At 42.9% G+C, this 132,760-nt stretch overlaps 2 protein-coding genes and 2 long non-coding RNA genes across 7 annotated transcripts; 3 read left to right on the top strand and 1 right to left on the bottom strand.

Moving 5' to 3' along the window:
• Nucleotides 1-47,411: 47,411 nt before the first annotated feature.
• LOC106587524 (uncharacterized) lies at nucleotides 47,412-67,931 on the top strand. 3 transcript variants are annotated; one of them, XR_001324462.2, is made up of 3 exons: nucleotides 47,412-47,469; nucleotides 54,860-54,935; nucleotides 67,516-67,931. It is a non-coding gene; the product is annotated as an uncharacterized lncRNA (long non-coding RNA). The 3 variants fall into 3 exon arrangements; XR_006762246.1 differs by lacking the exon at nucleotides 67,516-67,931 and adding an exon at nucleotides 60,025-60,050; XR_001324460.2 differs by lacking the exon at nucleotides 67,516-67,931 and adding an exon at nucleotides 57,320-57,418.
• Nucleotides 67,932-72,346: 4,415 nt separating this feature from the next.
• Nucleotides 72,347-86,019, top strand: LOC106587526 (uncharacterized). The gene is made up of 3 exons (XR_001324463.2): nucleotides 72,347-72,450; nucleotides 84,686-84,754; nucleotides 85,949-86,019. It is a non-coding gene; the product is annotated as an uncharacterized lncRNA (long non-coding RNA).
• A 4,359-nt stretch (nucleotides 86,020-90,378) lies between these two features.
• Nucleotides 90,379-101,048, top strand: LOC106587563 (xaa-Pro dipeptidase). The gene is made up of 15 exons (XM_014176069.2): nucleotides 90,379-90,655; nucleotides 93,234-93,417; nucleotides 93,652-93,779; nucleotides 93,932-93,995; nucleotides 94,161-94,208; nucleotides 94,330-94,391; nucleotides 94,502-94,546; nucleotides 95,648-95,723; nucleotides 96,570-96,616; nucleotides 98,104-98,172; nucleotides 98,351-98,428; nucleotides 99,261-99,409; nucleotides 99,665-99,849; nucleotides 99,994-100,185; nucleotides 100,443-101,048. Exons 1-15 carry the CDS (start codon nucleotides 90,615-90,617, stop codon nucleotides 100,557-100,559), a joined length of 1,485 nt encoding a protein of 494 aa, XP_014031544.1. The 5' UTR covers nucleotides 90,379-90,614; the 3' UTR covers nucleotides 100,560-101,048.
• Nucleotides 101,049-104,467: 3,419 nt separating this feature from the next.
• LOC106587562 (thrombospondin type-1 domain-containing protein 4) lies at nucleotides 104,468-120,847 on the bottom strand. 2 transcript variants are annotated; one of them, XM_014176068.2, is made up of 12 exons: nucleotides 120,609-120,847; nucleotides 111,379-111,586; nucleotides 108,851-109,026; nucleotides 108,630-108,720; nucleotides 108,270-108,467; nucleotides 107,969-108,098; nucleotides 107,495-107,699; nucleotides 106,909-107,082; nucleotides 106,327-106,500; nucleotides 105,698-105,877; nucleotides 105,392-105,536; nucleotides 104,468-105,135 (listed from the first exon to the last, which is right to left on the bottom strand). In XM_014176068.2, the coding sequence occupies exons 1-12, from the start codon at nucleotides 120,687-120,689 to the stop codon at nucleotides 104,993-104,995; spliced, it is 1,905 nt and encodes a 634-aa protein (XP_014031543.1). In that variant the 5' UTR covers nucleotides 120,690-120,847; the 3' UTR covers nucleotides 104,468-104,992. The 2 variants fall into 2 exon arrangements, with proteins under 2 accessions (XP_014031543.1, XP_045564305.1); XM_045708349.1 differs by lacking the exon at nucleotides 120,609-120,847 and adding an exon at nucleotides 111,903-113,037.
• Nucleotides 120,848-132,760: the final 11,913 nt, after the last annotated feature.

Below are 132,760 nucleotides of genomic sequence, written 5' to 3'. Positions count from 1 at the left end.
TGTTAAGTCTTGAAACAATTGAGACATGGATTGTGTATGTGTCCCATTCAGAGGGTGAATTGGCAAGACAAAAGAGTACCTTTGAATGGGGTATGGTAGTGGGTGCCGGTGCACCGGTTTGAGTGTGTCAAGAACTGCAACGCTGCTGAGTTTTTCATGCTCAACAGTTTCCCATGTGTATCAAGAATGGTCCACCACCCAAAGTACATCCGGCCAACTTGACACAATTGTGGGAAGCATTGGAGTCAACATGGGCCAGCATCACTGTGGAACGCTTTCGACACTGTAGTCGATGCCACAACGAATTGAGACTGTTCTGAGGGCAAAGGGGGGGTTCAACTCAATATTAGGACGGTGTTTCTAATGTTTTGTACAATCAGTGTATGTGATCATATACAAATGTAAGCAAGGTTTGAAATGATTATGTTTTAGTCAAATATTATATCTGTTTGGGATTCTTGCAGTCAATTTGCAGTTTACAAATTATTTGTTAATTATGTTCCGGTCCCCTGACCATCCACTCAATCGGCCACGGCTGAATCTAGTTCATGATCCCTGCTCTAAGGCAATATCTTCTCCCCCTTGATAACTAATCTGTCATGAAATATTCAACTGATCCAGATAAATCTAAACATTGCTGAGTTTGAGGGTTCCTGCCTGGCCCTTAAGATAAGGCAAGGGATTAAATACTTTTTGTACTAGCGGGCATTCTGTGGTGTTCACTCTGCACCACCAGGCCAGCCACCAGCCTACTTTCTCTCATTCTATTAGTTACCCTCCCTAGAGGCAGAGCAGAATGGCCCGTGTTCAATCATTCATCAACGTGTCCTCTAGGTGTGGGCGGTTGGTGCAGGAAAGCGCTATGGGCAGGGATCCTATCTATTTATCGCCTCCAGTAGTGAGGTAAAGTGAAGCTTTAAGGGGAACTGCACCCACTGATTTGGCCTCGTTTTTTGGCTTGCTCCTCAAGAAATGCTGGCGGCCATGACAGAACCCAAACGTGAGTTGCCTTGGGGGTGTGGTTTGATGTGGGTGTTTCTTGGTTGTGTCCTTGCCCCCACCAAGACACAGCTATCTGTCAGACCCTTGCCCGCAGCTGTTTTCCCCACTCAATCACAACAAACAACCCTTCTGCAGGGTGACTTCAATAACTACAGGCAGATGTATGGAGATCTTTGTGGGCTATACTCGGCCTTGTCTCAGGATGGTATGTTGGTGGTTGACGATATCCCTCTAGTGGTGTGGGGGCTGTGCTTTGGCAAAGTGGGTAGGGTTATATCCTGCCTGTTTGGCCCTGTCTGGAGGTATCATCGGATGGGGCCACAGTGTCTCCTGACCCCTCCTGTCTCAGCCTCCAGTATTTATGCTGCAGTAGTTTATGTGTCAGGGGGCTAGGGTCAGTCTGTTATATCTGGAGTATTTCTCCAGTGTCCTGTGTGAATTTAAGTATGCTCTCTCTAATTCTCTCTTTCTTTCTTTCTTTCTTTCTTTCTTTCTTTCTTTCTTTCTTTCTTTCTTTCTTTCTTTCTTTCTTTCTTTCTTTCTTTCTTTCTTTCTTTCTTTCTTTCTTTCTTTCTTTCTTTCTCTCTCTCGGGGGACCTGAGCCCTAGGACCATGCCTCAGGACTACCTGGCATGATGACTCCTTGCTGTCTCCAGTCCACCTGGCCGTGCTGCTGCTCCAGTTTCAACTGTTCTGCCTGCGGCTATAGAACTCTGACCTGTTCACCAGACGTGCTACCTGTCCCAGACCTGCTGTTTTCAACTCTCTAGAGACAGCAGGAGCGGTAGAGATACTCTCAATGATCGGCTATGAAAAGCCAACTGACATTTAGTCCTGAGGTGCTGACCTGTTGCACCCTCGACAACTACTGTGATTATTATTATTTGACCATGCTGGTCATTTATGAACATTTGAACATCTTGGCCATGTTATGTTATAATCTCCACCCGGCACAGCCAGAAGAGGACTGGCCACCCCTCATAGCCTGGTTCCTCTCTAGGTTTCTTCCTAGGTTTTGGCCTTTCTAGGGAGTCTTTCCTAGCCACCGTGCTTCTACACCTGCATTGCTTGCTGTTTGGGGTTTTAGGCTGGGTTTCTGTACAGCACTTTGAGATATCAGCTGAAGTAAGAAGGGCTATATAAATACATTTGATTTGATTTGATGAAGCTTTGAATAGGTCAATAGCCTACAGAGTAATATGAGAAGAATGCAATTACTGAATTTATGTAGATATTCTAAACTAAGTGTTTCGATAACTTTCAAATGTATTAACAGGTCCATGTAGAATATACCACCCTTTACATAATACCATTGAAGCAGTGTTTTGCTAATATTAGCAATGTGCACCTTTCATCTTTCATTGTCATCCCCAGCCGATACAGATACTGTTCCTATCAGCATTTTGTCTGGTGGTAATGGGGCTACCTTGGAAAACATGTCATGATGGTCAAACCTTCCTGTGTGGTGTCCCTTATATAGTGGCTTGCGAAAGTATTCACCCCCCCCCCTTGGCATTTTTCCTATTTTGTTGTCTTAAAACCTGGAATTAAAATGTATTTCTTGGGGGGATTGTATCATTTGATTTACACAACATGCCTACCACTTTGAAGATGGAAAATATTTGTTATTGTGAAACAAACAAGAAAAAAGACAAAAAAACTGAAAACTTGAGCGTGCATAACTATTCACTCCCCCAAAGTCAATTTGTAGAGCCACCTTTTGCAACAATTACAGCTGCAAGTCTCTTGGGGTATGTCTCTATAAGCTTGGCACATCTAGCCACTGGGATTTTTGCCCATTCTTCAAGGCAAAACTGCTCCAGCTTCTTCAAGCTGGATGGGTTCTGCTGGTGTTCAGCAATCTTTAAATCATACCACAGATTCTCAATTGGATTAAGGTCTGGGCTTTGATTAGGCCATTCCAAGACATTTAAATGTTTCCTCTTAAACCACTTTAGTGTTGCTTTAGACGTATGCTTAGTGTCATTGTCCTGCTGGAAGGTAAACCTCCGTCCCAGTCTCAAATATCTGGAAGACTGAAACAGGTTTCTCTCATGAACTTCCCTGTATATAGCGCCATCCATCATTCCTTCAATTCTGACCAGTTTCCCAGTCCCTGCCGATGAAAAACATCCCCACAGCATGATGCTGCCACCACCATGCTTCAGTGTGGGGATGGTGTTCTCAAGGTGATGAGAGGTGTTGGGCTTGCATCAGACATAGTGTTTTCCTTAATGGCCAAAAAGCTCAATTTTAGTCTCATCTGACCAGAGTACCTTCTTCCATATGTTTGGGGAGTCTCCCACATGCCTTTTGGCGAACACTAAACGTGTTTGCTTAGTTTTTTCTTTAAGCAATGGCTTTTTTCTGGTCGCTCTACCGTAAAGCCCAGCTCTGTGGAGTGTATGGCTTAAAGTGGTCCTATGGACAGATACTCCAGTCTCCTCTGTGGAGCTTTGCAGCTCCATCAGGGTTATCTTTGGTCTCTTTGTTGCCTCTCTGATTAATGCCCTCCTTGCCTGGTCCGTGAGTTTTAGTGGGCGGCCCTCTCTTGGCAGGTTTGTTGTGGTGCCATATTCTTTCCATTTTTTAATAATGGATTTAATGGTGCTCCGTGGGATGTTCGAAGATTGAGATTTTTTTTTATAACTCAACCCTGATCTGTACTTCTCCACAACTTTGTTTCTGACCTGTTTGGAGAGCTCCTTGGTCTTCATGGTGCCGCTTGCTTGGTGGTGTCCCTTGCTTAGTGATATTTCAGACTCTGGGGCCTTTCAGAACAGGTGTATATATATACAGAGATCATGTGACACTTAGATTGCACACAGGTGGACTTTATTTAAGTAATTATGTGACTTCTGAAGGTAATTGGTTGCACCAGATCTTATTTAGGGGCTTCATAGCAAAGGGGGTGAATACATATGCACATATTATTATACCTTTATTTCAACAAGGAACACAGACTGAGTCCAAGGTCTCTTTTAAGCTGGGCCATGCATATACATGTTTACACATACAGTTTAGGTACAATGATTAAGAAATGACACAAGACAAAACAAAACGATCACAGATAACACAAAAAATACAGCAGCAGATTGTTACATTTACATATAGGTTATTCCCTTAACAGCACAATAACTTGCATTACCCGAAACAGTTACAAGCAATACAAAAATAAAAATCCTCCAATAAATGTTTAAAATGGGCAAGGGGGACAAGAGTCTCAAGTTTAACTTCTTAAGGCTAGGGGGCAGTTTTCGGAAGTTTGGATGAATGACGTGCCCAAAGTAAACTGCCTGTCACTCAGGCCCAGAAGCTAGGTTATGCATATAATTGGTAGCATTGGATAGAAAACACTCTGAGGTTTCTAAAACTATTAACATAATGTCTGTGAGTATAACGGAACTGATATGGCAGGCAAAAACCCGAGGAACATCCATCCGGAAAATGTGTTTTTTGAGCTCCCAGGCCATTCCTATGTTGGCCTATTGAATTTCCAACCAAAAAGTGCCCAGATTGCAGTACCTATGGCTTCCACTGAATGTCAACAGTCTAGAAATGGTTTCAGGCTTGTTTTTTGAAAAAAGAAACAAGTAGTTGTAGTTTTTCAAGGTGTCCCTCATTAGGACTCTAGTCTTGTGGCGCATTGAATGAGGGTGCGCACTTCGTTATTTATCTCCGGTATTGAACATACTACATTCCGTCTTAAATTTAGTCATTTATTTACATATTAGAGTACCTGAGGATTGATTAGAAATGTTGTTTGACATGTTTGGATGAAGTTTACCAGTAACTTTTGGGATTCCTTTGTCTGCATGTTGAACGAGTTGAACGGTGGGATTACTGAATCAAACGCGTCAACTAAACATACTTTTTTGGGATATAAAGAAGGACTTTATCGAACAAAACGACCATTTGTTGTGTAGCTGGGACCCTTGGGATTGCAAACAGAGGAAGATCTTCAAAGGTAAGTGATTTATTTTATTGCTATTTGTAATTTTTGTGACGCCTCTGCTGGTTTGAAAAATATTTGTATGCAGTGGGTATGCAGGGCGCTGTCCTCAGACAATCAAATGCTATGTTTTTGCTGTAAAGCCTATTGTAAATCTGACAAAGCGGTTCGATTTTCAAGATTCTAAGCTAAAGAATGCTGTATGTCACTTGTATTTTCATGAATGTTTAATGTTACAATTTTTGTATTTTGAATATCGCGCTCTACAATTTCCCCGGATGCTGTCGAGGTGGAAAGCTAGCGGGACACCGATCCCAAAGATGTTTTAAGAGACTTTTTGGGGAGATAACCGCTCTATATAAATGAATGCTTCCGTGGTGCCCCAGGTTATTAATTGTTGCATGGTTTAACTCAATCACGTAATCAATTAAACGTTAGGTAACCAATTTGATAAAATAGCACGTCATATATTTTTGTCATACTCAAGAGACACAACATAATTGGTGCTCCCTGTGAGGAATCTAAAATAGAATGGCGCTTTTATTTTGATTCAACCTATATAAAATGTAAAAGCAAATTACATAATACATCCAGTTTATTAAATACCTTATTGGAGTGGTAGACAGGAAGTGGTGAGCCGTGTCTGTGTTTTGGAGGCTGCCTCCGTGTTGTTCTCTGACGTAGCCAGTGGGTAGCGTTAGCTATACGTTTCTAGTACTAGGGTTGATCCAGCTAATTATAGAAATTTAAGAAAAGAGCTTTTGTAAATCGTAGTGCTATTTCTGCCTCCCTTGTTTCAGAACCGGGTAGACTCGGTCATTATTAATTTCTAGAGCGAGGACACAGGGCCAGCCGACTGAAATTTGAGTAGATATTAGCTTGACTAGCAATAATTATATCTATCTCTCGCGTTTCCACAAGAGTAGACCAACGGTGTATGTAAAATGGTAAAACATTGCGTTTAACCATTCCCTTGCTGAATGGGACCCAATTTTGTGCTTGGACGTGAGATTTCTGTACAAATAGGATTAGCTTAGCACGAGATGCTACAGCTAACAAAGGAACAGCAGCCATTTTGTTTTCGTGTGTCACACTGAATTTTGTCTGGCTTGGGCAACGGAAGTCTCTCTGTACTTAGGTTCGAGTTCAGCTTGTACGATCAGTGACCTCTAGTGGTGAAGAACCGTAAGTAATATATACATTTTTTAAAAGCATTTTATTTAAAAAAAATGATTCTCATTTGGTGTAACTACAGGTACACTTATGATAAGCCTGCCAATCTCAATTGACTGGATAATTGTCTCATTCAATTTAATAAGTTAAATTGTTGAACATACCTTTTCAGGTTATTTTCTACGAATGAGACAATATAAACTTTTCCACATTACCCTTAATGAAGCAACGCTCTCAGGTTAATTAAAGTTTAATTCCCCAAATAACCTATACAGGTTTGATTTATCATTAACATTGATTAAATCAGTAAAATATGCTTTTGCAAAGCTCTTTCAGGACTACCCAGTACTGAATGAAGTCCCACCTCCAGCGGGAATCCCATGTGGCTTCGGCCATAGGGACATGTGAACCTGGTGATGAATGTACCCTAACATTTGAACTACGGTTTACACATGATAATCCAGCCAATCTCAATTGATTGGATATCATCGTCTCATTCAATTTAATATGTTGAATTGTCGAACATACCTTTTCAGGTTCTTCCAAGTAAATGAGACATTTTAAACGTTCCCAAATTAACCTAGATGAACCAACTTCTCAGGTTAATTAATGTTTAATTCCCAGTTTAATATCCGGGTAGGGTTAATCATTATCATTGATTAATCAATTTGCTTTTGCAAAATGCATTCACATCCAACTCCCACATTACTGATACAGTACTGATGGTTCATTGACGTCACGCCCTGACCATAGAGAGCCCTTGGTTCTCTATGGTGTTGTAGGTCAGGGCATGACTAGGGGGTGTTCTAGTCTTTTCATTTCTATGTTGGTGCTCTTGGTATGGTTCCCAATTAGAGGCAGCTGATGTTCGTTGTCTCTAATTAGGGATCATACTTAAGTTCTCCATTGTACCCACCTGGGTTGTGGGATATTGTTTTGTGTTAGTGTGTTGAGCACTACGACTTCACGTTCGTTGTATGTTTGTTGTTTTCTTAGTTTCACTTTAAATTAATTATGTGGAACTCAAATCACGCTCCGCCTTGGTCCGAACTTTTCTACGAGCGTGACAGAATATCCCACCACAAAAGGACCAAGCAGTGTGCAACGGAGGGAAAAGTGAGTTGGACCTGGTAAGAGATCATGGGAGGATGCGAGACCCTTCCTTGGCGGGAGTCGCCAGGAAATCAGGAAGGACAGCGGTGACGCCGGGGGCTGCGGCCACAGAAACCCTAAGATTGTTTGGGGGGGACAGCTGAGCAGCGGACAGTGCCAGAGCCCGAATGGGAGTCGATGGAGGAGTGCAATGAGGGATACCGGAGAGAAGAGTTAGCGAGGAGTAGGCTACAGCACAAGCGTGTCTTCAGTCCTCTGCCACAGAAACCCCAAGATTATTTTTGGGGGGGGCACATGGAGCTGGCGGCTGAGCAGAGGGAAGAGCCAGAGACCGTCAGGGAGGCGATGGAGAAGTTGGGGGAGAGAGAGAGAGAGAGAGAGGAGAGAGCTGTTGGTCAAGTGTGTTCTACTCAACATTCGACCTGAAGAGCCTGTCAGCAGTCTGGTGAAGTCTGTGCCGGTTTCACGCATCTGGCCTCCAGTGCGCCTCCCCAGGCCGGTACGTCCTGCGCCTGCTCCCCGCACTCGCCCTGAAGTGCGTGTCACCAGTCCGGTGCCACCTGTGCCGGCTCCACGCAACAGGCCTCCAGTGCGCCTCCCCAGTCCGGTACGTCCTGTGCCAGCTCCCTGCACTCACCCTGAAGTGCGTGTAAACAGTCCGGTGCCACCTGTACCGGCTCCACGCACTAGGCCTCCAGTGCGCCTCTCCAGCCCAGAGCGTCCTGTGTCGGCTCCACTCACTCGACCTAAGGAGCGTGTCATCAGTCCGGTGCAACCTGCGCCGATGCCCAGTTCAGGCACAGTGTCCAGTCCCGCTCCCTGGCAGGAGCCTCCCTCTGTGCTGGTGCCCAGTCCAGGCACGGCGTCCAGTCCCGCTCCGAGGCCGGAGCCTTCCTCTGCGCCGGTGCCCAGTCCAGGCACGGCGTCCAGTCCTGCTCCAAGGCCGGAGCCTTCCTCTGCGCCAGTGCCCAGTCCAGGAATGGTGTCCAGTCCCGCTCCATGGCAGGAGCCTTCCTCTGTGCTGGTTCCCAGTCCAGGCATGGCGTCCAGTCCTACTCCAAGGCCGGAGCCTTCCTCTGCGCCAGTGCCCAGTCCAGGCACGGTGTCCAGTCACGCTCCATGGCAGGAGCCTTCCTCTGTGCCGGTGCCCAGTCTAGGCACGGCGTACGGTCCCGCTCCATGGCAGGAGCCTTCCTCTGCGCCGGTGCCCAGTCCAGGCACGGCGTCCAGTCCCGCTCCATGGCAGGAGCCTTCCTCTGCGCCGGTGCCCAGTCCAGGCACGGCGTCCAGTCCCGCTCCAAGGCCGGAGCCTTCCTCTGCGCCAGAGCCCAGTCCAGGCACGGCGGCCAACCCAGCTCCATGGTCGGAGCCCTCCTCTGCGCAGGTGCCCAGTCCAGGCATGGCATCCAGTACCGCTCCAAGGCCGGAGCCTTCCTCTGCGCCGATGCCCAGTCCAGGCACGGCGTTCACCCCGGCGCCATGGCCGGATCCGGGGTCTGGGCGCCACCGACACTAGTCACCCCCCCTACCCTTCCCATTTGGTTTCAAGTTTTGCGGCCGGAGTCCGCACCTTTGGGGGGGTACTGTCACGCCCTGACCATAGAGCCTTTGGTTCTCTATGGTGTTCTAGTCTTTTCATTTCTATGTTGGTGCTCTTGCTATGGCTCCCAATTAGAGGCAGCTGGTGTTCGTTGTCTCTAATTGGGGATCATACTTAAGTTCTCCATTGTTCCCACCTGGGTTGTGGGATATTGTTTTGTGTTAGTGTGTTGAGCACTACGACTTCACGTTCGTTGTATGTTTGTTGTTTTCTTAGTTTCACTTTAAGTAAATTATGTGGAACTCAAATCACGCTGCGCCTTGGTCTGACCTTTTCTACAAGCGTGACACTATGCCTGAAATTGCGAACAACGCTCTCCAAAATCAACCATCGAAAGCAGGCTTTGTAACGGTTCTCTCCACTTTAGCCCTTATGTATTGACATCAAAGATTGGCATCGGTCCAAAACTGCAGTGCACAGCTGAAGCACGTGCAAGACATGGCTGACATGAAAGGACAGGTGGAGAGAACCGAGCAACTATTGACAAAAGCAGGAAATTAGAACATTCTGCTAGCCGAGGAACTGCATTTGAAATCTGAACAATTAAAAATAATTGCAAATACTTATGACAATGAACGAGCACAAACTATTCAACCAAATCGTTGTCTCCAGGAACAACTCCATTTAGCAAAAACTAAATACGATGTAGTCCACTCCAAACTAGATAAATCTGTTGAGTTACCTACAAACAGGAGCGCGCAATTTGATAACATGCAGGCAGTTTTGTTGAACGTTACTCAAAGTAACAATGTTCTACTCCAAATGCTGCAGACCAAAGACGATCAGTTAATGAACACAATGACTAAGTTGGATGACAAATCAGCAGAACTCATTGAAGTTGCTGACCAAATGAATGATGAGAGAACAGGTGATGAAGATGGAAATATTGATTTCTAAGCAAGCAGAGGAAATCTCATCACTGAATCTCTCGCTCCATACTCAAGACCTCTATCTGCAAACAATGACAGATAAGTTTGAGACCGAAAGGAGCAAGTGTGACACGTGTCCAAAATCAGTACTCTAAGCGCTCAAACAGACTCTGCAATGCAGCAGAATACCACCCTTAGGTACAATCTGTAGAATTCCAGAACGGTCACGTGCTACAGTGCAACTACCCAACCAAGCAACCGGAGTCCGGTACTCAAAGGAGTGAAGACGATAGAAGGTTTCAGATTTTGCCTTCCTCAAGACTGAGGGCAGTCTTCTCTTGGCCATTCGGCACTGAGTAATATGGCGCCTCTTCGCCAGACAAAGCCAACGCTTGGCTTCTACTCTTGGCATTTCGGCCCCAATTTCCCCACAGGATGAAGCCAACCTTCTCTGCCCACTTGACGCAGAACGCCTTGACAAACTTGTCAAGAATTTCCCCACCTTTGACCCCGTTCCAGGTCAGCCAAACGATACTGAGACGTTCCTAGCTGACATAGAGGACACATTTGATGGCTACCCGAATGCTACGGGTTCTGACAGGGTTTACCTTTTGAAGCAAGCGTCGAATAGACACATGATGAGGTTCATTCGTCTACAACAGCAACACATGCTCAATGACTACGCTAAACTTGCCACAGCTTTGAAATTAGAATTCAGTGGTTCTGCGACTCACAAACATGATAGCTCAGTGGCTAACACTGTCAAACAAGCTTGGAATGAACACCCACAAGATTACTATCATAGGCTTCGTTCAGCTTACTTTGGCCTACTCACTGACACAAGAATGGAAGAGCTGTTACCATTCAAACAAATGTTTCTGTCGAACATGTATCCCACCTTCATTACCTACTTGGGCCCTACAGCCCACGTTGGCTTGCCTATCTTACAACTCATAGAGCTTGCGAGCACAGCTTTTGAGGAATCAAAAGCTCGCAACGCTAAGAGCCCTGACCACTCGGTTTTGAAGTTTGACCAGGAGCACTCACTCCAGTTAGAGGGTGCATTATCAGGTATTGGAGCGTTGAGATATGACGTACAAGAACGGTTTCTACCACAAAACCACAAATCCAATATCCACGCGATCTAAATACTGTAACTGTAAAGTATGTTGCCATCGAAACAACTACCGAGACAATCGACCTGTTCGCTACGTTCCTGCACCCAACCCACACAAAGTGTCAGAGCACAAGGGTAACAAAGGGTTAAAGGACGATCAAAATGTAGACCAATGTTCTCTACAAGTTCCACTACGTGAAGAACTTAAGCGAGAAAACTTTGAAAAAAGGGTAAAAGATAAGTCACAAGGACTAGACTGGGAATTGCCGGACACCAGGTCCTCAGGAATTAATACCCTTAGCAAGTACGTTAAAAATTTCTCTCACTCGAGACCCTATCCCGGGCCCGCTTGATCAATATAGAAGCCCACAGACTTTGTCTATAGACTGATACAAAGGTTGCGAAGAAAAAGGTCAAAAGCTTCGTTAAAGCCAAACCCACTCAAAATCCGAAAGTCGAGCTGCTTTCACCTTGAACAGAAATGGCACATCACGTCGTTACAAATGACCACTCCACTTTGTGAATATGTCCACTAAATGCAACTCTAAACGGCCATACTTGGAAACAGTCCTGGAGGACTGCTTAACTTGGCATGCGCTAATTGATTCGGGCGCAACAATATCGCTCATCTCTCAAACATTGTTCAATGATCTCAAAAGGGCTTTGAAGCCAACTAAACATTGGTTAAAAGTGGAAAGATGCGACACTACACTTCAAGCTTTCACTCAGACTACCTTGCCTCTCACATTGAGAGTCATGCTGAAAATACACTTCCAGGACATATCGCTCGTTCACCTGTGTATGTTACCAGCATCGAATCTGAACCCCTGCTACTCGGAGCAGACTTGATGGATCGGTTACTCCCACTGATGGATTGGAAAACCAACCATGTGTGGTCACAGGTCATAGTGCCTTCTCCACTGACCTCACCGTCTTCCCCTAACGCTAGCTGCAATGCAGTAATCCACAAAGGGTATCTGTCAAAATAATTGTTTTCTTAAGTAAACTTATGCTCACTCAGTGGCCACGCCCAAGTGAACATACACTGGTTGAGAACTATGAAACACGCCCTTCTCTCCCCCACTACAAAAGCCCGTTGATGGAAGTCAATCTCTGTTCCCGATGACGTGAGGACTGGTGTCCGAACGTTTAAAAGGGCTAATTTCAGCAACAAACTATCGATATTAACATTTAGTTCTAGAAATGTTAAGACTGCTGTCCTAACGTTTAAAAGGGTGAATTTCAATGTGGAGGTGACAATCACCACGCTGAAATGGTGGTGATCGACCAGCCAGAATAAGACCAGCCAGAATACAGAACAAGCTGATTATGGAAACTTGGTATGAACTTTGAACGATTATTCACTAAAGAAGTGATACATCCTAGACGTTGAGTTATCAGCTGCAGCTGTAAACGGACATGGCCTAGGAAAGGACAGACAATCTCCGAAGAACGACAGGGTACTTAACGTATCCGCTCTACAACACTACGACCAGAAATATTCTTCAAAGGACAATGGCGATCTCTGCTGGGCAAAGCAGTCTTCCATCTTCGACCCATCTATCAAAGCGCAACTCAGAGTAAATATATATCTTGCATTTTCCTTTTCCGAATGGGCGGTTATTAGAATGCATAAGATTCTGTATTTACGGTAGCATAGCTTCTCAAGGTCCGATAGAGACCTAATCCCTTTGTGACTCAGTCTTCCCGCTCTATCATTGAAACCCAACCCCCTTCCTTTGTGTAACCAGTCATCATATCGGGTTAGCCCACTAGGGGCTTTTCATGACATGATTAGTAATCGATGTAGGATCTATCCTGTGTATATATACTGTATGTAATTCTGTGTGATTATTTCAATATTTAGTTAATAAATAATTTAGCTAATTTGTGTATTGCTGATTCAACTTGTTAGCCAGGGTTAATGCAGATAACCAAGTACTTTACGACCATCAGAATGAGACTGAATAAGATGATGATTAATCATTGAATTGCTATTGATATTAAAGATCTTCAGATCTTTAAGAAAGTGGATTCGGGAGATAACCGCTCTACAGTGGCAAGAAAAAGTTTGTGAAACCTTTAGAATTACCTGGATTTCTGCATAAATTGGTCATAAAATTTGATCTGATCTTCTAAGTCACAGCCACAGACAAACACAGTGTGCTTATTAAACTAATAACACACAAATGATTGTATTTTTCTTGTGTATATTTAATACATAATTCAAACTTTCACAGTGTAGGTTGGAAAAAGTATGTGAACCCCTAGGCTAATGACTTCTAATCGGAGTCAGGAGTCAGCTAACCTTGAGTCCAATCAATGAGACAAGATTGGAGAAGTTGGTTAGAGCTGCCCTGCCCTATAAAAAACACTCACAAAATTTGAGTTTGCAATTCACAAGAAGCATTGCCTGATGTGAACCATGCCTTGAACAAAAAAGATCTCAAAAGACCTAAGATTAAGAATTGTTGACTTGCATAAAGCTGGAAATGGTTACCAAAATGCGTTGATGTTCATCAGTCCACTGGAGAAAGTTCAGCGCTGTTGCTACTCTCCCTAGGAGTGGCCATCCTGCAAAGATGACTGCAAGAGCACAGCGCAGAATGCTCAATGATGTTAAGAAGAATCCTAGAGTGTCAGCTAAAGACTTACAGAAATCTCTGGAACATGCTAACATCTCTGTTGACGAGTCTACAATGCGTAAAACACTAAACAAGAATGGTGTTCATGGGAGGACACCATGGAGAAGCCAGTGCTATCCAAAAAAACATTACTGCACGTGAAGTTTGCAAAAGAACACCTGGATGTTTTGCTACTGGCAAAATATTCTGTGGACAGATGAAACTAAAGTTTAGTTGCTTGGAAGGAACACACAACACTGTGTGGAGAAAAAAAGGCACAGCACACCAACATCAAAACCTCATCCCCACTGTAAAGTATGGTGGCGGGAGGATCATGGTTTGGGGCTGCTTTTCTGCCTCAGGGCCTGGACAGCTTGCTATCATCGACGGAAAAATGAATTCCCAAGTTTGTCAAGGCATTTTGCAGGAGAATGTAAGGCTATCTGTCCGCCAATTGAAGCTCAACAGAAGTTGGATGATGCAACAGGACAACGACAAAAAACACAGAAGTAAATCAACAACAGAATGGTTTAACAGATGAAAATACGCCTTCTGGAGTGGCCCAGTCAGAGTCCTGACCTCAACCCAATTGAGATGCTGTGGCATGACCTCAAGAGAGCGGTTCATACCAGACATCCCACTAATATTGCTGAACTGATATAGTTTTGTAACTATAAATTGAATTCCTCCTGACCGTTGTGCAGGTCTGATCCCTAACAGCAGAAAATGTTTGGTTGAGGTGATTGCTGCAAAAAGGAGGGTCAACCAGTTATTAAATCCAAGGGTTCACATATTTTTCCCACCCTGCACTGTGAATGTTTACACGGTGTGTTCAATAAAGACATGAAAACGTAGAATTGGTTGTGTGTTGTTGTGGCTTAGATAAAGAGCAGATCAAATTTTATGACAAATTTATGCAGAAATCTAGGTAATTCCAAAGGGTTCACCTCCTTTTTCTTGCCACTGTATATAAATGAATGCTTCCATGGTGCCTCAGGTTGTTAATGGTTTAATTGTTGCATGGTTTAATTCAATCAAATAATAGATTAAACGTTAGGTAATCGATTTGATAAAATAGCATGTCATATAATTTAATCATAGTCAGAGACACAACTGTGATGGTGACACGAGGAACCCCCTCCACTACAGCTCTGTTGATGTGAATGGGGGCATGCTCAGCCCTCCGTTTCCTGTAGTCCAGGATCAGCTCCTTTATCGTTCTGGCGTTGAGGGAGAGGTTGTTGTCCTGGCACCACACTGCCAGGTCTTTGATTTCCTCCCTGTAGGCTTTCTCATCGTCATCGGTGATCAAGCCTGCAGCGTCGCGTCGTCTGCAAACTTAATAATGGTGTTGGAGTCGTTCACAGCCACACTGCCGTGGGTGAACAGGAAGTACAGGAGGGGCCTAAACTCTTAGAAAAACGATTCCAAAAGGGTTCTTCAGCTGTCCCCATAGGATAACCCTTTTTGGTTACAGGTAGAACATTTTTTGATTCCATGTATAACTCTTTTGGGTTCCATGTAGAACCCTCTGTTCTACATGGAACCCAAAGGGGTTGTACCTGGAACCAAAAAGTGTTCTCCAAAGGGTTCTCCTATGGGGACAGCCAAAGAACCATTTTAGGTTCTAGATACTGTAGCACCTTTTTTTCTAAGAGTATAACCACACACACCTGAGGGACCCCCGTGTTGAGGAGGTGTTGTAGCCTACTCTTAACACCTGAGGGCGGCCCGTCAGGAAGTCCAGGATCCAGTTGCTGAGGGAGTTGTTTGATCCCAGGGTCCTTAGCTTAGTGATGAGCTTTGAGGGCACTATGGTGTTGAACGCTGAGCTGTAGTCAATGAACAGCATTCTCACATAGGTGTTCCTTTTGTCCAGGTGGGAAAGGGCAGTGTGGAATGCAATAGAGATTGCCTTGTCTGTGGATCTGTTGGGGCGGTATGCGAATTGAAGTGGGTCCAGGGTGTTTGGGATGATAATGTTGATGTGAGTCATGACCAGCCTTTCAAAGCATTTCATGGTTACAGATGTGAGTGCTACAGGGTGATAATAATTTAGACAGGTAATCTTGGTGTTCTTGGGCACAGGGACTATGGTGATCTGCTTGAAACATGTAGGTATTACAGACTGGGTCAGGGAGAGGTTGAAAATGTCAGTGAAGACACTGAAGTATGAAGTATGCGTCCTGGTAATCCTTCTTTATCAAATTTCCAAATGGCCGTAATCCTTTGAACGTGTTGGTTGGGGGCGAGGAAAAACCGGAGCCCCATTCAATAAAGGGAAACGAAGTGGGTGGAGGGGCGATTTGCACGTGGAGCTTGGCAAAGGGGGCCATGATTTGTTGACATAATTGTAATCCAAACCCAAACTTAATTTACTTGTTGTGATGCACTGAGGTTCCAAACTCCATTTTAGACAAGACAGACTTCATTACAAAAATTATCCTATTTCTACTTTGTAAAAAATGTTGACAATGGAATCATTTTCTGAATCATATCAATGCCAAATAGGCCTTTTTCAAAGGGATTAGTTAAGCGTTTCCCAAACTTGGTCCTCAGGACCCCAAAGGGTGCACTTTTTGGCCCCAACAGTACACAGCTGGTTAAAATAATCAACAAACTTTGATTATATTTTTTATTTAACTAGGCAAGTCAGTTAAGAATGAACTCTTATTTACAATGACAGCCTACCGGGGAACAGTGGGTTAACTGCCTTGTTCAGGAGCAGAACGACAGATTTTTACCTTGTCAGCTCGGGGATTCGATCCAGCAACCTTTCAGTTACTGGCCCAACACACCTGCCGCCCCTGAATCAGCTGTGTAGTACTTAAGCAAAAAACTAAACGTGCACGTCTTGGGCTCCTCAGGACTGAGTTTGGGAAATTCTGCATTAGTTGTTTTTTAGGGGCAGTCGCTGTTTAATAAGGATTGGTGGTCTATGAAGGCCTAGCCACAGAAAACAGACCCTCTCATTGAAAGAGTTGCCACACTCCTGTCATGTCGCTGCTATCTTAGAAAATGCTGTTTACACCTTCTGGTAGTATCATACTTTTATTGATCAACTGTTTGTGTCTGTTTGTGGTTTCACTTTTACCGCCCATTTATTCCTACACCCATGTTGAGAGAGAATGTGGTTTGCATAATTCCATATTGCTTCAATGCATCTTTGAGAGGCTCTTACATTCCCGTACTACACCTGGGAAATGGCTCCAGAATGTGCATTTCAGTTCAGAGGCTGAACATGAAAAGTCAATTACAGAGATGGATGGAGATGTGACTGAGGACCCTGGCTGACACTTTTGACTCATGTGGTTCTGTTCTGTATGAGTCCTTTTTTCATTGGGCTTTTGGAGTGACTGAATCTGACTGCTAGGAGCCATCGATGTGGACACAGGAAAATTCATCCTCTTTGTCCCCAAGCTGCCTGAGAGCTATGCAACCTGGATGGGAGATTGAGTCACTGGCAACGCCTTTCAGCTCAGTCACAGGAGAGAGAGGGAGAGAGGGAGAGAGCGAAGAGGAGAGAGAGGGTTTATTTTTAAATGAGCTCATTTTCAGAATGAATGTGTATGGCTGCCTGTTATTGCATATTTAGCCCTTTGGTTTCTCGAAAGAAGATATTATTTTGAAATGGATTCCATAGTCTTCAAACCTTTATCTTTTCTCTCAAGCTCAGCAGACGGAGTCAGGAGTATTGCTGCCTAGTATTGCATTAATCAGCAAATTGAGTGGACGCATCCAGCTTATCTTAAAAGGCCCTCTTCGCAGACAATAGTGCTTCTGCAGACTGTTTCAGTTTGAAGTCTCTGAAACTCAACGGATGGAATATTAGATTACCATAGTTCTTTATTGTTGTTTTACATGTATATATATTTATTCAGCTCCTAGTTTATTCAGCTCCTAGCCTTGCCTCAGTTAGACTAATTAGTCCACTGCTGCCTCATCTCTCTCTCTCTCTCTCTCTCTCTCTCTCTCTCTACTATTGTAGTGATTTTGGAGGGTTGCATGCTGGGAGATATGCTATTTCCCAGCTATTAAGCTCTGTCTGTATTTTTCCTTAGATGTCACAGCCGCTAGAACTGTATTGTGCTAAATTGCCTAAGAAAAACACTTTATTTGTTCTTAAATCGAGTGTTTACAACATTGCCATTAACACACTATGGCTGACATTTTGACAGTGGAAAAATACGGGATTTAACAAAAAAACAACTTGCACCATACTGTACTTTATTCTTAATCATGTGCCATGTGTAGACATTTTAGATAGTTATGAACCCAGGGGTGGCTGATTGGTGAACACCTGCCACCTCACTTAACCAGCCTTTGTCAGAACCTGATAGGTGGAGGAAAGTAATTATTTGTTGTATCTATGCAGTGATGCGTCTGACTCATTTGGGTGACCTTGGCACCATTGTCACTGTGACTCAGATTATATGTGAATATGATCAGCCTCAGGAGACAGCCCACCACCTTCAGCAATATGGACTCAACACACTAAGAATCCTGTACTCTTGTACTGCACTGTGTGTGTGTGTGTGTGTGTGTGTGTGTGTGTGTGTGTGTGTGTGTGTGTGTGTGTGTGTGTGTGTGTGTGTGTGTGTGTGTGTGTGTGTGTGTGTGTGTGTGTCTGTGTGTCTGTGTGTGTGTGTGTGTGTGTGTGTGTGTGTGTGTGTGTGTGTGTGTGTGTGTGTGTGTGTGTGTGTGTGTGTGTGTTATCCTGCTACTTAAGGCCTACTAATTATAACAGAATGTGTTTGTGTCTGTTGACAGGATCCATCCCTAGGAATACTTCAAGGAGAAATACGTTGTCGGTGAGGTGCAATACACCTGTGATGCAAGTTAGTGTGTACGTGCACATGTTCTTTTTAAGTCTGCGTTTTTTTGAGTAACAATGCAGAAGATGCGCCTTACGGTATTTAGGTTGAAAGCCTGGTCAGGGTGCAGAGCTTTATGCTGGAAACTGAACCAGTGGGCAGAGGTAAAGAAAAAACAATGATGGTTTCATTCATTCATAGTGTGTATAAAACATAATAATTTGTGGGTGCTCATATTTGTCTTATTTCAATTGTGTGAATTGGAAATGTGTTTTTTGCATATCCTTCTCTCCCTGAGACATCCTCTGGGAGTGGGGTCATGGCCAGGGTCTGCCATTATCAACAGTGACCCTGGAGCAATTAGGATTAATTGCCTCACTCAAGGTCATATCAACAGATTTCTTACCTTGTCGGCTTGGGGATTCAAACTGGCAACCTTTCGGTTACTTCCCCACACGCTAACTGCCTGGCTACTAATAACCCATGCTATAGCAGGCCATTGGAACCTTCTATGTGTGCCCTGTCATTAACTGCCATGCCCTTTGCACGACTTGACTTAACTTGACTTATTTCCTTTAGGTCCTAATGGAGCAAATGTCCTTTGCATGTAGGGGCCATGATTTTTGTTATGATAAGTAACTGTAATGTCTCCCACAAGGGATCATTCTTCAAAGCGTTACACACTATTGTCTCTCTCGTCATACAAAACAGCTAGCCTATATGAGGAGATGGTAAAGCTCAGAATGATTTGAGCTCACACTGTGGAAACACTCTTTATTCCTGCAGACCAGCATGGTCATTAGCATGATGCTATCTGTCACTGAGGCATATGGCACATTAAGATTAAGTATGCATGCAGTGATTCTGACGTTTACCCAATGGTCTTTTAAGATGCACACACCTGTTTGTTTAGCAGGTATAAGCAAATGAGGACAGAGGGACGGGGTAAGAAATAGGAGTGTTTAAGTTTCAATCTACCCTTTCAACCTTGGGATACTTATTTTATTTAACTAGGTAAGTAAGTTAAGAACACATTATTATTTACAATGATGGCCAAGACCTAACAACGCTTGGCCAATTGTGCGCTGCCCTATGGGACTCCCAATCACGGCCAGTTGTGATACAGCCTGGAATCAAACCAGGTCTGTAGTGACACCTCTAACACTGAGATACAGTGCCTTAGACTGCTGCGCCACTCGGGAGCCCTAAAACAAGTTGTGAGTTAATCTATATTTAGTTGGCAATAATTTATCAACCTTGAACCAAAATACTGTGCCTTTCCTTTTCACTTGAGATTGTGAGATAAACATTTGACATTTTAAGGAGAATTTAGCACTGCTCTGCAGTTCTATAATTTTATTTGATTATGTTTGCTTTTATGTGGTGTTCCTTGGGGGATGGAGAGTGCACAGTGTGCTCTGCACCGGTTCCCTTCCCTCCACACAGATCCTGGCAGGGTCTAATATCTCCCCCTCCACAGCTTTTGATCCTGCCAGGTAAGCAGGTAAGTAAGGCGGATGAGGGCCTGCTCTGAATGCAGAAACACAGAGTAGAGTAGACCAGTGGTGTTAGTGAGAGTCAGTCTGGGTGCCACTGCCAGGCTTATTCTCCCTGGTGCCTCTGTGTTAATGACAGAAAACGTGCAGGACCTTGAATGATGCATGGAGCTCATGCACATCTCTTGACATTCAGCCAGAATAAGCCCCATCTACAGTACTTTGAAGAATGAATCCCATATGTCATGGTGTACTCCCGTACACATCTTTGAAGAATGAATCCCATATGTCATGGTGTACTCCCGTACACATATTTGAAGACGTCACTTGAATGTGTTCCATAGACTACTACCATGTTAATCACCTCACAACATTGTAGAAATTATTTTATTTTGAAACCATTATTCCTTGTAGGTGAAAAATGGCTCTTCTCTTGTTTGGAGGATTGAGGCAAATGCATGCTGATCCTGTGCGGTTCATCATGTGTGAGGGTGACATACTGTCAGACTGAGTGTCAGGATTATGGATGAGAGTGCTGCTGGCAGGGAAGGTGACTGACCAGCCCTGCCCAAGTGTAAACCCATATCACTGTGTACTGTACCCTTGGACATCTGACGTACAGTAGAGTTGAGTAAGGGTTATTGGAAATTTGAATACAGAGTAGGCTGGTTGAGAACATAGAACCTTGAGGTAGCCTTAGTTTGTTAATATGCTGTTTTGATGTCTTTTAAAATCTACATTTAAATTAGAAATCGTATTTAAAATGCATGTCATTTGAATTTTATTCTCAATCATGATTCTTTTTCCAAAGGTCCTTCACCATAGATGCTGTTTGACATCATGTTTCTAAGTATGTAGACTCAGTGCTTCATGGCTACCCACTGGGCGAAAACTGGTTGAATCAACGTTGTTTCGACATCATTTAAACCCCCAAAAAATCTATGTGATGCTGTTGAATCAACTTGAAAAGGGCATTTAGTATTTTTTTCACCTAACTGAAATGTTTTGTTGATGTCACATTGAATTCACGTTAGTTGACAACTCAACCAAATGAAATGAAAACTAGACGTTGAACTGATGTCTGTGCCCAGTGGGTACTGTCGTCCCTAAGGTGCAAAGTCCAATAATCAAAACATTTGTGGGCGGCCCATCACGTCTAGGCACCAATAACAACGTTTAAAAGAGATTGAGGTGAGGGAGGATCACTTGCCTCAATTCAAGCTTCCAGGAAGTGCAAACCCATGTCTCTGGAAGCAGCTTTTAGCACTACTCAAACAAATCATTTGAAAGAGCAAATAGTGAAGAAAAACATCAACAAGCTTGAGATGGGTAATCTTAAGAAACAACAGAAAGTGGAGAGTAAACAGTGAATTTAATTCATTTGGCCAACAAGTTGCTGTGATGTGGATTTTCCCCCTGCCCTCCAATGTCAATAAAAGCCCTGATAATTGTATGTTCCAATCTCCGGCACCTCTCTCTCTCTCTCTCTCTCTCTCTCTCTCTCTCTCTCTCTCTCTCTCTCTCTCTCTCTCTCTCTCTCTCTCTCTCTCTCGCTCTCTCTCTCTCGCTCTCTCTGCTTTTAGAAAGCATTTGCCAGTAGTCACAGGGTAGTGCTGCGGTGCAAAGGGAATAGCTGTCATTACATTAACAGCAACAACCACAACAAACAGAAACACTGAACAGTCTGGTGGAACAGTTTGTTGGTGGACTGCAGGGCAGATTGGATGTGACTGAGACCTTATTTGGAGAGAGGGATCCCTGACTGTTTGGTTCCCCTCTATCCCAATGTAATGCCACAGTGTGTATTCCTCAGGCAGCCCCTTACATCCCATCCCCTTGATCTGTCCTTGTTTGACTTTCTCCACATCCATTTCAAATACAGTGCATTCAGACTTTTTCCACATTTTGTTACGTTACAGCCTTATTCTAAAATTGATTAAATAAAAACATTTTCTGAACAATCCACACACAATACCCCATAAAGACAAAGCTAAAACAGTTTTTTAGAAATTGTTTGCTAATTTATTAACAATAAAAAACAGAAATACCTTGTTTACGTAAGTATTCAGACCCTTTGCTATGAGACTCAAAACGGAGCTCAGGTGCATCCGGTTTCCATTGTTCATCCTTGATGTTTCGTATATTTGATTGGAGTCCACCTGTGGTAAATTCAATTGATTGGACATGATTTGGAAAGGCACACACCTGTCTATATAAGGTTCCACAGTTAACGGTGCATGTCAGAGCAAAAACCAAGCTATGAGGTTGAAGGAATTGTCCATAGAGCTCCATGACAGTATTGTGTCGAGGCACAGATCTGGACAAGGGTACCAAAAAATGTTTGTAGCATTGAAGTCAAGGGGTCTGAATACTAGCACTATGTGACATCGGCTGATGTAAAAAGGGCTTTATAAAAACATTTGATAGAATTTGATTGAAGGTCCCCAAGAACACAGGGGCCTCCATCATTCTTCAATGGAAGATGTTTGGAACCATTGTCATGACGTTGCCCTGTTGGTGAGGTTTATGACCCCTCATAAATACCTTTCCCCCTTTTCTCTCTCTACTCTACAGAATGGACTCTTGGAAAGCCCTTTGTTAACATAGAGAGAGTATGGTAACATCAAAAGGTTGGGAACGGAACAATATTTCGGTAATCCAACCAGTTGAAAGTATCCGTTGGTACTTAAAGAATATGATGTCAGTTGTCGTCTGAGACATTATTACTGATGACAAGACGACATAAATTGTATCTTGGAAAGTCTACACATTCTAGTTATCAGATTCACATGGAATTGTTGTGCAATTGAAATGTTTAAATATGAAACTATTTGTGAAAAGATTAAATGTAATTTTAGCATCTAAATAAGAGAATTGCTTTCATGAAGTAAACTATGATCACTCAGTGGCCACGCCCAAGTGAACAGACATTGGTTGAGAAATATGAAACACGCCTTCCTCTCCCCCACTACTAAAGCCCGTTGATGAAAGTCAACCTTATGTCAACACCACAGCCACTGCTAGCTAGCCAACTTTACCAACTAGCAGTGCTGTAGAAACTAAATACATTACAACGGAACGATTTGATTAGTGTTATGTTAGCTAGCTACATAGTTGTCTTTGTATCAAAGATAAAGGTGTAGTACAGAGAAACTATCGAGGTTAGCTAGCCAGCTACATTTTCAAACAAAGTCAACAACGCAGCCACTACTAGCTAGCCAACTTTACCAGCTAGCAGTACTGTATAATTTTAGTCAATAAGAATTTTGCAACGTAAGCTTAACTTTCTGAACATTCGAGATGTGTAGTCCACTTGTGTAGCTAGCAGGACTGACTTTGTGTTAGCTAGCCAACGTTTAATTTCTTCTGCGTTATGAAAGGAACTAGACACGGACACGAATGATCCTTTGGTAGTTCGTTGTAACCAAGTATTGGTGCTAACCGTGTGTTATTGGATGCTAGCATGCTAGTTAGCTACGGCGTCATAGGATACGGTGCACTGGGTGTGTTTCACGGAAGAATACTGTACCAAGTTATCTAGCTGAATAAACTAAGTTTGAGCCTATTCCTGGAAACATTGAACCATTGTAGTTTACATCAATTATAATTTCTAAAGTGGAAGTTGGAAGAGTTATGTTTGAGTGTTTCAGTGAAAGGTTAGTGAGGGAGGCCCTGCTCTCTCGCTTCCCCAGTTGTTTAGTTAATTTTCATTCCAATCTCCTTTGCATTAGCGTAGGCTCTTCTGTAGCCTGTCAACTATGTGTCTGTCTATCATTGTTCTCTCCTCTCTGCACAGGCCATACAAACGCTTCACACCGCGTGGCTGCTGCCACTCTAACCTGGTGGTCCCAGAGCACACGACCCACGTGGAGTTCCAGGTCTCCGGCAGCCTCTGGAACTGCCAACAAGGCAGAGTTCATCTCAGCCTATGCTACCCTCCAGTCCCTCGACTTCTTGGCGCTGACGGAAACATGGATTACCACAGAAAACACTGCTACTCCTACTGCTCTCTCCTCGTCTGACCACGTGTTCTCGCATACCCCGAGAGCATCTGGTCAGCGGGGTGGTGGCACTGGAATCCTCATCTCTCTCAAGTGGACATTCTCTCTTTCTCCCCTGACCCATCTATCTATCTCCTCCTTTGAATTCCATGCTGTCACAGTCACTAGCCCATTCAAGCTTAACATCCTTATCATTTATCGCCCTCCAGGTTCCCTTGGAGAGTTCATCAATGAGCTTGATGCCTTGATAAGTTCCTTTCCTGAGGATGGCTCACCCCTCACAGTTCTGGGTGACTTTAACCTCTCTAGGGTAGGGGGCAGTATTTTCACATCCGGATAAAAAAACGTACCCGATTTAATCTGGTTATTACTACTGCCCAGAAACTAGAATATGCATATAATTGTTTGATTTGGATAGAAAACACCCTAAAGTTTCTAAAACTGTTTGAATGGTGTCTGTGAGTATAACAGAACTCATAAGGCAGGCCAAAACCTGAGAAGATTCTGTACAGGAAGTGCCCTCTCTGACCATTTCTTGGCCTTCTATACTCTCTTTATCAAAAACAGAGGATCTCTGCTGTACTTACCTAAGGCTCCCATAGGCTCTCAGAAGGCGCCAGAACGTTGAATGATGACTTTGCAGCCCCTGCCTGAAAAACAGTAGCGCTTTTGGATAGTGGTCGATCTGAGAACAATGAGACGGGTGCGCGCGTGCATGTGAAGAGGCCATTTTACATTTTCAGTCTTTGAACGAAAAAGACGTCTCCCGGTCGGAATATTATCGCTATTTTATGAGAAAAATCGCATAAAAATGTATTTTAAACAGCGTTTGACATGCTTCGAAGTACGGTAATGGAATATTTTGAAATCTTTTGTCACGATACGCGTCCGCGCGTCACCGTTCGGATAGTGTCTTGAATGCAAGAACAAAACAGAGGATATTTGAAAATAACTATGGATTATTTTGAACCAAAACAACATTTGTGGATGAAGTAGAAGTCCTGGGAGTGCATTCTGACGAAGAACAGCAAAGGTAATCCAATTTTTCTTATAGTAAATCTGAGTTTGGTGAGTGCCAAACTTGGTGGGTGTCAAATTAGCTAGCCCGTGATGGCGAGCTATCTACTCAGAATATTGCAAAATGTGCTTTCCCCGAAAAGCTATTTTAAAATCTGACACCACGATTGCATAAAGGAGTTCTGTATCTATAATTCTTAAAATAATTGTTATGTTTTTTGTGAACGTTTATCATGAGTAATTTAGTAAATTCACCGGAAGTTTTCGGTATGTTTGCTAGTTCTGAACCTCACATGCTAATGTAAAAAGCTGGTTTTTGATATAAATATGAACTTGATTGAACAAAACATGCATGTATTGTATAACATAATGTCCTAGGAGTGTCATCTGATGAAGATCATCAAAGGTTAGTGCTGCATTTAGCTGTGGTTTTGTTTCTTGTGACATTATATGCTAGCTTGAAAAATGGGTGTGTGATTATTTCTGGCTGGGTACTCTCTTTTGCTTTCGTTGTAAAGCCTTTTTGAAATCGGACAATGTGGTTAGATTAAAGAGAGTCTTGTCTTTAAAATGGTGTAAAATAGTAATATGTTTGAGAAATTGAAGTAATAGCATTTCTAAGGTATTTGAATATCGCGCCACTCGATTCCACTGGCTGTTGACTAGGTGGGACGATTTCATCCCACATACCCTAGAGAGGTTAACCTCCCTCCCTCCTTTGACTCATTTCTCTCTGCCTCCTTCTTTCCACTCCTCTCCTCTTTTGACCTCACCCTCTCACCGTCCCCCCCTATTCACAAGGCAGGCAATACGCTTGACCTCATCTTCACTAGATGCTGTTCTTCTACTAATCTCACTGCAACTCCCCTCCAAGTCTCCGACCACTACCTTGTATCCTTTTCCCTCTCGCTCTCCTCCAACACTACTCACTCTGCCCCTACTCAGATGGTATTGCGCTGTCACAACCTTCGCTCTCTCTCTCCTGCTACTCTCTCCTCTTCCATCCTATCATCACTTCCCTCTGCTCAATCCTTCTCCAACCAATCTCCTGATTCTGCCTCCTCAACCCTCCTCTCCTCCCTTTCTGCATCCTTTGACTCTCTATGTCCCCTATCCTCCCGGCCGGCTCGGTCCTCCCCTCCTGCTCCGTGGCTTGGCGACTCATTGCGAGCTCACAGAACAGGGCTCCGGGCAGCCGAGCGGAAATGGAGGAAAACTAGCCTCCCTGCGGACCTGGCATATTTTCACTCCCTCCTCTCTACATTTTCTTCCTATGTTTCTGCTGCTAAAGCCACTTTCTACCACTCTAAATTCCAAGCATCTGCCTTTAACCCTAGGAAGCTCTTTGCCACCTTCTCCTCCCTCCTGAATCCTCCTCCCCCCCTCCTCCCTCTCTGCGAATGACTTCGTCAACCATTTTGAAAACTAGGTTGACAACATCCGATCCTCCTTTGTTAAGTCAAATGACACCGCTGGTCCTGCTCACATTGCCCTACCCTATGCTTTGACCTCTTTCTCCCCTCTCTCTCCAGATGAAATCTTGCGACTTGTGACGGCCGGCCGCCCAACAACCTGCCTGCTTGACCCTATCCCCTCCTCTCTTCTCCAGACCATTTCCGGAGACCTTCTCCCTTACCTCACCTCGCTCATCAACTCATCCTTGACCGCTGGCTACGTCCCTTCCGTCTTCAAGAGAGCGAGAGTTGTACCCTTCTCAAAAAACCTACACTCGATCCCTCCGATGTCAAAAACTACAGACCAGTATCCCTTCTTTCTTTTCTCTCCAAAACTCTTGAGCGTGCCGTCCTTGGCCAGCTCTCTTGCTATCTCTCTCAGAATTACCTTCTTGATCCAAATTAGTCAGGTTTCAAGACTGGTCATTCAACTGAGACTGCTCTTCTCTGTGTCACGGAGGCTCTCCGCACTGCTAAAGCTAACTCTCTCTCCTCTGCTCTCATCCTTCTAGACCTATCTGCTGCCTTTGATACTGTGAACCATCAGATCCTCCTCTCCACCCTCTGCGAGTTGGACATCTTCGGCGCGGCTCACTCTTGGATTGCGTCCTACCTGATAGGTCGCTCCTACCAGGTGGCGTGGCGAGAATCTGTCTCCGCACCACGTGCTCTCACCACTGGTGTCCCCCAGGGCTCCGTTCTAGGCCCTCTCATATTCTCGCTATACACCAAGTCACTTGGCTCTGTCATATCCTCACATGGTCTCTCCTATCATTGCTACGCAGACGACACACAATTAAACTTCTCCTTTCCCCCTTCTGATAACCAGGTGGCGAATCGCATCTCTGCATGTCTGGCAGACATATCAGTGTGGATGACGGATCACCACCTCAAGCTGAACCTCGGCAAGACAGAGCTGCTCTTCCTCCTGGGGAAGGACTGCCCGTTCCATGATCTCGCCATCACGGTTGACAACTCCATTGTGTCCTCCTCCCAGAGTGCTAAGAGCCTTGGCGTGACCCTGGACAACACCCTGTCGTTCTCCGCTAACATCAAGGGGGTGACCCGATCCTGTAGGTTCATGCTCTACAACATTCGCAGAGTACGACCCTGCCTTACACAGGAAGCGGCGCAGGTCCTAATCCAGGCACTTGTCCTCTCCCGTCTGGATTACTGCAACTCGCTGTTGGCTGGGCTCCCTGCTTGGGCCATTAAACCCCTACAACTCATCCAGAACACCGCAGTCCGTCTGGTGTTCAACCTTCCCAAGTTCTCTCACGTCACCTTGCTCCTCCGCACACTCCACTGGCTTCCAGTTGAAGCTCGCATCTGCTACAAGACCATGGTGCTTGCCTACGGAGCTGTGAGGGGAACGGCACCTCCGTACCTTCATTCTCTGATCAGTTCCTACACCCAAACAAGGGCACTGCGTTCATCCACCTCTGGCCTGCTGGCCCCCCTACCTCTGCGGAAGCACAGTTCCTGCTCAGCCCAGTCAAAACTGTTCGCTGCTCTGGCACCCCAATGGTGGAACAAGCTCCCTCACGACGCCAGGACAGCGGAGTCAATCACCACCTTCTGGAGACACCTGAAACCCCACCTCTTTAAGGAATACCTGGGATAGGATAAAGTTTTCTTACCCCTCCCCCCAAAAAGAAAAAGATATAGATGCACTATTGTAAAGTGGTTGTTCCACTGGATATCATAAGGTGAATGCACCAATTTGTAAGTCACTCTAGATAAGAGCATCTGCTAAATGACGTAAATGTAAATGTTATGTTCCCGATGACGTGAGGACTGATGCCCATACGTTTAAAAGGGCCAATATCAACGTGGAGGTGACGATCGCCACACTGGAAGTATGAATTTTGACTACACCAGCCAGAATACAGCACGAGCTGAGTATGGCAACTTGGTATGAACTTTGAAATCTTATTCACTAAAGAAGTGATACATCCTAGACATTGAGTTATCAGCAGAAGCTGTAAACGTGCGTGGCCTAGGAAAGGACAGACAATCTCTTCAGAACGACAGTGTACTACAACGTGTCCGTTCTACCACACGATGACAGACTACAACATATCTGCCCAGAAATATTCTTCAAAGGACAAGGGAGATCTCTGCTGGGAAACCCAGCCTTCCATCTTCGACCAATCTATCGAAGCGCAGCTCAGAGTAAATATATTTCTTGCATTTTCCTTTTCCAAATGGGCGGTTATTTAGAATGCATAAGATTCTGTATTTACAATAGCATAGCTTCATAAGGTCCGATAGAGACCCAATCCTTTTGTTCCTCAGTCCTCCCGCTCTTTCATTCAAACCCAACCCCCTTTCTTTGTGCAACCAGCCGTCATATTGGTTTCGTCCGCTAGGGACGTTTTCTTTTATGACATAATTAGTAATCAATGTATGATCCATCCTGTGTATATGTAATTCTGTGTGATTATTTAGGTATTTAGTAAATAAATAATTAAACCAAATTTTGTATTGCTGATTAAACTTGTTAGCCAGGGTTTGTGAAGATAACCAAGAATTTTACAACGTTCAGATGAGACTGAATAAGATGATGATTAATAATTGACTGATATTGATATAAAAGATTACCAGATCTTTGAGAGTTTATTCGGAAGACAACAGCTCTATAAAACTTCTTCTGTGGTTCCGTGGTGCTTCCTAGTTAATTACATTTACATGATTAGTTTAATCGGGTAATACTAATTACAGAGAATTGATTTGATAAAATAGAATGTCATATAACATTTAATCCATAGTAAAGACACGACACCATCAAGTCTCTTCCTAGAGCTGGCCGCCCGGCAAAACTGAGCAATCGGGGGGAAGGGCTTTAGTCAGGGAGGTGACCAAGAATCCGATGGTCACTCTGACAGAGCTCCAGAGTTCCTCTGAGGAGATGGGAGAACCTTCCAGAAGGACAACCATCTGTGCAGCATTCCACCAATCAGGCCTTTATGGTAGAGGGGCCAGACGGAAGCCATTCCTCAGTAAAAGGTACATGACAGCCCGCTTGGAGTTTGCCAAAAGGCACCTAAAGGACTCTCAGACGATGAGAAACAAGATTCTCTGGAATGCCAAGTGTCACGTCTGGAGGAAAGTGTCACATCTGGCACCATCCCTACGGTGAAGCATGGTGGTGGCAGCATCATTCTGTGTGGATTTTCTTCAGCTGCAGGGACTGGGAGACTAGTCAGGATCGAGGGAAAGATGATCGGAGCAAAGTACTGAGAGATCCTTGATGAAAACCTGCTCCAGAGCGCTCAGGACCTCAGACAGGGGCGAAGGTTCACCTTCAAACAGGACAGCAACCCTAAGCACACAGCCAAGGCAACACAGAAGTGGCTTCGGGACAAGTCTCTGAATGTCCTTGAGTGGCCCAGCCAGAGCCCGGCTTGAACCCAATCGAACATCTCTGGAGAGACCTGAAAATAGCTGTGCAGCGACGCTCCCCATCCAACCTGACAGAGCTTGAGGGGATCTGCAGAGAAGAATGTGAGAAAATCCCAAAATACAGGTGTGCCAAGCTTGTAGTGTCATACCCAAGAAGACTCGACGCTGTAATTTCTGTCAAAGGTGCTTCAACAAAGTACTGAGTAAAGGGTGTGAATACTTGATAAATGTGATATGTCCGTTTTTTTATTTGTTCGAAATTTGCTAAAATTAAACAGTTTTTGCTTTGTCATTATGGGTTATTGTGTGTAGGAGGATTGAGAAGGAAAAAAACGATTTAATCCATTTTAGAATAAGGCTGTAAACGTAACAAAATGTGGAAAAGGTCAAGGGGTCTGAATACTTTCCAACTGCACTGTAAAGCGTGCTCAATGCTTTGTAATTACAGATTACAGACTCGTCACTAAATGGTTCTGAATTTTGCATTCGCACATATGAACAGTATGTGGTGTGTTCTTGTCATTGAAAATCTACTTACTGTAAATTGAGCCAGGAAAAAATAAAACAAGACAAAGTCATATTCATCTGGGATGTTTGAAATAGTAAACTCTGCATTCAACTCTGCAGTAAACAAAATATCTTGTTTGGAGAATTATACTGTTAGGAAAAACACTGGGGAAGTATTCACACATTAAACAATTGAACGAAATGTACAATTTCAAAAGTCCCATTCCAGCTGCACAGCGCTGCTTTCGTGCTGGATATGAGCGTGGTCATAATGAGATGATGGGTTATGCTGAGTTCCCTCTGGGTTGTTTAATATTAATTAAATTACCATCAGTGCCCCCACACATCTGCTTAATAACACAGATTTTCTCAGCCTGTCGTCCAACCCCCCCAACCAATCTCTCTCTCTCTCTTTGTCTTTGTATTTGTCTTTGTCTCCCTCTCTTTGTCTTTGTCTTTGTCTTTGTCTTTGTCTCTCTCTCTCTCTCTCTCTCTCTCTCTCTCTCTCTCTCGCTCTCTCTCTCGCTCTCTCTGCTTTTAGAAAGCATTTGCCAGTAGTCACAGGGTAGTGCTGCGGTGCAAAGGGAATAGCTGTCATTACATTAACAGCAACAACCACAACAAACAGAAACACAGAATAGTCTGGTGGAACAGTTTGTTGGTGGACTGCAGTGCAGATTGGATGTGACTGAGACCTGGAGAGAGGGATCCCTGACTGTTTGTTGCCCCTCTATCCCAATGTAATGCCACAGTGTGTATTCCTCAGGCAGCCCCTTACATCCCATCCCCTAGGTCTGTCATTAAGGGGCCTTGTTTGAGTTCCTTCACATCCATTACATATATAGTGCACCCTAAATGGCACCCTATTTCCTATATAGTACACCACCATATGGGCTCGTCAAAAGTAGTGCACTATATAGGGAATAGGATGCCATATCAAAAGGTGAATGCACCAATTTGTAAGTCGCTCTGGATAAGAGCGTCTGCTAAATTACGTAAATGTAAATGTAAATTTGGAGAGCAGATAAATCACTCTGGAAAGGCCCCTGTGCACAACTCGTTAATCAAATCAAATCAAATTGTATTGGTCACATACAAATCTTTTGCAGATGTTATTGCCGGTGTAGTGAAATGCTTGTAATTAAAGCTGCTTGACTTCCCCGCAATATGCAAACAAGCCAATCTTGATCACCATAATGATCATAATTCCCCACTTACCTAAAATGGTCATTTGCTTCTCAATGTTCTGGATCCAATCACAAATTATAGATTACAGACTAGTCGCTAAATAGTGTGTTCTTGTCATTGAAAATCTACTTACTGTAAATTGAGCCAGGAAAAAATAAGACAAGACAAAGCCATATTCATCTGGGATGTTTGACATAGTAAACTCTGCTTCAACTCTGCAGTAAACATATCTTGTTCGGAGAATTATACAGTTAGGAAAAACACTGGGTTGTATTCTCACATTAAACAATTGAACAAAATGTACAATTTCAAAAGTCCCATTCCAGCTGCACAGCGCTACTTTTGTGCTGGATATGAGCGTGGTCATAATGAGATGATGGGTTATGCTGAGTTCCCTCTGGGTTGCTTAAGATTAATTAAATTACCATTAGTGCCCTCATACATCAGCTTAATAACAGAATTTTTCAGCTAGTTGCTCAACATATTCACTCAACATAGCCTCTCAGCTTCGTATTTGCTCAATTGTCATGTTTGCACCTTTATCATTGCCAGTGAAATATTACACAGACGACTTTTGTCTCAACAAACTTGCACTGAGGTGCAATGGTCTTGTCAGTGTCTGTATTCATTATAGTATCGCAGTTGTTGTTCACATTAAACCATGCATGACCATAATATGTGGGAGCTTTCCCAACTACTCATCATGTGAAAATTAGCAGCAACATACTGCTCTGACACATTCTGTTTCTGCCCTCGGTCCTCAGTCTCAGTCTCCACTCTCCTAATGGGGCTGTTTTTAACAAGATCCTTTCTATCTTGACCTCTTAGGCTCGCCATGACACTGTCCCTCTCTGTAAATTGGGAGAGATGTTTACTTGTTTTCATCTCCTATATCTTGTCAGATTGCCTGATAACAGTGATTGATCTTGATCCAGTGTGCATTCTGCTCAACCTTTTGGTTGTACTGTATATGTAACCTCAGAGAGCTTCCCATTCCTCAGCCTGTTCCATAGCCATGCTGCAGCATGTATCACATCCAAGACCCGTTTTTACTCAAAACCTGACTTTACTCTCTAGTGGTTTGCCACTGGGCACACACTGATTGAATCAATATTATTTCAAACGTATTTTGTCAACAGGTTGTTGCATCAATATAGTTTCAACATAATCATAAGAACAATTGATTTCCGGAACTCCAATTTGAGCAGCAGCAGCTGAAAAATGAGCTCCTACAAATATTGAAATTTACATGGTTTTTAGAGTGAAGTACATCGGAAAGAAGCAAAAGAAAACTGCAAGACTGAATAGGAGAAAAAACAAGCAACAAACAAAGAAGATAGGCTTTTGAAAAATAACTATTTTTCATAAAATTGTAGTTATCTTAGCTAGCTGAATTGTTTACCAGTTGCTAAGCAGTTGCTAGGGACTCTTTTGGAAGAAGCTAGCTAGCTAACGAAGAACAACAAAGAATATCTAGTTAACAGAAGAAAAGAAAGAGAAAATCAGGACAGAAGAAAAAGGATATCAAAGTGAAACAGTTCTCTAAAGACACAAGAGACAATAATACAAGAAACAACACTTCTGTAGCTTGTCAACTATGTGTCTGTCTATCCCTGTTCTCTCCTCTCTGCACGGGCCATACAAACGCTTCACACCGCGTGGCCGCTGCCACTCTAACCTGGTGGTCCCAGCGCGCACGACCCACGTGGAGTTCCAGGTCTCCGGCAGCCTCTGGAACTGCCGGTCTGCAGCCAACAAGGCTGAGTTCATCTCAGCCTATGCTACCCTCCAGTCCCTAGACTTCCTGGCGCTGACGGAAACATGGATTACCACAGATAACACTGCTACTCCTACTGCTCTCTCTTCGTCTGCCCACGTGTTCTCGCATACCCCTAGAGCATCGAGCCAACGGGGTGGTGGCACTGGAATCCTCATCTCTGCCAAGTGGACATTCTCTCTTTCTCCCCTGACCCATCTGTCTATCTCCTCATTTGAATTCCATGCTGTCACAGTTACCAGCCCTTTCAAGCTTAACATCCTTATCATTTATCGCCCTCCAGGTTCCCTTGGAGAGTTCATCAATGAGCTTGACGCCTTGATAAGTTCCTTTCCTGAGGATGGCTCACCTCTCACAGTTCTGTGTGACTTTAACCTCCCCACGTCTACCTTTGACTCATTCCTCTCTGCCTCCTTCTTTCCACTCCTCTCCTCTTTTGACCTCACCCTCTCACCTCCCCCCCTACTCACAAGGCAGGCAATACGCTTGACCTCATTTTTACTAGATGCTGTTCTTCCACTAATCTCATTGCAACTCCCCTCCAAATCTCCGACCACTACCTTGTATCCTTTTCCCTCTCGCTCTCATCCAACACTTCTCACTCTGCCCCTACTCGGATGGTATTGCGCCGTCCCAACCTTCGCTCTCTCTCTCCCGCTACTCTCTCCTCTTCCATCCTATCATCTCTTCCCTCTGCTCAAACCTTCTCCAACCTATCTCCTGATTCTGCCTCCTCAACCCTCCTCTCCTCCCTTTCTGCATCCTTTGATTTTCTCTGTCCCCTATCCTCCAGGCCGGCTCGGTCCTCCCCTCCTGCTCCGTAGCTCGACGACTCACTACGAGCTCACAGAACAGGGCTCCGGGCAGCCGAGCGGAAATGGAGGAAAACTCGCCTCCCTGCGGACCTGGCATCCTTTCACTCCCTCCTCTCTACATTCTCCTCTTCTGTCTCTGCTGCTAAAGCCACTTTCTACCACTCTAAATTCCAAGCATCTGCCTCTAACCCTAGGAAGCTCTTTGCTACCTTCTCCTCCCTCCTGAATCCTCCTCCCCCTCCCCCTCCTCCTCCCTCTCTGCAGATGACTTCGTCAACCATTTTGAAAAGAAGGTTGACGATATCCGATCCTCGTTTGCTAAGTCAAACGACATCGCTGGTCCTGCTCACACTGCCCTACCCTGTGCTTTGACCTCTTTCTCCCCTCTCTCTCCAGATGAAATCTCGCGTCTTGTGACGGCCGGCCGCCCAACAACCTGCCCACTTGACCCTATCCCCTCCTCTCTTCTCCAGACCATTTCCGGAGACCTTCTCCCCTTCCTCACCTCGCTCATCAACTCATCCTTGACCGCTGGCTACGTCCCTTCCGTCTTCAAGAGAGCGAGAGTTGCACCCCTTCTGAAAAAACCTACACTCGATCCCTCCGATGTCAACAACTACAGACCAGTATGCCTTCTTTCTTTTCTCTCCAAAACTCTTGAACGTGCCGTCCTTGGCCAGCTCTCCTGCTATCTCTCTCAGAATGACCTTCTTGATCCTAATCAGTCAGGTTTCAAGACTGGGCATTCAACTGAGACTGCTCTTCTCTGTGTCACGGAGGCTCTCCGCACTGCTAAAGCTAACTCTCTCTCCTCTGCTCTCATCCTTCTAGACCTTTCTGCTGCCTTTGATACTGTGAACCATCAGATCCTCCTCTCCACCCTCTCCGAGTTGGGCATCTCCGGCGCGGCCCACGCTTGGATTGCGTCCTACCTGACAGGTCGCTCCTACCAGGTGGCGTGGCGAGAATCTGTCTCCGCACCATGCGCTCTCACCACTGGTGTCCCCCAGGGCTCTGTTCTAGGCCCTCTCCTATTCTCGCTATACACCAAGTCACTTGGCTCTGTCATATCCTCACATGGTCTCTCCTATCATTGCTATGCAGACGACACACAATTAATCTTCTCCTTTCCCCCTTCTGATAACCAGGCGGCGAATCGCATCTCTGCATGTCTGTCAGACATATCAGTGTGGATGACGGATCACCAGCTCAAGCTGAACCTCGGCAAGACGGAGCTGCTCTTCCTCCCGGGAAGGACTGCCCGTTCCATGATCTCGCCATCACGGTTGACAACTCCCTTGTCCCCTCCTCCCAGAGTGCTAAGAACCTTGGCGTGATCCTGGACAACACCCTGTCGTTCTCCACTAACATCAAGGCGGTGACCCGATCCTGTAGGTTCATGCTCTACAACATTCGCAGAGTACGACCCTGCCTCACACAGGAAGCGGCGCAGGTCCTAATCCAGGCACTTGTCATCTCCCGTCTGGATTACTGCAACTCGCTGTTGGCTGGGCTCCCTGCCTGTGCCATTAAACCCCTACAACTTATCCAGAACGCCGCAGCCCGTCTGGTGTTCAACCTTCCCAAGTTCTCTCACGTCACCCCGCTCCTCCGCTCTCTCCACTGGCTTCCAGTTGAAGCTCGCATCCGCTACAAGACCATGGTGATTGCCTATGGAGCTGTGAAGGGAACGGCACCTCCATACCTTCAGGCTCTGATCAGGCCCTACACCCAAACAAGGGCACTGCGTTCATCCACCTCTGGCCTGCTGGCCCCCCTACCTCTGAGGAAGCACAGTTCCCGCTCAGCCCAGTCAAAACTGTTCGCTGCTCTGGCACCCCAATGGTGGAACATGCTCCCTCACGACGCCAGGACAGCGGAGTCAATCACCACCTTCCGGAGACACCTGAAACCCCACCTCTTTAAGGAATACCTAGGATAGGATAAAGTAATCCTTCTAAACCCCCCCCCTTAAAAGATTTAGATGCACTATTGTAAAGTGGTTGTTCCACTGGATATCATAAGGTGAATGCACCAATTTGTAAGTCGCTCTGGTTAAGAGCGTCTGCTAAATGACTTAAATGTAAATGTAAATGTAAACAATGTGTACATTGAAATTGCGTAGAATATTCCACATAGAAATGTACACAATCTTTCCATGACATAAACTGACCAGGTGAATCCAGATGAAAGCTATGATCCCTTATTGATATCAATTGTTAAATCCACTTCAATCAGTGTAGATGAAGGGGAGGAGACAGGTTAAAGAAGCCTTGAGACAATTGAGACATGGATTGTGTAAGTGTGCCATTCAGAAGCCGAATGGGCAAGAAAAAATGTAAATGCCTTTGAATAGGTGCCAGGCGCACCAGGGTTGAGTAGGGTTGTGTTGTGTTTCAGAGGACGCATGGCTCTTGACCTTTGCCTCTCCCAAGTCCATACAGGAGTTGCAGCGATGGGACAAGACTGTAACAACCAATTGGATTAAAAAAAACTCCCTAGTTGATGTCAAGCATACCCATAACATGATGCAGTCACCCCCATGCTTGAAAATATGAAGTGTGGTACATAGTGATGTTTTGTGTTGGATTTACCCCAAACATAATGTTTTGTATTCAGGACGTAAAGTTAATTTCTCTGCCATTTCTTTTGCAGTTTTACATTAGTGCCTTAATGCACACAGAATGCATTTTTCTTCTGTACAGGCTTCCTTTAGAATCTTATTGTGGAGTAACTACAATGTTGTTGATCCATCCTTAGTTTTCTCCTATCACAGCCAACTCTATAACTGTTTTAATGTTTTAAAGTCACCATTTTTATTGTGAAACAAACAAGAAATAAGACAAAAAAACAGAAAACATGACCGTGCATAACTATTCACCCCCCAAAGTCAATACTTTGTAGATCCACCTTTCGCAGCAATTACAGCTGCAAGTCTCTTGGGGTATGTCTCTATAAGCTTAGCACATCTAGCCACTGGAATTTTTGCCCATTCTTCAAGGCAAAACTGCTCCAGCTCCTTCAAGTTGGATAGGTTCCGCTGGTGTACAGCAATCTACGACAGATTCTCAATTGGATTGAGGTCTGGGCTTTGACTAGGCCATTCCAAGACATTTAAATGTTTCCCCTTAAACCACTTGAGTGTTGCTTTAGCAGTATGCTTAGTGTCATTGTCCTGCTGGAAGGTGAACCTCCGTCCCCGTCTCAAATCTCTGGAAGACTGAAACAGGTTTCTCTCATGAATTCCCCTGTATTTAGCGCCATCCATCATTCCTTCAATTCTGACCAGTTTCCCAGTCCCTGCCGATGAAAAACATCCCCACAGCATGATGCTGCCACCAACATGGTATTCCCAGGGTGATGAGAGGTGTTGGGTTTGCGCCAGACATAGCATTTTCCTTGATGGCCAAAAAGCTACATTTTAGTCTTATCTGACCAGAGTACCTTCTTCCATATGTTTGGGGAGTCTCCCACATGCATTTTGGCGAACACCAGACGTGCAATGGCTTTTTTCTGGCCACTCTTCCGTAAAGCCCAGCTCTGTGGAGTGTATGGCTTAAAGTGGTCCTATGGACAGATACTCCAGTCTCCGGCTGTGGAGCTTTGCAGCTCCTTCAGGGTTATCTTTGGTCTCTTTGTTGCCTCTCTGATTAATGCCCTCCTTGCCTGGTCCGTGAGTTTTGGTGGGCAGCCCTCTCTTGGCAGGATTGTTCTGGTGCCATATTCTTTCCATATTTTTATTATGGATTTAATGGTGCTCTGTGGGATGTTCAAAGTTTCTGATATTTTTTTATAACCCAACCCTGATCTGTACCTCATCACAACTTTGTCCCTAACCTGTTTGGAGAGCACCTTGGTTGTCATGGTGCGACTTGCTTGGTTGGGCCCTTCGCTTAGTGTTGTTGCAGACTCTGGGCCCTGTCAGAACAGGTGTATATAAACTGAGATCATGTGACAGATAATGTGACACTTCAATTGCACACAGGTGGACTTTATTTAACTAATAATGTGACTTCTGAAGGTAATTGGTTGCACCATATCTTATTTAGGGGCTTCATAGCAAAGGGGGTGAATACATATGCACGCACCACTTTCCAGGTTTTAATTTTCTTTATTTTTGGAAACAAGTAATTTTTTTCATTTCACTTCAATCCATTTAAATTACAGGTTGTAATGCAACAAAATAGGAAAAATGCTAAAGGGGATGAATACTTTTGCAAGGCACTGTACAGCCTTGAGCCTTCTTGGTTGTGAGGCTAGAAGCTTGGCACACCTGTATTTGGGGAGTTTCTTTTTTTATTTCACCTTTATTTAACCAGGTAAGCTAGTTGAGAACAAGTTCTCATTTACAACTGCAACCTGGCCAAGATAAAGCAAAGCAGTGCGACAAAAACAACAACACAGAGGTACATGGAATAAACAAGCGTACAGTCAACACAATAAAATAAATATATATATACAGTGTGTGCAAATGGCATGAGGAGGTATGGCAATAAATAGGCCATAGTAGCAAAGTAATCACAATTTAGCAGATTAACACTGGAGTGATAGATGAGCAGATGATGATGAGCAGATGATGGTGTGTAAGTAGTGATACTGGTGTGCAAAAGAGCAGCAAAGTAAAAAAACAACATGGGGATGAGGTAGGTAGATTTGGTGGGCTATTTACAGATGGACTATGTACAGCTGCAGCGATCGGTTAGCTGCTCAGATAGCTGATGTTTAAAGTTAGTGAGGGAAATGTAAGTCTCCAGCTTCAGCGATTTTTGCAATTCGTTCCAGTCACTGGCAGCAGAGAACTGGAAGGAAAGGCGGCCAAAGGAGGTGTTGGCTTTGGGGATGACCAGTGAGATATACCTGCTGGAGCGCGTGCTATGGGTGGGTGTTGTTATCGTGACCAGTGAGCTGAGATAAGGCAGAGCTTTACCAAGCATAGACTTGTAGATGACCTGGAGCCAGTGGGTCTGGCGACGAATATGTAGCGAGGGCCAGCCGACTAGAGCATACAGGTTGCAGTGGTGGGTGGTGTAAGGCGCTTTGGTAACAAAACGGATGGCACTGTGATAGACTGCATCCAATTTGCTGAGTAGAGTATTGGAAGCTATTTTGTAGATGACATCGCCGAAGTCGAGGATTGGTAGGATAGTCAGTTTTACTAGGGAAAGTTTGGCGGCGTGAGTGAAGGAGGCTTTGTTGCGAAATAGAAAGCCGATTCTAGATTTGATTTTGGATTGGAGATGTTTGATATGAGTCTGGAAGGAGAGTTTACAGTCTAGCCAGACACCTAGGTATTTTTAGTTGTCCACGTATTCTAGGTCAGAACCGTCCAGGTAGTGATGCTAGTCGGGCGGGCGGGTGCGGGCAGCGAACGGTTGAAAAGCATGCATTTGGTTTTGCTAGCGTTTAAGAGCAGTTGGAGGCCATGGAAGGAATGTTGTATGGCATTTAAGCTCGTCTGGAGGTTTGTTAACACAGTGTCCAAAGAAGGGCCAGATGTGTACAGAATGGTGTCGTCTGCGTAGAGGTGGATCAGGGAATCACCCGCAGCAAGAGCGACATCGTTGATATATACAGAGAAAAGAGTTGGTCCGAGAATTGAACCCTGTGGTACCCCCATAGAGACTGCCAGAGGTCCGGACAACAGGCCCTCCGATTTTACACACTGAACTCTATCTGCGAAGTAGTTGGTGAACAAGGCGAGGCAGTCTTTTGAGAGACCAAGGCTATTGAGTCTGCCAATAAGAATACGGTGATTGACAGAGACGAAAGCCTTGGCCAGGTCGATGAAGACGGCTGCACAGTACTGTCTTTTATCGATGGCGGTTATGATATCGTTTAGTACCTTGAGCGTGGCTGAGGTGCACCCGTGACCAGCTCGGAAACCGGATTGCACAGCTGAGAAGGTACGGTGGGATTCGAAATTGTCAGTGATCTGTTTATTAACTTGGCTTTCAAAGACTTTAGAAAAGCAGGGCAGGATGGATATAGGTCTGTAACTGTTTGGGTCTAGAGTGTCACCCCCTTTGAAGAGGGGGAGGACCACGGCAGCTTTCCAATCTTTAGGGATCTCGGACAATATGAAAGAGAGGTTGAACAGACTGGTAATAGGGGTTGCAACAATGGCGGCGGATAATTTTAGAAAGAGAGGGTCCAGATTGTCTAGCCCAGCTGATTTGTACGGGAGTTTCTTCCATTCTTCTCTGTTGGATGGGGAGCATTTTTTTCAGGTCTCTCCAGAGAAGTTCGATCAGGTGCAAGTCTGGGCCCTGGCTGGGCCACTCAAGGACATTCAGAGACTTGTCCCAAAGTCTCTCCTGCATTGTCTTGGGTGTGTGCTTAGGGTCATTGTCTTGTTGGAAGGTGAACCTTCGCTCCAGTTCATCTTTCCCTCATCCTGACTAGTCTCTCAGTCCTTGCCACTGAAAAACATCCACACAGCATGTTGCTACCACCACCGTGCTTCACTGTAGGGATGGTGCCAGGTTTCCTCCAGACGTGACCCTTGGCATTCAGGCCAAAGAGTTCAATATTGGTTTCATCAGACCAGAGAATCGTGTTTCTCTTGTTCTGAGAATCTTAGTTGCCTTTTTGGCAATCTCCAAGCAGGCTGTGCCTTTTACTGAGGAGTGGCTTCCGACTGGCCACTCTACCATAGAGGCCTGATTGGTGGAGTGCTGCAGAGATGGTTGTCCTTCTGGAAGGTTCTCCCATCTCCACAGAGGGAGAAGGACCTTGGTCACCTCCCTGACCAAGGTCCTTCTCCCCGGATTGCTCAGTTTGGCTGGGCAGCCAGCTCTAGAAAGAGTCTTGGTGGTTCCAAAATTCTTCCATTTAAGAATGATGGAGGCCACTGTGTTCTTGAGGACCTTCAATACTTCAGACATTTTTGGTAACCTTCCCCAGATCTGTGCCTTGACAACTCTACGGAGCTCTACGGACAATTCCTTTGACCTCGTGGTTTGGTTTTTTCTCTGACATGCACTGTCAACTGTGGGACCTTATATAGACAGGCATGTGCCTTTCCAAATCATGTCCAATCAATTGAATTTACCACAGGTGGACTCCAATCAAGTTATAGAAACATCTCAATGTATATATTGTTCTCATGATTAGGTTGAAATTAGACTGATGTAACAACCTGTTAGTCAGTTTAAGTCAATGTATGTAAGTTGAAGTTTTACCCTAATTTCAATGTTTACAGCAACGCTGGTTGAAATGAGATGAAAACAGTACTGGTTGATAACCTTTTTGAAATCCAATGTATTTTCCACGTTGATTCCATGTAACAATACGTTGAGAAATTATGTGCAAACAACGCAGATTCAACCAGTGTGTGCCGAGTGGGTTGTAGCTTTTTACTGTTTTTTCCAGCACAGCAGGGGTGTTTCAACAGTCTTCTTGGGTCTCTGGTCTTCTCTGACTCGTAATGAAGTATGACGTTGGTACACTGTTGGTCATGCCAGGCTTCTGCTATGTTTACTGGCAAACAAGGACAGTGCTTTAGTATGGCTTCAACATGGTGTGAATGCTGTCTTGGTACCCAGGGAATCATTGCTGTTTGGAATAACAGTGCCCTCAGGGAGTTTGAGTCAACATGGTCTCATTAGACTTGATCAAAATGCTGTTTGAGTTGGGGTCAGGGTGAGATGTTTTACCATCGTGAGCCTTGCAAACATTAAAGTAGTTCCCTCTAATCCATCATCCCCTAAAATTAGGGTTAAAGTTGTATAGTTTTTATATTGCTCACAGCATGTTTATAATTTGTTGGATACGGAACATCATCCTCTGATTTTGTGTCATTAATCAGTCTTCTTTCTGGGCTCATTAATTCCAAATATAAAGTCACACTACATGTTTTCTGCTGTATTTGCTACGGGTGTGTGAAGCATGATAAAGTAGATCCTTCAACTAAACTCAATAAACACTTCCCTTACTGCTTGATTTCAGCTGTCACATCACTCAGGTCGCAGTTGTAAATGAGAACATGTAATCAACTTGCCTACCGGGTTAAATAAAGGTGAAATAAAAAAATATATATATATATACAGTATGCATTTTTGGATATTTCCTAAACAAGCTTTTTTAATATAGTGTGGGGTGATAGATAAAAATACTCACTTAACTAGCTGGTAGCTTTGTTAAATGTTTTACTTTATCGCTTTACTGTATCACAGTATTGTGTCAAAGACATTACTGATGTTAAAACTAATAGTTCTCCAACTCATTGGCTGCTTGTTATGTTTTCTTATGCTGTTGTGTATCCTCTGTGAAAATCAATGAGAGTTCTCCACATTGATCAATGTTCTCTATAAACATTATCAAGTCAGGGCCATGTTGCCTGACATTTAAGCTGTTTGCAGAGGAGTAATAAACTGTGTTAAGCTCGTTTGAGCTTTGCCATTTAATGTGTTTAGTACCAGGGGAGCCATAGTATCACATTACCGCTTATGAGAGAGACCTTCCTGTCAGCAGTTCAGGATAATAAGAAAACACAAGCTTTTGTTTCTCCCAATTAGATGGTTGATCATCACGGTGATTCTTCATCAATGCTCCTCATCCTTTCTGCTCTCATATAGATTGCTGATAATATATGCCATTAAGATGATTTTATCCAAAGTGACTTACAATAATGCACGCTTATATATATATTTTTTTTACATATGGGTGGTACCAGGAATCAAACCCTTTATACAAACCCTCTTTATTTAACCAGGTAGGCCAGTTGAGAACAAGTTCTCATTTACAACTGCGACCTGGCCAAGATAAAGCAAAGCAGTGTGACGCAAACAACACAGAATAAACAAACGTACAGTAAAACGTACAGTTACACATGGAATAAACAAACGTACAGTCAATAACACAATAGAAATGTCTATATACAGTGTGTGCAAATGAGGTAAGATTAGTGAGGTAAGGCAATAAATAGGCCATAGTGGCAAAATAATTACAATTTAGCAATTAAACACAGGAGTGATTGATGTGCAGAAGATGAATGCGCAAGTAGAGATACTGGGGTGCAAAGGAGCAAAAAAAAATAACAATATGGGGTTGAGGTAGTTGGGTGGGCTATTTACAGATGGGCCATGTACAGGTGCAATGATCTGTAAGCTGCTCTGACAGCTGAAGCTTAAAGTTAGTGATGGAGATATGAGTCTCCAGCTTCAGTGATTTTTGCAATTCGTTCCAGTCATTGGCAACAGAGAACTGGAAGAAAAGGCGGCCAAAGGAGGAGTTGGCTGCTATGGGGGTGACCAGTCAAATATAACTGCTGGAGCGCGTGCTGTGGGTGGGTGCTGCTATGGTGACCAGTGAGCTGAGATAAGGCGGGGCTTTACCTAGCAAAAACGTATAGATGACCTGGAGCCAGTGGGTTTGGCGACGAATATGAAGCCAGGGCCAGCCGACAAGAGCATCCAGGTTGCAGTAGTGGGTAGTATATGGGGCTTTGGTGACAAAACTGAATTTTATCGCCAAAGTCAAGGATCGGTAGGATAGTCAGTTTTATAAGGGTATGTTTGGCAGCGTGAGTGAAGGATGCTTTGTTGTGAAATAGGAAGCTGATTCTAGATTTAATTTTGGATTGGAGATGCTTAATGTGAGTCTGAAAGGAGAGTTTACAGTCTAACCAGACACCTAGGTATTTGTAGTTGTCCACATTGTCACGACTTCCGCCGAAGTCGGTCCCTCTCCTTGTTTGGGCGGTGTTCGGCGGTCAACGTCACCGGCCTTCTAGCCATCGCCGATCCACTTTTCATTTTCCATTTGTTTTGTCTTTGTTTTACACACCTGGTTTCAATTCCCCAATTACACGTTCTTTATTTAACCCTCTGTTTTCCCCATGGTTTTTGTGCGTGTTTGTTTTTTGTATTTCGGTCCATTTGTGTGGGCTTGGTATATCTACATGTATTTGGTGATTTTTGAGTAAAGTTACTTTTATTACTCATCTCTGCTGTCCTGCGCCTGACTCCTCTGCACCAGCTACACCCAGACCATTACACACATATTCTAAGTCAGAACCGTCCAGAGTAGTGATGCTAGTCGGGCGGGCGGGTGCGGGCAGCGATCGGTTGAAGAACATGCATTTAGTTTTACTTGCATTTAAGAGCAGTTGGAGGCCACGGAAAGAGAGTTGTATGGCATTGAAGCTTGTCTGGAGGTTTGTTAACACAGTGTCCAAAGAAGGGACAGAAGTATACAGAATGGTGTCGTCTGCATAGAGGTGGATCAGAGAATCACCCGCAGCAAGAGCGACATCATTGATGTATACAGAGAAGAGAGTCGGCCCGAGAATTGAACCCTGTGGCACCCCCATAGAGACTGCCAGAGGTCTGGACAGCAAGCCCTCCGATTTGACACACTGAACTCTGTCTGAGAAGTAGTTGATGAATCAGGTCAGGGCGATGAATATGGCTGCACAGTACTGTCTTTTATTGATGGCGGTTATGATATCGTTTTGGACCTTGAGCGTGGCTGAGGTGCACCCATGACCAGCTCGGAAACCAGATTGCATAGTGGAGAAGGTACGGTGGGATTCGAAATGGTCGGTGATCTGTTTGTTCACTTGGCTTTCGAAGACCTTGGAAAGACAGGGTAGGATAGATATAGGTCTGTAAGAGTTTGGGTCTAGAGTGTCTCCCCCTTTGAAGAGGGGGATGACCGTGGCAGCCTTCCAATCTTTGGGGATCTCAGACAATATGAAAGCGAGTTTGAACAGGCTAGTAATAGGGGTTGCAACAATTGCGGCGGATAATTTTAGAAAGAGAGGGTCCAGGTTGTCTAGCCCAGCTGATTTGTAAGGGTCCAGATTTTGCAGCTCTTTCAGAACATCAGCTATCTAGATTTGGGTGAAGGAGAAATGGGTGAGGCTTGGGAACGTTGCTGTGGGAGGTGCAGAGCTGTTGACCGGGGTAGGGGTTGCCAGGTGGAAAGCATGGCCAACCGTAGAAAAATGCTTATTGAAATTCTCGATTATTGTGGATTTATCGGTGGTGACAGTGTTTCCTAGTCTCAGTGCAGTGTGCAGCTGGGAGGAGGTGCTCTTATTCTCCATTGACTTTACAGTGTCCTAGAACCTTTTGGAGTGTGTACTACAGGATGCAATTTCTGTTTGAAAAAGCTAACCTTAGCTTTCCTAACTGCCTGTGTATATTGGTTCCTAACTTCCCTGAAAAGTTGCATATCGCGGGGGCTAATCGATGCTAATGCAGTACGACACAGGATGTTTTTGTGCTGGTCAAGGGCAGTCAGGTCTGGAGTGAACCAAGGGCTCTGTCTATTCTTAGTTCTACATTTTTTGAATGGTGCATGCTTATTTAAGATGGTGAGGAACGCACTTAAAAAAAAATAATCAGGCATCCTCTACTGATGGAATGAGGTCAATATCCTTCCAGGATACCCGGGCCAGGTCGGTTAGAAAGGCCTGCTCTCTGAAGTGTTTTAGGGAGCGTTTGACAGTGATGAGGGGGTGGTCATTTTATCGCGGGACCATTACGGACGCAGGCAATGAGGCCGTGATCTCTGAGATCCTGGTTGAAGACAGCAGAGGTGTATTTAGAGGGCAGGTTGGTCAGGATGATATCTATGAGGGTGCCCGTGTTTACAGATTTAGGGTTGTACCTGGTAGGTTCCATAATAATTTGTGTGAGATTGAGGGCATCTAGCATAGATTGTAGGACGGCCGGGGTGTTAACCATATCCCAGTTTAGGTCGCCTAGCAGTACAAACTCTGAAGATAGATGGGGTCGATCAATTCACATATGGTGTCCAGGGCACAGCTGGGGGCTGAGGGGGGTCTATAACAAGCGGCAATAGTGAGAGACTTACTTCTGGAAAGGTGGATTTTTAAAAGTAGAAGCTCAAACTGTTTGGGCACAGACCTGGATAGCATGACAGAACTCTGCAGGCTGTCTCTGCAGTAGATTGCAACTCCACCCCCTTTGGCAGTTCTATCTTGGTGGAAAATGTTGTAGTTGGGGATGGAAATTTCAGCATTTTTGGTGGCCTTCCTAAGCCAGGATTCAGACACGGCTAGGACTGCAGGATTGGCGGAGTGTGCTAAAGCAGTGAAAAAAACAAACTTAGGGAGGAGGCTTCTGATGTTAACATGCATGAAACCAAGGCTTTTACAGTTACAGAAGTCAACAAATGATCGCGCCTGGGGAATAGGAGTAGAACTGGGGCCTACAGGGCCTGGGTTAACCTCTACATCACCAGAGGAACAGAAGAGGAGTAGAGCTACAGAGGACCTTTGATGCCGTTTCAAACATAAATCTTGGAGTTCTACTAACTTTGGTAACACTCAATGCAACACTTGATACTTCACAACATAATGGCATGCCTTGGTATGCCTCTACCATCAACTAATCCCTTTTTATTGTAACATGTAGATGCTGTTGATTCAATCAATGTGGGTCAGTTAGATCAGAAATGGCCACAGAGTTAACTGTCAACATGCTGTATCTCTTACCAACATGCTGCACACGTTCACTTTTCAATATACTGGGTGTGTCATTCAGTATTAACATACAAATTGCTTTGTTTTAATGAACTGCAGGTCCAACACGTAAGACCCATATTTTGTTGTTTAAACACTCGTTCTCTACAATCTGCATCAATGTTATTCTATTGGCGTTTCTCTCTAAGCTTGTTGTCATAATTTGGGATGAGTTCATTTTACTTTTAGACCCAGACAGACAGTAATCGATTACACAGTGTTCTACTCCTGCAACAGACTGAGACGTGAAAGTGGGCCTGATAAGTATATCATGTTTAAAGTATATCATGGACAGAACACAGATAGTAGGAGTACCTGCCGCGAAGCCTCCTTTGAAAGAATCAGCCAGTTTGTTTAATTGGCATCAATTATTCATTAGTGTAATTGTACATTGTTCAGCGAGGTCGACAGAGTTTTATTACCGGCATGCAGTGAATGCTCCTGCATACAGATTGGTTGGTGATTAATTTAATTCTGGAACTAATTCGGTTGACACTGAGATCTTGCTCCTTGCTTGTGAGTTATTAATTCATGGCAGCAACATTATTTTCTGTTCTGTTGGCCTTCATTTTTTTCTTCGGTTCTTTTCATATTTGCAAAATGTCCTGTCTGTATATGCACACACACTTTTATCCACAACATAACCAATACACTCTTGACATCTTCATTAATGGAAGCCAAATAGAAGTGTGGCGCTTGAGTCAACTGTTAATGCTGTCAGCACAGTTGTGATAATATCTGCACGTTTGGATAGAAGCCTCATTTTAATTTAAGATGCCTTTGGTGTTAATGTCTACATCCAAGAGAATTTTAAATAGTCAAACTTTTACCCTTAAGCTATACGTTTTTAGGATAATCTATATAATGCACAGTGAGCTTGGAAGCACATTCCGGGACATCTCGAAATTTGTCTTAAATACTTCAAAAGCATTTCTGTGGTATTTGTAATTGTAGTATCTTGGTTGTGTACCTTGATCAACAACACAACCTTGCGTCTGATATTTCAGACTCCAAGTGAACAACATTCTTCTGCATCCAGTCATTGTGGAATGGTAAGTTGCAACTTGTTTCTGTTTGCTGCATTTTCACTCCCTGAGATTCTGCAGTGTTAACTATATGATTTTTTTGTCAAATTGGAGATTGAAACACTTCTGAAATGACAGACATGCTCATTATCTCTGATTAATAAATTAAGGTCTGATTGTTTGACAGAAATTGAATAAAAAAATGGTGCATAAAACTCGAAACTGAGAAAAATCCAAATATTGCTTTGATAAAATACTGAAATGCTGCTTTGATGAAAGATTAAATGAACAGTAATGAATCATTGTTAATTGAAACTTCATAGAGAAATGTAATCTCTTTGGACCCTCTGTAATTCTGGAAAGAGTGGGAGGTTCTGTAGTCTGATGTAATAAAGTATAACAGAGTAACTGCATCATTCAACTCTCTTTCAGATTACATGTTACCTTTCTCACTGATTTGACATAATAATGTTTTGCAGGAGGTCGTTTTCCATCAGAACACATCCATCCTGTTATAGATCATTTTTTATATTGGCTACCACTATTTAAGAAGTTTTCTTTGAAAAAAGTATTTGTGAAAGACATTCAAGACCTATTTCTGAACCGTTCGGGGTCAATTGAAAAGCTTTCATCTCTCAGACTTCCAGATTCCAGACAATCAGGAGGAGCAGCTGCATTTTGGAGATGTTTTTTTTTGTTGCTAAATTTGATCAGTAATTTAGTTTGAATCTGCAGGTGCCCAGCACCCTTTTATGATTATGTTCGTGGCGTGTTAGATACAGTAGGTTGTGTGTGGTCAAAGGCCAGGCAAATTATAAGCAAGAGTTAATGGTCAAGCTATGAAAAATCTCCATCCTCAATTTTCCTCTTTAAGCCTCACTGCCATTTCAAATGGCTTTCTACATCTCATTTGGTGCATATTTTTGTATTCCATATACTGTTGAAAGATCTCAGTCCATACGCCTCATGATTGCACCCCTTGAACTGTAAAAACGGGTTCCGGTTATTTGTGTTAGTGCTCCTTCTATGAACCTAGATGGCCCAAACCTGAAGCTCTGATTTTAAGGTGTCAGACTTTCTCCCCAGTCCCTCTTAAACATGTTATTTTGTAACCAATGCTTTGATATCTATGCATAGTCACTTTACCCCTACCTACATGTACAAATTACCTTGACTAACCTTCTTCTTTTTTTTTTTATTTCACCTTTATTTAACCAGGTAGGCAAGTTGAGAACAAGTTCTCATTTACAATTGCGACCTGGCCAAGATAAAGCAAAGCAGTTCGACAACATACAAAAACACAGAGTTACACATGGAGTAAAACAACATACAATCAATGATGCAGTAGAAAAAAATAATAAAAATAAAATAAAAAAAATAAGATTATATACAATGTGAGCAAATGATGTGAGATAAGGGAGGTAAAGGCAAAAAAATGCCATGGTGGCAAAGTAAATAAAGTATAGCAAGAAAAAATCTGGAATGGTAGATTTGTAGTTTGAAGAAAGTTCAGAGATAAAATATAAATAATATGGTGCAAAGGAGCAAAATAAATAAAATAAATAAATACAGTAGGGGAAGAGGTAGTAGTTTGGGCTAAATTATAGATGGGCTATGTACAGGTGCAGTGATCTGTGAGCTGCTCTGACAACTGGTGCTTAAAGCTAGTGAGGGAGATAAGTGTTTCCAGTTTCAGAGATTTTTGTAGTTCGTTCCAGTCATTGGCAGCAGAGAACTGGAAGGAGAGACGACCAAAGGAGGAGTTGGCTTTAGGGGTGACCAGAGAGATATACCTGCTGGAGCGCGTGCTACAGGTGGGTGCTGCTATGGTGACCAGTGAGCGGAGATAAGGGGGGACTTTACCTAGCAGGGTCTTGTAGATGACCTGGAGCCAATGTGTTTGGCGACGATTATGAAGCGAAGGCCAGCCAACGAGAGCGTACAGGTCGCAGTGGTGGGTAGTATATGGGGCTTTGGTGACAAAACGGATGGCACTGTGATAGACTGCATCCAGCTTGTTGAGTAGGGTATTGGAAGCTATTTTGTAAATGACATCGCCGAAGTCGAGGATTGGTAGGATGGTCAGTTTTACGAGGGTATGTTTGGCAGCATGAGTGAAGGATGCTTTGTTGCGAAATAGGAAGCCAATTCGAGATTTCACTTTGGATTGGAGATGATTGATGTGAGTCTGGAAGGAGAGTTTACAGTCTAACCAGACACCTAGGTATTTGTAGTTGTCCACAAATTCTAAGTTAGAACCGTCCAGAGAAGTGATGCTGGACAGGCGGGCAGGTGCAGGCAGCGATCGGTTGAAGAGCATGCATTTAGTTTTACTTGTGTTTAGGAGCAGTTGGAGACCACGGAAGGAGAGTTGAATGGCATTGAAGCTCGTCTGGAGGGTTGTTAACACAGTGTCCAAAGAAGGGCCAGAAGTGTACAGAATGGTGTCGTCTGCGTAGAGGTGGATCAGAGATTCACCAGCAGCAAGAGCGACATCATTTATGTATACAGAGAAAAGAGTTGGCCCAAGAATTGAACCCTGTGGTACCCCCATAGAGACTGCCAGAGGTCCAGACAGTAGGCCCTCCGATTTGACACACTGAACTCTGTCAGAGAAGTAGTTGGTGAACCAGGCGACGCAATCGTTTGAGAAACCAAGGCTACTGAGTCTGCCGATGAGGATGTGGTGATTAACAGAGTCAAAAGCTTTGGCCAGGTCAATGAATACGGCAGCACAGTATTGTTTCTTATCGATGGCGGTTACGATGTCGTTTAGGACCTTGAGCGTGGCTGAGGTGCACCCATGACCAGCTCTGAAACCAGATTGCATAGCGGAGAGGGTGCGGTGGGATTCGAAATGGTCGGTAATCTGTTTGTTAACTTGGCTTTCGAAGACCTTAGAAAGGCAGGGTAGGATGGATATAGGTCTGTAGCAATTTGGGTCAAGAGTGTCACCTCCTTTGAAGAGGGGGATGACAGCAGCTGCTTTCCAATCTATGGGAATCTCAGACGACACGAAAGAGAGGTTGAACAGGCTAGTAATAGGGGTTGCAATAATTTCGGCAGATAATTTTAGAAAGAAAGGGTCCAGATTGTCAAGCCCAGCTGATTTGTAGGGGTCCAGATTTTGCAGCTCTTTCAGAACATCAGCTGAATGGATTTGGGAGAAGGAGAAATGGGGGAGGCTTGGGCGAGTAGCTGTGGGGGGTGCAGTGCTGTTGAATGCAGTAGGGTGGAAAGCATGGCCAGCCGTAGAAAAATGCTTGTTGAAATTCTCAATTATAGTGGGCTTATCGGTGGTGACAGAGTTTCCTATCCTCAGTGCAGTGGGCAGTTGGGAGGAGGTGTTCTTATTCTCCATGGACTTTACAATGTCCCAAAACTTTTTAGAGTTGGAGTTGCACGAACCGAATTTCTGTTTGAAAAAGCTAGCCTTGGCGTTTCTAACTGCCTGTGTGTATTGGTTTCTAACTTCCCTAAAAAGTTGCATATCGCGGGGGCAGTTCGATGCTAATGCAGAACGCCACAGGATATTTTTGTGTTGGTTAAGGGCAGTCAGGTCTGGGGAGAACCAAGGGCTATATCTGTTCCTGGTTCTAAATTTCTTGAAAGGGGCATGCTTATTTAAGATGGAGAGGAAGGCATTTAAAAAAAATAACCAGGCATCCTCTACTGACGGGATGAGGTCAATATCCTTCCAGGATACCAGGGCCAGGTCGATTAGAAAGGCTTGCTTGTTGAAATGTTTCAGGGAGCGTTTGACAGTGATGAGTGGAGGTCGTTTGATCGCTGACCCATTACGGGTGCAGGCAATGAGGCAGTGATCGCTGAGATCTTGGTTGAAAACAGCAGAGGTGTATTTAGAGGGCACGTTGGTTAGGATGATATCTATGAGGGTGCCAGTGTTTGCGGCTTTGGGGTTGTACCTGGTGGGTTCATTAATAATTTGTGTGAGATTGAGGGCATCAAGCTTGGATTGTAGGATGGCTGGGGTGTTAAGCATGTCCCAGTTTAGGTCACCTAGTAGCACGAGCTCTGAAGATAGATGGGGGGCAATCAGTTCACATATGGTGTCCAGAGCACAACTAGGGGCCGAGGGGGGTCTATAGCAGGCGGCAACGGTGAGAGACTTGTTTTTGGAGAGGTGGATTTTTAAAAGTAGAAGTTCAAATTGTTTGGGTACAGACCTGGATAGCAGGACAGAACTCTGCAGGCTATCTCTGCAGTAGATTGCAACACCGCCCCCTTTGGTCGTTCTATCTTGTCTGAAAACGTTGTAGTTAGGGATGAAGATTTCAGAGTTTTTGGTGGACTTCCTCAGCCAAGATTCAGACACAGCTAGGACATCCGGGTTGGCAGAGTGTGCTAAAGCAGTGAATAAAACAAACTTAGGGAGGAGGCTTCTAATGTTAACATGCATGAAACCAAAGTTATTACGGTTACAGAAGTCATCAAAGAGAGCGCCTGGGGAGTAGGAGTGGAGCCAGGCACTGCAGGGCCTGGATTCACCTCTACATCCCCAGAGGAGCAGAGAAGAATAAGTATGAGGGTACGGCTAAAAGCTATAAGAATTGGTCGTCTGTGACGTCCAGAATAGAGAGAAAAAGGAGCAGGTTTCTGGGGGCGATAAAATAGCTTCAAGGTATAATGTACAGACAAAGGTATGGTGGGATGTGAGTACAGAGGAGGTAAACCTAGGCATTTAGTGATTATGAGAGAGATATTGTCTCTAGAAACATAATTGAAACCAGAAGATGTCATAGCATGTGTGGGTGGAGGAACTGAGAGGTTGGATAAGGTATAATGAGCAGGGCTAGAGGCTCTACAGTGAAATAAGCCAATAAACACTAACCAGAACAGCAATGGAGAAGGCATATTGACATTAAGGAGAGGCATGCTTAGCCGAGTGATCAAAGGGTCCAGTGAGATTCAGACAGCTAGCCGGGCCATAGGTAGCAAGCTGGTGGAAGATGGGAGGGAGGTCTGTTTTTAGCCACCTCGTGCGTTTCCGTCTGTGGGTTAGTGGGGTTCCGTGTGGAAGGGGGGACCAGTCCAAGTTGGCAAAATAGTTAGTTATAGTGGCCCAAGAAAAGTGTCCGATAGACCTATTCAGATCGCAGCCGAAAAGACAGCTAACGATTAGCGGGCCGCAGATGGGCGATCAGGTTACGTCGCGACGGAGGGGCCAGTTGGATAACTCCCTCGGGCAGATAACGTCGGTGGTCCAGTCGTGAAGACCCGATGGGGCTCCGCATCGGCAGTAAAACGGGTCAGGATAGGTGAGTTGTAGCCCAGGAGACACTTCAGCTGGCTAGCTCAGGAATAGCCCAGGAGTGGCTGACGGAACTCTTCAGCTGGCTAGCTGGCTAGCTCCGTAATAATGTGTGTTAATTCCGTGACCGACGTTGCCAATAGTCACTCAGGTAGCAGCTAGTTAGCTGCAAGATCCAGGTGTAAATGTCCAGAGCCTGCGGTAGAAATCGGGGAAAGGAGAGAGAATAGGTCCGGTATGCTCTGGTCTGAGTCGCGCTGTACAAAAACTGGCGATAGCTTTTCGAGCTAATGGATAGCTGAGGACAGCTAAGCGTGGCTAGCTGAACTTCAACGTTAGCCAGTGAAAATGGCTAACCTCTTGCTAGCTTCTGTTGTGGAATTCAGATGAGGTAAATAATACTTTCTTTTTTAAATTGGTGAGGCGGGTTGCAGGAGAGTGCTTTGAGGTTGAGTTTTTAGAATAAAAAAAAATATATATATATATATATATAAAAAGATAAGTGAAGAAAAAAATATGTAAATATATATATATACACGGGACACGACAAGAGGAGGGTAGAGGACGTCTGAACTGCTACGCCATCTTGGGAAAAACCTGTACCCCTGTACATTGACTCGGTACCGGTAACTCCTGTATATAGCCTCGTTATTGTTATGTAATTGTATTGTGTAACTTTTTATTTTATTTTTTACTTTAGTTTATTTAGTAAATATTTTCTTAACTCTATTTCTTGAACTGCTTCTTTGGTTAAGAGCTTGTAAGTAAGCATGTGACAAATAACATTTGATTTGATTCTGCAGTTTTACCAAAACGTCTCTCTGTTGTACAGGTAATTAACCAAAATTAAATTTAAATGTCACCTTTTTTATAACCACTATAGTTTAAGTCAATAAAAACATAGTGTTAGTTCTAGAGCATCTTTACTCTCAGACCCACCAGTGAGACAGCAGCCATTGCAGCATCAGCCTCCTGAGGTAATTGTGTTTATGCTGTCAGAAGCAGTGCTTTTCCCTGGGCTGTTTTTGGCCTCCCAGGCAGAGCCCTAAGCCAGTCTTCTCAGCTGTAATGGTCTTCGTGCTTGTCTGGCTGCCCCTGGCATTAGGCTCAGACCTTTACCTCTATAGGAAGAGGGTTCATTATGGCTACACTCCTCTCTGCTGCAAACTTTCCATTTCTTTCTCTCCTTGCTTATTACCAAAGAGAGTTCAAGGGCCTTACCGTCCTGATGAACTGCCATTTTCTCAAATGAGCTAAATCACCATTCAGTCACGTCTCCTAGGGGGGAATGATAGAAATCATATTTTTAGGCATGAGAGTTTTTGTGTAACCAGGCCTTTTTGATGTAATGCATATTTACCAGTATGATGTGTGTTAGTTTGAGGGGTTGATTAGGGACATGAAATGTAACACCCATTAGAATAGTTATGTCACAGTGCTCTGTAGAATATCCACCCGTAACCATTGGTTACTGCTTATTTTCTTATGTGGAACTATTTTTGTAAAGTCTTAGTAGTCTACTTTGGCTGTTTCACTCTTGAGTCATCTGAGGTGGTGACTGCATCTCTAATATGAAGAGAATCATTAAGACATAAATGGTGGTAGGAACCATGACCAAGAATAGAATCAGAAAAACACCTCAGAAGCTGATTTCCCTGTGAGCGTGTGTGTGTGTGTGTGTGTGTGTGTGTGTGTGTCAGCAGTGAGGAAAGGATGAGTAATGTGAGTGTTAGCTGAATTCCTTATACACCTGTTTATTGAACTTTCACCTCAACATCGACATAGATTTACTTCCAATGCTGTGAACAGATGAGCTTTCGTATCACTTGTTCTATCACAGCCCCCACTCTAACACATACACCACACACACACACACACACACACACACACACACACACACACACACACACACACACACACACACACACACACACACACACACACACACACACACACACACAGCTTTGGCTTTCTTGGTGGTACTGCTGCCTCTGGCTGGGTGCTATACTGTAGACCTAGATAATGTGTGTTTGTGCATGATAAAATATAGTAATCTACACCTGGCATGCTAACGTTAAGCAGTTGATCTAATCTAATGAACATAGAGAAGAGGCCCTTGACTCCTTGTTCCTTCTCTCCTTGCAGCCGGCTGACTAAGACTGACATGGAGCTGGAGGTGCTGCGATACACTAACCGGATTTCCAGTGAAGCCCATAAAGAGGTAAAATCCTGCAGGACAGACAGATAGACATACCTGCCACAGTGGGAGAAGGAGCGCCAGATTCTGGCTCATCTTCTTTTTAAAGGGAGGTATCTGTGCATTTTGGAAATGGGATGTCAGGATCTTCTGAGGTGCAGCATTCAGCCAATGAATATGTTCTAAATGTAGAAGAAAGTTTACAGCCTGCTAGCAATGTAACAGACGTGAACCCACTATAGCGTCTTGATGCTACTCTATACAGATTACATTGGTTGTATGTACTAGGACTGTAAACATAAAGTACTGTAAACTACAAAGATAGCCTACATAGCTACATACAGTATCTTAGGCACCAATTCCCACCTTGCAACTACTGGGAACATCAACCACCAGGCACTATAGTGTGAACCTAAAAGGCATAGCCATCCCATATCCATGCAACATGGCAGGATCATGGTATTAAATCCCATTCTACACAGGCTCGTAGTAATAAAAGCAAACACTACAATGAGGACGATTCATACAGTCCCTCCTAACAGTCAAGCTGGGCCAACCCTGGTCCCATTAAGAAAAAGGTGCCTAGAATGGTTGGGGTTCAAAGCTCTACCCTCCATACACTCTCTCGTGTTATCCAGGAGAGAGTGTATTCTCAGTTTCTCAGAGAAATGCAGGGCAGTCAAGGAGCAGAAGTGAAATGTGCCTTTGGAAGCTTTAGAGTAATTGATTCATCCAGATTGATGGTCACATACTGTAATGGAAATAAAATAATTGCTAGCAGTGAATTAAAATATGAAAGGGGTTTATTCTAGGAAATGCAATATTAATGCACTTGCTGGCTTTTGGCAAAATAAATTAAGAATGTGATGATAAATAGATATTGAGTTGGGTTGTCATCTTGGCTCCAAAATAACAAATACAAATTGAGCCTGACGACTCCTCTTGATCAATGGAAAACAATTTGATGTTGAAATCTCTAGGTGTCACGACTTCCACAGAAGGTGGTTCCTCTCCCTGTTCGGGCGGTGCTCGGCGGTCGGCATCGCCGGCCTACTAGCCATCACCGTTCCTTTTTTCCTTTTCTGTTTGTTTTGTTTGTGGTTCTTTCACACCTGGTTTCATTTGCCTTAATTTCTGTGTGTATAAGTACCCCTGTTGCCTGCCTAGGTTTGTGTGGGATTATTCATGTGATGTTGCTCGTTAAGGTTGTGCCTTATTTGTTTTCACGTATTATACCAAGTGTGTATAAGTTTAGGAGCGTTGTTTTTTTTCCCCCTTCCTTCCGTGAGTACTGGTTCCTCTGTTGTCTAGGGCGTTTATTTTGGTATTGTACCTGACCTGTATGTTTGTGAACTTGCCTATTAAATAACGCATCTCGGACATCTCTGCTCTCCTGCGCTTCACTCCTTCACCTACCTATAAACACAAGCTCGTCACACTAGGTAGTATTTCCCACAATGGATGAAATACTTGAAGAATATTTAATTAATTATCTCAATTCTATCAGAATACAATATCCATAGAATATTCTAAAAATAATAACAAGGGGAAAAGATTCCATATTTAGACAGTTAAAGTTAAATGTTCTTCCAGTCTCCACGTCCTAATACGTGCTGGATATACCCCAAATATATTCCCCTGCACTGCAGGAAATGTTTCCACTGCCCCATCACGTGTAGGGTTGTCCTTGACAGACAAGGCCAATCGTTGCTCCAGGTTTGCCCGACCTTGAGCAGCCTGAGGCGCTGAATCTGCTTTGTGGTCCCATTTTCTGCAATATAGCCGTTGATGTATATTCACTGACATTGGTCTTCATAAGTGCCAGTATCACGAAGGACTTATAAAGACAAATACCTCTGCTTTTCTGCTGGCCGATGTTCTCTCCTTTATTGCTGCATACCCTCTGAGAGAGGTACAGGACTCTGGAGGCGACAATGAAGTTAAAACAAATGGATCCTGAATGCAGAAATTAATTTCAAAATCCAATAGTGTTATGGTTTCAATAAAGTTTAATTGAACATTAAGTTTCACAGAGAACAAACGCTATTGGGCATTCTGGGTAAACATCTAAATATAACTAACCGGAAGCAGTTAATCAGCTCCCTTGCCCCTATACTGTAATATTAATTATACTGTTATAGTCTTGGAATGCGATGTGAATTATTGTATATTACTCTTCTAGTCATGAATGTTAAAACAATGTGTAACAGAACAATATGATTATTTTAAAGAAGGAAAGGCACAAGTCTTCTTTTACTATTCACATGAGATTTAGCATTTGGACATTCAGTGTGTCTACCATGCAGGTTATGCAGGTGAAACCAAGATACCACTGTTGAAATTGATTTTAACTGAGCTAATTGAACAGTGTAACAAAATACACTGATGTCCCATCTATTGGCCAACAGGGAGGATGTTTTATTCTGGAGCCCCTATATTCTGTCTCCAGCTGAGGGATGAAGATGTGCGCCCTGTCCCAAGGCCTCCCCAGTCTTATCAATCTGACTAGAGGAGGGCTGTGTAGACGTTTGATCCTTGGTCCTGCTTGATGAGAAGGCGGTGTGCAGAAAGATGTTAAAGGCTCTGGGCTGGGGAATACTGACACTGTATTAACTTGATGTAGTGTATTATAACAGGATCCAGATGTGACGTTGTCCCACTTCCACTTGGAGCTCTTGCACTAAGTCAATATGGATGGAGCTAGGAGGATTCAGTGACACGTTTGGCTGCAGTGTCCTTCACTGTTGTTTTCCCATTCCACTGCTCGCTCTGATGATGTAATTTGTCATCATAGAAGAAGCTACTACAGCTCAATGATAAGAGCACTGCCGCATGTTAACATATTTTTTTTTATAATGTTATAGTTTTCTTTGTATAATCTTCCCTGGTTTTTTATCCTTTTGGACATCTGAAGGCAGCCAAACTTTTTTGTGTATAACTAAGCAATAAACTTCCTTCCTTCACTGGCATAACTGTTTAATGAGGCAAATTATTTCCTGGGATGAAAATGTCAAAGTGTGAGTAGGGTGGAAGAAAATACATTTACATGTACTAGTATGCTTCTCTGCTCTGCCTGCTCTGCCAAGGTGACTGGCTTCAGTTGGACTTGACAGGGTCAGCCTTCCTGAGCACTGTCTTCCTCCTGGGACGTCATTAAATTTCTGTTTCCAGCACCTGAGCCTCTTTGACGCCTCTGGTCACGTCCCTCCCTGACTCCCTGCTCTATGATGTGATGTCCTCGTTCCGTGGCCCCGGCTCAAATTGAAATCAAGAGTTTCTCCAGAGGCTGGTCCTTCAGTGTTGTGGAGTCTAGGGGGGGGTGCTTGCTGGCTGTGTCAGACGGCCAAATAAAACAGGCCTTTTCCAGATCATTGCAACGCTTGCCCTAGATTATTATAGTACCATATCACAGATAGGTTGTGTTCAGTAGGCACGAAATGGAAGAAAACAGAGTGGATCAGGGAGGTACTATCTGAAAATGTCCTGTAAGAAACATATTGTAATGACCTGGCTAGATCGTAAAGGAACAATTGTCCAGACAGAGGATTTAGTTTACGAATTGACGGTTTATTAACCCAACTTCACACAGGCTACTGTTTGGCCGTAGCCCATGCCAAATAAATGAAGGATACCCCTATAAAACAACCGTGACATTCTCTTGTGAAGCCCAGACGTAAGAGCGAGAACAATGGCTAAACATGGCATTCCTGTGGTTGGCAGATAGCAGGTTGACTGGCATGTCGGACCCCGCAAACTCTGGTTACTGGTAAGTACAACACAACCAACAAACAGCATAACACACAGCTGTCTGTGCAGGTCGCTACAATGTGTTTTAGTTTTCCAAAGCATAACCCTGAGTACGTGGACTGCAGATTTGTTCTCTTGTTCTGTGCATGTCCATGGCTAGTGTTTCTTTCTGAAGCATTTAGTGAAACGTGTTTCTATTGAACTGAAACACTGTAACCTTTTAGCTGTGTTACACTGCAGACTATATCAGAGGGGACAACACAACATTTCCAACTTTCAAATGAAACAAAACAATTGAGCTGATATTGAATTTACTACTAGTCTACTGAGACTACAAATACACATCGGTAATTTGTGTTTGTCTTCGTTCCTCATGATGTCTTGAGGCCTTGAGTTAGAATGGCATACATAGTCTTGACAGTCTCTACGGTGTAGGCCTGTAGCATTTTGTCTAGTCCCTGACAAATAGAGTATATGGAGTCACATTTATTTCTCCCATTTGGAAGGTAAAACGCCTGAGAACTATCTATACCAGTTGTACAGCAGTACACATTGCACTGTCATGTATCAGTGTGCAGCGGGTAGGACGGAGTCAGGCGCAGGACACAGAACTGAGTAAAAACGTACTTTACTCGCAAAATCACAAACTAATTCCAAACAAGGAATAATAATCCAGCTCAACACAAAAGAGCGACCACATAACAAAGAACAAACACGCACAAAACCATGTGGGAACCAGAGGGTTAAATAGGGAATAAATTGTAACATAATGGAAACCAGGTGTGTACAATCAAGACAAAACACATAGAAAAAGAAACGTAGATTGGTGGTGGCTTGAAAGCTGGTGACTTTGACCGCCGAACGCCACCCGAACAAGGAGAGGCACCAACTTCGGCGGACGTCGTGACAGCCACATCATACCAAGTGTTATCTTGATCCACAGTTCCTATTATAACTTGCTATTATCTTGGCTAAGACGCTTAATCCATGAGTTTGAATAAGTGGCTCTTAACTGTTCAAATCGCCTGCAATTGTGAATAATCCCCCTTGTCCCTGAAGCATAATTTTCCTTTCTGTCAGACAGTGAGTTTTTTGGGACTTGAGTAGATGATAACACTTATCTTATCACATGGAGTTAATAGCATGTCATTTGCAGGCTATTGCACCTCATTTTCCAATCCAGAATGAAACACTCCCACAACCGCCCTCACCTCTCACAGTGTAGGATGGATGAATTACAACAGTGAATAGAAAATATGCACGATTAGCCTTTAGCCACAACAATTACTTTAAAGAGAACAACAAGTAGTTCTCTACAATTTTTCACAAACAGACAAAATAAAGTGTTGTTGTCGTTTCTCTTCAGATAATGAAGCATGTGAGACACAGACAGAAAGAATATGAAATGGAGAGGTGAGAATACATGTTGTCTATATATGTCACTGTGTGTACAGTACCATATACTGTGAAATACAATACTTTAAACACATCTTAGTGTGACAATACACTGTTAAGAAAATCTATTGTTTGGCCAGAGGGTTAGGCCTTTGCACTGTACTGCACTGTCTGCCCTTAAAGGTGATGGTAAACCAGTATGTTCCTGATCTATCAAGGGGTGTTCCTCTGGCTGAATTACATTCACAGCACTGCTGATAAGACATCCTACTTCCCTCCCTACTGCCCATCACAACACCAGTTCACTGAAATCTATTTGGCCCCTAAAAACAAACTGAGATAAGCTGTGGTGCTTTGTGTTCCATCTTGATGGGATTCTTCAGACTCTGGACGCTGTCAACGGAAAAGAGATAGAAATGCCAGGTCTGTGTCCGAAATGGCACCCTATTCCCTATATAGTGCTATGGACCCTTCTCAAAAGTAGTACACTATATAAGGAACAATGTACCATTTTGGACGCAACCCTGGACTGAGTTTGAGCTGCTGCAAAACACAAATGGGAGTTTAAAGTACGTAGTTGTATAGGTATCCTGTCTGACTGCACTGCTGACCAGACCACTCAGTCTCATCTCACTGCTGTGAGACTGACCTGCTTTTCTTTCTGACATTATTCTTGGAGATTCCAGTCAGTCTGGGGAAAGGAAAGCTTGGGCTGTGTGTGTGGGTGTGTGTGCTGGAGTATGTAAAAATATGATTGTTCCTGTGACCAAATCCCTTTCCTAGCACTATGCCCATCTACCTGTCCACTGTTTGGTCTGGCTGGGGACAGCGACAGCTTCTCCTGAGTACTTTAGCTTGAGGGTCTGTGATGTTTATATGAGACACTGGCTCTGCTGACCGTACTCCTAGCATCCTAGTCCTCTCATCAGTCTCACTCTCAGCCTCCATGACATCATCATATTAGCTTTAGATGGGGGATGCTTCTCTAATGTCTGTGCACTAATCAGTACGGAGAGAGGATCTGACAGAACAGGTGCAGGTAGTGGAGAAGGAGGAGGTATTGTGTCTGAACACATCAAGGCAAGGCTGCTTTGGCTGCAGGGCTGGCAGAGAGGTCACGCAAGGCTCTATCACTGAGGAATGCTCAGTGACAGAGGGAAAGAGCCAGTGACCCAACACTCACAGTGTCCACACACCATCATCCACTCTCACATACCTCCTCCCCCACCCCACATGGCCTCCACCTACTACACAAAAACCTCTGGAGTTGTTGCAGAGTCCACCGCTGCATTCACAGGCTACTGTGACAGACGTAGCCTCTAGAATCCTCCACAAGGATAATGATGCAATATTTCTGCATCATCGACAAACAAAGAGCACTCTCTGCAATTTTGAAAACCTTTTTATAGAGGCCTAGATACTGTAATTAATGAATTAACAAGATAATAAAGTATTCATTGTAAGTAATGAATTAATATGTTTTAACATAGTTTTTGCATGGTGGGGAGTGGCGGGAGGTGTATTATCCATTGGGATTCAATCTGTCAGGATTAGTGAGCAATTTTATTAATTGAGTTTTGTTGCTGTGAGCCAGAGGCTCTTAACAGCCAACAATGCTGCAATTTATTTTGAAAGTAATTATTTATTTTGGTACTGTTATGAAGGATGGGTTTGAATAATTATTACCCCTAAATTGGATTTTCCCCCCGTGCAGACAGTGCTGGTGTCCTTGCCTGAAGTTTGAGTTTGATTAGTGACATGTTATCCATCTTCAAATCAAACCCGCCTTGCAGTATCTATGCAGTGGCATTGTAATGGCTGGAATGGAATAAATGGAACGGTATAAAACACATCAAACATATGGAAACCACATGTTTGACTCTGTTCCGTTTATTCTATCCATTACAATGAGTTTGTACTCCTATAGCTCCTCCCACCAGCCTCCTCTGGTGTATTTATCTCTCCACAGAACAGTGATTTAGGAAGAGGTGAATGGCGTGTAGGGGACACAGTAATAGAGCACAGCTCCTCTGTGGTTTCCTCTGTGGAAACATGTGGCAGTAGGGTGATGATGCGTGTCAGGGTCTGGCTCAGGGAGGGATGTCGTGAGGTTGGTGATCACGGTCAGGAAGCAGCCCGGGGGCTTAGGAAGAGATGCATGATGGGAGGTGAAGGGCAGAAGAGCTGGAGCTGAAAGACAATGAAGATAGGATTAGAGTTGAGCACTCTCATTGCAGTACAAACTACGGGGGAAGATTATGTTGCTTTTTCTCTGCTAGCTAAGCATTTTAGTAAAAATTTTTTTTACAAAGGATTAGTTAGTGATGTCTGAAACTTTTTAATTGTGAGGTTGATTAACTTTTACAATTACTTTATATACTTTTTACATTTAATTAATTGTATCATTCACTTTTCCTCAGGTACTCACAGTGCTAGCAGATAAGATGCAAATAAGATGACTTGATTTACTCAATGTTGGGACTTAGTGTCCATCAGAATCTTTTCAAACTGGAAAAAGTTTCAGTTATATGTTTTGTATCATAGAACTATACTAACCTAAATACTGGTATACAGACAAATATCTGGGTTTTAAGCTTAGAGTTGAAAAAACGAATATTTCAGGATTAAAATAGTTATATTGATTCTCTCTGAGGGGAAACAACCCTGCTATTCTGGTCTTTTATTACTAAAAGCTACACTTAATAGATTTTGGTCTTGCTTTCACTGAGAAGCTAAACTGCGGCATAAGTACCCCTGTGCTTATTCATACCAGTGATAAATACTTCTAGAATGAAAGAAAAAGGGGAGAAAGAGGCAGAGCTTTTTTTAAAGTAGAATAGGTCTCTTTCTCATACTACTGCTGTTAGACCACTTCTGTCTCAAAGATAGGACAGGTGTCAGATCTCCAGTTAGGGAGGCAGCCATGAGCCTGGAGGTAGAGAGAGAGAGAGGCTAACCCACCATAGAGCTATCCTCTCTCCTTTCTCCATGCCTAAAGGTAGAGAGGCTAACCCACCATAGAGCTATCCTCTCTCCTCTTCCCCTCGGCTGGACAGCCCAGGTGGCCTTGGCGGGATTTTTGCTCTTATTAAATAAAGGCCTTGTGAATTTAGTGAAAGTTGTCCACTGCTGTTTAGATCACCAGGGAGATGGAAGGACAAAGCGTGTGTACGTTAATGAATAACTCACATTGGTCCCTCCTTCCCAGGCAATAGCTTTTGGAAATGCACAATACAAATAAATATCCATTTGACATTGCATGCTAGTTCATTATTAAGGAGGAAAACAGGATGTTTGGACACAAGACTCTGTAAGAGTACTTTTGAAATAGTCACACAACCTTGGAAAGCCATTGAAATGGATTGGAAAGTTATTTTCAGGACATCATCCTCATGTCCTTCACTCTCAATGGATCATTATGCTCTACCATGTCTTTCTACTAAGCACTCGTATGTGACTCATCTCGTCAATCTTTTAAGGTGCTCCAAATTGCATTTTAACAAGGTCAAGAGAAAATATATAAATAATAGGATTTTGATAATCATTTTTAATCCCGCTCTGTTGTAACACAAATAAATATTGTATTTGTTAATTTAGATTTGATCAATCTCATTGGCTGGAGAATAAATTGTTTTGATCCCTAAACTCCCCACAGAAGGATTAACACTCCTTCTGCGTTGTGCAAATATCAGATCAGAACCAAGTTGGAATGAGGCTGTGTGATTGGACAAGGAAGTGTAGGATCTTTACCCCAGTATGCTTTAGGTCAAGTTCAGGGAAGTGTGACCAGAGGATTGGTTCCTCAGGGAGCAATTACTGTAGGCCTCACTAAAGAAAGTTGGGATGGGAGATAGTCTGGAAGGTGTCAAACAATGCCGTAACCCCTTGTCAGCTGTAAGCCTATTGGCCCTACTCCAGATAGGAGAGTAAATCCATTTGAATTCAACCACTTTTTGACAGCACCCCGTTCAATTTGAACAAGTGCTCAGAAAGGGACGTTTTGGACCTGAATGCCAAAACATTCAAGAGATAAAGGTGCTCAATTTTGACCTATTTTGCATACCACCATACCATGAGACATCCATGTCTTCAATAATGGAAATATATAATTTAAAGCTTACAAACACAGTTGTCAAACTATTTAATAATTTCTTGAAATGTTTTTTAGTAATACTCAAATGTCAATTATCTAAAAACGCATACTCAGATCTTTTGCATATTCCCTTATGTTATAGCTTAGACCCTGTTCTTCTGAGGTTTATGTGTTTTGCCCGCCATCGTTTGAGACACAACATGCTCTTGAACATTACAACAAAATAAAAAACACCTGGTCACATAATTGGGGTGACAGGTAGCCTAGTGGTTAGAGCGTTGGGCCCGTAACCGGAAAGGTTGCTAGATCGAATCCCCGAGCTGACAAGGTAAAAATCTGTCGTTCTGCACCTGAACAAGGCAGTTAACCCACTGTTCTTAGACCATCATTGTAAATAAGAATTTATTTGACTTGCCTAGTTAAAAAAATAAAAACAAATCTGTCCATGCGAACTACAAGGTTTAGATAGCTAGTTAATTTACACGTGTAGGATCTTAATTTGAGCCAGTTTGCTACAGCAGGAAAATAATCCTGGTGTAGCAGGAAATGTGGATAATAATTCATTTACATTTTTGTAGGCATTGATACATTCAAGTCTGAAATTTCAAAGTGTAAATTACAAACTTCAGAAGCCTTTTTAAACACTACAAGTTTTACATTTCCTGCATCCTGCAACAGGATGAACAAATTAATATCCTACATCTGTACTTACCTAGCTAAAAAACGTTAGCTGACATAGGATAGTTGATCTACAGGAAATGTATGACAGGTTAAACTAACTAAGGTATTTCAGTGACAGAGGAAAACTGCACATGTACTACAAATTTCAAAATGGAAAATTGTGCATTCTACTATTACCTTCCCATCCATAGCCAAGTTGTTTGATTCATCGCGCAGAATAAAAACCTTTCTACTGAAGGTGTAACGCCTGCTCCTTCCCTCCGGAGTACGACATCGCCAGAATAGTAGCCACCATTCCTGGAGTCATCATTACGCACACCTGGCACTCATCATTACGCGCACCTGTGAATAATTATGATTCACACCTGGACTCCATTACCTTCAAAATTTCCACCCCTTTATATGTCACTCTCCCATGTTCACTCACCAGTTTGTATTGTTCTTGTGTATCGGCATACTGCCTTATGTTCGTGTCTTGTTCTTGGTTTTGTTGTTTTATTCAAATGTTTCACCTGCTTCCGACTCACTGCTCCATCATTACAGAATACCAACTCAAAATATGGAAGCAGCAGGACAACTGATGATCTCCCAGATGATCAATGAACAAGGTGACCTTCTTTGTCAACACCATGATCAGCTGGCTCAACTGGGGACGGCCATGGAAGAAATTCTCCGCAGTCTACAACATCTCAACAGGGGAGGATATTCTAGAGCCAGTCTACCCAACGAGTCAGCACACCAGCCCATTCAGCAACCCGCTCAGGTCAGCGATGCCCATCTATCCCTCCTGGAGAAATATGACGGGACACCATCTAAATGCCGTGACTTCCTCCTTCAGTGCTCCCTCTATTTCGCACATCAGATGGGAGCTCTCAACACCGAGAGGTCTAAGGTTGCCACAGTTATTTCTCTGTTGACTGGGTGGGCATTGGAATGGGCTACGGCCATCTGGGAGAGAGGTTAGGAGGAGCTCGAGTCTGTGTGGGGTTCATGGCTCTGTTAAAATGTATTTTCGATCAAAGGTTTTTGGGGTTTGCCAACTTTTACAGCTGCTTCATCAGGAACTTCAGTGCTTTCGCCGCCGCCCCTCTCACTTCCCTGCTTACCGGTGGGCCTCGTAGGTTGGTTTGGTCTCCAGCAGCCGACGAGGCCTTTTGTCTCCTCAAGGGGCATTTCATCTCTGCCCCCTTGCTAAAACACAGATTCCATTATACCTTTTGTGGTTGAGGTAGACGCATTGGAGGTGGGTGTGGGGGCAGTTTTGTCACAAAGGCAGGGGGACCCACTAAAATTGTATCCTTGTGCTTTCTTCTCGAATAAACTGTCCCCTGCAGAGAGGAATTAGGACATTGGGGAGCTCTTGGCGGTGAAGTTGGCATTAAAGGATTGGAGACACTGGCTGGAGGGTGCCAAGGAACCATTTGTCATCCTCATCGACCATCAGAACCTTGAGTACATACAGACAGCGAGGAGACTGAATCCGCTCCAAGCCAGGTGGGCTCTTCTTCACCAGGTTCGACTTCACACTGACCTATCGCCCAGGTTCTAAGAACATGAAGGCCGATGCCCTGTCCCGTATCTATGATTCGGGAGAGGTTCCTATCCAGAGGGCACCCATAATCCCATCCTCCCGAGTTGTGGGTCCAGTGGTTTGGGATGTAGATGTGGACATCCGCCATGCTCTAGAGAGGGAGCCTGCACCCTGGAATTGACCTCCAATGCACATCTACGTTCCCACAGGGATAAGGGATTGGCTGCTGACCTGGGCACACACAGGTGTTGTCACTGGACATCCAGGTATTTCTCGCACCATCCATTCCCTCACTGAGAAATACTGGTGACATACCCACCTTGATGCGGAATGTCAACTCCTGTTCTGTGTCTCCTTAAATCAAGTCCCCCCGGAATGCTCCAGCAGGGAAGCTTCTGCCACTTCCCGTGCCTCAGCAACCTTGGTCCCATCTATTCATTGACTTTGTTACTGATCTTCCCCCTTCTGATGGTTTCACCACAATTCTGGTGGTAGTGGATATATTTTCCAAGACATGTCGATTCTTCCCACTGCGCTCCAGGTCACTGAGGCACTCTTCCAGCAGGTCTTCCGGCATTATGGCCTTCCGGAGGACATTGTCTCAGACCGTGGCCCCCAATTCACATCCCGAGTATGGAGGGCCGCCTTGGAGAAGCTCGGCGTCACGGTTAGCCTCCCATCTGGTTATCGGCCTCAGTCTATGAACAGGTGGAGAGGATGAATCAGGAGCTAGGGAGGTTCCTGAGGAGTCACTGTCAGGACCGGCAGGGTGAGTGGACACGTTTCCTTCCTTGGGCAGAGTACACCCAGAACTCTCTACCTCACTCCTCCACTGGGTTGATCCCTTTCCAGGGAGTTTTGGGTTTCCAGCCGGCCCTGGCCCCGTAGACCCTGGGCCAGACTGCGGATCCTGTGGTAGATAAGTGGTTCCATCAGAAGGAACAGGCAGACCGTCACTGCAGTGAGACCTCTGTGTTCCATCCTGGGGATCGTGTCTGGCTCTACCGGGAACATCCCACTCCATCTGCCCTGCAAGAAACTGAGCCCCCAGTTTGTGGGGCCGTTCAAGGTTCTCCGGAGGGTCAATGAGGTGACATACAGTAGTGACTGGGTAATTGTATCCTGTATCTCACCCTCTTTTCATGTCTCCTTCTCAGGTTGGTGGTTCCTGGTCCCCTAGCTGATGCTGTCCCCCACCCCCCGGACATCAAGTGAGGCCCAGCGTATGCTGTCAGATCCTTATTGGACTCCTGACGTTGTGGGGGTCAACTCCAGTATCTGGACTGGGAGGGGTATGGGAGGCGTCTGCTCCTCCCCTCCGGCGTACAACGTCGCCAGAGTACTAACCAGTCATCATTACGCACACCTGGCACTCATCATTACACACACACCTGTGAATCATTATGACTCACACCTGGACTCCATTACCTTCATAATTTCCTCCCCTTTATGTCACTCTCCCATGTGCACTTACCAGTTGGTATTGTTCTTGTGTCTCGGCGTACGTGTTCGTGTCGTGTTCTTGGTTTTGTTGTTTTATTAAAATGTTCACCTGCACCTGCTTCCGACTCACCACCCCATCATTACAGAAGGTTTGTACACGTGATTTCATGGAAGCCTCTTGATAAGGATGCTTGTCTTAAACAAATATTACAATATTGCGGAATCTTGCTAAGAGTTTTTCTTGTATTAAGTATAATTATATTTAAAAATGTTTTCTTCCTTCACGTTGTCTCTTTGACAGCACTGAAGAACACTGTAAACATGTAACAAGGTGAGCTTGTTCTCCCAGGAACAAAAGACACATAGTGACAGGAATTCTGTCAGATTAATCAAGGAATACAGCAGTTGTTATGGTTATCAATAGTGGCTGGGAGACAGTGCAGGTGACAGGGGAACTGAGAGTTTCAGGGTATAAGGCTCAGATCCATCCCAGAATTCATTGCTGTAGCTCAGCAAACTTACTGGGAAACATTCAGTCAGCCGTGGTTCTTACATCAGGCAAGTAAATTCACTCTCTTGCATTAATTAGACAGACTACTGTGTGTATAGTGGCCCACCTAGCAGCAGTCATGAATATTAACTTGAATGGTCTGAAAAGCAATTTCTGTAATCCAACCTTCAAGACTCTCCATGAGCTCTATAGCTATGAGATGCCAATTTTCCTAATGAATGTTGATCATGCACTACAGATTATCTGGTGAATTTTATTGAAATGTAGCATTCTATATCTTCTGTGGTCACTGGTCGGTATGCCCATCTTCCTCCATGGTGTTTGGCATTTGTGTCATGCACATTGTTCTCTACCCAGCCAGGCGCCTCCATCGCACTGAGTAATTAGAAGCATCTCGAGGATTTAATGAAGAGGCGCTCGCTTGATGGCAGCAGCGCTTGAGACATTGCTAGTGGCTCCGACTTCAAAGCGCAGGGAGACATGGCTCCAACAGCAAAGGCCGGGAAAAGCTACAAGAAAACAAGTCGTGGCTTTTCTTTTGATTTGTGGCCTGCCACGGCACTTATTGATACAGATGTAGGACCTTAATTTGACCTAGGTATGTATATATATATATATATATATATAATCCTGCAGCAACAGGATTTTAACGTTTAGTCTACAATGTAGCTTAATTGGTGGTTAGGCTATTAGCTAGCCAAAAGTTAGCTACATGAAAAGTGCAATACTGTTATTTTTAACCGTGTGTTAGTAGTGGGTATTCAGTGAATTTATTTAAATCACGAAGCAACTAAAGTGATCAAATTAAGATCCTTCATCTGTAGGTCTGCAGGAAAGTAAAATCATGCCAGCCAGCAAGGGCATTTAAAAGGCTGATCAGTGTGGCATTGCGTTGCGCCCTTGGGCGGTGGGTGTCATCAGAAATGGAGCCTCTGTAATGATGAGTGGGTGGTGAGATAAGATGGGCCACATGATTTTCCAGTCAGAAGCCATACTACTCCCCTCACCCCTTCCTCCTCCGTTCTCTCGCTTTGAGTCTGCACCTCAGCCTTCCAGAAACAGGCTCGTTTGTGATCAGTGTGTTTCAGTGTTTTAGAAGTGTTTTAAGTAATGTATTAGATTGCTGTAAACCTGAAAACATGTCTTTACAGGATAAGTTATGCACTCCATATGCACCCATGCATAGAAGTCCCATTTTACTTTTTTGTAGGTTACAATGTTCTTCAGACATTCAGGTATGGACCTTCGCTAGAGTTGTTGGTTCTTAGAAGTACTTGTCTTGTGGGGTCACATAGATAGCGAGCTAAAATCAGTGTGCCAGGCTTTGCCCAGAGGTTATAGGATCCTTTGAGATAGCAAGCTATAGTGTGGGGCAGTCGGACAGTGGAGGAAGCTTAGCTGTTAGCAACACACTGATCACGTTACACCTATACACTGAATGCCTGTCATGCGGGGTCACATACAGTAGATAGCGATGTGCTGGGCTTTACTAAGAAGTTATCCTTTGAGAACTTGTTGTATGGGGCCATATACTGTATTAGATAGTGAGCTGAACGCAGTGTGTTGGGCTTTGATGATTAATGGGAAAGTCTGAGGGTTTCTGTTCTGTTCTGTGCTAGGCTGTAGTACTGAAGGGGTTCCGCCCCCACACTCATTCCACATTAACTACATCTATATTCCTCTGGCTTTACCCCTGAGATAAGATTCTCCCTCTCTTCTGTTCACTTTGAGTTGCCCTCAAATTGTATTTAGCTGATTTATAATTAGTTGTATTACATAAGTTGTATAATAAGATCTATCCATGCTTGGGCTTTACTTTTATGTAATACTGCAGAATGGAAATGGTTATGTAGAAATATTGAGCTCATAAAACTGAATTTAAAAAAAAACAAGATTCGGAAGACAATACTTTTTTAACTGAATTTTTTTTAAACTATATATATATTTATTTATTTATTTTTCTCTCTCTGTAAATGATCTATGACACTGATTATAAGCCTTGTTTCTTAATCTGTAATTGAAAAGCAGAAAGAAATGACAGAATTTTGTATTCTCCTCTGAAGTATAGATCAAGGAGTCCTGGAGATGCACTTTCAAGTTTCAAGTGATTATTTTTCTCATACCCTTATAACTGGTGACTAAAATGACAATTTTGTGTTTTCCACAAACTTTGAAGTATTTAGTTGTGTGAAATAGATTATACATTCTGAAAATCCTAATCGGCCTCGCAATATCTCCTAATAGGATTAGTTGAGGGATGTGAGGGATTCTCTCTCTCTGTGTTCTGTCCTCTTGCCTCATTATACATTTTCCTTCGGTTTTGTTATATCTAAAAGAAGTAGTGTAATTATTGTATTGTTACAATTCTGACCTTTTCTAAGTGAGTCAAATAACAAAACCTTCATCCATCCTGACATTCCGAAGCACCCCACTGATCCTGTATAGAAAAAGTAGATTTAAAAAAATATATATATATATTTTCACCTTTATTTAACCAGGTAGGCAAGTTGAGAACAAGTTCTCATTTACAATTGCGACCTGGCCAAGATAAAGCAAAGCAGTTCGACAATATACAACAACACAGAGTTACACATGGAGTAAAACAAATATACAGTCAATAATACAGTAGAAAAATAAGTCTATGTACAATGTGAGCAAATGAGGTGAGATAAGGGAGGTAAAGGCAAAAAAAAGTCCATGGTGGCAAAGTAAATACAATATAGCAAGTAAAACACTGAAATGGTAGATTTGTAGTAGAAGAAAGTGCAAAGTAGAAATAGAGATAATGGGGTGCGAAGGAGCAAAATAAAATAAATAAATACAGTAGGGGAAGAGGTAGTTGTTTGGGCTAAATTATAGATGGGCTATGTACAGGTGCAGTGATCTGTGAGCTGCTCTGACAGCTGCTGCTTAAAGCTAGTGAGGGAGATAAGTGTTTCCAGTTATAAGTGTTTCCAGAGATTTTTGTAGTTCTTTCCAGTCATTGGCAGCAGAGAAATGGAAAGAGAGACGGCCAAAGGAGGAATTGGCTTTGGGGGTGACCAGAGAGATATACCTGCTGGAGCGCGTGCTACAGGTGGGTGCTGCTATGGTGACCAGTGAGCGGAGATAAGGGGGGACTTTACCTAGCAGGGTCTTGTAGATGACCTGGAGCCAGTGGGTTTGGCGACGATTATGAAGCGAAGGCCAGCCAACGAGAGCGTACAGGTCGCAGTGGTGGGTAGTATATGGGGCTTTGGTGACAAAACGGATGGCACTGTGATAGATGAGATGATGACATGGTACTACCGAGTGGGCAAAGCTGATGTCATAACAACCAGTTTAATACCGTTGTAATCTGATTGTAATTACATAATTTCACCAGTCTTGTCCACTGGGTAGCTACATGTGTTCCATGTGGCTTTTCCTAGTGATGTCACATTGATGTAATTACAATTCTGACTGTAGAAATAAGAGGCCCATAGAAAAGCGACAGTCTCAAACATCAGAGCCTGTTAATGGGTTATGAACGGGTTGTTAGTATCATAGGAGCAGCTATTGATCAGGGAATAAGGCTCACCTGGTAATGATGCCCTCCAAGATGAAATAAAAGGCACAGTTAGTTCTGAGGCTTTAATATAGTACATTCTAAGAAATGCACAGACCTAAGAATGAACTGATCATTATTTTAATATCATAGTGTTATTGGAACACATTGTAGACACATTGTAGATACATTGTAGGTATTTACTTCCACATAGCACAGCAGTAACTCCACAACCTGGTCACACAGCATTTACAGCCAATATCTATTGATGGGCCTTTCTCTGCATTAAAGGCTCTATTAAAACCAAACTTGTTTTTATGGCTGATACGTAGGGTTCTTTATTCACATGAATCTGCCTGTCTAACCTCGTTCTCTACATGTTCACCTTATGGATATTTATGACCCAGCACCACTCTCTGTGTGACATCACTACACACAGTGTTCCATTCGGTAACTATACCATTATGACAGGACTAGAGGACTGGGAAGCCTGTGTACTGGAGGATTGTTGATTAACACTGAAAGTAATTCATACTGCATCATATTTGCTATGTTCTGCATTGCATTTATCACCATTATTGTATAATACTACAGTTCACCTATCCTCAACAGGTCAGTGGGTATCATTGCTTTATTTGACTTGAATACATATAATACCATTTATTAGTGTCCAAAGAAACTTAAATTAAACTGCAACGAGCAGTCTTCTTTAGTATTTTTCCCATGTTCCCCTTTAAGTTAAATGTTTGGCTATGTACTGTATATATTTTCCTATTGAACTAATTTACCATCCTTGAAGTAAGTTATGTTAACAGCAAATAGCCAATCTATTCTTAGCCTTCTTGAGTAATTGTTCCAATTTCTCTGGCTGTAAACAATACCTCTGATACTGATAGCTCAACTTTTCAACCAATTGCTCTCAGTTGTTAGAGTAAAAGGAGAGGGTGACCAGCTCCCTTTCTTTTAATCTGCTATTCTTTACTGGGTTTAATTGTGGTTTGTGTGAACATGAGGATGTCTGGTAAAAGGGCCCTTTAGAGTGAATATTTGTGTGTAATTAGAGTTGGGAGCAGGCCTGTGAAATACAGATGAAGGTGCTGGATGGCCTCCGGTTCACTAATTGGAATGATCTCCCTGTGTATTTGCAATGCTCATAAAAAAACTGTGGGTGGGATAGAGAGGGGAGGGGGGGGGGGAAGGAATGAGAAAATTATGGAGGGAGAGAGAGGGAGAGAACAGAGAGAGGGAGAGAACAGAGAGAGGGAGAGAACAGAGAGAGGGAGAGAACAGAGAGAGGGAGAGAACCGAGAGAAAGAGAGGCAACTATTCTAGAATCCGCATAAATATGCACATTTTCCCACCAGTGGTGTGTTTCCACCAAACGGACTTGTTGCGGACGTGTTACAGATAAAAATCAGTGCGTGATGATTCAGTGCACATTTTTTGGGGGATTTAAAACAATCAATACTGAAACTTTCAGACGTTTGTAAGCTAATTTAACATGTTCAATAGCTTTCATTAGCTTATTTTCTCACTTCCATGAGTTGAAGACAAGGGTTTAGCTATCTTGGAATTAAGAACATTTCCAAGAAGAAATCCAAGAACTTTCTTTTCAATAACTATTTTCTTAGGCAGAAACATAGGAAGAAACTTAAAGCTGCAATATGTAACTTTTTGGGCAACCCGACAAAATTCACATAGAAATGTAGTTATAGATCTGTCATTCTCATTGAACGCAAGTCTAAGAAGCCGTATAGGTGTAACCTATGTGCGTAAATTCTATGCTTCCAGAATTTAAGTTGAGTTTTTGTGTCTTTTGCTTTCGATTTTGTACACCAGCTTCAAACAACTGAAAATACAATATTTCTGGTTATGTAAAATATGTTTCACAACGGTTTAGATGAAACAATGATTCTCTATGCTATATTTCCTTGTTTTGTCACATAAATAGAAATTCTGCGAACTATTAGAATTTTAGCAACCAGGACATGGCGGAATGTATTGAAGAATAGCAACTTTTCGTAAGTTTCTTCTTAAGTATAAAGTTAAGGAAAAAATGGCACCTAAAATGAATTTCTTCTCAAGAAGGTTTTGTGAGTCTGGGCCCTGGAGTCCAGTCTGTCTGTGTGGCTGGCCCCCTTTGGGTTGGTCCATGGGGTAGGCAGTAGACCAGACCAGTCTGCTGGAGATGCACAGAGAAAGCCAAACTAGTCAACTAGAGTAATCTGTTGGATGCTTCTGCTTCCAGACAAAGACAATGTTCCCCCTGCAGCCAAATACCAAGTGATAGAAGATGAGAGGATCCTGAGTTGGTAGTGCTGTAGCTACTTAGACTAATGACGAAATGTGTGATTTCTATAACTGTCATAAAACATAGGAAATAGCAGCAATCCTCTGTAATCGATTTAGATAAAATGTCTCCATGCCAATAGAATTGTGGCTGCCACAGTGGCAATGAAAGGTAATAATGTATTGTCTTTATCTGCCTGAAGTATTAAATCTGAAGGTCGGTTGAAGGTATGGTTGGTTGTAATGATAGATCTGTCTGAACACTCAGAATCCCTCCGTCACAAGCGACCTCTACTGAGAAGTAGTTGCATAATAATTGAAATGATTTAGCAGCTAAACTGAGTGGATTTAGCGCAATCCATTTTTTAAAAAACTGACAAGAAATAAATCCAGATGAAATATGAGTGCTTGTCCCATAAACCAAATCCCCTCCGTAATAAACAGCTGTCCCGGGTTATGGATGTGACTGTTGCTTAACCTGACGTTGCAAAGAGGGCTTTGATCAGGATTTCTGCTCTGCCCAGATTGCACTGACTATCTTGATCTTTTTCCAAACCATCTGCCATATTTGCATCACTTTGGCCGGTTTTTATTTTTTTTAAGTACATGTGTGAGTCCAAACAGGGTATTAGAAAATGGACAAACATTTGGTCCCCACATGTTTCCTTTAGTTACTTTTCAGGGCATAAATTATGCCCATTCTGGTCACCAGATGAGTAGATTAATTGACTTAGCCTGTATTATATTCCTGGTACTTGTGATGCATACTAATGACTGTATGTGATTCAGAGTGTAATGGATGAAGGTCAAGGTCTTTCTGTAGCAATCCAATGAGTCAAGCTGTCACTAAAGACTTCAGAACAGCTTTGGAATGGATAGCATTTACATTCTAGAATTGGAAGCGTTCTTATACATGCGGAAGAGATGAATCCAACTTGACCAAAACAATGGAAATGCCATGGAAACGCCACACATGTCTCCCCTCATGGGGTATGGATCAAGAATCTCCTCATTGCTGCCCGTCAAATGTAGTCTACATTTGTCAATGTAAATTGTACGGTGGCAGTTTTTATGAATTGTTCAGCAGTCTAATGGCTTGGGGGTAGAAGCTGTTGAGGAGCCTTTTGGTCCTAGACTTGGCGCTCCGGTACTCCTTGCCGTGCGGTAGCAGAGAAAACAGTCTATAACTTGGGTGACTGGAGTCTCTGACAATTCTATGGGCTTTCCTCTGACACTGCCTATTATATAGGTCCTGGATGGCAGGAAGCTTGGCCCCAGTGACGTACTGGGCCGTTCGCACTACCCTCTGCAGCACCATACGGTCAGATGTCGAGCAGTTGCCATACCAGGCGGTGATGCAACCGGTCGGGATGCTCTTGATGGAGCAGCTGTAGAACCTTTTGAGGATCTGGGGTCCCATGCCAAATCTTTTCAGTCTCCTGAGGGGGAAAAGGTTTTGTCGTGCCCTCTTCACGACTGTCTTGGTATGTTTGGACCATGATAGTTTGTTGCTGATGTGGACACCAAGGAACTTAACTCTCGACCCGCTCTACTACAGCCCCGTCGATGTTAAAGGGTGCCTGTTAGGCCCACCTTTTCATGTAGTCCATGATCAGCTCCTTTGTCTTGCTCGCATTGGGCCTTCCCTGTGGCTCAGTTGGTAGAGCATGGTGTTTGCAACGCCAGCATGGTGTGTGCAACGCCAGGGTTGTGGGTTTGACTCCCACGGGGGGCCAGTACATGAAATGAAATGTATGCATTCAAAAATGCATGAAATGAAATGTATGCATTCACTACTGTAAGTTGCTCTGGATAAGAGTGTCTGCTAAATGACTAAAATGTAAATTGAGGGAGAGGTTGTTGTCCTGGCACCATACTGCCAGTTCTCTGACCTCCTCCCTATAGGCTGTCTCATCGTTGTCAGTGATCAGGCCTACCACTGTTGTGTCGTCAGCAAACTTATTGTTGGTGTTGGAGTCGTGTTTGGCCACGCAGTTGTGGGTGAACAGGGAATAAGTACACACCCCTGAGGAGCCCCAGTGTTAAGGATTAGCTTGGCAGATTTATTGTTGCCTGCTCTTACCACCTGGTGGTGGCCCATCAGGAAGTCCAGGATCCAGTTGCAGAGGGAGGTGTTTAGTCCCAGAGTCCTTAGCTTAGTGATGAGCTTCGTGGGCACTATGGTGTTGAACACTGAGCTGTAGTCGATGAACAGCATTCTCACATAGGTGTTCTTTTTGTCCATGTGAGAATGGTGGTGTGGAGTGCGATTGCGTCATCTGTGGATTTGTTGGGGCGGTATGAGAATTGAACTGGGTCTAGGGTGTCTGGGAGGATGCTGTTGATGTGAGCCATGACCAGCCTTTTAAAGCACTTCATGGCTACCGACGTGAGTGCCACGGGACGGTAATCATTTAGGCAGATAACCTTCGCTTCCTTGGGCACAGGGACTATGGTGGTCTGCTTGAAACATGTAGGTACTACAGACTCGGTCAGGGAGAGGTGGAAAATGTCAGTGAAGACACTTGACAGTTGGTCCGCGCATGCTTTGAGTACATGTCCTAGTAATCCGTCTGATCCAGCGGCTTTGTGAATGTTGACCTGTTTAAAGGTTTTGTTCACATCGGTTACCAAGAGCATTATCACAGTCATCCAGAACAGCTGGTGCTCTCGTGCATGTTTCAGTGTTGCTTTCCTCGAAGCGAGCATAAAAGGCATTTAGCTTGTTTGGTTGGCTCGCGTCACTGGGCAGCATGTGTCTGGGTTTCCCTTTGTAGTTCGTAATAGTTTTCAAGCCCTGCCACATCCGACGAGCATCAGAGCCGGTGTACTAGCATTCAATCTTAATCCTGTATTGACGCTTTGCTTGTTTGATGGTTCATCTGAGGGCATAGCGGGATTTCTTATGAGCATCTGGATTAGTCTCCTGCTCCTTAAAACCGGCAGCTCTAGCCTTTAGCTCAATGCGGATGTTGCCTGTAATCCATGGCTTCTGATTGGGATATGTACGTACAGTCACTGTGGGGACGACGTCGTCGATGCACTTATTGATGAAGCCAATGATGGAGGTGGTGTATTCCTTAATGCCATTGGATGAATCCCAGAACATATTCCAGTCTGTGCTAGCAAAACAGTATTGTAGTGTAGCATCCGCATCATCTGACCAGTTCCGTATTGAGCGAGTCACTGGTACTTCTTGCTTTATACTTTTTGCTTGTAAGCAGGAATCAGGAGGATATAATTGTAGTCAGATTTTCCAAATGGAGGGCAGGGGAGAGCTTTGTATGCATCTCTGTGTGTGAAGTAAAGGTGGTCCAAGATTTTTTTTCCACCTGGTTGCACATGTGACAGGCTGGTAAAAATGTGCCTACACTGGCTCACTGGCCTACACACAATGTCCCATAAAATCAAAGTGTTTAGACATTTTTACAAATTAACAAAATTGAAAAGCTAAAATGTCTTTAGTTAATCAATATTTAACACCTTTTGTTATGGGAATGCCTAAAAAGTTCAGGAGTAAAAATGTGCTTAACAAATCACATAATAAGTTGCATGACCTCCTCTCTGTACCCTCCACATACAGTTGAAGTGGGAAGTTTATATACACCTTAGCCAAATACATTTAAACTCAGTTTTTCACAATTCCTGACATTTTACCCTCGTAAAATTTCCCAGTCTTAGGTCAGATAAGATCACCACTTTATTTTAAGAATGTGAAATGTCTGAATAATAGTAGAGAGAATAATTTATTTCAGCTTTTATTTATTTCATCACATTCCCAGTGGGTCAGAAGTTTACATACACTCAATTAGTATGTGGTAGCATTGCCTTTAAATTGTTTAACTTGGGTCAAACATTTCAGGTAGCCTTCCACAAGCTTCCCACAATATGTTGGGTGAATTTTGGCCCATTCCTCCTGACAGAGCTGGTGCAACTGAGTCAGGTTTGTAGGCCTCCTTGCTCGCACAAGCTTTTTTAAGTTCTGCCCACAAATTTTCTATAGGATTGAGGTCAGGGCTTTGTGATGGCCTCTGTTTACAGACAGATTATTTCACTTATAATTCACTGTATCACAATTCCAGTGGGTCAGAAGTTTACATAAAGTAAGTTGTGTCACGTCCTGACCAGTAAAGGGGTTATTTGTTATTATAGTTTGGTCAGGACGTGGCAGGGGGTATTTGATTTATGTGGTTCAGGGTGTGTTAGAGTATGTGTTTATGTAGAGGGGTGTTTTATTTATTAGTCTAGGTTTTTTTGGTTAAGTTCTATGTTGTATATTTCTATGTCTGTTCTAGGGTGTTTAGATCTAGGTATTGGGATTGGGGCCTTCAATTGGAGGCAGCTGTTTATCGTTGCCTCTGATTGAAGGTCCTATAATTAGGAGTGTGTTTGTTATGGGAATTGTGGGAGGTTGTTCTTTGCACTGCTGTGTTTAGCCTGCAAGACTTCGTTCGTTTGTTCGTTCGTTCGTTTATTGTTTTGTTTATTTAAGTGTTCACAATAAAAGTAAAGATGAGCAGTCAACCCGCTGCGCCTTGGTCCAATTACTACGACAACCGTGACAAGTTGAGTGTGCAAAGTGGTGATCCTAACTGACCTAAGAGAGAATTTTTACTAGCATTAAATGTCAGGAATTGTGAAACTGAGTTTAAATGTATTTGGCTAAGGTGTATGTAAACTTCCGACTTCAACTGTATCTCATGGCTCGCTGCCCTGTTTTCCCCAACTTTTAAACTAACCCTCAAATCCTTTCAAATAAAGCAAGGTTCATAATGACTCAAATATGCACTAGGTCTAAAACATAGACAACAAATGTGAGCTGGTAGATTAGTCAACCCAGACTGGAGAGGATGAAATTTGATTTCAACAATTGAATTTCCAAGAGAATGCAAGTGCAATGATCCCACAGGAAATATGGATTTAGCTGGCTGCTACACACTATGGTGGCCTGGCTCTCTGGGTGGATCCGTAAAAACACCTAGGGGTGTTCAAGTACTATGATCAGTGATTGAACCAGGTAAGATTCCAGGTAATTTTCAATACATATTTCCCAGAAACCTTCCAGGTAATTTACGAGGAATTTTTCTACTTGCCACAAATTAACTGCCAGATATCATACATTTAAAACACATTTCTGAAGTGGGAATTGCATTGAATCAAATTATTAATTTACAATGATTTGCTGCCCGTAAGGGCAGGGTGCTGCTAGTAACTATTTGCTGTAGTGGAATTACGAAAAGTAAATCCAAGCATCCTGGCACTCTCCTGCTAATGGCTTGGAGTGAAGATTGTCACTCTGAAATGGTACTGAAATGGCACTGTCAGTAGTCGCTTAAAAAGGGAAATCACTGCTGCCAAAACTATTGATCATGTTCAAGCAGCGGTCGTTATAAAGTGTTTATAACATTCTCACATTTATACACCTCATCCATCAAATGTTGAGTAGGGAGATGTTGATGTTTTACAAAAGGAACTGCACTGAATGGTAATTATTGATCCAGAATGAGCACAGGCAACACAGGCAAATGATGACCCAGGTTAAACAAAGCCAGTCGACGATCCTAGGGCTGGTTTCACGGACACAGATTAAAACATCTATGGGCTAGGTGGGACGCTTGCGTCCCACCTACTCAACAGCCAGAGTAATCCCGTGGCGCGATATTCAAATACCTTAGAAATGCTATTACTTCAATTTCTCAAACATATGACTATTTTACACCATTTTAAAGACAAGACTCTCGTTAATCTAACCACACTGTCCGATTTCAAAAAGGCTTTACAACGAAAGCAAAACATTAGATTATGTCAGCAGAGTACCCAGCCAGAAATAATCAGACACCCATTTTTCAAGCTAGCATATAATGTCACATAAACCCAAACCACAGCTAAATGCAGCACTAACCTTTGATGATCTTCATCAGATGACAATCCTAGGACATTATGTTATACAATACATGCATGTTTTGTTCAATCAAGTTCATATTTATATCAAAAACCAGCTTTTTACTAGCATTCCCACCGAACACTTCCGGTGAATTTACTAAATGACAAAAAACAACAATTATTTTAAGAATTATAGATACAGAACTCCTTTATGCACTCGCTATGTCCGATTTTAAAATAGCTTTTCGGTGAAAGCACATTTTGCAATATTCTGAGTAGATAGCCCGGCCATCACAGGCTAGCTATTTTGACACCCACCAAGTGTGGTACTCACCAAACTCCGATTTACTATTAGAAAAGTTTGATTACCTTTGCTGTTCTTCGTCAGAATGCACTCCCAGGACTTCTACTTCAATAACAAATGTTGGTTTGGTTCCAAATAATCCATAGTTATATCCAAATAGCGGCGTTTTGTTCGTGCGTTCAAGACACTATCCGAAGGGTAAAGAAGGGTGACGCGCCCGACGCGTTTCGTGACAAAAAAATTCGAAATATTCCATTACCGTACTTCGAAGCATGTCAACCGCTGTTTAAAATCAATTTTTATGCTATTTTTCTCGTAAAAAAGCGATAATATTCCCGACCGGGAGTCGTTGTTTTCGTTCAAAGAGAGAGAAAGTAAACATGGTGTCGGCTCGCCTCCAGTCTCATTGTCCTCAGATCGACCATTATCCAAATGTGCTAATGTTTTTTAGCCATGGCCTGCAAAGCCACCATTCATCTTTCTGGCGCCTTCTGAGAGCCTATGGGAGCGTTAGAAAATGTCACGTTATGCCAGAGATCCCCTGTTTTGGTTAGAGATGATCAAGAAGGCCATGAAATGGTCAGAGAGAGCGCTTCCTGTTTGGAATCTTCTCAGGTTTTGGCCTGCCAAATTAGTTCTGTTATACTCACAGACACCATTCAAACAGTTTTAGAAACTTTAGGGTGTTTTCTATCCAAATCAAACAATTATATGCATATTCTAGTTACTGGGCAGGAGTAGTAACCAGATTAAATCGGGTACGTTTTTTATCCGGCCGTGCAAATACTGCCCCCTATCCCCAACAGGTTTTAAGTCTAGTCCTGGACTGAGAATCTACAATGAACATGCCTTTTAGTCAAAGGCTAAATACGTATCGAGGAAACTGGCCCTCAGTGCGCTACATTATGTACTGTAGCCTCCAGTAGCGTTGCAGCTGTAGAGACCGCCGAGCAGGACAGTACTGGTCTGGGCATTAATCAGCAGCAGTCTGTCTGATGGCAGATAGTTACCAAGGCAGCCACTGTGCCCAACCCCAGACTCTCCTCAGGAAGATGCAAGGTTATTTACGCTAGCTCCGAAGGTCCCCCTGCCTTCCACAAACCATGTTTATCTTGTTCAAGTCTCCAGAGCTAGCCCCCAGAGTGGGCATCCTGGCTCGCCTCGGCCTCTCACAGGGATATTAACAAGATGGAAACAAGCAGAACCGGCACTGGGTGGAAAATCCATCTCCTGGCCTACCATCTGTGGAAGAGGGAGGAATTGGCACATGGTGTTTGTGCCAACAATAGAGTGCCCTGGGGGCACCCCAGAGGACGGATGGATCGACATGGTTTAACTCAACGATGAAAGTGTTGTTTAAAGCAACGACAGCATTAAAGAAGAAGTTCACTTTATTTTAACCATATCTGTATTTTGGATGTAAATGGCATGTTATAGAAGAGTCCAGACACTTTTTTTGTGATTTTACTTGGTTTTGAGAAACTTTGAGCGACACACTTCCTCATGATCCTTCTCCAGTGCCAGGGCTTAGATAAAACATGAACAAAAGCTATATAAAACACCAAAATACATCCTGTTAGAAATTGCAACGCTCTCAGTATAGTGATGCGGGTCTTTAGATGTTGTAAACATGAAATTGTGTCATTCTGAACTTTATCTGCAATGTTATATTCCATTTTGTGCGACGCGGGCCATACTTTTCCGTTTCTATGTACACATTGAAATATCACAGCTGGATAGGGGAAACCGCTCGAGTCGCACAAAATGGAATATAACATTGTTTTATCTAAGCCCTGGCACTGCAAAAGGAGTATGGGGAAGTGTATTGTTGGTTGAGGTAAGTAAAAAAAAAGTGTCTGTACTCTTCTATAACATTTACATCCAAAATACAGATTTGGTTCAAATAAAGTGAACTTCTTCTTTGAGTTAAGTTACTTTTGTGAAGTTCAAGACTTTATTTTCCACCTCAGCCTTTTCCTTTGTGTGCATGTGTGTGTGAACGTGCGTGTCTCTGTGAACATGCATGTACTGTATGTGTACATTTTGTGCCATGTACAATGTGACAGGTGTGCATTATGGTGAATATGACCACAGGATGGCTGACCCATGTATGTCTCAGTGGAACTATTCAAACAGCAGCAATAGGATAGATTCAGAGTGATATTATTCTCTCTGCCTTCACCAGAACAGCAATAGCTTTATTCATTACAAGAATGCAGTGGGAGGTATAATGTAATAATTATTAGCCTCCTCGTCTGCATTAGGCATAACTAATCAGGCAAACATCGCCTCAAATAGATCTCGTGCTGAGTTACTTCAGTCAGAGCTTTCCTTTCAGTGTAAGAAACTCTGGGTTTGCTAGTAAATGTTTTGACAAGTTTTCAAGCAGGTTGGGACTGCATTTTGTTAATATGTTCAAACCAAGAGGAGTGGCTCGGATCAGTGTTTTGGATCAGCCCTTTGATGTAGATGATCGGGTTTGTAGAGAATTTTAGTCTTATGATAAAACATGAACATGGGCAATCACTCAAACAACACTAATGACTGTTGTACCCACCCTATTAGCTATGATTGTGTTTGTTTCTTTCACAAACATACTTGTTGGTTCTCATCAATTATGAATCATCTGTGTGATTCTCTGTTGCCACTGTGAGGGAAGACAGCTATGGAGTTTCTCCCCATCGCTTTGAATACCGTTCATTCTGATGTTAATATAGAGCAGCTAGAGATGCAGAGCTGTTTGATCTGTCTCCTGGTATGATGATTAGAGGAACACAGGAGGACTTCTTAAAACAGCAGGTCTGGAAGAGGACAGAAGTGATTGAACTGCTGTTTGGAAAACCCTTTTGAGCTGACCAGCATTCGACTGATCTCTGATGATTTCTTTTTGTTTGAAATGTCCGGACGCCGTCCAACTTTAGTTTGTGGTAAAAGCAGTCTTGACACATTTTATTCTGATAAAAACACTGTTGGTTGACGCTAGTGAGGTTTGACGCCAAATAAGAACCAGGCTATCTCACTGAAGGAGGCAGGTGTAGGCCTGATATTACAGTAGTACAGTCAGAATGTTTTAAAGTATAGTAAATATAAAACGATAACATTTGTGTTCCATTTTGGGGTACAAATCATTCTTCTCCAACCACCCACTTATTTCTATCCTTTCTTCCACTGCATCTCCTTGAAAGCTTCTGGTGCTGTGATCATCTGGAGACGCCACCCACTCAGCAGCATCTATTTCCTGTTTCTCTCTCACTGGCAGCTTTTTCTGTTTTAATTAAACCTTCATCTGGGTGGCTGAAGAGTGTAAAAAATCTGAGTTATGATAGCAGCGCCACTCGCCACCCCACTATCTGCCTAATTGACTGCACCGCGTCTCCACGAATGACGCCTCCCCTGGTTTGCTTTGGGAGGAGAGACTGAGCTTTCTGCCTTATCTCTCTTTTTTTCCCTTTCTCTCGCTTTCTCCTCTCCCTCTCTCCTACTGTAGCTGGAGGCTGCTGAATTTCTGTAGAACTCTCCATGTTACTCTTATATGTCTAACAAACTAACACTGCTCTCTGCTGATATTTTTATCAAGCTGGAGAGCGAGGAAATCCAACAGCTCAGGTTTACAGTAGGATGTACTGTACTGCCTAAATAATGGAAACACTGACAAAAGTGTGCAAATAGGGCGTTGGGCCACCACGAGCCTCCGAATAGCTTGGCATAGATTCTACAAGTGTCTGGAACTCTATTGGAAAGATGTGCCACCATTCTTCCATGAGAAATTCCATAATTTGGTGTTTTGTTGATGGTGTTGGAAAACGCTGTCTCAGGCGCCGCTCTATTGGGTTGAGATCTGGTGACTGAGACATCCCCTATGCTCCTTTGAGACCCCTCTTTTCAAAGTCACTGAGATCTAACCATGGTAGCCAAAATACTGGGCATACTTATACATGACCCTAAGTATGATGGGATGTTCATGCTTAATTAAATACAACTCAAGAACCTGCTTTCAATTTACTTTATATCCCTAATTTACTGAAGTGTTTCATTTATTTTGGCAGTTACATTATCTGTAGTTGTTGGCTCAGGTTTAGTTACTGCCGAGACAACAGATTACCTGCTGTGAAAATGTTTACTCTTCTGTTTACATCAACTTGAATTTCAGCGAGTTGATTGGTGAATAATCACTCTTTCAGTCTCACAAGATAAAAACATAAATATAGATGGAGATTTTCAAGGTGGGAGATTTATGTTTTTATCTCCTTTCTGAGAAAATCTTCTTCTGTTCTGTATGTAAAGGGGTAAAGAGGATAATGTCCTACAAATAGGTTAATTGCTAAATCTGTAGTTTTGTGTGATCCTCACATCAGTGCTTTTCTGTTGCAGCCTGTTCCAGTACTATTGCTACTCCAGTGGGGGAATGCGTCAAACCTCCTACACCTGTATCTGTGGAACGTAAGGCACTTCCCCCCTCACTTCACAGAATTGAATTTATGGTGAACATAATCTATAATTCATGAAATTCATCTTCTTTTACCACTTCAATGGGCCATTGGCAATGGTAATAGCTATGACCACTATTCCGTTTTGAAGTCGCCTCAGCTATCTTTACAAAGCGACATCCCAGCTAGTGTGTTTTATGTCTTTCTCCATTTTGTTTACTACAAGTTACAGCATTGCTTTCTTCTAGGACATCCTTCAAGCCACTATAACAGTCCCAAGCCCTCAGGTTTTCAGTTCAAAGCTCTACAGTTCAACTGTATCATCAGAACATGCAGCTGGCAGTAGAGATAACATTTAGTCTTGACATTTTGGAGCCCAAGCTTTACTGTACTGTTTGTGCCACTGGCAGATCCAGTTCCTCTCTGCTGGTCCAGGACTGCTACTGCTGGTGGTGAATAACATCAGTATATTTTGGATGAAATGTTTTTAAGTAAATATGATGATTACAGTTTGGCCTGTGAACTATTGTTATAATGAGCTTCTCTTTTTCTTAATTTAAGAAAAAGGTATGAGGGTGATTTTGCAATTTTGCACAAATGTGGTTCTATTTTTGTATTTGACTCGCATGGCCACTATCTTGATGATGATAAATGTTTTTATATATTCAACAGAGGACACAACTCAGTTCTGTACTATGGTCATCTAGGAGCTCCTAATGACAAGTCTATAGTGGATGATACATGGTGAATCAGCAATCACTGTATATACTGTACCTCAGTTGCTTCCAACCAGGGGTACTAGAACCACTAGGGGTACTTGGCCTTTCCACAGGGGGTACTTGAGAAGACTCATGAGACCATAGGCCTAATGGTAAAATGCACATGAGGGGGTACATCAAGGGTACTCCTGGCAGAGCAAAATGAAGTTGGTGGTACAGTAACAGAAAAAGGTTGACAACCACTGCTGTACCTTACTGTTACGTTTTGCTCCTATTTTCTCCTTCTATGTTTTATACCACAAGGCAATCAAAATATTCTGGGGTTTTCATGTAGTTTAGCTACATTTGGTATCAAGAACTACTCTTAGAGATCCATTGTTTCTCAGTTTTAGATTGACAGTACAGTACTGTATCCAAAGAGTTACACCTCCCCCTGCTGTCCATACTATAGTGGTGTCTTACTGTAGTTTTTTCCCCTGTTATTTTAGGAAACATGATGGATGCAGTGCTGTCCCTGATGTGATCTGACCATGGATTCAGTCATCATATAGCCTAGCCCTAGAGTGTGATTTTCACGCCCTGACCTTAGAGAGATGTTTTATTTCCTCTAGTTTGTTTAGGTCAGGGTGTGATGTGGTGTGGGCAATCTAGTTTTTGTATTTCTTTGTGTTTGGCCGAGTATGGTTCCTAATCAGAGGCAGGTGTCTATTGTTGTCTCTGATTGGGAATCATACTTAGGCAGCCCTTTATCCCTCATTCAGTTGGGGGATCTTATTTTTTCACAGCTCAGTGAAAGCCTGCAGAACGTGACGTTAGGTTTCCTTGGTTTGTTATTTTGTTTAGTGTTCTGAGTTAAATAAAAAGTAAACATGAGCACTTACCACACTGCACCTTGGTCACCTCTTTATGACGTTCGTTACAGTGATTGAAGCTGTAAGATGTTTTATTATATATTTAATATGAGCTATTATTACATAAACAGTACAGGTTTTATGTGGCAAAGTGGCAGCTTTAATACCAGTTGAATGATAGGGTAACATTTAGATTTTTGCCAAAATAGATATACCCAAACATAATTATTTTACATGAGATGGCCGTAAAAAAAAAAAAAAAACAGTTTTAGAAAGGTCTGGAACTCACCTTTATGGTAAAATAGTTATAAATGGCTGAGGTGTACTCACTTTTGAGAACATAAGCTCAAGTACAAATATTATGAAAATGTGATTTTATACTGAACAAAAATATAAACACAACATGTAAAATGTTGGTCCAATGTTTCATGAGCTGAAATAAAAGATCTCAGAAATGTTCAAAATGCACAAAAAGCTTATTTCTCTCAAATATTGTGCACAAATGTGTTAACATCCCTGTTAGTGAGCATTTCTCCTTTGCCAAGATATTCCATCCACCTGACAGGTGTGGCGTATGCATTGGGAGAATAAAAGGCCACTCTAAAATGTGTAGTTCTGTCACACAACATACAGGAATGCCTACCAGAGCTGTTGCCAGAGAATTTAATGTTAATTCCTCTATCATAAGCTACCTCCAACGTAGTTTTAGAGAATTTGGCAGTACGTCCAACCTGCCTCACAACCGCAGGCCACGTGTAACCACACCAGCCCAGGACCTCCACATCCTTTCTGATTGAGAGGGGGTCAAATACTTATTTCCCTCATTAAAATGCTAATCAATTTATAACATTTTTGACATGCGTTTTTCTGGATTTCTTTGTTGTTATTCTGTCTCTCACTGTTCAAATAAACCTACCATTAAAATTATAGACTGATCATTTCTTTGTCAGTGGGCAAACGTACAAAATCAGCAGGGGATCAAATACTTTTTTCCCTCACTGTATATGAAATAGTGCCATCATTTCCTATGACTGAAATTACTTACTATAAGATTTCACATTTCTTATAGCTGTAAAATAAATAGGATCATACTTAGTAACAGTACCATATTGGCACTATTTCATATAACTGTTGACAGAATTTCCTCCTAAATTCAAACACCATTCAAATGTGTGCATACTCATGACAATTTCAGCTTTAAGCACAAAGTGATTTCGTCCTTCTGTGACTAAGAGAAAGGGATCTTGTTTAAATTATATTCAAATATTTCATATTTTTTCATGTTGATTGCTCTAAATTGCTGAGAAAGTCACAGAAAGATGAAACCACAATGGCTGGACTCGCAAGACTGTCACCGTTCATTTGTCATCTCTCAAGCTGGGCTCACTCACTCAGAAGAACAGATAATCAATTCTTTGTCTGGATAGGCCAGAAAATGTGACAGGTCACTCCATATGCAAATGTAGGTCTGAAACCTGACACTTCAAGTCAGCTCTGCTTGGAGAGTGGAATCGGAGAGCAGACAGACAGGGATTTTTGGCATTATTTGTCAGTCGTAACTGGTCCAGAAGCGCTGAAAGACTAAACATCTAAGAGGGTATTAAAAAGATGGTGTTTGAAAGGGGAACTCTTGGACAGCCTTTTTAACATACACACTGGATTCTTCTTGAACGTTTGTCTTAGAGGTTGAAAGTTGAGCAGGTTTTAAATATTGATACACAAAAGATGGATCCTTTAGTCTTGTAGCCCTGAGTGGCTCTCCCATGGGATTATTCATAAACATAGCACAGCTTGACTGTATTTGAACCCGAGGCAGGCTGCTGTGTGCATAGGGATACTGATGGAGATTTAAAGTGGCTGTTTTGAGCGCCCATGGTGACACAACATGAGCACCTTTGAAAGGCAAACCGCCTCCGCTCAAAACTTTTATTCATTCTGATGTGCATGCTGGGAACAATTTATTGTCTGTTTGACATGGGTGGAGAAAGCACTCTGAGGCTTTGCTGAAGTCATCATGGACCATCATGGCTCTCATTAAACACATGCATACTTACAAATATGTCTAAATCAAGTGTCAGCTCCCTTCATCCATATATGCTTGTGAGCAAATCAAATGGGCTATGCCTTTAATAGTGAATACTAGATCCAGTCCACAAAACAAGTCTTGTGTTTCAGAGGTCAAGTGGACAGAGATGCACTGTCTGGCTGACCGGGTTCTGCAGGAGCTGGTGAAGATTGGGATCCTGCAGGGGAGTGTGGAGGACATGCTGAAGGTCCACATGGGCTCTGTCTTCATGCCCCATGGCCTGGGACACCTACTGGGCATCGACGTGCACGACGTGGGTGGATACCCAGATGTCAGTACTTCCTGAACAATCCAGGGTGAGACACTGGCTGTGGTCCAAACACTTAAAAGACACACCCTCGTCCACTTACCCTTGCCTTATGCCCTTGGGGGAATCCCTGTCGCCATTTTGGAGGGTGGTCCAAATGATTAGCCAAGCAAGGGAAGTTTGCAATGTAAACCCCTCAGCCCTCGTTTTAAGATAGGCTTTTCACTCCGGGGCCTGAAACTCCCCATAATTCAAGCCCGTGAAAACTTAAAACCAATATCAATGGAGAAGTCAACGTACAACTGTAAGTAAAAACGAATGCAAATAAGTTAGAAATTGTGCTACTAATGCACATGACGGCACAAACACGTCTCGTAAATATGTTTTGTTTGGTTATCATTTGGAAATTGTAGAAATAAAACATTTTCCTTCTTCATAAGTTCCAGCCAGGCAGGCTAACGCTAGTTAGCTAATTAATTGGCTAGCTATCATACAGTAGGCGTATATTAAAAATTATATATTTAATATAAGTAGACATGCACTCATAATTGACTGTAGCGCATATAAGGCACCCACAACCTACCGGTGGCTGAAAACACAATCCTCACAGGATGAACGAGTGATGAATTTCCGGCCAAGGGTGGTCCATTTTTAAAAATCATTCCTTCCTCCCTCGCAAGTGTAAACTCGTCAGACGTCATGATACGCCATCAGAAGTGTCCACTTAATTTGAGGGCTGAGAGGATAGGGTGTGTCTTTTAAGTGTTTGGACCGCAAGCACTGATTAATTAGAGTCTCAATTAAAGGCGCAGTCTGTCATTTCTCTGTACTCTGTAGCATCCAGGCAGAGTACAAGCACAAGCAACTCATTGATATGTTAATTATATTTCTAAGTTATAGCAGTAGTTCTAATGGTGTATGTCTGTTGTTGTCTAATGGTGTATGTCTGTTGTTGTCTAATGGTGTATGTCTGGTGTTGGTCAGGATGTGGAGCGGGGTCCTTGTCAGGGAAATAACCTATGCATTTACACTGGCTAGGAAGTACATGCTGTATCGAGTAGAGTACTGATCTGTATCTTCTGATATTGATTTAGCGGTGGAAAGTACAACTTTACTGCCTGTACTTATCTACCTAGTACACATTAACATGGGTTATTGCATTATAATTACACTGTAATAAGGTCCCAAATGGGTTACATTCATCTGTGCAGTTGAGACAAATTCACCCCACTGCCCTCCTAATCCAAGTGGGGCATATCAGTAATAGTCAATATTGTTAGGGCTGGGATGCATTTTCAATTTATGACAGACAGGCAGCCCAATTCAGATATTTTTGCCACTAATGGGTATTTTGACCAATCAGATCAGATCTTTTGACAAGAGATCAGAATTGGGCTGCCTGTGTAAATGCTGAGTCACACAGTGTCTGCAAATGCTTTCTTGAACCTTGAACTAAGTGTTGAAATAATTGCTGCTTCAGATAAAAGAAAGGCCATAATAAGTGACATAACTTGTGTTTGATGGGCACTAGAACAGACTTCTGTAGACGTTCTCAGTGAGAAAATATATCAAGAATATTCACTGAAGAGTGACAATGAAATTGAGAATGAAATAACATCTCAAAAGTTGGTTCATAATAAAAACTAAAAGCTGAACCGTATATATATCCAACACAAACATATATTGTGTGATGTTTACAGATAAAAAAAAAATGGATTTGAAACTGAAACAACTCCGTGGGGGGTTTCTGTAAGACAGTTATAAAGACCTTGCAAATTGCAATGCAATACAACCCTAACATATATTTCAAGTTAGTGGATCAAATAAATGGCCATACTCTTTCAAGCATAATTTAGGTTCGCCGATTGATATCACATAATGCCGACATACATTTTGAAACATTTTGATCAGCACTCACTCGCTTCAGCCAAAATCAGCTGATCGGCTTCACAAGCGAAGACACGTGTCACATGACACTTCGAGTCTTGAGCAACATGGCTGCACGACAGCAGTGAGTATATATTCTGTTCTGTATTATTCATATGGTTTATCTTTGTGTTAAGCGTATTTGGCCACTGATTCTGAATTGAACAAATTATAATGCATAAATTGTTAGCTCGCTAGCTATCTGCATAAACCTGATCAACTAAGCTAACTCTCGTTAACGGGGCTAACTGTCAAACATAAGAAAAGAGCGGCGTACTTTTTGCAGGCTGGCAGTCAGGCATCAATCAGCAACTTTGCCAGGTAACTAACTCACTATGCATGTCTAACTTGAAATGTTTTCGCAGAATAGGGAAAACAAATAGGTGGTTACAGCTCCAGTTTGTGGATAATATTATCTAGTCTCTCTACAGAGGGGTTGTTTATGAAATAATTGCCAGGGACCTCACAATACGATATTATCACGATACTTACAGTAGCTAGTTGCCTATACGATATGTACTGCGATTCTATATGTATCACGATTCTATATTTATCACAGTTCGATGTTAAATAAATATTGCTCACTATATGTCTGCGGCAGAGGGACAGGAAAGAGGCATAATAATAAAACGAATTTTGATTAGTCAAGTGCTGAGAACATGTTGGCTCACCATTTAAAAGTAAGATTGAAGACAAACTAACATTATAGAAAAAATACCGAAGTTTTTGCGTAGATACAGCCAACTAGCACTAGCTAACATTAACTACCTTGCAAAAAGAGAGAATCGATACTTGCAGTCATAGAATTGATATATTGTCAAAAATAGTATTGCAATACTCTACTGCAGTGGTCACCAACCTTTTCTGAGTCAAGATCACTTTTGCAGTCAAAAAACAAGCTGAGGTCTACCACTCAGATTCTTTTAAAAACATGTAAGCCTATTCAACATTAATAAAAACAGTTCTGTAGGAATTAAGTTTGTGCAGTAGCAATATTATCACAGCATATTGGCTGTATGTGCTTGGCCTGCCAATATTTTTCTTCTAAGACCATATTATATTTAAAAACTCAAGCTTTGATAACAAAATAGATCAGTTGTACCACTTGCGAGGCACAGCTGAGCTTAAATTGAAGTAATTCACTTTTTATTTTACTGGACTGATGGTACCTGCATCTGATGGTCAGTCTCAGCGAAGGGAGGGAGAGAGCAGCAGAGGGTCCATCTCTCACTGTCCCTGCTCTCTCCATTCGTCTGGTGAAACTGGCCAGAGAGAGGACACCGTCCTACCACTGATGGTGAAACTCGAGTCACACCACATTACTTTAGCCTCATTTTCCAATTCATGTTCCTATGACTAGAGAAAGTGAAATATTCCTCAAAATTAAAATAGACATTACGAGCTGCTAATAATAAAAATGCAGGCCTATCGATACACTTGGCTACTAATTAATTGCAGCTGCGGCGCGAGAAGAAGTAGGGAGAAGCGTGTTTTGTAAAAGTGTTGACAGTGCTGAATAAAAAAATGTAAAACAAACTCACTCATAAAAACAACAGGGTTTTTCTGTATTCTTTGACAGTTTTTCTCTGGTCATGGTTTTAAACGTTATGAAATCTCACGTAGGCTAGTATCAAACTTTGCTGTGGGGTCGTGGACGCCTTACTAGGCATGGTAATCAAATGTTTAGCTACCTAATTGGCCAGCGCACTTGATTTAACGACAGCTCTTATTGTCCGCCGGGTAGGTGGAGTTTGAATGGTTCAAAACACTTTGCCTACCTGGCATGCAGGGCTTCTGATTCAAGTGCACCTTCCGTCAAAAGCGCAAAGTCAAATAAATAAAGGATCGCAAGCCTTTATCGTTGGCTTTTCTATAGAAATGTTTGGTGATCAACTAGGAATGCCTAGAAGATCGACTGGTTGGTGACCACTGCTCTACTGTATCGATTTCCCCCATCCCTATGATATGTCAATGCTCCAATTGTTATTAATTGATATTGAGGTGATATGATGCATTATACTCTATCCTCCTATCATAGCTCGTGTTTCTTGTTTAAATATACTACATCTCTAAAACAGGAAGTGCACATTGAAACCCACTCACATGATCACAGAAGTGTTTAGACATCTTATTGTTGAGTTGACAAAATCTGAGGCAGGTTGGTGATCAACAACTCTACGTTTAGTGACCTTTGATCATGTAAATCTGTCTTTGTTGTTACTAAATCACACTAGGAAGGGAGCACTCTCCAGAGATGAAGTGTTTCCTTTACCATACACTGTGGATCATTGAAACCAGATCCATTTAGGGAAATACTGTTCTACAGTTCCATCCATCTGAGTTTGTGCAAAATCATCTTTTTTGTTGCGTGTAAAACTCTTGAGTTCTAAAAATGGTCAACGTTTGTCCTCACCACTTCTGCTAGTTTCACTAAAAATGTAACTTTCATAACTGTGTGCAGTATAATGATAAACAACGATTTGCTTTTTACATTTAATATTTACTAAAAGGTTTAAGTATTTTTATCGACTATTGTTTTAGAAAGAATCAGCCGAACGAAAAAAATCGAAGGCAGGCAATTGGGTTAGCTAACTGAAAATGGAAACCTACTAGACAGTAATGTACAACATATTAACCCATTTCCCAATGCTGTCTTTCTGTAGACCTGTGTATTGGCTGGGTAAAGACACCCTGAGAGTGTCAGCAGCCCTGTTTGCTGAGAACCGGCGGCGGCTGTGCCAAGGCCTGAAGGCCAAGGATGGGGTGGCCCCCAAGTCTGTGGTCGTACTGCAGGGAGGGGAGCAGAAGCAGAGATACTGCACCGATACAGACATGCTCTTCAGACAGGTACATGTTTAATAACAGTCAATTACAGATATGCAATTTAGAAGACTCGTTTATCCTAAAGTGACGTACAGTAGTATGTGCATACATTTTCATATTGATGACCCCAGCGGGAATTGAATCCACAATCCTAACGTTGCTTTACCAACTGAGCCACATAGGATCACACATTGATGAGATGGATGGAGGTGTGACTGAGCGGACCCTGGCTGACTCTTTTGACTCGTGGTTCTGTAGGAGTCCTTCTTCCATTGGGCTTTTGGAGTGACTGAAGCCGACTGCTACGGAGCCATCGACGTGGACACTGGAAAATCCATCCTCTTTGTCCCCAAGCTGCCTGAGAGCTATGCAACCTGGATGGGAGAGTGAGTCAGTGACTGTAACTCAAACTATATGTGAATGTGATCAGTCTCGGGAGACAGCCTACCACTTTCAGCATCATGGACTCATAAAGACACTGTAAGAATACTCCTTAGGCCTTCTCATTAAAACCGAATGTGTCATTCTCTGTTGACAGGATCCATCCGCGGGAATACTTCAAGGAGAAATACGCCGTCGATGAGGTGCAATATACCTGTGATGTAAGTTAGTGTGTCACGTTTGCATGCACATACTGTACACCTTACCCATCTTTGTAGTGTTGTAGCTTAGCTTGTGATCTTGTAGCTTCACTCGTTTCCCTCTATTTGATAGTGTCAGTTCTCTGATCCCTCAACAATTCTGCCTTTCTGTCTGAACTCTTACAGATTGCTGATGTCTTCTCCAAGATGAAGCTTGGAGCTCTTCTCACTTTGGTATGTCCTTAATATATCATGTTGATGCTATGATAGTGGTTTACAGTAGCAATTCATTAGATAAAGTATAATTTGAAGAGACTTGAAAGTGGGCCTGGTAATTGTATTATGTTTCTTCCAGCGTGGACAGAACACAGACAGTGGGAGTATCTGCCGCGAAGCCTCCTTTGAAGGAATCAGTCAGTAAGTTTAATTGGCATCAATTGATATCCATTTGAATCAAACTGGTATTTCTAATTTATTTGGTTAAATGTTTTGCCTTGATAAATATGAACTTGTGTCTTTTATTTCAGATTCCAAGTGAACAACACTCTTCTGCATCCAGTCATTGTGGAATGGTAAGTACTGTATGATACAATATCCAGCTCGTAACCATTGGATACTGCTTCTTTTCTGTTATGTAGAACTATTTTTGTAAAACATTATTAGTCCGTGTCTGTTTCACACTGAGTCATCTGAGGTGTTGACTGCATCTCTAATGTGTAGAGAATTTTTATTGTATTTTTTTATTTCACCTTTATTTAACCAGGTAGGCCAGTTGAGAACAAGTTCTCATTTACAACTGCGACCTAGCAGAATCATTAAGACATAAATGGTGGTAGAAACCATGACCAAGAATAGAATCAGAAAAACACTTCACTAACAATATGGTAAGAAGCTGATTTTCCTGAAAGATAAAGAGGAGTGTAAGGCTCCTCCGGCAGTGAGGAATGGATGAGTAATACAGGTATTATTTATGCATTCATTATGAGCTACCAAATATAAAGCACATACATACATACATGCATACATACATACATACATACATACACACATACACACAGGTCTTCCCTGTGGCTCAGTTGGTAGAGCATGGTGTTTGCAACGCCAGCATGGTGTGTGCAACACCAGGGTTGTGGGTTCGATTCCCACGGGGGGCCAGTACAAAAAAATGCATGAAATGAAATGTATGCATTCACTACTGTAAGTCCCTCTGGATAAGAGCGTCTGCTAAATGACTAAAATGTAAAATGTACACACAGAGCTTTAGCTTTCATCATCATTCTTTTGTTTCTGGCTGGGTGCTATTAGCCAGTGTTTGTGCATGATAGAATTAAGCAAAAAGGCCAGAGGGGGTGCGGTATATGACCAATATACCACGGCTAAGGGCTGTTCTTATGCACAACGCAATGTGCAGTGCCTGAATACAGCCCTTAGCCGTGGTATATTGACCATATACCACAAACCCTGAGGTGCCTTATTGCTATTATAAGCTGGTTACCAACATTATTGCAGTAAAAAGTAATGTTTTGTCATACCTGTGGTATACGGTCTGATATACCACAGCTTTCAGCCAATCAGCATTCAGGGCTTAAACCACCCAGTTTATAATATAGAAATATACACCTGGCATATTGATCTAAGAGGCCCTTGACTCCTTGTTCCTTCTCTCCTTGCAGCCGGCTGACTAAGACTGACATGGAGCTGGAGGTGCTGCGATACACTAACCGGATTTCCAGTGAAGCCCATAAAGAGGTAAAATCCTGCAGGACAGACAGACAGACAGACATACCTGCCACAGTGGGAGAAGGAGCTCCAGATTCTGGCTCATCTCATTTGATCTGTGTATTTTGGATTTTAGGGGACCAAAAGTATTGGGACAAATTCACTTATGTGTATTAAAGTAGTCAAGTTGAGTATTTGGTCCCATATTCCTAGCACGCAATAACTACATCAAGCTTGTGACTCTTCAAACGTGTTGGATGCACTTGCTGTTTGTTTTGGTTGAGTTTCAGGTTATTTTGTGCCCATAAGTTCATGGTAAATAATGTATTGTGTCATTTTGGAGTGACTTATTGTAAATAAGAATAGAATATGTTTCTAAACACTTCTACATTAATGTGGATGCTACCATGATTATGAGTAGTCCTGAATGAATCGTAAATAAAGATGAGTGAGAAAGTTGGACGCACAAATATCATACCTCCCAAAAAATGCTAGCCTCTGCTGTTATTGTAATGTTGAGAGGTTAGCATGTCTTGGGGCTATGATATAAAAGGCTAACCTCCGTTATTATAATGTTTAGAGGTTAGCATGTCTTGGGGGTATGATATTTGTGCGTCTAGCTTTCTTCCACATCAAAATGCCCTCAAATTAAACCTGGGAGTCTGCATTTTAACCAAAGTGCTGGAGTACAGAGTCAAAACAACCAAACATGTGTTAATGTCCCAATACTTTTGGAGCTCACCATGTTGTTATATCATGAATAATATATGAATATAATCAAAGATAAAGAATACATCTCAGAGGCATCATTGCCCACTTGCAACCTTGTATATCACAGGCATAGCAAACCTGAAGTGCTGTTGTCTTTCTCCTCAGATCATGAAGCATGTGAGACCTGGACAGAAAGAATATGAAATGGAGAGGTGAGTGGAGCTTTTTATCATGAAGGGTATGCCAGCTATATTGAACTGTTTGTACCATATAAAGGTATATTGTATGAGGAAAAGGCTATGTGGTGTACTATGTCCCGTCTGACCATAAAGGTGACAGTAAAACAGTATGTTCCTTATCTATGAAGGTGTGTTGCTCTGGATAAACTACATTCACAGCACGTCTGATCTGATCACTACTGAAGTCATAAGTATTTGGACAAATTCACTTATACTGTTTTCAAGTAGTCAAAAGTGTAGTATTTGGTCTCATATTCCTTGCATGCAATGACTACATCAAGCTTGTGACTAAAATCATGTTGGATGCATTTATTATAAGTAAGAATAGAAGATGTTTCTAAACACTTCTATATTCATGTGTTACGCTACCATGATAATCGACCATCATGAATTAATCGCGAAAAATGAAAAGGTTAGAGGCACAAAGATCATACTCACCCCCCCAAAAATGCTATTATTGTTATTGGTAAGGGTGAAAGGTTAGCATGGTTTTTTTGTAGCCTCTGAACGGCATCTCACTGATTCATTCATGATTTATTCATGATTTTTCTTAATCATGGCATTATCATGATTTATTTAGAAGTGTTCAGAAATGTCTTATCTACTGACTGTGAATGATGACTAATCATTTTATTTCTGTTACTATTGGGCAAAACAAACTACAAATGCATCCAATGAATTTGTGGAGTCACAAGTTTGATGTAGTCATTGCGTGCAAGGAATATGGGACCAAATACTACACTTCTGACTACTTTGATACACTATAAGCGCATTTGTCCAAATACTAATGACTTCTTCACATGGGGGGACAAGTCATTAAGTGCTTTCATTTCTAAATGGTTTTGACGGATACATTTTGCATGAAAATACCCTCAAATAAAATGTGACGTTCTTTACTGTCACCTCATGTGAAACATTTGATCTCAAACCTAAAATGCTGGAGTATAGAGCCAAATGGAAAAAATGGTTTGACTGTCCAAATACATATGAGGGGAGTGTATTTTACAATGTAGCAACGGCCACCCACTGAGCTGAATCAATTTCCTGTTTCTAGCTGGCAGCTTTTTGTGTTTTTAATTAAAACTTCATCTGGGTGGCTGAAGAATGTAAATAATCTGAGCTACTATAGCAGCGCCACTCACCAGCCCACTATCTGACTAATTGACTGCAGAAAGAACGTGCAGCAGAGAATATGTAATCACTGACTCAAGTCTCCAGTGGATAGACCAATAACCAAGTGAAGATGAGTCCAAATGCTTTTATCATACTATCCTCCAGTTAAGTATCAGGCAATGGAGATCTTCAAGGTGGGAGGTTTAGATGACTCCCTTCTTGTATTCTAGGCTAACCAATATCAAAAAGGAGGTTTACCCTTGATTAAACTTCCTCCTATATTGTCATTGTTAGAGCTGTGGAGCTTCTTGTGTATGGTTGCTCATGTCAGTGCTTTTCTGTTGCAGCCTGTTCCAGCACTACTGCTACTCTCATGGGGGAATGCGTCACACCTCCTACACCTGTATCTGTGGAACGTAAGGCACTTCCCTTTGCTACACAGAAATGGGTTCATTTAATGGAGAACATATCTGAAATACGTGACGATCATCTCAGTGGTACGTTTTGATGTACAGAATTGAGGTGCTATTGTTCGATCTGACGTGTGTTCAGTGCCTCTATAATGACCTACTCGTATGCTTAAATCTTCAACAGTGGAAACAACGGCTCAGTCCTGCACTACGGCCATGCAGGAGCTCCCAATGACAAGACCATCGATGACGGAGACATGTGGTAATTTGGCGATCATTTCACATGATGTGAAGTTATTCCACTCCTCAATTGTCCTTTTTGGGTTGTTTGCTTGGTTTTATTAAATGCTGTGTTCATTTTGTCTTGGATTTGTATATCAAAAACACTTGCAGTGATCTGTTGTTTTGTTTAATGGAATACTGTACATCTCAGAGAGCTACACCTCCCCTGCTGTCATTAGTATAGTAGGGTGTTGTTTTGTTTAATGGAATACTGTACATCTCAGAGAGCTACACCTCCCCTGCTGTCATTAGTATAGTAGGGTGTTGTTTTGTTTAATGGAATACTGTACATCTCAGAGAGCTACACCTCCCCTGCTGTCATTAGTATAGTAGGGTGTTGTTTTGTTTAATGGAATACTGTACATCTCAGAGAGCTACACCTCCCCTGCTGTCATTAGTATAGTAGGGTGTTGTTTTGTTTAATGGAATACTGTACATCTCAGAGCGCCTACACCTCCCCTGCTGTCATTAGTATTGGTAGGGTGTTGTTTTGTTCTCCCTGTCAGCTGGATCCACTGAGTGGCTCTCCCATGGGTTTACTCATAGCCAGAGCACAGCTTGGACTGGGTTTGAACCTGAGTCAGGCTGCTGTGTATAGGGATACTGATGGAGATTTAAAGTGGCTGTGTGGAGCGCCCATGATGACACAACATGAGCACCTTTGAAAGGCAAAACCTGTATTCATTCTGATGTACATGCTGTGAACAATTTCTCTGATTTATGTTTGGAAATAATGATGCCGGAATGGCTGTAGAGCCCTTTGGGTGAGCAGTAACACTGATCTAACTGTGACGTGTGGTTTTTCCTTGCAGTCTGTTTGACATGGGTGGAGAATACTACTGCTACTCCTCTGACATCACCTGCTCCTTCCCAGCCAATGGAAAGTTCACTCCAGACCAGAAGGCCATCTATGAGGCTGTGCTCAAGTCATCACGGGCTGTCATGGCTGCCATTAAACCAGGTATGATCCTACTGTACACATGCAGGATTGAGGAAGCATTCACTAAACATACAGTACATACTTAGCTTGGGCACAAGGAAGGATTATTTATTAATTTGTTCTATGGTTTGACTAATAGTGAGTTGTTGAAGTCTGAAGACTACCACAGAACATGCCATATCCTCACCACCAGTCATTATCACCTGCATATTAGGCTGCTTTGAAACTTTTAACCTCCGATTTAAAAACCTGACTGAAGGTGGTCTTGTGTTTCAGAGGTCAAGTGGACAGAGATGCACCGTCTGGCTGACCAGGTTCACCTAGAGGAGCTGGTGAAGATTGGGATCCTGCATGGGAGTGTGGAGGACATGCTGAAGGTCCACATGGGCTCTGTCTTCATGCCCCATGGCCTGGGACACCTGCTGGGCATCGACGTGCACGACGTGGGCGGATACCCAGAGGTCAGTACCAGAGAGATGGATAGTATTCTATTCATCAATGATCAGTGCTAGATAAAGTTCTAAATACACTTCCAAAAAGACATGTCTCTTTTCTTCTAGACAAAGCTAACGTCCGTGTCATGCCGCTTGTTCTTGGTTACACAGGGTATTGAGCGGGTCAACGAGCCCGGTCTGAAGAGCTTGAGGATGGGCCGTCTGGTGCAGGAACGCATGGTCCTGACTGTGGAGCCTGGTATCTACTTCATCAACCACCTGCTGGACCAGGCCTTGGCCAACCCAGCCCAGAGCTGCTTCATCAACAATGAAGTGCTGACCCGCTTCCGTGGATTTGGAGGGGTATGTTTACCTATCCACAGACAGTTTGTACTTATTAGTTTATGTGCTGGTGTTACTGTCAACGTTAACCACCCAAAGCTTGCGCATAGAAACTCCTTTGTCTCAATCTACTCCATGGCAGCAAATAATATACACATTATGCTGTTCTGTTAAGTCTTCTGCTATAACTGCTCCCCCTGACAATTATCTACTGTTTATTATTAACCTTGGCTCTGACCCTCAAATGTGTCTTACTGGATGTTTCCCCCTCTGTCCAGGTGCGTATTGAGGACGACATTGCCGTGACTGCCAGCGGAATGGAGCTGCTCACCTGTGTCCCTCGTACAGTGGAGGAGATTGAGGATGTCATGGCCGACCGTGGAAAATCCTTCTAAATAACGTCGCTCATATCCAAGCTGATCTAACCAAATGGTATTTTCACTCCTAAATCTGGAGAGAATATCTGTTTTCTGATGTAAGGGATGCAGTTTCTCTAATGATATCTTGCCAGTCTACATTATGCCATATATAATCAATAATGGATGCATTAGATGCAGAACCTTTCAATCTTGAAAGGTGTCTGTTTAATCTCAGTGAATGCAGTATCAGTAGCATAACACACTAGTACACAAATGCAGGTTAAACTACCTATACTATTTGAAGCTGTTAGTGATGAAGATGATTATTGTGAAAATTAAGAGAAATGCAGAGAATTAAACTGCTGTGGCCATCTTGCCACGTAAAAACAGTGTTGACGGTTGACAATATTTCAGTGCCTGGTTAATTGCTTTATGACTGCGTAATAGATACTTTATTTTCTTGGACGTTTATACAATTCTCATAAAATACAGTGCAATTGAAGTAAATAAACCCCTCAATTTGCAGTTTTGCGTCCTGTGACATTTGTAGATGACAGGGAACATAAAGTGTCATGGAACAGAGGGTTGGTTTACTACAACTTTGTAGTAATACTGCCAGTCTTCACTAGATGGGGTCCTTAAGTCATTCTGAAGTTCATGTAGCTCCGGGAAGAGTTGCCTTGTATCGATGCCCTTATTTGATTCAGATAAATGGAATGACTACAAATATGCACTAAATAAGTATAAACAGACATTTATTTACCTATTCTCTCCAAAACTGCCAATCAAACCTTGCCCATTTCAATTATGAAGTAGTGTACAGTACATTGCAGATGTTTGCATTTGAATTCCAAATACTAAAGTATAGCATTTGCCATACACCATGTCTGATTTAAAAAAAGAAAGATGGTGTTAATCATCAACTTAAATACTTGGCAGTTGGCAAATTCAGTTAATTCCCTTTAACTCAAAGTTGCATTGAATACACTGTATTATCATGTCTTTACCTATAGAGAGTCCATCCCATACGTAGCATCTCATTACACATACAATACATACAGGATGAGAACACATCAACCATGATAAATACGTCCTCAACCTTTTCTTACAGTGAATGTTAATAGAATGGATGCAATCAAAAAGGAACTCATTGCTCTTGAGGTACAATACAGGATAAAGGACAAAATAGTGGGGCATAATACTTTACTGGCATGGTCAATTTATCACCTTTGTTTAGATGTTTACCAGGCCTACGTGAGTAAAAGTTTCAATTTACTCAAATGTACTTAAAAAATAATAATAATATATATATATATATATTTGTGAAAATGTTGGTACATTACCCCAGTTATAAAGTGTCATGAATATCCCAGTATCCTTATAGTGAATTAATGTTTCAATCTCCACATGAACATAAAAATGTACAATGGTGTAATCTTTTTAACTCACGCAAATATAGTAGTTATTTTACCTTCTCTTTAAGAGGTATAGTGTTCTAGAACTTCTAACCATCTGCTTTAACCATCCAGTGGGCTCTGGAATGCCTACATCCCTTTCCTAGGCAGCGATTGGTGGAGAGGTAACAGACGTTTTAACCCTGCAGCCAAAAGGGACCACTGGTGCCGATAAACTAGCGCCCTCCCTGGGGACCCCAACAAATAAATAAAGAGGGCTTTCTGCTCTGTTCAGTCACTGGGAGGACCTGCTGAATTGCCTTCAGTTCAGCAACTTCTTCACTCACTCACTCAATTATATATATATATTATACACAGTACCAGTCAAAAGTTTGAACACACCTACTCATTCTAGGGTTTTTTATTATTTTTTTACTGTTTTCTACATTTGTAGAATAATACTGAAGACATAACTATGAAATGACACATAGAATCATGCAGTAACCAAAAAAGTGTTTAACAAATCAAAATATATTTGAGATTCTACAAAGTAGCCACCCTTTGCCTTGACAGATTTGCACACTCTTGGCATCCTCTCAACCAGCTTCATGAGGTAGTCACCTGCACTGCATTTCAATTAACAGGTGTGCCTTGTTAAAAATTAATTTGTGGAATTTCTTTCCTTAATGCATTTGAGCCAATCAGTTGTCTTGTGACAAGGTAGGAGGGTATACAGAAGATAGCCCTATTTGGAAAAAGACCAAGTCCATAGTATGGCAAGAACAGCTCAAATAAGCAAAGAGAAATGACAGTCCATCATTACTTTAAGACACAGAGGTCTGTCAATCTGGAAAATGTCAAGAACTTTGAAAGTTTCTTCAACTGCAGTGGCAAAAACCATCAAGCGCTATGATGAAACTGGCTGTCATGAGGACCGCCACAGGAAAGGAAGACCCAGAGTTACCTCTGCTGCAGAGGATAAGTTCATTAGAGTTACCAGCCTCAGAAATTGCAGTCCAAATAAATGCTTCACAGAGTTCAAGTAAAAGACACATTTCAACATCAACTGTTCAGAGGAGACCGTGTGAATCAGGCCTTCATGGTTGAATTGCTGCAAAGAAACCACACCAATAAGAAGAGACTTGCTTGGGCCAAGAAACACGAGCAATGGACATTAGACCGGTGGAAATCTGTGATTTGGTCTGATGAGTACTTGTGAAACGCAGAGTAGGTGATCGGATGATTGCCGCATATGTATTTCCCACCGTGAAGCATGCAGGAGGTGTGATGCTGTGGGGGTGCTTTGCTGGTGACACTGTCTGTGATTTATTTAGAATTCAAGGCACACTTAACCAGCATTGGTTAACACAGCATTCTGCAGCAATACGCCATCCCATCGGGTTTGCGCTTAGTAGAACTCTCTTTTTTTTTTACAACAGGACAATGACCCAACACACCTCCAGGCTGTGTAAGGGCTATTTGACCAAGAAGGAGAGTGATGGGGGGGCTGCATCAGATGACTTAGCCACAATCAACCAAATTGAGATGGTTTGGGATGAGTTGGACCGCAGAGTGAAGGAAAAGCAGCCAACAAGTGCTCAGCATATGTGGGAACTCCTTCAAGACTGTTGGAAAAGCATTCCAGGTGAAGCTAGTTGAGAGAATGCCAAGAGTGTGCAAAGCTGTCATCAAGGCAAAGGGTGGCTACTTTGAAGAATATAAAATATATTTTGATTTGTTTAACCCTTTTTTGGCAACATGATTCCTTGTGTTATTTCTTAGTTTTGATGTCTTCACTATTATTCTATAATGTAGAAAATAGTAAAAAATAAAGAAAAACCCTTTAATGAGTAGGTGTGTCCAAACTTTTGACTGGTTCTGTATATACACAGTACATACACACAGCAGTGATGCAAAATATATGATACACTACAACGACACATGAACATTTTAGAGCTTAATTTGTTTGAGGGTTGCTGTGTAAAACTGGTGAGCTGTCACTTGGGGCTCTATTCAATCCGTATCACAGAAGTTCACCGTTACAGCGTGATTGAAATTTAAAGGCAATGTTCCGTATTAGCGGAGACTGTATAACGGTAAACACTGCATATGTTGGCTCAATCAGAAATTACCTTAACATTTATATTACGCCATCTGTAACGCTTCACCGGTACAGATTAAATAGAGCCATAGATCTGGACTGAGCAATTACTGTTTGCCACTTGAAATTGAAATCTTTGGTCAACTAAACTGCTGTGTAGGAGAGTATTGAATAGAGCCCTCATGATGCGTAATTGTGGATGATTTAAGAGCAAGCTTGGGCAACTTCATACTACAAGTAGTTAATTAGATCATAAATATTGTGGATTTTAAAAGCTTATTAAAATGTGTACAGTCTAAACATTATGCAAAACAAACAATCTTGCTTTCCTTTCATACTGTATCTTCCTCTCCTTTAATGTAATCCAAGAGAGCCATGGTAGTCAAGAGTCTCATCACAGATGCGGTAGCAGTCCTTAGTTGTAAGAAAGATAACTCCCACACACAATATTACCTCTGCACCTTGTTTATTCTGTCAACGTTTCAGCCAAAGACCTTTTTCAAGACCTTAACCCATTCAGGTGAATGGCAGCGGCAAACTGCTTCCCACGAAACACAACAAAAACCCAGACAGGAACTTTTATTGGAGGGGATTCTGGTTACAGACCAAAAATTGGTTCCATATTCTTCGGTTTGGTGTCCTGTCTATCATCTCGCCTCACCAGAGCTCCTCCACTCATAGCCCTGTTAAACGTGTCCTTCACAACCATCCTCCAAGAACCATTCTGTTTCCCGTATTGCCCATTGGCAATCTCTTCACAAGCCAAAAACAAGTTAGGCTTTCACTTCCTTTCTTTGCGGTTTTTCAGTCTGTATTTTCAGCACTCATATTATAGTGTCCAGTCAGTGCCCACCCAGAGTCAGGTTCTAGGCTGTCCTCTCCACTGTGAGTCAGTGTGTTTTGCCCAGGGACTGAGGGCCTGCTCTGGGCGCTGTGTCAGGCCCCCTAGAGGTCTGAGGCCTGGGGAGAGGGGGCTAGCTGAGTGCCCTGTGTTGTGACTGTCTGTGGGCCACTCGTGTGCAGGAGGCACAGCAGGTTGTCTTGTAGTAGTCGTACACACAGAGACGTGCCTGGACCACCACATTGCAGTTGAAATACTTGTCTCGACAGTTCTCGTCTGAAAAACAATCAGAATCATAATATCAGTGATTTTAAGTTTTAGACATCTTTAAGTATTTTCACAAGTTTTCTGTATGGAATAAGATTTTTATAAATGTTGAACCATTTTAGATTAAAATCCCCTCTAACCCTCATTAAAACTATCTGACAGTAGTTAGGACCAGACCAGCCATCATTAACCAATCCAACTGTATGACATTCCAGAGTTGGTGCCTTGGCCACAGATCCATGTTTACTATACAGTAGTAACTGACCTATGTGTGGGATGCAGGGCTCTGGGTTGCACTCCTCTCTCTCCACTGGTTTCAGCTCCTCCTTACAGCCCTCACTGGAAAGCATGTCATCAGACAGACAGCGCACCTCCCTCACACGGAAGCCCCCCTCACACGTCTTAGAACACTGCAGGGACAGGGACAGAGAATACAGTTCAAACCTCATTCTCCCTTTCTTCAATTACGCTTTCAAGAGTGTATTTCACAACTCCACATAAAAGCGTGTGTCTGTGTTTTTTCATGTGTGAGTGTGCGCATGTGTGGGCATGTGCGTGTACAGTTACTCACAGCGCTCCAGTCTGTGTGGTACCACATGGCCCCGCAGGGCTTGAGGTGGCAGCTCTGCTGATTAAGAGGCTTGTCTAGAGAAGAACATTCGTAGGGCGGCATTACATTGAACCCCTCGTCAGACTTCATCAGACACACCACTGCCCTCTGCTGGCTGCCCGAGCCACACTCCGTTGAGCACTGGGGGAAGGAGAAAAGACCATAGGTAATACTACACATGGGCATGACATGAGACATCGGAACTGTTTCAACATGTTGTTGTTTTTTTAAGAAAAATAAAAAGGCATCACTGGCTCAGTTGATTGGCCGACCTGCGTTATAGAAGGTACACCTTACTTAGAGGGCCAGTTTCCTGGACAGAGATTAAGCCTTGTCCTGAACTAAATATCTATTTCAAATGGAAATAATTGACAATGGATTTGTAACATCTGAGACTTCCTCTTTCTGTCCTGGGGTAAGAAAAGTTTTTTTGGGGTGGGGATAGGTAATACAACACTGACATGAGACATCAGCAAAAATGTAAGTAATGGGCAGGAGACATCTGTAAAATCAGCAGCAAATCCTCATCCTAATCTTTCCCCAGATGTGTCCCTACAAGCCCAGTTTGACCTGGCGTTGTCCTGTCTTACCTGACTCCAGGGGGCTGTAAACCACTCGATGCGACTCTCACAGGGGCCGTGATTACAGACCTGAGAGTCAGTGGGGCGCTCATGGCCACACCCCTCCAGAGGCAAGCTGCTGATGTGATTGGTCAGGCACAGAACGCCGCGGGTCCGGATGCCCATCCCACACTCAGCAGAACACTGCAGAGAGCAAAGACATGTAAGTGACAATACAAACAGTTGACCTATGCCGTGATTCAATCCGATCAGAGGTAGATCCGTGTATAGCACACTTTCAAAGGTCATTTCAAAGATAATTCAAAGGTAATTTCCAATTGAGCTGGCATATGCAGCGTTTACTGTGAATGTGGAACATTGCCTTTAAAAGGTGCAAAGCTAACAAAGCGCTATATGATTGGATCCCGGCCCTAGTATCACCCTCGTTTTTAACAGTAGTATCAAGTCAATTTGTCTTCAATTATAATCTTGCATCTACAATACTGTAGTAGATGCAATCCAATCAAGTACAACAATTACTACAGTATTAGGTTAGAAAAGTGTTAGACAGTGATGGTGAGAGCCCATGTCCTCAGTCCTACACATACATACCTTATTTCCCCACTCAGTGAAGAACCAACTTTTAGCACAGGGCCCCATGTCACAGTTCTCATTGTCACTGGGTCGCAGCTTCATGTTGCACTCCTCGTCCGACACAAAGTCTCCCACGTTGCTGACACAGTGCACCTCCCTGGTCCTCTGGCCCACGCCACAGGGAACAGAGCACTGGAGAAACACAGGAGGGACAGTAAAATACTATAGGGGTAGTTTTCAGTTCATCTCACACTGTAAACATGGGTCAGTTCTCTCTGATGAATGTAACCTGTTGTCTGTGAAAACAACTGGGAAAATGCTCCATAGAATACTTTCTTGGGTTTCATTTATGATAAGGAATGTTAGAAACTTTAGAGGAATGATAACATTTATCTAATTGGGGTTCATGTACGTTCTGATACATTATTTTAATACAGTATGGAGTATGTTAAATCTTGTCTGAGTACTTTTGATTGAGCCTGCCTCAGATGGGTGGGGTAGGTTTACACTTTTAAGACTATTCTAATAGTTCCATGTGCCGAGCAAGCTAAAGTATTTGAAACAAATACTATTTGAAGCATATTGATTGACAGCTGTCACTCACGGCGCTCCACTCGGTTCGTATCTGCCACTCGCTGCAGATTTTCAGCTGGCAGGTGCTGGTGGTCTCAGGCTGCTCCAGGTGGCGGCAGCGGCTGGTGTGGACGTTGAGGGTCCGGTTGGCATACACCTGCCTGCACAAGACCTGGCGGTGCTGCATACCCAGGCCACATGTCTTACTGCACTCCGACCACTCACCAATGTCCCAGCTGCACAGTAGGACACACAAGGCCCCATGTTCAGAGGGACACAATAGCTATGTGGTCCCAACATAGCTAATAAAACGTGGTCAATTTTATAATTATGATCTAATTATTAAACTATACATTTGACAGGTCACAAACTTTTCATAAAAATGATAGGAAATCTAGGTCCTATGACTTCTGCTAAAGCTCTGTGTATGTATTGAACCAGTGTGTGTAGTGTCTAAGAGCCCTGTATGTAATGTAAGTGTGGTTGAGACAGGGGGGTCTCTCACAAGGCAGGGCAGGACTGAAGGTTGCAGGGCTCCTCCTGTGAACTGGGCCTGGTGCTGCTGTCACACTGGTTCTCTGGTACATGCTCATGGCTCAGTCTGTGGACACAGTGGAAGATGGTGTACCTGCTACCTGAAAACCAATACACAGGAGAGCGTTAGATGTTCATGCCTCAATACTGCATCTTCACTACTCACTGTGGGAATCTGTTAAACCTAGTTGATCAACTAGTATTAATTAGAGCATCAGAGGTTGAGACCTCTTGGGGCTTCAGTTCAGACAAAGATGCATGCCATGTCTTACCTCTGCCACAGGAGGCACTACACTCTGTTGCCCCAGACAGTTTCCAGTTATATTCTCTCTGACGTTTGGGTGGCTGGACCGCTGGCACCTGGTTGTTGGGTACCTGGGGAGGGTATTTGCCCCCTCCTGCTAGATCGTACCCCTCCTGGTTGGGGTTACCCCGGTGGTCATTCCCACTTTGCCCATGCAGAGTATTCCCTGGGAGATCGAACATGGTATTTCAGCCAACAAAACCAGGGGAAAACTCAGTCATTGAGATGCAGCGCCATCAGTGGTTTGACCCCCTCCCTGTGTGGACTAATAGTTAATTTAGGCCATACAGTCCCAGTCAGATGCATCAGTAACTATGGGGAGCCTCACCTCCAGGTCTGTGGTCGGGGTGCTGTGGAGGGTTGTCAGAGGGAAGGATGAATTCATAGCTCACTCCTGGGTTGGGCTGCTGGTAGATCACCTTAGGACAGAGCAAAAATTCTTCAGTAAACAAGTTAATTACAACGTAATGTGCCAGTGTAAACGGTCAGAGAAATATGTGCCAATATGAGCTACATTTTACTGTACATACAAGTTGACTGATTACATACATAAACATCCAGGATCTCATTGGTTGGCCCTTCAGCCAGGAAGGACTCCCCGGCGGTGCTGGTGACCTCATTGGGTCGTCGGTAGGTGAACATGGTGCCCACCCCCTCATACTTCCCCGGCCGGTCAATGGCCCAGTTCCCATTGATGATGGAGCGACCTGAGCGGCTTTTCAGAGCTGCAGACAGACCATGAGTTGACTGTTAATAAAACACACATTGAAGGAAAACTATCTTTTGTTATTTGTTTCATTAGTCCATTGTTGACGTAGTCCCAAAATGTTTTGCTTGTCAGCACTCTCAAGTTTTCAAGATATGTAACTTTTCTGTAATGTTTTTCAGATGGCCTGTTGCCCTAACCATGGAATTCTCCAATGTAGCTGTAGAGTTGAGAGATTAAGCTACACAATTAACATAAAGCTTTGCCAGCTATTTACTAACAGGTTCGCTCATTTACAAAAGACACTGATTTTTTTTCTGAGGATTTCTGTATTTTGAAAGGAGTGAGCTATTTTCATATTACATGCTGAACTTCCTGCTTTACAGGAAGTTTGGGGGCACTCAATATGGCCGCCGGTCCCCATCACAGAACAACAACTTGAATGGGAATGTCCATTCTATTAGTTATATTTCTATGAGACAGACAGCAACCCTTCCTGTCACCATCAGCTCTACTGTGCTTAGACAGAAAAAAATAATGCTGACAACCACTCTGCCATAATTGTTGTTTAATCTGAAGTGGTTTTAACATAATGAGCAAAACCGTTAAAAGTGAGCTGTGTAATCATCGCTAACTGAATACATTTTGTCACATGTATCTTCAAAGCCATGTCTTTTGTAAATGAGCAAACCTGTTAGTAAAGAGCTGGCAAAGCTTTATGTTCATTGTGTAGCTGAATCTCTCAACTCTACAGCCACATTGGAGAATTCCATGGTTAGGGCAACAGGCTGTCCGAAAAACATTAGACAAGTAACATTAAGACTACTAAATATAAGAGTGTTTGGACAACTAAAAGCACATATTAGGCATGCAGAAATAAACTAGAACAGAAGTCTGTTGAGGAGAGTGGGGCAAAACATCAGGGGATAATGGTAACGATAAGTAGGTCCATGGAAGAATCCTCGGTCCTGTTTATCCCCAGGATGTTGCATCACAGCAAGCTTTTACCCACTGATATATGAACTCTTCCAACAACAATGCCAAACGACGCAGGAACAGCAGTCACTGAAAGGAGCCATTGTTCACGCATACTCTACATTTCCTTCTTAGGTGCTACTCACTGAGTAAGTATTGTGTAGGGGTTGAGTGGGGACTCATATTAAAAAAGCAATGCATAACTTGGCACCCCCAGTTAGTAGTTTTAACTTAGAAAGGTAGTTTCAAAGCAGGTTCCATTGCTGGGCTCAGTCAGTAGTGGTGGTTTTCTAGGCAGCAGTGAAATTCCTCACCTTAATTAAAAAGGATGGGAAGGCTGGAGGAAAAGGTCCTCTAATGAAAGCTTGTTTATATACTTTCCCCTGAGGGGAGCAACCAGGCCAGGGGAAGTGGGGGCCAGGCACTCCCTCTCTCTCCCTTTCTCTCTCGCTCTCTCTCTCTCTCTCTCTCTCTCTCTTTCTCACCTTTCTTTCGCTCTCTCTCTCGCTCTCTCTCTCTCTCTTTCTCCCAGACCCACTGCTATGCTATGGCATGGCTCTCATTAAACCAATGTCTCCAACAATAAAACACTGACATTCCAGAAGTCATTCCTGAAAATAGACCCACTTCTGTGTCACACTGTTATGCTCCTATAAAGACAAGATCTTATTTATTCAATGAATTACAGCGAAGGGCTTTTAAAAAAATACAAGATTGTAACCAGAAGTGCACTGTGTGGTTACTTACTACTGACAACATAGAAATGCTCACATCTAAAATTCCGGAAAAATCCCTCCTGCTCTGTATTTGAGCTGCCTTTTAATTAAATGAATCAAATCAATTTAACAAGCAGCTGTTCCCTGCTGCCTGATACCAGGCTCACAGCACGGATGTAGCAAGACATGACCTAAATTATATTGAAAAAATAGCCACTGCTGTCAGATGTTTTATAACCTGAAGCTTATCTTTAAATTGTGACTTTTTATTAGTACCGTTAATGTAATATGAAACATAATCTAACATGCGGTTGAAGGGAAAACCTAAAATTGTTATTGCATGTGTCATAGCTCATGGGCCTGATTCAGGCAGAGATGTATGGAGCCTTAAGGGGCAGTGGATAAAGAGCTGGTAACTCTGTAGTTAAACAGAGGTGGTTTGGAACCATGCTTGTGTGTTAAGTAACCTTGCCTCAGACATGAAGACTGGCCTCCCAAGCTACCCACTGGGCACACACTGGTTGAATCAACGTTGTTTCATCATTTCAATGAAATTACATTGAACCAACGTGGAATAGACGTTGAATCTGTGCCCAGTGGGTAATGTCTAGGCTTTAGCTGGAGCGGGCTAACACAGTCTGACCCGGGTTAAAACACTGGTTAGTCACAGTCCTACTCACCCAGGTAATTCCTGCTCTTCACCGTCTCGGTGACGTTGATCTTGGTGGCTCCCTCTGGGATCTCCACTATCTTGTGGTAGCCCACCTTGTTCAGGCTGTGCTGCTGGAAGAGCCCTGACACCAGCTTACAGGCCGTGTTATCCCCGCCACACACCCCACACTTGTCCATCACCTTGCCTGAGCCCAGGTACTCATCGCAGCCCAGACTCTGTCAGAGAGGGAGGAGGTCAAAGGAGGGGACAGAGGACACGTATAGCACCTCACTAATCAATACCGGTACATTACAAACAGTACAGTACACTTTTTGTTGTAAGCAGAGGAACTGTAGGATTTTTGAGGTGAAGCAATTTTCAACTGTTGAGCTACTGAGGCATCTGTTTTAACAGGCAACTGTTTTACCACTGAAGTGCATGGAAAAGTAAATAACATGAGCAACCTCATTAATCAAGTAAAGTGGAGAGAATGAGAGATAATAAACCAAAGCCTATCCCAGCATATTCATAAACAAACCCATGTTATTTCACCTCTCTAACTCCCTGAACTGCTGCACATAATTAACTACCATAACACAACAACCAATTAGCCTGAGCCGGCTTCATTCCAACAACAGGCATATTCTTGGCACGATGCTGGAGTAGTAACGGCTCCCAAAGTTTCAGAGCAAATCCTCAGAGGTGTTAGCGTTCTCTGTCACATTGGCATTCTTAAATTACAGGAAGCCTGGATAAGGTTAGTATAGAACACTCAAATCAGAAGTCGATAAATCCAGCCAATTCAGACGTAAAAGTAGCTTGCTGTGTCAACAGGTGCTGCAGGCAGGGGCCTGGTTGGGACGGATCCCAGCAGGCCACCGTACTTCTATAATTCCAGACCCCTGGGCAGTGGAGAGTAGACACGGGTGTGCCAGGATCAGGATACGCCCTCAGTCCGTCACCACTCGAACTTCGAACCGAAAGAACGACCGAGGGAGGAGTCAGCAGGGAACAAAAAGCTGTTTCGTTTTAATGACACAAAGCTCCTCTGTGATTCGACGGCTGCTAACGTTAGTCTTTAGTCAGTCAGTATCTTTCAGGGAATGTTACGTTCAGCAGTCCAGTCAATAATCCTCCCCGTTCGTAGACAAAACCCAGTCACAAACAATTTCCTCACAATCCCAAACCAGGACTAATGGGGATCTTGTCTTGCTAAACCGGCATATTTTCTCAGACCAACTGTATATATTACGTCCCAACAAAAAATATTACACAACATTTTGTGTGGGGTCCTTAAGCACAGGACATAACTAGGCTTACATAGAATAATCACACAAACAAATGAAGAGCAGACTACAGTGGTAATTAAAAAGGGTTTTGCTGTAAATTCATGCTCTCTCAGCGGACTTAGTTCTTCCTGGAGCTGCAGTAAGACAGTCAGCTGCAGGCTGGATGCAGGCTGGGATATGGGGATGGAAGATGGAGATGGTAGCCAGGCCAGGGCTAGGGGTGGACTGAGGGGATTGGGGTAGGCTCAGGAGACAGAAGCCTGGCTCTCGCCCACCCATAGCAGCGAGGTCTGCATCGGGCCAACACTCCACCCAGGCCAAAATAAATACACACCACCTCCTTCTACTGGCTCCCGAGTGGTGCAGTGGTCTAAGACACTGCATCTCAGTGCAAGAGGCATCACTGCAGTACCTGGTTTGAATCCAGGCTGCATCACATCCGGCCGTGATTGGGAGTCCCATAGGGTGACGCACAATTGGCCCAGCGTCGTCTGGGTAGGGCATCATTGTAAATAAGAATTTGTTCTTAACTGACTTGCCTAATTAAATAAAGGTTAAATAAAAAATTCTACACAGGAAATAAGCGATGAGAGAGGGAATAGCAAACTAATAGCCCTGAGAAATTACCAAAGAGGGCAAATGTTATATTGGCCAATGTGGAATTATGGATAAAAACGGATCTACAGTAGCCTATAGGCACTCAAATGTAAGATTGGTACATGATGAAAACCAGATTGTTCCACATGAGTTTACACATTATTCTATTTTCATACATCACATGTACAGTATGCAAGGCTATCACAAACAATTGGGATACCAAGTGAGTAGTATCTGTCTTCTCAAGTTTCACCATAAAATACGCTAACTTTAAGCAACAACATTATCACAGAAATCATTTCAATGTTTAGCCTTAATCCCAGGAGAAAGAAAACTGTTCCTTCCTTCCCCTCATAAACTACAGCTTGACAAGCTCGGCGAGTAATGGTTATCTGTGGCCGTTTGCCTGGGAAAAGCTCTGAATCACAATGTGTTAACGTGTGAATGGAGAGTCACATAATTTATTACCAGTAATCTGAGTAATCCGTCAATGTATGAAATATCATGTGACTAAGAGGCGTCAGTTGTGTTTTTAGAAAAATTGTGCAATAAGGTTTTCCAAGCCTTTTAATATGGTAAAATGGCTTAGGGCATGGGACCTATACAGGAAGCATTGAAGGAATGTGTGTGGGTATTATTTGATATCACTGTGCAGTACATCTTTCAAATCATAAACTGTCAAAACAGACTTTGGAGAACAGATGATAGCCCATACTAAACAGTGAAGCCAGCAGTCATTTGTTTCCCAAACCTGAAAACAGTCATCCAGGCTGTCCTTGATATATCAAATATAAATGGTCTTGCATCACGAATCCATCAAAATGAGGTGTCTCACTGAACCAAGTTTGGAGGGATCCTAGTTTTTGCCTTTCAAGGGGATCCACAGTATTTAAGTGCTCAATTTATTAAGAGACCACATCATTGCTTTTTTCTAATCTGCTCTCTGTGGGTGGTTTATAATTCTGCTTGGCGCTGGACGACATCCCCTTTCAGGAGAACTATAATGGGTCTTTAAATGTCACTAAAATCCACCTCATCTGGAAATGGTTAGACGTGTCAGGATGGTAGTCAACTACCAGTCAAAGTGAGGAACGTCGGATGAAAACATTAGCCTTCCAATAAACCCCAGCAGTACTTTTCCAGATACAATAGATGTAAGGTCTTGTGCTTTTAGGAATTGGCTTGTCATGATAGGGATAATAATCCCTTGTTGAGTTTAATTTAATTTATGAAATTCTATACAACTGAACCAGCAGACTATTGGTCTCTTTCCATCATACCAGTAACCACTTTATAACAAATGTTTGAGTTTGCATTTACAAGGTTATTAGATACCCTTAAACTACAATCTCACTATGATGGTAAAGCTATCCCAATTCCAAGCCTGTCCTCAGCTGTGCACAGAGGCGCCTCTTCTCAGAAATCAAGGTTTGGGAGCTTTAAAATAAGTGCCTAATGCACTTTAATTGAGTGGGTAAAGAAGGAATGAAAAAACAACATTTATTTCATTACAAACATGCACAAACTGTCAATAAACAGTTGCAAAGACACTCCATGTCACTTGATCCTTTTCCCACAGGCTTGGCGCAGGTTACACTTGCCTTGCAATAATGTTTCTTTTAACTGTGTGGGGGGCCTTGGTTTGTGGTTTCCCACAAGGAATGAATATGAATATAAAAATGAGTGGTCACAGTGACTTTATGCTGGAGTTAACAGGAATGTTGGAAACATCTTACAGTCCTTAAGTCGACAAGCCCCCATCTTTCTTTGACTGTAAAGACTTCAGGCTAGAATCTATTAGATCTGCGCTAGCCAACACCCGCATAGAGATTGTTTTGGCGGTATTGGAGGTGGAACTACGTTAGAGTTGACAGATCCACAAGCGCCTCCTTGCATTAGCTTATCGTGGCAACGAAATCACCTGATTTTATAATCCGACAAATCCCATGCAGCCGTGTTACAAGTTCAAACACTCAAATGCGTGATGTTCTATTGTCTACACCTTGATTAGACTGATGGACTATAAATCCCCCCATCCAAATTAATATGAAAACATGCATTAGAAGCCTACACTTTCTATTGCCGTTTTGAACTTCTAACGCAGTGGGGATAATAAGGAAGTCAGTGGTTTGTGACACAAGAGCAGCCACTCACCTATTTGTCAGCTCACACCACAGTTACACCTCCAACACCGCCAAAACATCTGCTATGCGTATGTCTGCCAATGCCAGTTAACACTATTTCTGACTGAATCGTGGCCTTCAACCACCCCAAATGAAGTTATAGATGTGGTTGAAAAAGTAATCAGTGGACTGACTGCTAGGGTTTCTCACTGGCGTGGGACTAGGACTCTGGGTTCAAATGGAGACTGTTTGTGAGTGGATGTTTAGACAGAGAAATCCACTAATGACAACGTGATTTAAGCTAACGTGATTGACATTAACATGTGCAGACAGCTGTACTGTATAGGCCTATCAGGGATCACTATGGTGCACAAATACATCCAGATTCATGCAGCTGTTTCAGGAGCCCCATCTACACAAATGATCCATTATCAACCACACACTCTGCATATCAGGGACTCCAGACACTTTTATTCAGTCATTGCTGTAACTGATCCTAGATCATAACTCTTCTGATCTCTGCCATGTCCATGGCTTGAGGTCAGAACGTACTTGGCTCTTGTCAGAGCTTAGACTAGGGGTTCCCATGATATTATACTCTGGGTGCCATGCCAGACCCACCAGCCTGGTAACCACCAGGGATAACTGACTGAAGCTTAACTTCAGAAGGGTCAGGAAGGTAGATCGCTCAATGAGTCCCTGAGAAAGCACTAAGACTGCTCACTGAATACATTAATATATTAACACGCTTGGACCCTTAACACTATTACACGGCACATAAACTTTGAGTGCACAAACTTAGATATGTTTCAAGGTTGAAATCTTGCATATTATTTAACATAACATCTAATATTTTAACACCTAACATGTTGTCTCAACATGTTTATCAAATAACAACAAACTAAATGAATGCTGCATTAATGGAATACATATTAATAACAGTAACAGGCTCTAGAATTAAGTGTCAGCTAAATGGTTTGGCCTCGCTTCACCAATGCCATTTGATTCAACTTAAATTCTTATGAGAATATCTTCAGATTAAAGGAATTCTCCCTTTATTTTCAAATGATAACACTCCACTTTGACATAAAAGAAACACACACCCTGTCGACCAAATTTACGACCAAAGAGTAACAGAGGTTGTTTTGTGAACATTATGAGAACATTTTCAACTCTTCACTTGCTGTACAGCCAGCAGAGAGTTCTGCTGGAGTGTTGCCATTGCTGTTATCAAGACTTGGCTTGCAATGATACATACGCCAGCTCATCTGGAAATGTAATATTTACATTACTGGGCTTCCAAGCTGAGAATTCTGGGGCAATGTCATACCAGATAATAATTCATAGCGGAGGTGACCTTACAGCAAGATGGCCATCGAATGGAAATTACATTATGCTGAAATCTATAGAAAAGTCAATGACTGACCACAACTTCAACATGAAAAAAAGATGAGTGGGGCTCATTGAGTTGGGATCATTATTTAAAATGTGACTCATTGCTCTAGAAGAAATTGTAGTCATAAATAGTAAACTGGGTCATATTGTATATTAGAAGTGCTGGCAATTAGAAATATGTGGGTTCTAAACGTTTAAAATCAAACAGAATGCAAGATATTATGTCTACATAATCTTACATCAAATCTTACAACTCCCCAATGCACAAAATAATACTTACATTCAATAAACATAGTTAACTTCTACTGACTGGGTTGGAAAGACGAAGGTATAGATCGATAGAAATTCCAAAATAACATCCCCTCTGAGACTGATTATGGTTTTCTATCTACCTACCCACTCACTGAGGATGCCTTCACTGTCTGCCTGGTTTGAAATCACAGAGCACTTTGGCACTGTGGTCAAGGAAATGAACGAGACCTTCCTCTCACCTTCCTTGACTGTGATGTCTCCCATATTAGACATGCGATAGTGGTACAGTATCATAAGGGCTTGGTGTAGACTTGAAGTTAGACATGCCATAGTGGTATCATCTGGGGCTGGTGTACGTATGGTACGCCAGCCAGCTACCGCTGAGTCTCCCAGGCAGGCAGCCCTGGGAGTTGGTGTCAGGATGTCAGGAAGCGGTGTGGCTTGGCTTTGGAGCGGGCAGCAAACCTCAGCTATGCGTCAGTCATTCCATTCATTTAATTTAATCTCCGTCCATGTACGCTTTCCTTCCTGTCTGTTTAAACACTACAGCACAATGAGGTGGAGGTGCTCTCTGCCTGCAGGCAGGTAGGCAGGCAGGACGGACGGACGGACGGACGGAATGTAACTGGCCAGTGTTTTGAGCTCATCAGACAGTAATGAACATAGTAGAGGACGGACGGACGGACGGACGGACGGAGGGACACAGAATCCAGTATATTCTCACACAGAATCCAGTATAGGTCGCTAACAACACACACTGCCTTCAACACAATATAGGTATAAAGTAAATGTGATTATTTAGGAAATAACAAAATGCCCAATTCCATCAGCTTTTAAATTGTTACCAAGGCTAGGACTAATGCAAACCCTGTGAACACTGAATATTGGACCTGCTGAGTTGAAACACTGGCCAGCTTTTAGAAAAGGACCATACTGGCATCCTGTACATCATTAGAAAATACAGAGCAACATGTCCCATATAATAGTGTCTGTTTGTGTTTTACCACTGATTCCTATTTCATTTCTCACAGAATCCAGTATAACGTCATAGTATGGCATGACAACCCACCCCCTCCATTCGGTTGGTCGGTCCATGTGAAGTGCATGTGGCCGACCGTTGGCAGTGGCGTAGGCCACAAGCATCTGTCTCCCACATGGTGAGATGCTGTGTTCCTTTCTACCTTCCCTTTAGAGGCTCCTTTATCAGAACAGTGTTTAATGAGGGTGAGGTCGCTAACAACACACGCTGACTTCAACACAGTCAGCCCTGGAAACACATCTGCAGCTGTGGTCGAGGTAGGCTACTGCAGTGCTGGGGACTGCTCAGTGATCACAAGGTGAAAGGTGATTTTCACTTGCATACAGTATAATGAAGTCACTTTGTAAACTACATCCATCAGACAAGGGCAGCTCCCAATGAATAGTGCTAGATCTGTTATGGTACTGTACAACTTCCAATACCAATTGACCTGTTATGGTGCTGTACAACTTCCAATACCAATTGGCATTTCCATATGAGATTACAGCATTAAAAGGAGATTAGGAAATATAGCCATTCTGGCTGCTATGACAGAAGAGAGGGAAAATTGGCAGCCTTCAACAAAGAACTAGAAAATCTATTCATGTCCTATAACCTTTCCATGCGTGTGCACTTTTTAAAACATTTTGCTTCACAAAATTAAATAGACAAATGGACCATCACAATCTGTCTGTAAATGGAGGAATGGAAGACATACTTTCAAGAATCACAGACTTTTCCTCTGATTTCATCTCTGGAACTTGTATCATGGATGTGTTGGGAAGTCAACCAAGCCAAGGCAATAATCTGAGTTTGTAACCACTAAAAGAAGCACAAACTCTTGGTTTTCTTGGACCAGACAGTGATAACTCATGGGTTCTTTCCCACTACATGGCGTTTCCCAACATAAATCATGTGTCAAACCCCAAGTGTGTATCCAAAACAACCAGGAATAATGACTGAACTGTGGGGATAACTCTTCCCACTGAGAGGAGTAGGGCTATTGGGCTCCTCCATCCATTTTAAAGACACCCTCTACTATAGCACTTCACATCAGCACAGGATACAAAACAGGATAAAGTGGTAATAACATGGTAATAGTATGGCAACAAGCTAAAGTAACTCCAATACTTTTTGTTGCCCCGGATAGGAGTGGGGTCCTCAACAATGAAGAGTAGAGTGATATATACTGGTCATGACTGGGGGATGTTTTCTCAACAGTGAAGAGTAGAGTGATATATACTGGTCATGACTGGGGGATGTTTTCTCAACAGTGAAGAGTAGAGTGATATATACTGGTCATGACTGGGGGATGTTTTCTCAACAATGAAGAGCAGAGTGATATATACTGGTCATGACTGGGGGATGTTTTCTCAACAGTGAAGAGTAGAGTGATATATACTGGTCATGACTGGAGGATGTTTTCTCACGTACCCCACAAACTTGTCAAATCTCTCTCCCAGCCTGAGGCCTCAGGTCAAGGGCACAGCAGTCTCATAAATGCCCACTGCTTGTAAACGTCTCTGAAATAGCACAAACCGTGTTGATTCTACAGTCTTTAAAACACTGAGGGTTTCCTCTGTCATCAGTATCTGTTTGTAGAGGATCTTATGTTGGGAACATAATAAATGGATATTTAAAAAAGTGCCTAAATACAGGGTAAGGGACAACTTAAGGACACACCTACATGTTTACATGTGGAAATGAAAGGTGCCCTATAGTGAGAGTATTATGGAGGGAACACGTAATCCTATACAATCATTCTCTAAGACGCCAATCTCAACTCCTGCCAAATGACCAACTGCAGCTTCGCCTGATGTCACACATTTTTACAGAGATGTTTAGCAGAAGACAAAGCAAACCGGTTGCATGGACTCACAATTACTTCCATCAAGGCATATGACCTTGATGAACAGATCAAACCAGGATACTGTACACACAGCACTAGAAAGAGATATTATATTTCTATGACTGTACATCACCTGTCTGCAGCAGTATCACAGTGATGTCACAGCCATGTAGTCAATCATCTACACACACATGGAGCTGTGCCAATCTATGCCCTATTACAAGCCAGACATCCCCCTTTAGAGTTTCCACAGTTATACTAAGTGCAACTTTGAAGGAAACTGTCCTTTATAGCTATATAACAGCCTGCCTTATATGTGCTACAGAGTCAACAGCACAGACTGCCAAAGCTGCTTTAACAGTGAAAACAGTCACACAGTAAATACCTAATCTGATCGCTACTTCCTCCTCATGATCTATAGTCTGCAGTCATAGCCAAGACATGAACAAACTTATAACTTAACCTATCTATTAGAATCAGACTATCAACTTACAGTTCAGCAGCTCGAGAATTACTTAAGAAGAGCACCGGGCTAAACAGGCTAATTACATTCATAATACAGATTTATACCGGTCATAGTTTTAGAGGGAGTCCCTCTTATGTCTGTTTGGGACGTGTAAAGGTGCTGGGACTGGGAGCGATGAGTAGCCAGTCCCAGACGGTCAGTCTCAGCCCAACCTGTGGAAAAGCAGAGAGAGGGTCCATAGTAAGACCATGGTATGGTTTAAGTCTTACCTGTGACCACGGGTTCCCCTGCGCAGTCACAAACATGTGGAGGAGGCAGACAAGCAGCAGAAGAGCCAGACCTGATAGCATTCTCTCATGTGGCCAAGAACTATTGACCAGCAGCCCTCAGTCATGCATTCAGACAGATCCAGTAGAAAACGGTAGCTGCTCCTGGCTGTTTCGCCTTGCCCCTGTAGTGCAGTGAACGCCAAAACCACTACTCTGCTGATCTTTATGCACAGCCTTGTAAACTGAGCTGGAGGAGGCGCAGCTGGGGAGGCTGGGGCATTTAAGAGGAAAAGTTAGGGGCGGGAGGGAGAGAGAGAGAGAGAGAGAGAGAGAGAGAGAGAGAGAGAGAGAGAGAGAGAGAGAGAGAGAGAGAGAGAGAGAGAGAGAGAGATTTGGGAAGGGAAGAGGAAGAGTATTTATTGTTTATGAATGGTGGAACATGAAGCCTCCTACTGTGTAGTCAACAATGGACAGGTGTTGGTGAGACAACTCAACTGGATACCTTTGCTGAGCATTATTTAATAGGACTTGATGGAATACCATTGCAATGTAATCTAGACCACTGACAATGGAATACAGCAGACAGCCAAAGAAAAGTAACATAACAGCCCAAAACACTTTGTGGTCAAGTGGACATTCTAACACTGAAATAGACAGACTACGGACTGCATTTCATATTCTTAAACATGGAGAAACCACAAACTCTGCAACAATACGATCCCTTTGCACTCTCTCTTATACAAGCATACTCAAGCACTTAATTGCGAGCCACGTCGCAAGGAAGGCTGGAAGTAAAGAAGCCGGAGCCAAAAAGACTGAACTCATCATATGGTTTTCCTATTGCTGCACCATTGTTTCCACAACATTAAACCCTAATTCATCAGGACACACTGTAGTTAGGAGTGCGCTCTTCATCAGACTATGACAGTTAGTTTTCACATAAGATTATATGACCATAGTGGGTGCATCAGGGCATTGTGGCTGTATTTGATTCGTAGACCAAGAGCATTTTTGTAGCCATGTTCACTTAACCATGAGATAATGCAATATTTTCCGATTTTAAAGCGGTACAGGGAGACCACAACAGGCACATGCAGCAAACTACTGTATCCACTACAATTTTGTATTTCAGCTGGGCTATGAGGAGCGAGAGAGAGCGAGAGAGAAAGAGAGAGAGAGATTTCCAGCAGGCTGTTAGTGAACACACCCTCTTCTTTGGGCCACAGGTGCTTACACACCATTAAAAGAAAATATGCTTTTTTAGCACAGAAAATGGCTTGTCCCTGTTAAGCAAAGCCAGCAGTGAGTCACTGCATAATATGAATGAGAGTACTGAGAACACTGAACAGGATAACAAGTCATATCAGCACTTATTGAATGCATCTAATTCCATTACATCTCCAATTGTATTTAAATCTTTCACAGCGACAAGCAAAGGCATTATGGACAGACAAAAAGACAAAGTTTAGATAATGGAGTCTCAAAATATGGACTTGGCTTGGCTTCTGCTGGCACTCTTGTCTTTCCCCGCTCGCTCGCACTCTCTCTCTCTCACAGAGGCAGACTGACTGACAGCCAGTGACTGAGCAGTGAGCAGCCTCTGCATCAACACAACAGCTGCACACATGTTTACAGGGAACGTAGTGTATGGGGAAGAGAGCTTTTCAACAGCATATCTATCTATATAATCTCAGACACATCAGCTACTAATGCTCTCCTGATATACTGTATACTAATCTGGACTGATATTGAACAGTACGCTTAACACCCTGAGGCCGGCTGCTGGATCAGACAGACTGAAACGTAAAGCATGTCCTGGTTCTGGATGGAGTCGTGTTTCCTTCAACATATGGGTCAGGTCAGCAGCCTTGGCTCCCAATGTCTGATTCCTGAAGTCTCCTACCCAACACACATCCACACACACCAGAGACATGCATTAGCCTACAGCATCAGGTGGTCTTACCATTACTGTAAGTCTTTTGACATTTAGAGCCCGGACTTGAATTCGATCGAACATTTCTGGAGAGACCTGAAAATAGTTGTGCAGCGACGCTCCCCATTCAAGCTGGCAGAGCTTGAGAGGATCTGCAAAGAAGAATGGGAGAAACTTCCCAAATACATGTGTGCCAAGCTTGTATAATCATACCCAACAAGACTCGAGGCTGTAATCGCTGCCAAAGGTGCTTCAACAAAGTACTGAGTAAAGGGCCTGAATACTTATGTAAATGTGATATTTAATTTTGTATTTTTTATACATTTGCAAAAAGCTGTTTTTGCTTTGTCATTATGGGGTATTGTGTGTAGATTGATGAAAAGAAAAATGATTTAATCCATTTTAGAATACGGCTGTAACGTAACAACATGTGGAAAAAGGGAAGGGGTGTGAATACTTTCTGAAGGTACTGTATAGGAAATAGGGTGTCATGTGGGATGTAGCTGAGAGATAGACAGGATATAAGCTCTGTGGGAAAACTGATCCTGTTTGTATGCTGGTGGTATTTTCCTGCTTGACACACCTGCTAATAGCCTGATGGTAATGAAGTCGTTAGGAGACACAGATAAGGTGATCATTTATGACCAGGTTGACCTCTGGGGGCAGCCCACCTGCAGCACTGATGACACATTCACTTAGACACGACAAGTATGTACCAATGCACTTACCCCCTTTTTCACACACACATGCAGCACACACAAACACGTGCACGCTCACACATGCACTTTCACACTAGTGTGTGCTCACACTCACACAAACACACAATGATTCTCCCTCTGAATTGACCATAATTCCTGCCATTCAGCGAACCTTGACCACTCATTGAATGGCCTTCAGATGAAACAAACAAACTATTGAAGCTTCAAATCCATTCAAATAGCTCCTCAATTGACATTGACAACCACCCAGATAACAGCCAATCCAATCACTGTCAACAGCAGTCAGTCAGTGTGTGTGGCTGCTGACTGAATGTAAAGAATAACACTGTATGACCCTATAGGGTCCCCTCATAAATCTGTTCACCTCTCAGGTACCCATAACCACATGCTACCAAAACTATAATATTACTTAGGCTATGGTATAGTGAACAACAATCACCACAGAATACCAAAAACCAATCACTAGAGGAGTTCACCATCCTTGGTCAGTCTCCCAGAAAACTAAAAAAGAGTGTTCGTTTTTTTCTATTGACTCATAAGAAAGACTGATGAGAGAGTAGTAGTATATAACCTGCCCTGTACTGTACTGTTAAAGATACTGTTCCAGTCGAAAGTGACAGTTTAGCACTCGTTTCAACCTGGCAGAGGAAGCAACAGCAGTCAGAGAGTCTTTAACACTACCGTGGCAGGATTCTGTTCTGCTCCACTACCTGTCCCCAGAGTTGTGTACTATAGTTCAGGTCTATCTTGCACTCATGAACGGCTTGTTCAAGCTCAGTGGAGCTGATAGCTCCCATAGTACAAAGGAGACATATATTTCAGCTGAATACCAGGGGCAGGAAATGAGCATGGAGGTCCGGGGGCTGTGAAGGCCGTAGAGACCAGGGGATGTTTCACACAGTGGAGAAGCCTGGACAGGCAGCCTGCATCTCTTTTAGAAAGTCAAGCCAGACCATCAACAGCTGTAACAGACAGTAAGCAGTCAGCAAATGGATGAGTCCAAATTGTTTGGCCCGTTGTTGGAGATACATGTAAATTACCGTATTATTTATTTCAAAATTGAATCGGGATGGAAATATTAAATGCACATAATTTTGTACAGTGTACTGTATTTAGAGTAAATAGTCTCTCACTTTATCTACCAGACAAAGCATCAAACAGGGAAAATATCTCAGACTTCAGAGACACAGAGCAAAAATGTATTTATTGTATTCAGAGGAAATGAGTCTTCCTAAATGTAAAAGCCAGGAGGTGGAGACCGGAACTAACAGAGTGTTGGAAATGCATCAAGTTTGAGTCTTATTGAAAGCAGACACTTTCTGTTCACAGCGTGAAGGATTTAACGTGCCCCTACTCAGAGGGTCAAAGACTCCCCTGTCTCCAGACATATCCTTTATGAGCTCTGTGCTCAACCCCTGAGAATTGGTCAGCAGAAGTCTGACCCACAGATCCAGCCGGCACATTACAGGCCACTCACCCAGAACGAAACAGGTGGAGCAGGGCTGAACGCGACCAGGGAGGCTGAGAGGACACACTAACTTCTGAGAATCCTAACTGTTGCTTAAATCAAATGTTCACTTAGTCTCCCATTGACATCAATGCATGACTGAAATGTGATTTAAGTGGAAGTTAGGTTTCGCCCCTTCAACTATCATCTCCTTCTCATCCGGCTGGCCTAAACCATATACTGTACAGTAACACCTCTACTTTAACATGCATGGCATTCTACAGTGAAAAAACAAGCTGCATGCTGTATTGCACTGATTCACACATGTTGTCTGTCCTATTGGGAATTATTTACAGCATGTATACTAACTCACCCAATCACTGACTGTTGTTGTTTTGGTAATCAGTGACTGTATTGGAGGGGGGAGTGATTTCACCACTTTTCTGAGTATATAACCAGCTTCTCAGGCTCCCTCTCAATGCGCATCATTCTATAACTAGAGGACTCCTGATCTCTCCAGGAGTGATAAGTATCATTTTTGTCTTTAACTGCTGTTGTCTAGTACTGTCTTTTTACTAGCTAGGGCAGAGAGAATACAGTAGACGGCACACGTCAAACGTGTGATTTATGACCCTATGTCATGGGTCACGTGTGTATGCCCATATATGGGCATCCTGTCAGGACATCCTGGCGGGAAGTCATCACGTGCTCTAGGGCGTGCCCATATATGGGCATCCTGTCGTTCCTGTTCTCACGCGTTAGAGTGAGTGTTAATTTATGCATATATTTCATCTGTTCCTTTGAAGCTGTCATGATGATTGATGTGTAGGGACCTTGTTGAACTGGGGGATGTGTTTGAACATTTCAAAGAGTATGGCCCCCACCCTGTTTTAGTGACCTTAGGGCTGTTGTCTATGAAACAGGAATGTCCGGGGGTATTGGGGGGGCAGACACATTATAAATAAGCCCCAGAACACCACAAGAGCCCACGATAAGCCACTAAAGAAATTAAAAATATACCCAGAACATTAAACGGGAAATTAAACATGTCTCCTAAGGCCAATTCTGGGTGTACTTTGTGCCTCGTGTCAAGAACCCAATGACAAAAGCATCGAGGACATTTTGTGTGAGGCCCCTGAATGTTTTAAAGGAGTTTTGGATATGAGTGATGGACATATGGCTTACATATTCCAACCTGAGGATTCAACTGTGAAGATTTTCACAGACAGCGGCCCCAGCCCCCTTTATCAAGCAAAATCCTAGAGTTTTTCTCCTGCGCTGCGTATGAGAGAATGGCTTAAGATACAGCTAGCGCTATGTCAGATCGAACAAGCCCTGAGTGGTACATCCCTGCCTGGCTATGCGTTGGAAGAGGAGGTGTGCGGGCGCGATGATTTGAAAGCCATAAGAATCTTTTCAATGGCATATACCCCCGACTCCAAAGTGACAATTTTAGCCTGTGAACATTATGATAGTTCAAATGCTACAAAATCAATTAGTTCATGTGTATTTTCCAAAGCCTGCAAGGATGTGGACTATTTTATGCCGGTCTTTAGCTTTAAGTGGGCCGATTATCATATATTGCTGGCCATGATGAAAAAGCTGGACAATCTTTTCCAAAATCGTGAACAATTACGCAGCTGGGCGCTTCTATCCTTAAGACATACCCGGGGTCTACATGCACGACGTTTGATCTATCCATGGAATGAAAACTTACGGAACGTGGAGTGTGAGGGATATCTAGCGAGCAAGAGAGCCTGTCTTGACGACGGTGAATTGGAAACGGATGGATGTCAGGGCTAACCCTATAGCCGGCCCCTTTATCTGTAAGAAAGGAATAGTAAAATTGTTTGTACTAAATATAGCATGTTTTAAAAGGTCTGTACTAAATATTTAGAATTAAGTAAAGGGTTTTAAAATTGTATCTCACATTTTAACGAAAGGAATCTATCTTTTCTCAGAGAAAATGATTCAGGAAAGACGCGTGTGTGCGTTTCAAAACATTGGGCTTTTCGGAGGGGGTGTGTCTGCAATTGTTTTAAAACAATGTTTTTTATATGAATACAATCTTTCCTATAACCGACAGTTATAAATATAAGCATTTAAAGGGTATTAAAGTGTAGTACTGCGCTGTAATAATATATATATATACCGGATGTATAACAATTTTTTTTTGTATGTGTATAAAAACATTCTGGCTTTGTTATATATTGCGCTGTAAAATTGTATGTACTAATTATAGCCTGTTTTAAAAGGTCTGTACTAAATATTTAGAATTAAATAAAGGGTTTTAAAATTGTATCTCACCTTTAACGCCTGGAATATCACGCTCCCTCTCTCCCAGGATGTCTAAGAAAAAAAGGCTTTCAGGAAAGACGGGTGTGTGTGCGTGCGTGTGTGTGTGCGTGTATGTGTGTGTGTTTCCATGTAAATCCATAAATCCGTAAATCCAATGAATCCACGTAAATCCACCGAATCCGTTACATTTCAGCTGAACTATCTGTTGCGATCGGGAGAGTGGGCCATCAGTTATTGTTTAAAGTTATTACCCCGGAGCGCGGCTTGGAGCGCACCCTTCAAATCTATTGTGTAATGTGAATGGTCAATGATCACGGCCCTATGGATCATCACAGGCCAATTAGGCCAACGATATATGGTTAATATGTCATGAAATTACATGTACACATGAGACACTTGAAAGGGTGAAATATGAAACGTCATTGTTTGCTGAACTGATCGATTCTGATATCAAACTAACGGGGATTATAGATTGAATAACCCATCACTGTTTGTATTATTCTTCTCATGATTATGATAAATAGTTACAACTGTAATAGCCATATCTAGGAAAACCAAAGTTCCAAAGGCTGGGCCTAATATAATGTATAAGAGGTCATACAAGAAGTTTTGTTGTGATTCATAATGTGGGGCAAAAAAGTATTTAGTCAGCCACCAATTGTGCAAGTTCTCCCACTTAAAAAGATGAGAGAGGCCTGTAATTTTCATCATAGGTACACTTCAACTATGACAGACAAAATGAGAAAAAAAATCCTGAAAATCACATTGTAGGATTTTTAATGAATTTATTTGCAAATTATGGTGGAAAATAAGTATTTCGTCAATAACAAAAGTTTATCTCAATACTTTGTTATATACCCTTTGTTGGCAATGACACAGGTCAAACGTTTTCTGTAAGTCTTCACAAGGTTTTCACACACTGTTGCTGGTATTTTGGCTCATTCCTCCATGCAGATCTCCTCTAGAGCAGTGATGTTTTGGGGCTGTCGCTGTGCAACACGGACTTTCAACTCCCTCCAAAGATTTTCTATGGGGTTGAGATCTGGAGACTGGCTAGGCCACTCCAGGACCTTGAAATGCTTCTTACGAAGCCACTCCTTCGTTGCCCGGGCGGTGTGTTTGGGATCATTGTCATGCTGAAAGACCCAGCCACGTTTCATCTTCAATGCCCTTGCTGATGGTAGGCTTTGTTACTTTGGTCCCAGCTCTCTGCAGGTCATTCACTAGGTCCCCCCCGTGTGGTTCTGGGATTTTTGTTCACCGTTCTTGTGATCATTTTGACCCCACGGGGTGAGATCTTGCATGGAGCCCCAGATCGAGGGAGATTATCAGTGGTCTTGTATGTCTTCCATTTCCTAATAATTGCTCCCACAGTTGATTTCTTCAAACCAAGCTGCTTACCTATTGCAGATTCAGTCTTCCCAGCCTGGTGCAGGTCTACAATTTTGTTTCTGGTGTCCTTTGACAGCTCTTTGGTCTTGGCCATAGTGGAGTTTGGAGTGTGACTGTTTGAGGTTGTGGACAGGTGTCTTTTATACTGATAACAAGTTCAAACAGGTGCCATTAATACAGGTAACGAGTGGAGGACAGAGGAGCCTCTTAAAGAAGAAGTTACAGGTCTGTGAGAGCCAGAAATCTTGCTTGTTTGTAGGTGACCAAATACTTATTTTCCACCATAATTTGCAAATAAATTCATAAAAAATCCTACAATGTGATTTTCTGGATTTTTTCTTCTTCTCATTTTGTCTGTCATAGTTGACGTGTACCTATGATGAAAATTACAGGCCTCTCTCATCTTTTTAAGTGGGAGAACTTGCACAATTGGTGGCTGACTAAATACTTCTTTGCCCCACTGTATGTTGATGATGTAAAGAATATTTGCTGGTCTGTGGTGTGTAATGAGGAGCAACCAGATGCTGCACTTGACGCATTTATGTTACTAATAAGCACGTACACATTAAGAAAATTACTGTAAAAACTGTTAAATCCCATTGGATTGATGAGGAATTGAAAAATTGTATGGTTGAGAGGAATGAGGCAAAAGGTATGGCAATTAATTCTGGCAGCCCAACTGATTGGCAAATGTACTGCAAATTAAGAAATCATGTGACTAAACTAAATTTAAAAAAAAATAAACTACACTATGAAACAAAGATCAATTGTATAAAGAATGATAATAAAAAGCTTTGGGGCACCTTAAATGACATTTTGGGGGAAAAAAACCAACTCGGCTCCTTCATTCATTGAATTAGATGGCTCATTCATCACAAAGCCCACTGATATTGCAAACTACTTGAATGATTTTTTCATTGGCAAGATAAGCAAAGTTAGGGATGACATGCCAGCAACAAACGCTGACACTACACATGCAAGTATATCGGACCAAATTATGAAAGACAAGAATTGTACTTTTGAATTCCATAAAGTCAGTGTGGAAAAGGTGAAAAAATTATTGTTGTCTATCAACAATGACAAGCCACCGGGGTCTAACAATCTGGATGGAAAATTACTAAGGATAATAGCAGACAATATCGGCACTCCTATTTGCCACATCTTCAATTTAAGCCTACTAGAGAGCGTGTGCCCTCAGGCCTGGAGGGAAGCTAAAGTCATTCCGCTACCCAAGAATAGTAAAGGCCCCTGTACTGGCTCAAATAGCCGACCAATCAGCCTGTTACCAACCTTTAGTAAACTTCTGGAAAAAAATTGTGTTTGACCAGATACAATGCTATTTCACAGTAAACAAATTGACAACAGAATTTCAGCACTCTTATGGGGAAGGACACTCAACAAGCACAGCACTTACACAAATGACTGATGATTGGCTGAGAGAAATTGATGATAAAAATATTGTGGGGGCTGTCTTGTTAGACTTCAGTGCAGCTTTTGACATGATCGATCATAGTCTGCTGCTGGAAAAACGTATGTGTTATGGCTTTACACCCCCTGCTATAATGTGGATAAAGAGTTACTTGTCTAACAGAACACAGTGGGTGTTCTTTAATGGAAGCCTCTCAAATATAATCCAGTTAGAATCAGGAATTCCCCAGGGTAGCTGTTTAGGCCCCTTGCTTTTTCAATTTTTACTAACGACATGCCACTGACTTTGAGTAAAGCCAGAGTGTCTATGTATACATGTCAGCTACTACAGTGACTGAAATGACTGCAACACTCAACAAAGAGCTGCAGTTAGTTTCAGAGTGGGTGGCAAGGAATAAGTTAGCCCTAAATATTTCTAAAACTAAAAGCATTGTATTAGGAACAAATCCTAAACCTCAACTAAATCTTGTAGTAAATAATGTGGAAATTGAAGTTCAGATGACTAAACTGCTTGGAGTAACCCTAGATTGTAAACTGTCATGGTCAAAACATATTGATGCAGTAGTAGCTAAGATGGGGAAAAGTCTGTCTATAATAAAGCGATGCTTTGCCTTTTTTAACAACACTATCAACAAGGCAGGTCCTACAGGCCCTATTTTTGTCGCACATTGACTACTCTTCAGTCGTATGGTCAGGTGCCGCAAAAAAGGACTTTGCAATTGCAATTGGCTCTGAACAGGGCAGCACGGCTGGCCCTTGGATGTACACAGAGAGCTAATATTAATAATATGCATGTCAATCTCTCCTGGCTGAAAGTGGAGGAGAGATTGACTTCATCAGTACTTTTATTTATGAGAGGTATTGACATGTTGAATGCACCGAGCTGTCTGTCTAAACTACTGGCAAACAGCTCGGACACCCATGCATACCCCACAAGACATGCCACAAGAGGTCTCTTCACAGTCCCCCCAGAAAAGACTATGGGAGGCACACAGTACTACATAGAGCCATGACTACATGGAACTCTATTCCACATCAAGTAACTGATGCAAGCAGTAAAATTAGATTTAAAAAACATATAAAAAACCTTATGGAACAGTGGAGACTGTGAAGCAACACAATCATTGGCTGAGAAACATGCATACACACACACACACACACACATACACACACGGATTTAGCACTGTAGATATGTGGTAGTTGTGGAGTAGGGGGCTGAAGGCACACAGTGTGTTGTGAAATCTGTGAATGTATTGTAATGTTTTTAAAATGGTATAAACTGCCTTCATTGTGCTGCACCCCAGGAAGAGAATGGGGATCCATAATAAATAAATATGCAATTGGCAATTAGTACTTCAGTCTCCCCTGTTTTCTCAGCGCCAGCTCTAAGCGGCGTGTCAGAGGCAGTCTCGTTGCAAAACTAAGGCCGTCACCGAAACAAAGACGGTTTTGCGGAGTTGTTCTGCCGAGTTATTTGAGAAAGGAAAGAGAGGAAGGCTCCACATCACTAGGCTCAGTTGAGTATCTTACCTAGTTATTTTCAGATGATCTCCTTTTGCTCTTGCAACTATGTGTGTGTTTTCCATACCTGTTCGCTCCTCTCCCTGTAGGCTTTACAGACGCTCCACACCCCTTCGCTGCAACCCTTCTAATTTAGTGTATCCTGCGCGCACAACACGTGTGGAATTCCTGGTCTCTGGCACTGTTTGGAACTGCCGATCTGTGGTCAAGAATGCCAAGTTCATCTCAGCCTATGCTGCCCTTCAGTCCCTTGACTTTTTGGCCCTGACGGAGACTTGGATCACACCAGAGAACACTGCCACTCCAGCTGCTCTCTCTTCATCGGACTACGTTTTCTCTCATAGAGCATCTGGTCATCGCGGTGGTGGCACAGGGCTACTAATTTCTCCTAAGTCGAGATTTTCTCTCTCACCTGTTCATCTCCTCATTTGAATTCCATGCTGTCACTGTCACTTCTCCACTCAAACTCAACATTGTAGTCATCTATCACCCACCAGATACCCTTGGAGAGGTCCTGAATAAGCTTATTTTCTGAGGATGGTTCACCGGTCTTCGTACCTGGTGACTTCAACCTCCCAATGTCTGCCTTTCAATTAATTTCTTTGCAACTCTCTTTTCCTCTCCTAGCCTCTTTTGACCTTACCTTTTCCCAGTCGCCTCCCACTCACAAGACAGGCAATACGCTTGACCTCATCTTTACTAGAGGCTGTTCGGCTACTAACCTCACTGCAACCCCCCTCCAGGTCTCTGATCACACTTTGTTTCCTTTTCTGTCTCCCCTACCCAAAATGGTAATGTGCCCTTGCAATCTTCACTCTCTCTCTCCCACTATTCTTTCCTCTTCTATTCTATCATCTCTCCCTTCAGCTAAATCCTTCTCCCTCCTGTCTCCTGATTCTGCATATTTGACCCTACTCTCCTCCCTTTCCACATCCTATGACTCGCACTGTCCCCTCTCCTCCCAGCCAGCTCGGTCCTACCCTCCTGCTCCGTGACTCATTGCTAGCTTATAGAACAGGGCGGCGGGCAGCTATCAGCCTTTCACTCCCTCCTTTCTACCTTCTCTTCCTCTGTATCCACTGCTAAAGCCACTTTCTATTATTCTAAATTCCAAGCTTCTGCCTCTAACCCTAGGAAACTCTTTTCCACCTTCTCCTCCCTCCTTAATCCTCCACCACCTCCAGGTTGACGAAATCAGCTCCTCATTTTCTTAGCCTATTGAGTCCACTGGTCCCACACAGAACTACCCCTATGCCTTGACCTCTTTCTACTCTCTCTCTCCAGATGAAATCCTGCGACTAGTAAGGTCTGGCCGCCTGACAACCTGCCCGTTGAACCGATCCCCTCCTCCCCTCTCCAGACCATCTCTGGAGGCCTTCTCCCATTTCTCACTTCCATCATCAACTCATCCCTG

This window comes from Salmo salar, chromosome ssa26 (genome assembly GCF_905237065.1).
Source record: "Salmo salar chromosome ssa26, Ssal_v3.1, whole genome shotgun sequence".
Classification (NCBI taxonomy): domain Eukaryota; kingdom Metazoa; phylum Chordata; class Actinopteri; order Salmoniformes; family Salmonidae; genus Salmo; species Salmo salar.
The sequence above is the reverse complement of the archived record's forward strand: the minus strand, read 5'-3'. Positions and strand labels throughout refer to the sequence as shown.

Bases quoted from the DNA above. Each gene is read 5' to 3' on its own strand.
- LOC106587563 (XM_014176069.2), top strand. From the start codon at position 90,615: ATGACACTTCGAGTCTTGAGCAACATGGCTGCACGACAGCA. The intron at 93,996-94,160 runs GTAAGTTAGTGT...GAACTCTTACAG, and splicing joins AGGTGCAATATACCTGTGAT to ATTGCTGATGTCTTCTCCAA. The intron at 99,850-99,993 runs GTCAGTACCAGA...TTGGTTACACAG, and splicing joins ACGTGGGCGGATACCCAGAG to GGTATTGAGCGGGTCAACGA.
- LOC106587562 (XM_014176068.2), bottom strand. From the start codon at position 120,689: ATGCTATCAGGTCTGGCTCTTCTGCTGCTTGTCTGCCTCCTCCACATG. The intron at 109,027-111,378 runs GTGAGTAGGACT...GTCTGTCTGCAG, and splicing joins GAAGAGCAGGAATTACCTGG to CTCTGAAAAGCCGCTCAGGT. The intron at 105,878-106,326 runs GTAAGACAGGAC...TCCTTCCCCCAG, and splicing joins TTACAGCCCCCTGGAGTCAG to TGCTCAACGGAGTGTGGCTC.